General features: G+C 37.6%; 21 protein-coding genes, 2 long non-coding RNA genes and 1 pseudogene across 30 annotated transcripts in view; 16 read left to right on the forward strand and 8 right to left on the reverse strand.

Moving 5' to 3' along the window:
- LOC103434848 (WUSCHEL-related homeobox 9) overlaps positions 1-3,346 on the forward strand; it is a 3,631-nt gene extending 285 nt beyond the window's left edge. Inside the window, exons 2-5 of the mRNA XM_008373211.4 lie at positions 357-692; positions 942-1,811; positions 2,492-2,709; positions 3,108-3,346. Coding sequence (XP_008371433.3) covers positions 554-692; positions 942-1,811; positions 2,492-2,709; positions 3,108-3,113 — 1,233 coding nt within the window. The 5' untranslated portion in view covers positions 357-553 and the 3' untranslated portion in view covers positions 3,114-3,346. The remainder of the gene's footprint in view (positions 1-356; positions 693-941; positions 1,812-2,491; positions 2,710-3,107) is intronic.
- Positions 3,347-9,978: 6,632 nt separating this feature from the next.
- LOC103434847 (ras-related protein RABA1f-like) lies at positions 9,979-11,743 on the forward strand. Its single transcript, XM_008373210.4, has 2 exons — positions 9,979-10,543; positions 11,022-11,743. The coding sequence occupies exons 1-2, from the start codon at positions 10,323-10,325 to the stop codon at positions 11,452-11,454; spliced, it is 654 nt and encodes a 217-aa protein (XP_008371432.1). The 5' UTR covers positions 9,979-10,322; the 3' UTR covers positions 11,455-11,743.
- Positions 11,744-12,606: 863 nt separating this feature from the next.
- Positions 12,607-14,763, reverse strand: LOC103434846 (uncharacterized). 2 transcript variants are annotated; one of them, XM_029103168.2, is made up of 8 exons: positions 14,472-14,763; positions 14,038-14,075; positions 13,862-13,948; positions 13,671-13,754; positions 13,550-13,584; positions 13,378-13,463; positions 12,981-13,046; positions 12,607-12,859 (listed from the first exon to the last, which is right to left on the reverse strand). In XM_029103168.2, the coding sequence occupies exons 1-8, from the start codon at positions 14,536-14,538 to the stop codon at positions 12,825-12,827; spliced, it is 498 nt and encodes a 165-aa protein (XP_028959001.1). In that variant the 5' UTR covers positions 14,539-14,763; the 3' UTR covers positions 12,607-12,824. The 2 variants fall into 2 exon arrangements, with proteins under 2 accessions (XP_028959001.1, XP_008371431.2); XM_008373209.4 differs by having other exon boundaries at positions 13,671-13,757; positions 14,472-14,759.
- Positions 14,764-16,438: 1,675 nt separating this feature from the next.
- LOC103435088 (cyanidin 3-O-galactoside 2''-O-xylosyltransferase FGGT1-like) lies at positions 16,439-18,256 on the forward strand (annotated as a pseudogene).
- A 3,417-nt stretch (positions 18,257-21,673) lies between these two features.
- On the forward strand, positions 21,674-23,330 carry LOC103435087 (cyanidin 3-O-galactoside 2''-O-xylosyltransferase FGGT1-like). Its single transcript, XM_008373481.3, has one exon. It carries the CDS (start codon positions 21,852-21,854, stop codon positions 23,229-23,231), a length of 1,380 nt encoding a protein of 459 aa, XP_008371703.3. The 5' UTR covers positions 21,674-21,851; the 3' UTR covers positions 23,232-23,330.
- Positions 23,331-25,098: 1,768 nt separating this feature from the next.
- LOC103434845 (cyanidin 3-O-galactoside 2''-O-xylosyltransferase FGGT1-like) lies at positions 25,099-26,948 on the forward strand. Its single transcript, XM_008373208.4, has one exon. The coding sequence runs from the start codon at positions 25,398-25,400 to the stop codon at positions 26,775-26,777; it is 1,380 nt and encodes a 459-aa protein (XP_008371430.1). The 5' UTR covers positions 25,099-25,397; the 3' UTR covers positions 26,778-26,948.
- A 2,663-nt stretch (positions 26,949-29,611) lies between these two features.
- LOC103434844 (uncharacterized) lies at positions 29,612-33,979 on the reverse strand. 2 transcript variants are annotated; one of them, XM_070822796.1, is made up of 8 exons: positions 33,456-33,979; positions 32,889-33,092; positions 32,244-32,735; positions 31,798-31,908; positions 31,041-31,229; positions 30,515-30,742; positions 30,054-30,174; positions 29,612-29,969 (listed from the first exon to the last, which is right to left on the reverse strand). In XM_070822796.1, exons 1-8 carry the CDS (start codon positions 33,846-33,848, stop codon positions 29,857-29,859), a joined length of 1,851 nt encoding a protein of 616 aa, XP_070678897.1. In that variant the 5' UTR covers positions 33,849-33,979; the 3' UTR covers positions 29,612-29,856. The 2 variants fall into 2 exon arrangements, with proteins under 2 accessions (XP_070678897.1, XP_008371427.3); XM_008373205.3 differs by having other exon boundaries at positions 32,244-32,738.
- Positions 33,980-34,442: 463 nt separating this feature from the next.
- Positions 34,443-36,717, forward strand: LOC103434843 (transcription elongation factor 1 homolog). The gene is made up of 5 exons (XM_008373204.4): positions 34,443-34,637; positions 35,600-35,727; positions 35,892-35,962; positions 36,312-36,333; positions 36,488-36,717. The coding sequence occupies exons 2-5, from the start codon at positions 35,615-35,617 to the stop codon at positions 36,549-36,551; spliced, it is 270 nt and encodes an 89-aa protein (XP_008371426.2). The 5' UTR covers positions 34,443-34,637; positions 35,600-35,614; the 3' UTR covers positions 36,552-36,717.
- Positions 36,718-37,038: 321 nt separating this feature from the next.
- LOC103434841 (transcription factor VOZ1-like) lies at positions 37,039-39,687 on the reverse strand. Of its 3 annotated transcripts, none has more exons than XM_008373201.4 (5): positions 39,307-39,687; positions 38,879-39,131; positions 38,531-38,680; positions 37,804-38,323; positions 37,039-37,695 (listed from the first exon to the last, which is right to left on the reverse strand). In XM_008373201.4, the coding sequence occupies exons 2-5, from the start codon at positions 39,104-39,106 to the stop codon at positions 37,142-37,144; spliced, it is 1,452 nt and encodes a 483-aa protein (XP_008371423.1). In that variant the 5' UTR covers positions 39,107-39,131; positions 39,307-39,687; the 3' UTR covers positions 37,039-37,141.
- A 2,774-nt stretch (positions 39,688-42,461) lies between these two features.
- LOC103427862 (OPA3-like protein) lies at positions 42,462-45,507 on the reverse strand. Its single transcript, XM_008365944.4, has 4 exons — positions 44,941-45,507; positions 44,302-44,436; positions 43,767-43,853; positions 42,462-42,827 (listed from the first exon to the last, which is right to left on the reverse strand). Exons 1-4 carry the CDS (start codon positions 45,067-45,069, stop codon positions 42,669-42,671), a joined length of 510 nt encoding a protein of 169 aa, XP_008364166.1. The 5' UTR covers positions 45,070-45,507; the 3' UTR covers positions 42,462-42,668.
- A 1,216-nt stretch (positions 45,508-46,723) lies between these two features.
- On the forward strand, positions 46,724-47,549 carry LOC103427863 (histone H3.2). Its single transcript, XM_017330256.3, has one exon. The coding sequence runs from the start codon at positions 46,851-46,853 to the stop codon at positions 47,259-47,261; it is 411 nt and encodes a 136-aa protein (XP_017185745.1). The 5' UTR covers positions 46,724-46,850; the 3' UTR covers positions 47,262-47,549.
- A 4,337-nt stretch (positions 47,550-51,886) lies between these two features.
- LOC114825186 (uncharacterized) lies at positions 51,887-52,591 on the forward strand. The gene has a single exon (XM_070821962.1). It carries the CDS (start codon positions 51,887-51,889, stop codon positions 52,589-52,591), a length of 705 nt encoding a protein of 234 aa, XP_070678063.1.
- A 3,911-nt stretch (positions 52,592-56,502) lies between these two features.
- LOC103419691 (probable O-methyltransferase 3) lies at positions 56,503-63,757 on the forward strand. Its single transcript, XM_029103169.2, has 2 exons — positions 56,503-57,341; positions 63,276-63,757. Exons 1-2 carry the CDS (start codon positions 56,565-56,567, stop codon positions 63,573-63,575), a joined length of 1,077 nt encoding a protein of 358 aa, XP_028959002.1. The 5' UTR covers positions 56,503-56,564; the 3' UTR covers positions 63,576-63,757.
- A 1,438-nt stretch (positions 63,758-65,195) lies between these two features.
- On the reverse strand, positions 65,196-66,196 carry LOC103408860 (uncharacterized). The gene is made up of 2 exons (XR_525052.4): positions 65,713-66,196; positions 65,196-65,579 (listed from the first exon to the last, which is right to left on the reverse strand). It is a non-coding gene; the product is annotated as an uncharacterized lncRNA (long non-coding RNA).
- Positions 66,197-67,103: 907 nt separating this feature from the next.
- Positions 67,104-69,151, forward strand: LOC103427860 (probable O-methyltransferase 3). Its single transcript, XM_070821479.1, has 2 exons — positions 67,104-68,111; positions 68,588-69,151. The coding sequence occupies exons 1-2, from the start codon at positions 67,335-67,337 to the stop codon at positions 68,885-68,887; spliced, it is 1,077 nt and encodes a 358-aa protein (XP_070677580.1). The 5' UTR covers positions 67,104-67,334; the 3' UTR covers positions 68,888-69,151.
- A 475-nt stretch (positions 69,152-69,626) lies between these two features.
- Positions 69,627-71,241, forward strand: LOC139195813 (uncharacterized). Its single transcript, XR_011580847.1, has 3 exons — positions 69,627-70,502; positions 70,594-70,715; positions 70,811-71,241. It is a non-coding gene; the product is annotated as an uncharacterized lncRNA (long non-coding RNA).
- An 8,839-nt stretch (positions 71,242-80,080) lies between these two features.
- Positions 80,081-81,411, forward strand: LOC103435086 (uncharacterized). Its single transcript, XM_008373479.4, has 2 exons — positions 80,081-80,383; positions 80,605-81,411. The coding sequence occupies exons 1-2, from the start codon at positions 80,216-80,218 to the stop codon at positions 81,205-81,207; spliced, it is 771 nt and encodes a 256-aa protein (XP_008371701.2). The 5' UTR covers positions 80,081-80,215; the 3' UTR covers positions 81,208-81,411.
- A 1,787-nt stretch (positions 81,412-83,198) lies between these two features.
- On the reverse strand, positions 83,199-85,252 carry LOC108173337 (uncharacterized). Its single transcript, XM_029103594.2, has 3 exons — positions 84,791-85,252; positions 84,491-84,608; positions 83,199-83,842 (listed from the first exon to the last, which is right to left on the reverse strand). Exons 1-3 carry the CDS (start codon positions 84,968-84,970, stop codon positions 83,427-83,429), a joined length of 714 nt encoding a protein of 237 aa, XP_028959427.1. The 5' UTR covers positions 84,971-85,252; the 3' UTR covers positions 83,199-83,426.
- Positions 85,253-86,636: 1,384 nt separating this feature from the next.
- LOC139196276 (uncharacterized) lies at positions 86,637-88,185 on the forward strand. Its single transcript, XM_070821963.1, has 3 exons — positions 86,637-86,828; positions 86,969-87,168; positions 87,897-88,185. The coding sequence occupies exons 1-3, from the start codon at positions 86,637-86,639 to the stop codon at positions 88,183-88,185; spliced, it is 681 nt and encodes a 226-aa protein (XP_070678064.1).
- A 12,685-nt stretch (positions 88,186-100,870) lies between these two features.
- Positions 100,871-106,203, forward strand: LOC103434840 (auxin response factor 3-like). 4 transcript variants are annotated; one of them, XM_070822799.1, is made up of 13 exons: positions 100,871-101,105; positions 101,561-101,819; positions 101,952-102,008; positions 102,370-102,549; positions 102,679-102,763; positions 102,930-103,020; positions 103,092-103,256; positions 103,378-103,497; positions 103,572-103,647; positions 104,302-104,461; positions 104,547-105,415; positions 105,535-105,631; positions 105,908-106,203. In XM_070822799.1, the coding sequence occupies exons 2-12, from the start codon at positions 101,652-101,654 to the stop codon at positions 105,586-105,588; spliced, it is 2,025 nt and encodes a 674-aa protein (XP_070678900.1). In that variant the 5' UTR covers positions 100,871-101,105; positions 101,561-101,651; the 3' UTR covers positions 105,589-105,631; positions 105,908-106,203. The 4 variants fall into 4 exon arrangements, with proteins under 4 accessions (XP_070678900.1, XP_070678899.1, XP_070678898.1 ...); XM_070822798.1 differs by having other exon boundaries at positions 105,535-106,203; XM_070822797.1 differs by lacking the exon at positions 100,871-101,105 and having other exon boundaries at positions 101,116-101,819.
- Positions 106,204-113,332: 7,129 nt separating this feature from the next.
- Positions 113,333-114,460, forward strand: LOC103434839 (glutaredoxin-C9). Its single transcript, XM_008373199.4, has one exon. The coding sequence runs from the start codon at positions 113,793-113,795 to the stop codon at positions 114,213-114,215; it is 423 nt and encodes a 140-aa protein (XP_008371421.1). The 5' UTR covers positions 113,333-113,792; the 3' UTR covers positions 114,216-114,460.
- Positions 114,461-118,082: 3,622 nt separating this feature from the next.
- Positions 118,083-124,349, forward strand: LOC103434838 (uncharacterized). Its single transcript, XM_008373198.4, has 14 exons — positions 118,083-118,537; positions 119,297-119,458; positions 119,571-119,636; positions 119,717-119,857; positions 120,023-120,136; positions 120,355-120,456; positions 120,582-120,767; positions 120,877-120,966; positions 121,031-121,165; positions 121,409-121,531; positions 121,613-121,698; positions 121,785-122,397; positions 122,535-122,612; positions 122,899-124,349. The coding sequence occupies exons 1-14, from the start codon at positions 118,292-118,294 to the stop codon at positions 123,943-123,945; spliced, it is 3,189 nt and encodes a 1,062-aa protein (XP_008371420.2). The 5' UTR covers positions 118,083-118,291; the 3' UTR covers positions 123,946-124,349.
- Positions 124,350-125,936: 1,587 nt separating this feature from the next.
- Positions 125,937-128,790, reverse strand: LOC103434837 (NAC domain-containing protein 73). Its single transcript, XM_008373197.4, has 3 exons — positions 128,172-128,790; positions 127,823-128,012; positions 125,937-126,890 (listed from the first exon to the last, which is right to left on the reverse strand). The coding sequence occupies exons 1-3, from the start codon at positions 128,310-128,312 to the stop codon at positions 126,241-126,243; spliced, it is 981 nt and encodes a 326-aa protein (XP_008371419.1). The 5' UTR covers positions 128,313-128,790; the 3' UTR covers positions 125,937-126,240.
- Positions 128,791-132,174: 3,384 nt separating this feature from the next.
- On the reverse strand, positions 132,175-133,934 carry LOC103434836 (serine/threonine-protein kinase-like protein CCR1). The gene has a single exon (XM_070822800.1). It carries the CDS (start codon positions 133,630-133,632, stop codon positions 132,613-132,615), a length of 1,020 nt encoding a protein of 339 aa, XP_070678901.1. The 5' UTR covers positions 133,633-133,934; the 3' UTR covers positions 132,175-132,612.
- Positions 133,935-138,719: the final 4,785 nt, after the last annotated feature.

Here is a 138,719-nt window from a genome sequence, read left to right on the forward strand (position 1 = left end):
TAGAGTGCAATCATCAGTTCATGATCATCACTCTTCACTCACTAGTTTTAAATCTAAAGTCTAAAAGAAGGTAATGGGTCGATATATAGTACCTCCCTCTCTCTTTCTCTCTCTTTTAGTTTCACCCCACACAACTTTTTTTTATTTTCATTTCCTTTCTTGTCTATTTTTCTAGCAGGCGATTCCTGTTGTGGGTTCTGCCCATTTTATATAAAAATGAAATTATATTTGTTTAATTATATAATTTCTCATCAGTTTGTATCCTATTTTATATATTTTCTTTGGGAGATGGGAAGGACTAGTGTTTTTTTATTGTACAAGTGTTAATTAATAAACAAGAAATATTGAACTCACAGGAGTAGGTGATGAGACTATAAGAAATGATGTTCTGCTGGGCTAAGGAGAGGATATATCCAGTGCCAGAAAAACAAACAGCAGAAAAGGGTTTCTCCTTCTCTTTTGTTTGGCTATACCTATAGCTTCGTAGCTGCTATAATATCTATCTAGCTTTCTCTCTGTCTCTCTATCCCTCCCTTTGGTCGTCATCATCATCATGGCTTCATCAAACAGACACTGGCCAAGCATGTTCAAGTCCAAGCCTGCTAATTGCAGCACCCACCACCAATGGCAGCATGAAATCAACCCTTCTCTTGTCTCAAACGGCTGCCACCGACCCTCCTCCTACTCCTCAGGTAAATCCCCAAATTCCTATTTCATCACTCACTTCTTTATAACCGTCTTCAACGCTCATTTATATTAAAACTCTTTTCAATATTTTATAATTATTTTTCACGAAAGTTTATACAATCCACTTTTCTGTGTATAATAATCGTAGAATTTTTTTTTTCATAATCCATACCAATTATGCATAATTTGTTACAAATATTATGTTAAGTTTATGTGTACATGTATATTTTTGATTAATTATGTGAATGTAACAGTTGGAGGGTGCGAAGAACGCAGTCCGGAGCCAAAACCTAGATGGAACCCGAAACCGGAGCAAATTCGCATACTCGAAGCAATCTTCAACTCCGGGATGGTGAATCCTCCGAGGGATGAGATCAGGAAGATTAGGGTTCAGCTGCAAGAGTACGGTCAAGTCGGAGACGCCAATGTGTTCTATTGGTTCCAGAACCGAAAGTCAAGAAGCAAGCACAAGCTCCGCAACCTCCACAACTCATCCAGGCAACAACAAACCCACCATCACCACACCCAGCTTCCTATCTCCACCCCCGTCTCTGCCGCCACCACTCTCAACATCATCAATGCCGCCGCCCCTTCGTCCTCGTCCTCATCCTCCTCCGAAAAGTCATCCCCCAAAGCACCAAACAACAAGGCCTTCTCCATGGGGTTCTCCACTCATGAGGCTTCAATCAACTCTCCAACTGCTTCTGTGAACCAAAGCACTAACTTTTTCCAGCCTCACCATCCTCACCACAACGAGGTCTTGCCCGAATCTCCGTTCTTTTTTCCGGTGCATCAGGCCAACATTAATCCTAATTTGACACAAGGGTTCTGCTTCCCTGAGCTGGCTAATGTGGTTCATGTTCCACATCATGAGCAAACCAATAATGATAATAACAACATTGGGCCTTGCACTAATATCCTGCTGAGTGAGATCATGAACCATGGAGCAATATCAAGGAAAGAATATCACCACCATCAGGAAGATCAGATCAAGGCCATGAAGAATGTGGATCATCAGCAACACCTCAATTACAATATCGATATCACCACAACTCCAACTACTGCTGCAGCTTCTTCTACTCCTACTGTCGCTGTTCCATTCCCCGTGATCCACAATAGTCGAGGTAAATAAACTCAAAATTTCATGTTTTGCTAATTTAGATCTCCATATATATGTGCAATACTAGTGATAGATTAGAGCATTTTTCTTTGTATTATGAAGCCATAGTATATACCAAAATGTAACAAAGTGGGATTGGTTGATGATGGGTTTTGTATTTTGGGGTGAAAGTAAGGGAGAGGCATATTCTCCGATCCCTTCCTCCTAATCCACCAAATCAAGGAATCCGTACTATTGAAATTTTGATCAAACGATTACAAACAAGGGTCCGCTTTAAGAGTTATAATAATTTCAGCCGTTAGATCAAATTTTAATGGCACGAATCACCTGATTTGGTGGATTAGGAGGAAGAGATCCGGAGATGATCCATTTTCGAAAGTAAGGTTTTATATCATGGGACGAAAGTGATTGCCATGTTTGTCATATATTAGGTATCGAAGGGAGGGTAGATTTGTCTTTTCGATGGGCATGAAGGTTTTAGCTTGCTAGGTTTTTGCGTTTGGGATTATGATGGACGAGTGCATGGGTTTTGATTGACTAGTATGTTCTGTAACCTGTTTGAATTTGGGTAACAATAATTACTACCCGGCCGGACATTACCGGACTGTTCACGTACTGGTGAAACGACGTCGCATACTGTGTGATTGTGTGACTTAATGTGGTGGTGTTTGGAGTTTTGGACAGGCGGTGTTGGTGAAGCGGGTGCAATGGCTCCGGGAGGTGTGGCGAAATCAACGGTGTTCATAAACGACGTCGCATTCGAGGTGGGTGCGGGTCCCTTCAACGTGCGTGAGGCTTTCGGGGATGACGCCGTTCTCATTCACTCCTCTGGTCAGCCCGTTCTCACCAATGAGTGGGGTCTCACCCTCCACTCTCTCCACCACGGTGGTTTCTACTATCTGGTATTAATCTCACACTTATCTTCCTTAAATTATTTTGATTTCTTTTTGCTAATTAAACTTTAACAGTAATGTTATTTGGTTCCTTTCTATGTATATATATATATATATATATATATATATATATACATGTATATTTTTCCAAATTATAAAAACGTGATACATCAGAGTTCCGGATTTAACCAAGTTGGTTAGAATAGTATTTCTTCTTACATAAGTTCGAATTCCACTTCGTATGAAATATTTTAGATTATCTTATTGTTTGTAAAACAATGTGATTTAGTTTTGTTTTGCATCTTTATTTGTTGGCATCCAGCTAGACCACTGTTATATACGTGTGTGTATTTATTTTATCTATGCTTGCAGTTGATGATCATTAATGTTTTCTTCTGGGATTGTAGATATAGAAGAGGTGGAAGCTATAGCTAGAGGAGACGGGCTGTGGTTTCTGTGTGCCTTTTCTATATATATGTCTTCTTTAATTTGCGCTAGAGTTTGCAATATTATAAACCAGGGCTTCATCAATTTAGGGTTATTTCAGAGTTTGTGGACCTATTGATGTACTATTAGTTTACTTGTTTGTGGTTATATAAAGGATGATAATATATATTTACGTGTGAGGTGTGCTTTTTCTATGAAAGGTTTTAGCTGCACTTAAGTTCTGCTACTTTTCGATTCACTTTCTTATTGTTGAAGGAATCCAGACATCTGGTACTTTTCAATTTTTTTAACATTTGTTCTACAGCTTCCACCCAAAATTTAGATCTAACTGCCACGTTTCTTCCACAAACAACTGTCCACTATTCGTAGTTAGATTGTCACCCAAAGTATGGATAAATAAACCTGTAGTAGCTAAATAAACAAACAATATTGGCTAAAAGGAATATCTGTGATTATATGCTACATAGTTCACACGTATATGGTTTCTTTGCAAAAATTGTAAACGGATGGGTGTATGATATAGAAGCAACAAGTTAATCATAAATTAAATTAGCTAGGAATTTCAACCAATTGTGCAGACCAAAATAGTATATAAATTAGTAATGAATTGAACTAATTAATATACGGTAATGCTTACAAGTAATGGAATGAGCTCATCCTCAAGTTGGGAATGCAAGTATTATCCTTGGTAGGTATGGTCTATATATGTGAAAGGAAGAGGAGGGGTGGGGGAGTAATATATCTGGCTAGGGTTATCATTGGGTCAGATATGGCCTTTTGCTATAGGCGCCCTCAATGGAAGTTTTTGATGAACCCGATCTCTGTGTAACATATTAACTTATTGTCCGTTTATATATAATAATACGTAAAATGGTAACACTATGTGATCATGTTTTGAATACAAAAATTCTTGACTCAATGGGACCCTGGTGAAAAAGACCCAAAAATGCTATCTCATGCAATAACGTCGAAGTAGTTGCATCGTAGTCAATTCAGTTCAATATCTTAGTGACCTTCGGTTCGATCCACCAGAAGACAAAAAATTATGTAAGAAAGAGAAGCTATCTATTAGATGGTGTACACCATTCTGCAATGTGGTAGGGCGCGCCTTACTTTGTGTACATGCACTGTTAATATGTGTGTCAATGTGTCATTTTTTTTCCTGAAAAACTTAAGGCATGTGTACTTACTACGAGAAGAAACTTACATATTAGGGCGCGTCCTAAGGAAATAAATAAATTTTAAGATGATAAAAAAAAAGAGTTGATCAGCTGAGTGGTATTTAATATATAACAATGATACACGTGTTGCCAAAACCTTGATCCGGTGTTCCCTGCAAGTTGCCATGGATCGTATGTATGTATGTACACAGAATGAAATTAGGGCTTTTTAATGGATCTGTACATAACATACATTATGAGGTATCTGATATGATTGAAGGTGTGTGCATACAGAAAGTGAGCAGGGTGCCTTTCAGTTTCGGCAATACTTGGATTCGATAGATCATCACCATTTAATAAACATTATACATCTTGCTTCGACGACACATAACAATGAGAATCGTAGGGCCTGACCAGAAACGGAAAAGTATTAATGTTTGACAAACAACCGGAATACATGTTGGAATCCCAAAAGAAAACAATGGGGTTAAAATATGATTACTCCATTATAACTAATATTCAAATTTTTTGTAATAAAACCCCACATCTTATAAATTGGGCATGGGGTAAAGTTAGAGATAGTATCAGTGTCGTTAGAGTGGGGTTCCCCAAGCCCGTTGATCTAAAAAAATTCAACCTGATATCCGAGCAATGTTCGAGCACATGCAAGCCAACGAGCTTAACAAAGAGCTAATCTTTGAGTTTTAATTGCCAATGTATGGATCTTCACACGTGAGGAAGGTTTAAACATGATTACTCATTCTAACTAATATTGAGACATTTTGTAATAAAACCTCACACCTGATGAATTAAATAAGTGGTAAAGTTGAAAACAATATCAGTGTCGTTAGAATGAGACCTCCGACCTTGTCGATCCAAAAAATTTCAACAATACATGCACTCACTACTCACAGCTGTGTGTTTAATTTCTGCCACATGCTTTCTTTGCCGTATGTATGTGCTTTGCAGTCGGTGATCATCAGAAGAAGGCAAGGCAGATTGTAAGCAGAGCTAGATAGGTCAACTTTTTTTTTTTTTTTTGGTGGTGCAGATTTGTTACGTGCAATTTGCAATCTGAGAGGCCAACAGTACGTAGCTAGTGTTCTTACTTGGATTTGATTGAGTGATATATTGCGATCGATTGGATATATCAAACAAGACCTGCAGGTCTACCAAAATTCCTTGCCCTGTAGTCTATAGCTACATGAGGCTAGGCCTACCACGTCACGTCGTATAACACTAGTCACTTGTGTGTTTACTTTTGCATGAACTATCACGTATTGTGGTGGAAGAAGATCGACCCCTTTACTACACAGGAGAGGTGGAAAGGGATTCAAAGCATGGCGGTGGAAGGGGAAGAAGAAATCTGTTTGATCATGAGGTGCCTTTCCGAATCAACGTATTCAGGGTTTCGGACAAGGATTGTCTGTCCTTCCATTTTCGGTATCCTTCTGTTTTGTATGATTACGATTAAGTCATATCAATATTTTATATTATTTTTTTATAAAAATAATAAGATAAAAATAAATAATAATATAAAATATTAATATGACTTAACCGTGACTACATAAATAGGAGGGCATCGGAAATGGAAGGGTAGACAATCTTGGTCCTTCTGAGAGGGATGATTGTTGGGGGACACTATACAAGCTCGACGTGCCGCGTTAAGATTGGCTGATGTTGATCAGATCATGGCCTACACCCTGCAGTAATCTGCATTTACATGCTCCCACGAGTGGATTAGGTGAAGAGTGAGAGAAGAGAACAGTCACCTTGATGGGATTGTTCTTACATGTCCACCCCACGTATGTGATTTGAAGCTGAAGGTTTCATGTAAATAATTAATTCGGAAATTGACGTGAAAGGAGCGGCGACAAAATACACCCATGAGGTTTCTGGTTGTATTTTAAGAAGAGATTTTTTAGTGTGATTAATATACGAGATGATACATTACGTATTACTAAACAAATTGTAAGATATGTATGCTGAAAAGTTAATAACTTGTGTTTCTGTCACAACTAAAAATTTATTTTTAAGAAGGAGATGATTCTCTCATCTCCTCTTTCCATCAATTTCTATATCCTTCTCTTACATTCTCTTTTTTGTCTTTCTCTTTCTATAAAAAATTAATGTCAGATGTTGATATGACTTAACTGTGATCATTCAAATAGGAGGGGAGGGAAAGGGAGAGAAAAAAAGAGGGGAGATAATTTTACTCCTTTTAGGTAGGAAACACAACCTTTATTATTTGGGAAAACTATTGAAAATAGCTTAAAAACTTTGAGTTTTAACGAAAATAACAAAATAAAGGGTAAAGTGAATAATATCATAATTGACTTTTTAGTGTAAAAATGTGATTTTCGCTAAAGTGGACAATACCAGAAGCTTTTCGTTAAAATTCCCTAATTATTTTTACATTACAACATGAAATATTACAGCTTTGATTTTGGCATGAAGTTTATAACCTAAAGTAAGCTAACTTTAGTGATTTAACTTGGACGATCAGAGATGTTGAGTTATCTTGTGTTAGAACAAATTTTAGTTGAGTTGTCGCCTAAAAGCCTTCTAGAAGTGAGCCCGCTTGCAACATCAGTAATTAACGGATGTTCGTATAGTTAGATGTAAGTGTGATTTGAATTGTTATTATTTTCAACCCCAAACCTAAAAATGTATTTTGCAATTGACTATTTATTTTCTCGGTTAGTATTTGATATGATTAAAATCCACTTGACCACGCTCGAGTCTTAAAACAATATGAGCCTCGTGTTAAAGCTATATAATTGTATAAGAAATTAACGAAAAAGTCCATCAAGCTAGGTCTCCGAGGGCGTGAGGTCATCTCTAATTAAAAGGACTAAGGTCATCTCCAACCGAAATGTCCAGAGGGTCAGATGGTAAAAAATATCCTGAAAACCATCTCCAACCGAGAGCTAAGCTAAAGGGCTCATAGGCCCCACTAGACAAAAAAGGGCCAACCGGCTGGCTTAACCCAACTAGCTAGCCAGCCCTAGGCTGGGCCAGAAATTTCAATGCAATGGCTTGCTGACGTCAGCTAGCCATTATGTTTGAATTTTTTTTTTACAGTTTTTTTTTTTTTTGGGCCACAGTTTTTTTAAAAATATATTTAATTATAGGCCCAAAGTTGATTTGTTCAAAGCTGTGTGTTGGAAGGTGGCTTTTATAAGCATGTTTGGTTACTCAACTCTCTCCCACAGCCGATATGGGACTCTCCCACGCACTTTCAATTATTTTTTTTTTTATACTTCCTCTCACACAGCCAATGTGGGACTCTCCCTCCCACCCACTTCCTTTTTTTTTATTTTTTATTTTTATACTCTAAATAAAACCTCTCACATTTGACTTGAAATATATAAGTTGTATTTTTTAAATTTTACTTGTAGTTATTAAATTTAAGTTGTAGTTTTTAAATTTAAATAATAAATTATGTTTAGCCCTTTGACCCTCGGTTGGAGATGGTTTTTTGTGACATGGCTAAAACGAGCCTTATGGCCCTTTGGCCCTTGGTTGGGGATGGTAAAAAATATGACTATGCATTGTTCATTAAAATATTAATTTTTTGAAGGGCCAGATGGCTCAATTTCTTGGAGGGCCAGTGGGCTAAAATGAGTCATCTGGCCAGCCTTCGGTTGGAGATGGCCTAAATATAGCCTTGTCCAAAATTAGAGCATCTCCAACCGAAGAAACTAAACATGATCCCCTCAATATTTATTAGTTTTAAGTTTATTCTTTAAATTTATTGGTTAGTTAATTAAACTACAGTTTGATGTTTTTAAATCTAGCCACTGAATTTGAATCAATTATTGCGATTGAGGAGTTGACCCCCAAGAAAGGGCTAAGCTGATGGCTACATTTGACTAACCTAATGCCCATTTGGCCAAATAATGGTTTGGTTAGCTGCATATAATTATAGCTCAATCATTGGTTGAAGATGAGTTTTTGGGCAAATCATGCCAGTTTTTTGCTTTTAAACCTTTAGCCTTCTCCATTGGAGATGACCTGAGTTTGCATGCTTTTTTCTACCATGAAAGCTGATCCAACATTCACTTTCCTTTTAGTTTAACCTAGCCTAATCTTCAACCTTTGCGCACAATACATAAATTTGTTATAGGGCGGATATGTGGCACTATTTTTTTTACACAATGTTTTACATGTTTTGTGGGACCCACTCTGTAATGTACTTTAACAATCCATACCATCTTTTTTTTTTGGACATTATTCATAGATCATCCTTACAAAAAATTAGAAAAATTCAAAACTATTAAGGCATTCATTTGTAGTGAAAAAAATAGACGAATACTGTTCTACAAAGAAACCCATAATTCTTAACTCAACAGTCATATAGTTTCAGATTTGAGTGATTTTTGGCAGACATGATAATACCTAAAAGATTGACCGTTCAGATAATTGAAATACATTACGAAGTGAACCCTACAAAAATGATGTAAAAAACTTCTAAAAAAAAAGTGGTGCCATGAATACTTCCCCTTTGTTATAATTCAAAACTTATATGATAAACGTCAAATTAATCATGTGTCGGTTAGAAATTATCATGAACATTTGAAAGTAACCAATTATTTAGTCTGAATGAATCTTAGAAATCACGTATCTTACTGGACATCGTTTTTCAATTTTTTCTTTTGTTGGATGTTTTTCAAAGCAGACTCACTCATAAAAAAATAAAAATCAAATCAAATTTGAAATTTGAAATGGTAAACGTTGGATTATTGCTGGTGAAATTAACGTGGATTTGTGGCTGATATAGTCGTAAGAGACTAGAAGAGCTGACCTTTCTTCCTAGAAACTATATCTCAAGATATATGGTGTTCCAACAAAAAAAAAATTATATGGTGTTGAATCCAAATAAATTAAATATATTTCCACAAGAATTTGGGTGTGTATATATTCTGTAATAACAATTGGACCCTTTCTCTATCCAATTTTAAATAAAAGAAACAAAATTACAGATCTATCGGGTTGAATCTAAATAGTAAATGGAGCAATATCATGTTATAAGCAACTCAAATCAGGAAAAAAAAAAAAATTTAATTTTTGAAAGGAGATTCAAATTTGAATGTAAGAGCAAAATTTCCGTATATTATTGATACGTTATCATGATATTCTAAATAAATAACACGAGATGATATGATTGCATCACACATTTAACTAAAACACCATTACATTATTACTTTCATTTCACGTTCGTCATTCTTGAATGCAAAAGAACAAACACCTGTCGGCCTAATTTTGAATAATATTTGGTTACTCAAATGATAAATGTGAGTTTCTACTTAAAATCGTTCGTTACCAATTTATAAAATTTCGTGTTTATAATTAGAACTGTTCATATTATAAATAACTTTATGAAAATCATCTTTTGCAAAATCAATTAAAACTAAGATTGTTTAGTTATCGAACTGTGTAAGAACAGATAAATAGAATTGGTAAAAGTACTCCAACCGTACATGTATTTACTACAATAAATTGACTAAACGATCTTATTTTTAATTCATTTTCTGCATAGATGATATTTACAAAGTAATTCATAAAATAAACGGTTCTGATCATAAGCACAAAATTTCGTGGTTTTTTTTTTTTTTTCTTCATATCTTTGGTTGTTGTGACTAAAAGGTAAAAGGGTCGAGAACTTTTATTTGGGACCGGGAATTCTTAATCATAACCACAATTTCGCCAACTAAGAGTAAAAAGAAAAAACCACAATTCCAGCTTGCTTTGGGTTGCTGGCTGTCTTCAACCTCCATTTTGCTATATTTCTCGCGAAATCTAACAAAACCCGTTCACCACATAACTCACAGACACACATACATCCACTGCCATCGCCATGATTCTTCATTATTTATAACCAAGTTTCCCAAAACCCATCATCCCAGAACTCCCTCAGATTCCTTCCAAATCGAAAGTAAAAGACAAACCCAAGAGCAAAAACACGACAAAAATTCGCTCCTTTTTTTGCAGTATTTGAATTTTGGAGAGGAGATGGGGGCGTACAGAGCCGACGACGATTACGATTACTTGTTCAAGGTGGTGTTGATCGGCGACTCGGGCGTCGGAAAATCGAACCTTTTGGCGCGGTTCACGAAGAACGAGTTCAGCCTCGAATCCAAGTCCACCATTGGCGTCGAGTTCGCCACCAGAAGCATTCGGGTCGATGATAAGGTCGTCAAGGCCCAGATTTGGGACACCGCCGGCCAGGAAAGGTTTGGATCCGCATTCTCTGTTTCTTTAAAAATCTGGGGTTTTCTTAATTAGATCTGGGAATTCGCATTTTGATTTATTTTCTGGGTTTTCTTGATTTCCTTTGAAAGTTGGGGTTGTTTTGCTCATATGGTATTGCACGGATTAGATTATCTTGTTTCTGGATCGGACAAAGGTTTGGTTTTATGGGTCTGTTTGTTTGATTGGTATTGTTTGGTTGCTGAGAATGCTGAGGAAGATATCATGAAATTGCTAATAAAAACATTGGAGCTTTTATTTCTCATTGTTTCAGCCATGGGAGAAGGGTAACTTTTTAGTTAGCTGAGCTGAATCTTACTGGGTTTGTATTTGTTTTCGGAATCCATTTCGAACAATCTTCGTTAAGTATGAACACTAGCAGATTATCTTCTGGTTGGTCGACCCCGAATAGACTGCATTGTTCGTAAATATCCATCTGATTTTGTTCTTCTTATGTAAAAGGTATCGTGCGATCACAAGCGCATACTATCGAGGTGCCGTTGGGGCCTTGCTTGTCTATGACGTTACTCGTCATGTTACGTTTGAAAATGTGGAAAGATGGTTGAAGGAGCTTCGCGATCACACAGATGCCAACATTGTGATCATGCTGGTGGGAAACAAGGGAGATCTGCGTCACCTGCGAGCCGTTTCCACCGATGATGCTAAGGCGTTTGCCGAACGAGAGAACACCTTTTTCATGGAAACTTCTGCCCTCGAGTCCATGAATGTCGAAAATGCTTTCACCGAAGTGCTGACCCAAATCCATCGTGTTGTGAGCAGGAAGGACCTTGACATCGGGGATGACCCAGCAGCCTTGCCCAAGGGACAGACGATCAATGTTGGGGGCAAGGATGACGTATCAGCTGTGAAGCAAGACGGGTGTTGTTCTACGTAAAATTTGAAGGAATTGTTCCAAGTGCCTTTCGGAGTTCTATCGGGCGAGGTCATGTCTAATTGTCCATGCAGATGTTGGCCTGACTCCATGAAATTGCTTTTCTCGACAGGATGCTAACTCTTTGAACATTATGCTTTAGATGCTCGTAAGCTTGTCCATGTTACCCAAAAATTTAGGATGTTAAGATCATGTTGTTTTTTTCCTTTGATTCGATTTGAACGACTTGCTTCCCGTTGTGTACTATTGTTCTTTCTTGGTTGAGTTTTATATAAAATTCATTTGTTTGGAAGACACGTAACTCCGCCGCATCTCCAGCACAAAAAGTGAAAATTCAAAATTCGAAACGGAATGGCGATTAAACAGGTTCCAAAAGTTTTCTTTAGTTATATGAATTTCGTGGTTATCTTGCTGATTGCTAGGACGACCACCTCCACCACCATTTTTGTGCCATGTTCTGATTCAGATGAAAAATCGAATTCGCACCACAAGATTGCTTCTCTAAACTTCGATTAATATGTGCAAGAGCTATTGATTTAAAATTGAATCGAAATTACGCAGAAGAAGACTAGCTCACCAGGAACTGGTGGAGAAATGGGGCTCATGAGCGTTAAGCTTCATCGGGTTTGTCGGGAGGAGGAAGAGGAGGAGAATCGTCGTTGTGGCGGCCGGAAGAGGGTAGAGGAATGGATTACCGCCCTTGATGAACCAACCGAGGGCAAAAAAGGAAACTCCAGCGAGAATGGTGCTGCCCCAGGCGGGAGAGTACCATCTGCTGTACTGCCTGATGGCGAACTTCACTGCTCCCGGAGCGTCACCGCGTCTGGGATTTCCGGGTCAGGCGGGTTCAGGAAGTGGACGTTTTGGCCTGAGAAACTACTGTTGGGTTTGTTAGTATGGGAGTTGTTGATATAGGAAATAGAAATAGGAACGTTTGGAGGTGTTTTGTTGGGTTTGGGTTCAGTCATGGCTGGTGAATCGGTCGGTTCCCAAAGTTTTGTTTGTGTTTCAGGTTTTGCCGAAGAGGAAAGTGTATCTCTTTTGTTATATATTCCCGGCATTTGCCACCTATCCTAATGGACATATGGCTAACTCTGGCAGCCGAGGAACTGCGATAGAACTGGCTAACCAGCTGACTTGTCCGACCATCAAATATCGACAGGATCTCACTTACATTTGATCGATAACATTAATCTTTTATCGATACAGTAAACGTCTATAAATGTTTTACACAGTAAATATTCCAAAAGTTTCTAAAAGGTCTAAAAGATCCTATGGGTTTTTACCACATAAGAGTAAAATAACTTCCAATCGGTTTTTCCATTACCGATAATATTCTAACAGCAGCATGACCATGTTTTACTTCAAGTTGATCATTTGCGGGCTTCAACCTTCTTCTGTTCTTTGGCTGAAACAATTAGGAGTTGAACAATTACAGTTCTTGAAGATCCAGAGCAGAGAAATCGACCCGAAAAAAGAAAAACGAACAAAGAAAGAAGAAATTAGTTGTGGGGGTCTCAGAACATTACCAGCTTTTTCTTCTTCTCTCTTTTTAGCAGCTTCCGCCCTTTGCTCTCGTATAAGAGCTAAACGCTCTGCAGGATCAACAAAATGATATCAATAAAAATTCAAAACTATAGCGATAAAAATGTAAATCCAGCCCATAGGAGCCTCCTTTCATTCATTGTTCTTCTCTAAAGAACCCATATCTAACAAGACTTTTCAGCATTAAAATGTGCAGCAATCAATAGGTGTGGTAATAGAACGTGACTAAATATTCGTATCTCTCTCATCATGTGAACGTGTCACATGATGAAAGAGATGATAATAGGAGGTTATCCCCGATTACACCCCATAATTTTCCCCTAATAGACATTCGAACGGATTTAAAGGTACTTTTTGCAAACAATTATCAACGACAATTACCTAGATCTTTCCTTGCTTGTTCAGTTTTTCCCTGTTCTTGCAACCTCATATATCTCTCACGGGTCCTCTGTTTCTCTAATTCTTCTCTGAAAACAAATGAACAAAAATTGAGGATGTCAAAACCGATTAAGATGAAATAAATACGAATATAACTTATATTCCACAGACAAACCTTTCACGCCTTGAGAGTTCAGTTGTCCTTCCCATCTGTAGAGACAAAACAAATATTACTCCTTCACAAAATTCACTATCAGAATTCACAAGCTATTCTCAAAGAAATTTGCAGAACTTACATCAACGTCTCGAGCTTTCACAGTCTTCGGCTTTTCCAAATTCGGATTTTCAATCTCAATAATCCCTTGGATCCCCTTCTTCTTCTGCTAAAATTATTTGACAACACGAAAAAAGATTCACATTATTACAAACCAAGACAAACAAAAAACCAAACTTTTCTACAAGGATGACAGTTCATATGTTGACTGACCTCATCTTGTCCTTCGGATTCATCTCCGGACTCCTCTTCGGAGCTTGCTACAAAATCTACTTCAACTTCATCATGTTCAGCTTCTCGCTAAGGAAAACAAACAAAATAACTTTCTTAAGCCAAAAAATCAGTAGTTTCGTATCACTATATAATATGTGAGTGCGAGAAGGACAAACCTTGGAAAAAGTTCGAGGACGGCTGGAGCTACCAGCAACTGCAAATTTACAAATACAAGAAAAAGGATATCAGAATTGCTTAATTTGGAAACAATTAACCGATTCTGCGAATCAAACAAACCAAAACAACCAAAATTCATATCAATTACCTAAATTTTACGTCAAATCGTTTTCATGGTCTAAAAAAATTGTAACATCAAACAAACCAACGATCAAAATTCATATAACTTCAATTCAATCACTCACAAAACACAACATGATCAAGCAACACAAATACAACTTGCCAATTCAACGAGCCGAAGGGCTTTAATCCTCTGTTTGGTTACCCAGAAAACCCCCAGAAAGTTGGAGGGAAAGCAAAATTAAAACAACAAACTGGTTTTTAAAACATAAAAAAAAAATTAAAGTTAAGAATTAAGAAGTATTTAGCTTACGAAGATCTTCGGGAGTGGAGAACTGGCGATGGCCGGTGGGCTTGCCCTTGAACTTCCCCCTTCCCATCGTTTGAATTCAAAAGGAAGACGAAACGGCACAAGAAAATTCCGGCTCAAGAGTCTGATCAGAAAATAATCGGAAATTTTGGTGGATTCTGGTGTTTATTTGGGGGCTAGGGTTTCGATACAATTCGACTGTGAAATCGAAAAACCCTAGTCGAATCGTCCCCCCGAGATCCGAGCGGCGTGTTGTGGAGGGAAATCCTCAAAATCCATCGATAAATATGTGAATGCTTCGGCTTTGTTGACTTTGACTCTTCTACTATTGGGTTTTGGGCCTCACGATCAATTTACTGTAAAGCCCAATAATTTTGAATGTCCTGAGTAATCAAAGGGCCCAATTACTTGCAAAGCCCCATTGTAAATGGGCTTGACTACAAAGACCCAATTTCTCTCCACTCTCACAAAAAGAAAACCCGATGGAAGAGTGGGTGGCTAAACTCATAATGGGCAAACAATAATGTGGTTTAAATTTATCTTTGACGATAAACGAACCTAAAATCTCTCACTTACAAGTGAAGATGAATACTAGTAGAATGTAATAATAAGTGACACCTTCTTTTAAAAAAGAAATTTATTATTACTAAAGGAAGACGGTAGGGTACGAAATTGTTAAAAGAGCATCTCCATTTAAGGACTCCAACCGCCATATATGAGAACTCATTTAATGACTTAACAAGAATCTTCATGTCCCTAAAGAAATTTAGCTCCAATGGATGAACCTCATATAATCTTTAAATTTAGGAACTAAAACATTAACAAATTCAAGAAAAAAAAAATTGAACCGTTGGATCCCATAGGTAATTAACACTTTTTTAAACTTATCCTTAAGAAAATAAAAACAATTTTTAATTAACACTTTTTTAATTTAACAAAGCTACGTCATTCCCCTTACCCTTCAAATAAAGGAAACATGAATACGGTGCTTCTCCACCACAGCAAACGCACAAGAACTTTTGAGCTTCCTTTGCGCAGGACTCCTCCACAATATCCCTTGGTGTATTTCCTAGTAAAATTAGCATTGATTTTATCTATTGCGGCTGCTTCAGTTGAAAGAGCTTTTTCAGTGATGAAAATTGTGAAGAATCCACATGAGAGTGACGTAACAATTTACACAGTTCGGAAGCTTTAAAGAATACAATTACTAAGATGAAACACCTGAGGTGAGTCCTACTTTTGTGAATTCTGTCAGAACACCGTTGGATTCCTCGTGGCCACCAAAGCTCTGTTATCTTAAACCTGGAGGGGTGCAAAACAAGATTGAGTGGGTTAGTAAAACAAAGTTTTTTGAAAACATTTCAATTAACAACAATTCTAACCCCTCACTGTAAAACCTGTATACTTTCCCAGAAAAATAGTATATATATAATCATATATAATCTCAAAACTCAAATCGCAAGTCTTTAACACTTTTCAAGAAAACATGCCATGCTATGCATCAAAACATAATAAGGATGCAACATTATAACAGGTGAAATAAGGAATTAACCGGACATCGTAATAGGATGGGTGATCAATGGTTGAATGATAGTTTGGTTGTGTACATTGAGGAAGATGGATTTGATTATATTGATAATGATGCTATGATACGACGTTTCCAAAATATGAGAACACGTAGTGAACAATTATAAATGAAAGTATGATGATCGATTTTTTATAGCTATTTTTTTACCCAATCACTTTAAATTCCCGGCTCCGACACTGCTTCCATCCAGGTATGTGCATGTTTTTGCACCATGGCATCTAACTTCCAGTTAACTAAATATACAAGTATTGTTTTGTTTGATCTGAGCGATATTCTAATGTAATCAGATTACCGACAGGAGAACCGACAGGAGAATCCGAGCTTCAGTGTATAGGGTTGTCCACGCCGATCTAGCCAGCTTGACTACATTCCGTTTGCAAACATGGGGGACAAGAAACTTCACGTTCCCATGTATCCTTGGTTTGCAATGCGGCACCTGATCGCATTCCTCCACACCTGCAACAAATTAGCTGAGAGAGGCCACATAATCTCCTTCTTTGTCCCCGTCAAAACCCTACAAAAGTTAGAGGTTTTTAATCTCTACCCGGATCGCACTGCCTTCATCCCCATCAATGTCCCTCACGTTGACGGGCTTCCACCGGGCACCGAAACCACAGCTGACGTTCCTTTCCCCCTGCACTCGCTCCTCATAACCGCCATGGACCTCACCCGGCCTGCAGTTGGACAAGCCCTCAGGGAACTCAAGCCCGATTTTATTTTCTTCGACTTCACGCATTGGCTGCCGGAGTTGTTACATGAGCTTGATATGGGCATTATGTCCATACATTACCGTATTATTAGTCCTGCAACCATCGGGCACCTGTCAACTCCCGAAAGGAATCCGATGGAGAAACAGCCAACAGCGGCTGACCTTATCCTGCCTCCGCCATCCTTCCCTGCATCATCGATTACCAACGCACGAAGCTCATGGGCTTGTAGCGGTCATGTCGATGGAATTCGGCAGTGGGGTGACATTCACGCAACGCCAATTTATTTGTTTTAGTGGATGTGATGCTATTGCTTTCAAAACTTGTAGAGAGATGGAAGGGCCCTATTGCGATTATATCGAAACCCAATATAAGAAGCCGGTGATTCTGGCAGGGCCGGTGGTGCCAGAGATCCCAACTGTTGAGTTGACGAAAAATGGGCAAAATGGCTTGAAGGGTTCGAGGTCAAAAGCATGATTTACTGCGCATTTGGAAGCCAATGCATTCTGAAAATTGATCAGTTTCAAGAATTGTTGTTGGGTTTTGAGCTCACAGGTTTGCCCTTCTTCGCGGCGCTGAAGCCGCCTATGAGAGCTGAATCGATCGAGTCAGCATTGCCGGAAGGGTTTGAGGAGAGGACACGAGGAAGAGGGGTTGTTTACGGTGTTAGAATATAAGTATGAAACTGAATATTATAACCGGTTACAGTGTTTCAATTGACATAGAAAAGTCTTGCTAGAAAGCTTAAAACTATCCTAAATCTTGTAGGATTGTAATTCAGATATGATTTTGGATTCATAGTTGGTATCCTATGGTGTTTCTAATAGGAGAATTATTAGGATTAATCTATAATAAATAGCGGTCACTGCTCTCACAAAATACATGCTCAATATTGAACTAAAACCTATTGTTAGTTTGAGTACTTTTGGTTTTGCAAGAGAGGAGAAGGTGCACTGTTTAGAAGTTTACTTTGGCTTCTTCTTCTGCTGCTTTTACGTGTTAGTTTGTCATTGTGTTTATCAAATTGTGATTTTAATACTTGAATAAGTTTGTGGTTCATGAGTTTAATCTCTTAACTTATATTTTTGATAAGTTTAATCTTACATACGGGGGTTGGGTTCAGCAGCCATTGTTCTTGAGGCACCCTTCTGTGGGGTGCTTTGTGACTCATTGCGGCTCAGGGTCTTTGTCCGAGGCGCTAGTGAATGAGTGCCAATTGGCTGCTGCCGAATGCGGGTGATCAGATCATCAATGCGCGAATGATGGGCCGCGATCTGAAGGTGGGAGTCGAAGTGGAGAAAGGAGACTTAGACGGCCTGTTCACGAAGGATGGTGTTGCCAAGGCAGTGGAAGCTGTGATTGAGGATGGCGGTGAGGTAGCTGAGGAGGTGAGGAGCAACCATGCAAAATGGAGGGAATTTTTCTCCGGCAAAGGGCTTGGTAGCTCTTATTTGGATAGTTTTGAACAAAAGCTGCATCAACTGCTTGAATGATTTTCTCTAAGTAGCCTTTGACGAAGTAAACTTCCTCAATTCGTTTTCTTCTGCACGCTATGATAATTATCTTGATTGATAGAGTTTTATGCTTAAATCTTGTTCTTTGAAACTTCATTCCTAAGAAGAATGTTGGAATTTATGTTGAAGTAAATGAAACAAATTACTAGACGTGTTATGAATTGAAAGGATTTGTAGCACCACGGCAACATTCCATATATATATATATATATATATGTTTGATCTTTTAAGTTAGAAGTAACAGATTATTATTTTGTTCTTTGTTTCAAGCTTTTTTCTTGGTGTGACCTTTTCCTGATTTGCAATTGTCAGTTTTCTACTCTTGCACTTGATCTTCGATTAAGCCTTACAATTTTTGACACCCTTACAGAAAATAATATGTGCTGGATAATGGTTTTTGTATGAGACCCAATAAAACTCAATCCTATCCTAACTTTTAGGGACTGACCGACAGGGACCCCAAATTTCCAAAATAGAATTCTCTCATCTCCTATTACCATCCTCTTCAATCATCTCCTCTCACTCTTTTTTTTGTCTTATTCTCTATATAAAAATTTCAACACAAAATGTAGATATGACGTAATCGCAATCGTTTAAATAGAAGATAATAGAAGAGAAGAGAGATTCGGAGGGGAGATAATCCTACTCCCATATTCCCAATCCCGCAAATTTAACAAATCATGATGGTTTACTTTTCAAAATTCGTTATCACAACTAAAGTACTGCATTTATTGAAAAGAATTTTATAATAATTGGGAACTTTAATGAAAAGGTTTTGGACAAAATTTATTTTAATAAAAAAATCCACTAAGTAAGCGGCATTTTATTACAATTGTAGAAAGGTGTTGAGTCATTGCATGACAACGTGGGTTTAAACCCTACTGGTAGCAAAACTAACATCTAATCAAACAAAATCTATTGTTAGACAAAAAAAAAAAAAAAAAAAACCATCTACTAATTTTATTTAATGTAAAGAGCCTCAAATTTAATGAAAATGATAAATATTTACTAATTAATGAAACCCTCTTTGTCAATCAAAAGAGAGTGAAAATACAACTTATTCTTTTATCACAAAAAAAATGATGGGCAATAATGTAATTTTACAAGTCTAAATTTTACTGTTTTTTTTATTAAAGTCTCACCTACAGGTGATGTTAAAATATCTCTAATATTTGAAATTAAAAAAAAAACAAAAAAACAAAAACCCGCTACTTTCTCTCTCCCTCTCTCTTTCTCATTTTCTAAAAAAATGTGTTCATACACACAAAGTGTGTAGGCAAATGCTAGTACAATATAATAAGAACAAAAAGTAAAGCCCATAAATAGCAATCATGTTCGTCAGTCCAATTCCTCTCGATTTGTCCGTCAACTAGCAAAAATTCCTCTCAATTCATGATATTTAGAGAGTGAGAAATGTTGATGCTGGAATATGGTGTTTATTTGGGGGCTAGGGTTTCGATAAAATTCTACGGTGAAATCGAAAAACCCAAGTCGAATGGCCCCTCTTTGATATGCAAGCCGTGTTGGAGAGATTTTTCAATGTGATCAGTATACAAAGTGATACACCACATATCACTATACAAATGATGAGATGTATGTGCTAAAAAGTTAATAACTTAAAAAATAAAATTTTCCACAACTTCTATTAAAATACGTGGTATACCACGTGTGTTCACGTTATAATTAAAAAAATTTCGCCGTGCTGTGGAGGGAAATCCAAAATATCCCACTATAAATATGTGAAAGCTTTCGGTTTTGTTTGACTTTGACTCTTCTACTGTTGGGTTGGGCCTGATGGTTAATTTACTCTGCATAAACAAGGGCCCAATTACTTGCAAAGGCCCGTTATAAAAAATTAATGGGCTTGACCACAAAGACCCAATTTCTCCCCATCCCCGAAAAGAAAACTCTGATACGGGACGGAAGCAATAGACTTGTAGCTTAAATGGTTGAAAGTTTTTATTCATGCATCTCATTTTCACGTCTCATGTCCCAATCTTCCCTCCTCAGTATCATTAGCTTTAGGCTGGACCTATCTGCACACTCTCTGTTAATTTTTGTCTTTTGCTCATTTTTAATTTAATTGATATGACGACAAAAAATAAGAAGGATGTGTATAATAAGGTATATAAGAAACATGATATGGTGACTGAAATGGAAATGGAATTTGGAATTTGGAATTTGGAACGACACCACACACATTTTACACTTTTGTGGCTTACCCTAGTTAGTCAATTCGGAGTTGGTAAATTCAAGTCTAATATGCGCATGTGCATATTTTTTTATATAAATATTATTGTATCGTATAAATACACGTAATTTTCAAGCAATTTTGAATAATACAGGTTAAATTTAGCATGTTATACACCTATTTTTTCATACATTATTGAAAAAAGACTAATATTAAACAACATTGGAAAAAAAAAAATCCTTATCTTTTTATGTAAATTTGATGATGCATATATTTTTCAACAATTCATCAAGGGGTGCAACTCGGGTGGGTTGGACGGGTTGGAAGGTCAACCCAATCTTAACCCAACTTTTACAATTCGGGTTCGGGTTTAGGTTGTCATTCGGGTTCATTTGGGATTGGGTTTAATTGGGTTAGGCTTTACTTGGGTTGGGTTCGGATTGTCCAACTTTTTCAAGTTTAATCTTGTACCAACTTAGTTTCCAAGAATTCCTAAAAAAATTAAGCCAAGTAGCATCAAAGCTAGCTAACTTTACATAAATCAATCTACTATAAAACTTTAGGATTTAGAGACTACGAATATGAGCTGACTAATTAACGCCTCTTATTACCTAAAAGTTTAAGTAATTATAAAGGATAATTTATTAAAAAATATTAGAAATGGCGGAAGTTTTTGGACTTGGCTCACTTGGGTGTAGTATTAGCATTAATTGATATGTATTTGGTTAGTCGGGTTGGGTTGGGTTGGGTTGGGGATGGACGAGCAAATGATCAACCCAATTCAACTCAATCAATGAACGGGTTGAAATTAGGTTGGGTTCGGACGAGTTATAATTATATAAAAAACTCACTCGTTCGGGTTTAAAATCGTATGGACGGGTTAGGATTGGCCCAACCCAAGTTACACCCCTAAATTCACCATTCACCATTCACCAACCAGAAAAACCAAAGGAAACTAGAAGCACATCACATTTAGCATCACCAAAACGACCACTTCTCACTCATATTTTTTAGCCGTGATCGATATCTACTTCTGACTACCAGTTGGTTAAATATCCAACAAATTCGCAGATTTTGTGTACTTTGACTCATTCTTCTTTAGGCATGCAATACTCATTTCGAACCCCGAGTTAGGTAAACAAATTTTTTTCCTTCTTATTTTTGTCCCAACTTACAGCAGCTATTTGTGCTGATTTCTGATTAGTACCAAGAGTTCCTTGGTTCTTCGATGAACAAGGTAAGTACAGCTTGTACTGTACATGGATTGTTTTGTTTGATCTGAGCGATATTTTGATATTATAATTTAAACTACTGAAAGGAGAATTCAAGCTTCAGGTTGCCCCACACTGATCTAGCCAGCTTGACTACGTCCAGCCTGCAAACATGGGGGCCAAGAAACTTCACATTGCCATGTATCCTTGGTTTGCAATGGGGCACCTGACCTCATTCCTCCACATCTCCAACAAATTAGCTGAGAGAGGTCACAGAATCTCCTTCTTTATCCCCGTCAAAACCCTACAAAAGTTGGAGGCTTTTAATCTCTACCCGGATCGCATTGCCTTCATCCCCATCAATGTCCCTCACGTTCCCGGCCTTCCCCCAGGCACCGAAACCACAGCTGACGTTCCTTTCCCTCTTCACTCGCTCCTCATGACCGCCATGGACCTCACCCGGCCTGAAATTGGACAAGCCCTCAGGGAACTCAAGCCCGATTTTGTTTTCTTCGACTTCACACAATGGATGCCGGAGTTGTTACATGAGCTTGATATGGGCACTAAGTCCATACATTACTGCACAATTAGTCCTGCAACAGTCCTGTACCTGTCAACCCCCGAAAGAAATCTGATGGAGAAACAACCAACGGTGGCTGACCTTATGCTGCCTCCGCCATCTTTCCCTGCGTCATCAATTACGCTACGAACGCACGAAGCTCGTGGGCTTGTAGATGTCATGTTGAAGGAATTCGGCCGTGGGGTGACATTCATGCAACGCCAATTTCGTTCTTTTAGTGGATGCGATGCTATTGCTTTCAAAACTTGTAGAGAGATAGAAGGGCCCTATTGCGATTATATCGGAACCCAATTAAGGAAGCCGGTGTTTCTAGCAGGGCCGGTGGTGCCAGAGACCCCAACTAAAGAGTTGGACGAGAAATGGTCAAAATGGCTTGAAAGGTTCGAGGCCAAAAGCATGATTTACTGTGCATTTGGAAGCGAATGCATACTGAAAATTGATCAGTTTCAAGAATTGTTGTTCGGTTTTGAGATCACAGGTTTGCCCTTTTTCGCGGCGCTGAAGCCGCCTATGGGAGCTGAATCGATCGAGTCAGCATTGCCGGAAGGGTTTGCGGAGAGGACACGAGAAAGAGGGGTTGTTTACGGGGGTTGGGTTCAGCAGCCATTGTTTTTAAGGCACCCTTCTGTGGGGTGCTTTGTGACTCATTGCGGCTCAGGGTCTTTGTCCGAGGCGCTAGTGAATGAGTGCCAATTGGTGCTGCTGCCGAATGTGGGTGATCAGATCATCAATGCGCGAGTGATGAGCCGCGATCTGAAGGTGGGAGTGGAAGTGGAGAAAGGCGACTTAGATGGGCTGTTCACAAAGGAGGGTGTTTCCAAGGCAGTGGAAGCTGTGATGGAGGATGGCGGTGAGGTAGCCGAGGAGGTGAGGAGCAACCATGCAAAATGGAGGGACTTTTTATGCCGCAAAGAGCTTGAGAACTCTTATTTGAATAGTTTTGAACAAAAGCTGCATCAACTGCTTGAATGATTTTCTCTAGGTAGCCTTTGGGGAAGTAGGATTCCACAATTCGTTTTCTCACACGCACGCTATGATAATTATCTTGATTGATTGAGTTTTATGCATAAATCTTATTCTTTGAAACTTCGTTCCTAAGAAGAACATTGGAGTACTAATTAACTTGAAGTAAAAGAAACAGATTACTAGAGTCGATCTTTTAAATTAGAAGTAACAGAATATTATTTTGTTCGTTGCTTCAATCTTTTTTTCTTGGTGTGACCCTTTTCTGATATGCAAATGTCAGTTTTCTACTCTCGCACTTGATCCTGGAGCGAGCCTTACATTTTTTGAAACCTTTTCTGTTTGAACGAGGAAATTAAAGATTATTAAGGAATTCTAAAATGATGGAAATTGAAATGATGAAACTTTATTTTTAAAATTTTTTGATTTTCTTGTTTGGTTAATCTAAAAGAACAATGTAATTTGAATACGGAATTTGCTATTTTTAAACTCTCATTCATAGAAATTGGGAAATGACACATATTAACATGAAATTTAAACTTGAGAATAGAAGGCCTTAAATTCTAAGTTTTTTTTTCCACGTGAAAATTCTAAATTTCCGTGTTTATAAATACAAATTTACGACATATTGATCAAATAATGACAACGCAGAGATTAAATATTGACGACAATTAATATCGTCATATATTACCGTTTCTAGACTTAGCTTAGAATTCACAAATCAAACAATTGAACCTCTCAATTTAAAGGTCCTAAAATTGATAATTTAAATAGTGTAATTTTAGGACAAGTATTCTCCCCCCTCTTTTTTTCCCTCCCCTTCTCTCCCCTTCTGATTGTGCATCATTTCAAAAAAAAAAACATCTCATAAAGTAATAAAAATATATCGATCAGATAATGACAATATATCGCTCAAGCAAACAGCAACTCACAAACAAACAAGCAATGCACAACGGAACAAAATGTCCAACAGCTCTTTTGAATTGCATAAATAAATTTTAGATGGCAAAATTTTCCGGGGACCCCTTTAAATTTAGGACCCATGTCGGATTACACATTTTGCTCCCCTCAAAGCCGCCTATGTAACCCAACACCCACTACACCTACTTTTTCATACATAATTGAAAAGAGGATTTTTACCAAACAATATTAATAAATAAACATTTGTTGTATTAGCCAAGGTTCTAAAAGACGTTGAACTAGTCAGGTAGCGAGTTGGGACTTAGCGCCTGGGCAGTTAGGCAAGATCATAATTGGGGCCTAGGCTTAGGCGTTGTCATGGCGGGGGCCTAGGCTTGCTAAGCGGATTTAAGTAAATTTTTGTATATCATATAAATAAGTGCCATTTATACTTATAAAATATAATTGTGTTGGAAAACATAAATTGCAAAGTAAAATGACATTTAGGTTATTAGAACATATTAATAAACATGGAGAACAAACATATACTGAGTGTTCATCTAAGTATTCAACAGGTCTCTTACATTTTATTGAAAAAAATAAAATGCAAAATGAAAGTTATTGATTTTTTGTCTAAGTGAGAATCGCGACCTAAATGGGTGCCTAAGCGGTCTAGGCGGGTGCTTAGGCGGTCTAGGCAGGCGCCTAGTTGGGTTAGGTGGACACCTGAGCAAGTCTAGGCATTCTTTCTTAATTTTCAAATGCCCATAATTAATCGGGGCGATAATTAGCCGCCTAAAGCTTAGGCGTCCACCAGAAAAACCAAAGGAAACTAGAGCCACATCACATTTAGCATCACCAAAACGACCACGTCTCACTCATCATCTTTTCTTGTGATCAGTATCTACTTCTAACCACCAGTTGGTTAAATATCCAACAAATTCGCAGATTTTGTGTATTTGACACTCTCCTTTAGGCATGCCAGGATCATTTCCAACCCTGACTTAGAAAAAAAAAAAGTCTTATTTTTGTTACAACTACAGCAGCTTTATGAGCTGATTTCTGTTAAGTAGCAACAGGTTCTTGGTTCTTCAATGGAACCAGGAAACTATAAGGATTGTTCTGTTTGATCTGAGCAATATTTAAATATAATTGTTCTATTTGATCTGAGCGATATTTTAATATAATCTAATCTACTGAGAGGAGAATTTAGCTTCTGTGTATAGGGTTGCCCCACGCTAATCTAGCGAGCTTGACTACATCCGGCCAGCAAACATGGGGGACAAGAAACTTCACGTTGCCATGTATCCTTGGTTTGCAATGGGGCACCTGATCGCATTCCTCCACACCTGCAACAAATTAGCTGAGAGAGGCCACAGAATCTCCTTCTTTGTCCCCGTCCAAACCCTACAAAAGTTACAGGCTTTTAATCTCTACCCGGATCGCATTGCCTTCATCCCCATCAATGTCCCTCACGTTGACGGCCTTCCCCCGGGCACTGAAACCACAACTGACGTTCCTTTCCCCCTGCACTCGCTCCTCATGACCGCCATGGACCTCACCCGGCCTGCAGTTGGACAAGCCCTCAGGGAACTCAAGCCCGATTTTGTTTTCTTTGACTTCACGCATTGGATGCCGGAGTTGTTACATGAGCTTGATATGGGCATTAAGTCCATACATTACTGCATAATTAGTCCTGCAACTATCGGGTACCTGTCAACCCCCGAAAGAAATCCGACGGAGAAACTGCCAACGGCTGCTGACCTTATGCTGCCTCCGCCATCTTTCCCTGCATCATCGATTACCCTACGAACGCACGAAGCTCGTGGGCTTGTAGCTGTCTTGTTGAAGGAATTCGGCCGTGGAATGACATTCATGCAACGCCAATTTCTTTCTTTTAGTGGATGTGATGCTATTGCTTTCAAAACTTGTAGAGAGATGGAAGGGCCCTATAGCGATTATATCGAAACCCAATATAAGAAGCCGGTGATTCTCGCAGGGTCGGTGGTGCCAGAGACCTCAACTACAGAGTTGGACGAGAAATGGGCAAAATGGCTTGAAGGGTTCGAGGCCAAAAGCATGATTTACTGCGCGTTTGGAAGCGAATGCATTCTGAAAATTGATCAGTTTCAAGAATTGTTGTTGGGCTTTGAGCTCACAGGTTTACCTTTCTTCGCAGCGTTGAAGCCGCCTATGGGAGCTGAATCGATCGAGTCAGCATTGCCGGAAGGGTTTGAGGAGAGGACACGAGGAAGAGGCGTTGTTTACGGGGGTTGGGTTCAGCAGCCATTATTCTTGAGGCACCCTTCTGTGGGGTGCTTTGTGACCCATTGCGGCTCAGGGTCTTTGTCCGAGGCGCTAGTGAATGAGTGCCAACTGGTGCTGCTGCCGAATGTTGGGGATCAGATCATCAATGCGCGAATGATGGGCTGCGATCTGAAGGTTGGAGTGGAAGTGGAGAAACGAGACTTAGACGGGCTGTTCACGAAGGAGGGTGTTGCCAAGGCAGTGGAAGCTGTGATGGAGGATGGCGGTGAGTTAGCCGAGGAGGTGAGGAGCAACCATGCAAAATGGAGGGAATTTTTCTCCGGCCAAGGGCTTGGTAACTCTTATTTGGACAGTTTCGAACAAAAGCTGCATAAACTGCTTGAATGATTTTCTCTAGGTAGCCTTTGAGGAAGTAAAATTCCTCAATTCGTGTACTGCTCACGTAACGATAATTATCTTGATTAATCGCGTTTTATGCTTAAATCTTGTTCTTTGAAACTTCGTTCCTAAGAAGAATGTTGGATTACTAACATGAAGTAAAAGAAACAAATTACTAGACGTGTTATGATTTGAATGGATTTGTAACACCACAACAACATTCCATATATATATATATATATATATATGCAGTTTGATTTTTAAGTTAGAAGTAACAGATTGTTATTTTGTTCTTTGTTTGAAGCTTTTTTTCTTGGTGTGACCTTTTCCTGATCTGCAAATGTCAGTTTTCTAATCTTGCACTTGATCTTCGATTGAGCCTTACATTTTTTGAAACCCTTACAGAAAATAATATGTGCTTGATAATGGTGTTTTTATAGACCCAATAAATTCAATCCTAGCCTAATTTTACGGACTGACCAACAAGGATCCCAAATTCCCAATCCCACAAATTTGACATCACGATGTTCTACTTTTCAAAATTTGTTATCATAACTAGAGTATCGCATTTATTGATAACATTCTTGACCATCTTTTTAATGTAAATTAGTTCTAGGTACGTTAGATCAACAATGTAAATAGTAAATAATATATATATATAGTATTATTTTGACTTGAGACCAAACACCTTGACAACATAATATGATCAATATATGTTGTATAAGGTCAACCTCTATTAAACACGAGTTGAGATCATCTCCAGATCTCATTGTTCGGAGCCTATCAACTAAAAAATCTAAACCGGTCAAAAAAGAGAGATTCGGGCCCTAGTTTTGTGTGAGTTGACCAGTGAAATAGGTTAACGAGAACTACAATATTCAATTTGAGTCATTCAGGGTCCTTGAGCTCTAAACAATTAGATCTAGAGAGAATCTCAACTAATAAAATACCATATTATTGTTCCTTGATGCGTTGCCGTTCATATACCAAAGCTACTTTTTCATTATTTAAAGAATAATTATTTAATGGCACACAGAAGCTCGAATGAACAAACAAGTTTATAAACCAGTTTAAGAGTGAAAAACTCAAAGAGGCAATTTTCCGATAAACTAAAGACAAGCTCAAACTCGAATACTAACAACATACCGATTCGATTTGATAATGATGACATATGGATTATAATTACAATATATGGGTCATATACTTGGGGCATATGTGGATCAAATACTGACAACGTATTGATCAAGTATTGACAACAATTAATATCGTTAAATAATTACTGTTTCCAAACCTATGGCATATTGGGTGGAGGGGAGTAATCGCTTAGAATTCACAGATCAAACAATTGAACCTCTCAATTTAAAGGTCCTAAACTTGATAATTTAACTAGTGTAATATTTAGCACGTTTCATACTACGGGGGTACATGATGGTTGTGCATAATTGAAGAAAACATCTCTTAAAAATAATAAAAATACATCGAACAGATAATGACAACATATCAATCAATTAGGCAGCAACTCACAAAGAAATAAGCAGTGGACAACTGGAAAAATGTCCAAGAGCTCGTTTGAATTGCACATATAAATATTCGATGGCAAAATTTTTCGAAGGCCTCTATAAATTTAATACCCCATGTAGGATTACATATTTTGCTCCCCTCAAAGCCGCCCGTGTAACCCAACACCCTCTAAACTTACTTTTCCATGCATTATTGAAAAGAGGATTTACATCAAACAATATTAACAAATATACATTTGTCGTATAAGCAGTGTGAATACCCACATGATGATTTTGGACATTAGAACATGGGATGGTAGGTATTGGTCCAACAGCATTCTCTCTGGATGCTTTTGGTAAAGATTCTAAGGATCCGTGAATTGTATCCGTTCATCGTACATCATGCGATCAATTTTTGTCAAGTACTATTTGTGTTTAATTTTAAATAAAAATATTTAAGATAATTTCTGATCGCACGATGTGTGATGAACGGACAAGATTGACGGATCCCTGGGATCGTAACAAAGAGGATCCGGTGAGGATCCTGATTCGGTATTGGTCTCCTTGCTTTTGTATTTTATACATAAAACCAAGAATAGAAAAAGTTGCAGTAGATGTAGAAGAGAATATATCAGTAAGCTATAAGGTTAAAGAGAAATCGTGCTTCTGTGTAATAGGCTGCCCTAGGCTGATCTAGTCGACTTAACTACGTCCAACCTGAAAAAATGGTAGCCAGCGAAGACAAGATATGTGATGGCAAATAAATCATCGCCTGGATTGCCACCAAGGCTACCTAGAACGCCTAGAGAGCGCCTAGGCAGGCGCCTAACTCCTAGCTGATTTTACTGGACGACTTGGCCTAATTCGCAACGGTATTCCACCACCCAGCACCTAGATGGCCATCTAGGCTGATTTTTAGAGCACTACATAAAACATCTCTTAATGCAATAAAAATATATCGATTAAATAATGACGACATATCGATCAAGCAGGCAACAACCCAAAAACAAATAAGCAGTGTACAACTGGACAAAATGTTTAAAAGCTCGTTTGTAAGTGCTTTTAAATGAATGAAGACCTTTTGGTGAAAACGTTTTTGAAACCAATCATTTGTAAAAATGTAAGTAAATCCCACTTAAAGTACCTTTTGGAAGAAATACATAATTAGTGCTCCTTGCAGAGTGCTTTCAGAACCTATAAACATTTTCTCTAAAAACACTTTCAATCATTTTAAAAACTCTTTTAAACAACCCCGAAAACACTTTGAGAGCAAAGTTCAAAAGTTGCTAAGAAATTCAAAATACAGTTGGTCTACAAAGGGAATGCAAAGTTGGCCCCGCCAAATTCTCTCTTGTATAACTGGTTTTTTATTTATTGAGCTTTACCGGAGTTATTGTTTTCTTTTTCCCCCGACGTCTTGCAATTATATTGCAACTAAAATACAAACCAGACCAAAATTGATAGGCGATCTAACCTAACTTTGACTGTAAACCCTACAACTCCATACCGCAGGTGCAAAACCACATGGAGTGCCGAGTGCCGAGTGCCGATGGCATCACCAAGATGTGCATTCTTGTCGTTGTAACCAATTATCGAACTGGCCTGGCCAAAGCAAAGCAGCCATCTGGTTTTACTGACATTAACAACTCTATGAGGGCGACCTCGTTCGGACGCTGGACCTTAAGACCGGGTTCAGTTAAACCTATTTGAGAAAATCCCATAGGTAAGTCGAGTGGCAGCTATCATAACATGATATTAACAGGTTACAAAAGCAGCTAGCACTTACCAGGTGAAAGCTTTCGCCCCCTGTATAACTCTTTTGCCAAGGGATTGGCAGCCCAATGGTTAACAGCCACACTGCTTAAAGGTTGGAACCCGACTATCTCACCATCAGTTGACAGAACCACCTAAATATTGCCCAAATAGCATGCAGAAATGTTAAAAACACCAGAAAAGGTACAACGAGGATAATCAATAATATAGTATATAAGCCAACAACATTCTCCTTGGTACTAATGGCACACCAACATCTAGAGTATCGATCGTCGATATTAAACCACAATTAACCAGAATAAGCGATCTATTTTTTACCAATAGACAGACAAAGGAGGGGCTGGGTGCATTATGAAAGATGGAATAAATATCCGAGAAATATTTGAAATGTGTGTTTGTGAAGGAGAATGAAAACTAAGTTGAACGGCGGGTGAAAAAAAGACAGAAGAAAGTAAACTTTAACACATGAGTTACCTGATAACTTGCAATATCTTGTGCTGATGCTTTCAAGTCTTCATCAATTTTCTCAGAAGAAGAAATAGTTGACATTGCTTCGTTGTTGGAACAATCATCACCTACCATCCTCAAATAATTTGGTACTTTACCAGTCCAAGCACCCACATCTGTTTCCATCATGATCTCACCCGGCCAACCCAGGGCATCCTTTATCTTTCTGACAACCGATATGCAAAATGCTTCCAACTGTCCAAATAGAATACCAAATTCACATTTTTCTCAGACCAATTAAGAAGCAGAATAAGATGAGGCAAAAAAGGTAAATCTTTATTTTTCATTTAATCACGGCCCAATATTAAGTTCACTTCTAGGAAAAACTTCTATATATGCAACATGCTTCTAATTCTCCCATACTTAGAAGCCTCAGGTGAAAATTGTGCACATAATAACAATATAGATAAGTTTACTTCATAATCCAAAATTTTAAAATTTGATTGACATGGTGGCTAGATCCTAGATATCATCCCTCTCAGTACATGCATACCTTCACAGCATCCACCGACTGGTATTGTGCACTACCAACTTCAGATGATGGAATTGAAATGTGTTCTCTAGAGTACTTTCCACCTTTATTTGCGTAAGGAAAACCACGTTGACAAAGAGCACTAATTGTTATAAGAAAAATTCCACTCCCAATGGTGATAGGTAGCATTCTTAACAAGAAAGAGCCCGTCTGAAATAAATGGAACCAATTAGCATTGCACCAGTTTCGCAATTCATTATCCAATCTGAATTCAATTGATCAAAGGGTCCCAGGCACACCAGAAGATATTGCAATCTGGGTTGAGAAAACATCCCTTCTACAAGTTATCACGATTTCAATATGTGCTAAAAGTATAAAAGAAACATAGAGCATCCATAACAAATAGGTTAAGACTTATGAAAAATACTTAAACAAACAGGAGTATCCAAAGCATTGAAAATGCATGATTCCATCCCACAACTCCCATAGAAGAAAGCAAGTAAAATCACACATTACAACAATTTCCTTACACCTATCTTAGTGTAAGTCCCCGGTATTCTCATACTAGTGTCATATCACTTGTATATGCCCCCTAACACAAGCTTGAAACTTCAGTAACTTTTCTTGAAAGAAATAGAAAACATGCTACAGCCATTTACCTTCTAAGATCAAAATGTCATCGCTAATTTTACAACTATTAGCAGAACCCTTCACATACATGATCAGGCTCCAACTGTTAACTTTAACAAAGAGAAATAAAACATATGCACATCAATACCTTCTTATTAGACAAATTAGCAGAATTGGCAACAACACCACATGATAGCTGTTTATCCGGCATTGTGTAAGGATCTTCGTAATACATATCTATTAGGTCCGCCAATCCAACCTACAAATTTTATAAAGTAAAATCATAAAGCAGACTTGATTCCATAAATCAATAGTTCACAACTGGAACTGGTATTAAGTTACATAAACTTAAATGGTAAAGAAGCAAATACACATAATATTGGAAAGAAAGGAAAGGATAAACTGAACCTTCTCCGCCATGCACATCGTCATCCTATCTCAGATAGATTTAAGCTAAAACCCTAAAACCCCAAGACATTACATGGACATTTCAACATGTCCAACATGTCGGAATTTGAAAGTACCCAATTTACAGACACTGCGGCAAGAACCATTGAAGGCAAGAATCCCAACAACTAGGAAAGAAAAACGTACCATTTGGGAGTGTGTCATGAGAACTTCACATTTATTCTCCTCAGATTTTCTCCAGCCTTCAAATTTCACATTCTCATGTTGACTAGCATCAATTTCTAGCCTATAAGCAGGAACATACTCGCTAGTCCATGAACTAAACTCAGGACCACCAATCTTTTCCAATTTAGAGAGTGCAGTTGGTGTCCACCAATAGTTCTTTGATTTTGTTTTTACGGGCTTAAAACTTCCCTTTGTTGAATTAAAAAGGTCCAGCAAACTCTTAGCATTTTCAACTATCTCATCTTCAAATAATTTGTATATGACAACTGAGGAATCTTCTGACACGGTCCTTCTAGGCTTTCGGAACCAGCGGAGAAGATTACTCGAAGTTTTGCCTACGTAATCTTCAAGAAATTGTTTTTCAGTGCTTTGAAGAGCAGAGCTGCACACAACTTCGGCAAGCACAGAGATAATCCGTTCATCCGATGAACTAAGGGCGAAAGATGCAGGGACCTGCTGATACGAAATGTATAAGAGAACTGAACCTATCAGTATCATGTGGCACCTGCAGGACAGAGATTACTATGATATTACATTTTACAAGATAGTGATGCAGATGTCAAATTCTTTTACCAGAACCATTACAAATAAAGAACAAGGGCAAACCTCTCTTGGGTTCTCGAGATCCTCCATATCCCTTTCCGTTCCCGATTTAAAGACAACCAGCTCAAAGTTCCACAGCAGGTGTAGCACTACTTGCCTAAATGTCATCGAAAGAATGTTTCTCGACGTAGTGGTTGACAGCATATCATCGGTGATGGACCTTCTCAGTTTGCCGGCTTTCTCTTTAACTTTCCTAGCAGGCAGAAACTGTTGAAAATGTCAACTTCACATCACCAATCCAGCAAAAACCAATTCAAAAACACGAAAACAAACTCTCGACCAACAATGTAGAAAGTAATTAGTTCAGCAAAGTGCATTTTAATTATTAGTTAGTTTGAATTCTCGACTACATTCATAACTAATATGAAAATGTCAACTTCACAGCACCAATCCAGCAAAAACCAATTCAAACTACGCAAACAAACTCTCAAAGAACAATATCGAAATTGATTAGTTCAGCAAATTGCACTTGATGATTAACTAGTTCGAATTCACAACTACATTCAGAACAATTAGCACAAAGTTACACGATTTCTAATATAGAAAATGGATACATAACAATGAACTGACCAGTCGGGTCGAGACTGTGCTGCGGGGGCCCGGATGACCCGGGAATAAGGTCTCCACAACCATAGCGGGCATCCCCGAGCTGATGTGCTCGTCGGCAGCTTGTCCTCCGTCGGCCGCAGCCGCCGTGAGAGCCTGCTCGAATTCGACAGCGCCGACTAAAGCGAGCCGAGCGGCGTCGTTCTCGTACGTTCTCACGCCGGGGAGGACTTTCTCGTCGGACTCGGACACGGCTTGGAGGACCTCCTGCTCTGTGACTGGGACGGCTTTCCGATTGGAAGAGCGGGCAAGGGTAAAATGGACATTTCGAGGGGGTTCGAGGGTTATAGGTGAGAGGTGGCGGGGCCTCAGGGCAAAGAGTGGAGCGTGGAGAAAGATGGATTGAATGGACGCCATCAGTGACTGAGTTCGAGCTCTGAACAGGGGCTTAGGGTTTTGAACGTTGCGGTAGAAGTTGGGTAGTGGCTTTTTATTTCCTTTTTTTATTTTTATTTTACTATAATTTCTTTAATTGCCGCATGTTTAGTAGTACTCCTGCGCTTGTAAGTTGCAAGTGAGATGATTTGGTTCAATTCTCGATAAAAGCCAACTTAAATCCGATATTGTTAATCCATTATGAGGCTTAGCCTACTCGTTCCATTAGTGTAGATAATATCGTTTTGTTCAAAAAAAAGTCTTTAATTGAACTATTATTGGCCACTGCTTAGGACTAAGCCAGCAATTTCTTGCACAACTTGTTAACACGACATGATATTATATGAAAAATAATAGGTTTTGGATCAATCCATTAATCATTATCGTATCACTAACTCGAAAATATATCATTTGCTAAACCTAAACATTAAACATGATAAAGTATAATCCATAAAATTGACATAACAATATGATTCATTAATGAATCCAATAATTATCGAATCATTTATTAAGAATGTATTAAGATAACAAGTTTGACATACGAAAATAACATTGTACGACAAACATGACCCATTTGGCCAGGCTTTGGGCCCAAACGGCGAAACACCAAACGGCATCGTTTCGGTTCCCGCTTGAACGGTTGAACCGCTTCCTTCTCCTGACACATTTTAAAGCGTTTCTCAGTCGGTCGGGAAGAACACTATATTTTGCAACAAATCCAAAACCTGCAGAGAGTAAATTACCAAGTCGTCTCCTTCTTCATCGATTTCCGTAAGATTTCGCATTTCCCTTCTATATTTCATCATCTTTTTGGGATTTGATTGCTGCTAATTTCTTTATGTTTACAAATTACACCTGTTTGGTTCCTGAGAAAACGAAGAAGAAAGGGAAAATGTAGTTTTCTTATATATGATATAAATCTGGGTAATATATTTATAGAAAGTTACAATTCGTAACGTTATCAGCTTCTTGTTCAGTCTACGAAGAAAACTAGAAAAATAGCTTTAATTTGAAAATGATCGTATGAATTTTTTCGTCTTGTTTCCGTTTCTGAACGGTAAATCTGGTAATCTAGGGTTAAATTTGTTCATGATTTTGGGACATCATATTTTGTTTATTACCAATTATTTATTTTTACTATTATTTTTACCTCAAGAGGTGATGCTGAATCACTCACGACTTATGACTCGTTTAGAAGTGTTTTTAAAATGATTGAAAGCGGGTTTTATGAAATTGATTGAGGGTTTCAGAAGCAATTTTAAGTGTTTTTTTCTTTTGAGCAAAAAAAAGCACGAGATATGTGCTTAGTGTTTTTCCGGGATCCACTTGGATTTTTACTCAGGATTGGTTCAAAAAACATTCACCAAAAACGTTTTCAATCATTTTAAAAGCACTTCCAAACGAGATCTGCCATACAACCAGATGTTCTACTTGATTACAAACTCACCCGTCGCTGCATGCCTTTACCATTAAATAGTCCGTTCTACATATAATTCAGTGTGGAACCTAATTATTTGTTCATAGTTTATGTTTTTTTACTTTTTATGTTTAATATTTCAAATTGGATTATGCTTTGCCATTGTACAATGCTGAGATGCTTGGTTGTGAATCCCAAATTCGTCTTGTTGTATTGAGAACAAAAGGTATTCGCTATTCGGGAACATTCTTGTTTTAAGCACTAATTTGCTATCGTTAATGATGATTGATTGATGAGTGTGACATTGATGTTACAGAAAACATTTTGAGCAATGGGGAAGAGGAAGTCATCAGCCAAACCGCCTCCTAAGAAGCGGAATGACAAGCTTGATACCGTCTTCAGCTGTCCCTTCTGCAGCCATGGCACCAGTGTTGAATGCCGCATGTGAGTGCCGTTGTTTGTTTCCTTCTGGTTTTTGAGTCCTCTTACTTAACCCTCTGCAGAGGAATTCATAACCCGGTACTAGTTCTAGGAGATTGTTATTGAATGTTAGGTTCTGCATATTTTTTGGTCTTGTAACTCGCGTTTATCGTTTATCTTTGCTTCAGTGACATGAAGAACTTGATTGGGGAAGCTTCTTGTAGAATATGCCAAGAAAGCTTCAGCACCACCATCACAGGTCTGCGCAAAACTTGGTCCCATAATTTGAAACTTATTTCCCCTTTTGTTGGAGACTTGGAGTTGAATTTTAACGGGGATGATATTTGGCCGCGTTTGAACCCTAAACCCTTAGATTGTTACGAAAATGTCATTTCTCTTAAGTTTATGGATTTCTTTTAAGGAAAACTAACGAAAAGTCCAAAAAAACTTTCATTTTAATGAAAAACCATTTTTAAAGATATAGTGAATAGTGACGGTTAAAGGTTTATTTTTCGTTAAAAGTGAATAGCACAGGAAGTGTTCTGTTAAAACTCCCTTTCTTTTATTGTATTGTTTTCATCTAACTCTGGTTTCCTCCTTGTTTGCAGCTTTATCTGAACCAATAGACGTGTAAGTAAATTATTTCCCACTATTTCTCTTTTTGGTCCGAGATCTCTGTCTATCACGATTCACCAAAGGGTAATCCTGTGGTCACACACACATGTATGTTAGGGTTGTAGCTCCGCGGCTCTTTTTTTTCATGTCAAAAGTTGCAACTTTGCAGCTACAGCGAATGGATTGATGAATGCGAGCGGGTTAACAATGTCGAAGATGATGGTGACGCTTAGGAGGAGGACCTGATGCCTAGATAGGTTGTCCCTGTGTCAGCTGCTGTGGGAGTTTTATTTCTCTGACCAAAATCAGTAGTAGTTCTAAATAATTTTCCAAACCATGCTTGTCAAGCAAGTTTTAAACATTTCAATGAAGACGCAATGCGAACCTATATCTACGTAACTTTTATGTGTTGGTGATGCAATGCAATGTGTGTAGCAGAATGGCTTCTTGTTTTTTGGGTAGAATTCTAGGGATGGTCTCCCACGGGCGCTACTGTCCCGACGGTTTCTTGCGCATTGCCCGTGGGGTGGCACAGGGGCCGTGCCGTCCCAACCCGTTCCTAACTACAGATCAACCTAACACGACCCATTCTTTCTTCTGAATTGCATTTAAGCACCAATGAGGATGGTAGCCCTCTCTAACAAGAAATAAAATCTCAACCTAGTCAGGTAGTTCTACCGAAGTTTCTCTAATCCCGTCGAAATCTAGTAAAGAGAAACATTATCTGAAAAAGTAGCAGCATTATGAATGGAGGGTTATTGTAAAAGCAGCAGAAACTAAGGATGGGCATGCAGCTTATTGGAGCCCATCAAACTTCTATCAGTTAGGTTAGGTAATATCCGTTGACATTGTCAACAAGGTAGTCGTAGGGTGCACCGATCTCGTAGTCAAATGTCCCATTTGTTGTTGCCCCTCGATTTGGAGCGTAGTAGACATTTCCGACACTAACCTTTGCATTAACTTTGGCCCTGCCCTTGACAGTGCGCTTGTTATCGGAGGGGAACTCAGCAGAAAGCCTTCCCATCTGCTTCTGCAGATCAGCAACTGAATCGTTGGTTAGTTTGGACTTGGAATTTTTCTTCCCATCAACAAGTTTCAGCTCCAATCTGTACAAGGCACAAGCATCACATTTGTTGATCTCGTACTCATAAAGGTGCCACTCAAAATGGTTCAGCGGTTGAGGATCCATGTAGTAAGACCTCTTCAGCCCTCCAAACTCATTCATCACTTGCTTCCTCGACTCATGCCAACCTCGTCCGTTGTAATCTGGCAATGACCTCTGCTTTCTGTTACCGCTCTCAAAAGCTCTTCGAGGCTTGTCAAAAAAGAGCCACTCCCGGATTATCTCACCCTCGAGAACCGAAAGATCAAAGAATTCTGGAATCACAAGGAATTGATCAGATAAAATTCACAACAAAAGTCACTCATGACTTCTAAATAAATTTTACAACAGAACAAAGACAAAAACAGCTAAAATGCACTTACCAGGTGCATTCCATGGAGACTTTGCAGTAGCAGCTCCCTCGCACTCAGGGATACCGACACCTTTTCCTTGTGCCTTTGCACTAAGAGCAGCAAAAAGTAGGCCATCCTTCAGGCCGATGCCCCCAGGTCTAAGGACCGGGCCCATGCCTGGTGGTCCTTCATTCAATGCCAAAGCAGCATGAAAGCTACTGCAGTAGTCTAGCCACCAGTCCAACCCTTGAGCAGGCCTAGGGCAATCCCAAAGTGCACACTTTGGGCCCAAGAAAGCAGAGGGCGGAGGGAAAATACTCGGGAGATAAGTAGAAGCCTGAGACAATGTGTCCTCCCCCCTCAAAGCTGTGCCATGAAAACAAGGGTAGAAACTCTGCTCAAAGTCTTGATGCAATTCAAACTGATGATAGTCCAATTGATTAGCCCCTTCTAAATTGTTAACAGCATTGCGAACTCCGGAAGGGGAGCTTTTGCACTGATCAGCCAACGGGAAGGCATGTTCCTGTTGCCCTTGATTCACACTAAATCCCTGAAATATTGTGTTGGCAACCACCAGTTGAGTGCTCATATACAACTGATTCACTTTTCATTCAAAGCAAAATAACAGAGCACGTAGCTATACGGATAAACAACGAAAAACTGGAAAAAAAGAAAAAAAAAAAAAAAAAAGAAGCAAATACCATTTAACAGTTCAGAAAAGAAAGAACAAAAAGAAAAATAAAGGGGGCAAAACCACCTCATGAAATACCAAACTTTCTCCAACTTGCAAGTTTTGATCATTAGGCTCGGATTTCGGTGCAGCTAATGGACTAGTGGCATCATCTTCCTCTTCACATAGCTGCAACAGCCGGCAAATGTCTGAAGAAAACGAACCAAGACTGCCACCCTATATTCGCCATAAACACCAAAATTCACAACCCGACCCTTTAAAGCAAAAGCATAACCACATATTTCATGAGTTCATGTATTACATAAACGAATAATCACACATATGTTAATACAGTAACAGGACGCTTCTAGTTACAAATCTAGTTCCACATATGCACTCAAAACAAATATGTATTTGATATGATCAAAATGCTACCTGCTGCTGAAAAGAAGAAGCCGAGGAGGGCTCATTTAGCTCGGCTTTCCACTCGCGTAGCATCTGATGCACTTGTTCTTCGAGGAGTGCAGCATCGATGGAGCGGCTCTCCTTCCTGGCAAACTGGAGGTCCGTGAACATCCCCTGCAAGTCATCCACACGGTTCTTTGCTTTGTCCTTGAAAAGCTTGTGAGAAGCGGACTTGCAGGTGCTCTTTGAACCCTTCATCACAACCCCCGCCCCCTTCTAAACCCTACAACTCACACATCAAACAAAAACCCATCTCAGATTATCGAATACTCATCAAGATCAAGAATTTAGCAACACGCTCACAAACCCATCTCAGATTACCAAAAACCCATCTCAGATTAGTACATAAACAAGCCAAAAAAAAACCTGAATTACGAATAACAACCACGGAAACTCACCATAATTCAGACCAAATTCATAAAAATAACTTAAACATAAAGAAAACTAGTAAACACGGGAGTGGAACCTCTACTAATCAGAAGCAGGCGTGCCCGATTGGTATGGGAATAGAGTGAAATTCAGCAGTTAATCGGAGTTTAATACCGAAAGAAAGCTGGGATCGGAAAGGTCTGAGAGGGTTTGGGGTGTAGACGGCGAGAGGTGTGGAAGCGAGAAAGCTAAAAAAGAAAAGAGAAAGGAGAAATATTCGACCCGGAAAGGAGATGCTTTCCCAATAGTCTCCCTCAAAGTGTTTGATGCCAATTTCCAATCTGCACACTTCGGGTAAAAGAGAAGGAGTGGGACGCATGGTTGGGTAAGAAACCGTGGCCCTTATATCTTGTCGATGGGAGGATGGGTCGGTCGCCAATGACATATTCTCTGTTTATTTTTCTCAAAAGAAATTTGCCTTTTGACTTGTGAAGACTAAATGAGAAGTCGTGTGAAGCTTTTTCCGTATTAATTGTGGTTAAATTACTTGAAATTTCAAAACTTGCGTTTTAGATCGTTTAAATCAAAATAGTCTAACGATAATTAATTGAGGAGGTAAGAACTACCCCCCCCCCATTTTTTAGGGGTGAGCAAGAAATGCACTTGGTTAAATAGATAGATCGTTCTCACTCAGCAAATGACAATTTGAGTACGTGACATTCAATTTTCACTTTGCTTCTTTTTCTAATCCAATTGAACGTGTGAGAGGCAAAATCAAACTTAAGACTTCGAGTGCAGCGATAAAATACACGATGACAATTTTTTAGTAGCAATTGGGAGAAACATATTTATAGTTGTAACTTGCAATGAATTCATCCGTTTACATAATCTATAAGATAATTTGCGAATAAAAACTTATATTGATAAGGACATATGAGACTGGTTTGGACTTTTGACCTCCCATATAAAAACTTATATCTACAATAAAATATTTATGTTCGTAAGCATTTTTATTAAAATTATAATAAATAGTCATCCATTGAAAAATATCAAGGCGCAACAAAAAACCAGAAATCCTATATCAAAGCATTTTAGAGGTCAATGGAGTTTGATCTGGCTACAACTCTCCTCCTTCCATGCATGCTCGAAAGAGAAACAAGAGTTGTAGGGATCATGGGTTGAACAGTAGATCGAAGTCTACTTATTTCTTGGTGGGAGAGAGAGAAGGGGAAAACAAGTCGACCAAGAAAGGGATAAAGAGAGCATCCACTACTACCAATATCATCCATCAGATTCCTAATTTGATGCCTGTTTGTGGAGATAGAAGGGAATTAAAAGGTATGGTTGTGCTGCTTTACATGTGTATCATCACTACTACTCAACTTAATCAACATTTTATGGATAAATTTTTTAGTGTGCCGGAAACACTGCTCGATACATCTAATATAAAATTGAATGATGATTGAATTTAGCGTTTCTTCTATTTATTTGATTAACAGTTAGACATGTGAACAATTTCCAATTTAATAGCATAGATGATCGTTGAAGGGTGACGTAGAATATGACATGTCCAATAGAATTAGGGAATATGTAAAAGGCGAGAGTGACTAAATCCCATTTCCAAATCTTAGTGAGAAAGAAAAGCACAAATAAAGTGGAACAATAAAATTAGTATTTTCCAAATCTTAGTGAGAAAGATAAGCTGAGAGTGACTGAATCTCATGTCGATGAAATGAGAGCAATAGTTTTTGAACTATTACCGAATTGTAACTTTAGTCTCTAAACTAAAATTCCAAAGATTTGGTCTCTGTATTTAATTAAATATGGAGCATTGATTCTTTCATGCTAACTCCGTTAACTATGCCGTTACTTTCTTGATGTGGAAACGTATGAGACCTATTATTATGTGATTGAATGCCAACTGGATTAAAAATAAAAGAATTTTTTTAAAAAAGATAAAAATAAAAGTTCAAGAATGATGGTTTAAACCCAAAACCCCAAAATTAAAATCTCTTTACACTCCAAAAAACCATGTTTGTCTAGAAGACTAAGGGCTCGTTTGGATGTGCTTTTAAAATGACTGAAAACGCTTTTAGAGAATATATTTTTTGGTTCCAAAAGCACTTAGAGCAAGTCCACCCCTAAGGACTTTGCGCCAGCACCCATCGCATTTATCCACTCAAATGAACAGTAATAGACTGGAGTGAACAGTAATAGGCCAAGGCATCTCCACCCCTAAAAAAATGTGCTGGCACCTAGCGCATTTTTTTGGTGTGTTTTTTTTTTAAAGTTTATTTCGGATAAGATTTTTAACCAATTTCAGATAAAATTTCAAATAAACTTAAAAAAAATACACACTAAAATAAAATTACATACTCATCAAATAAACTATAAAAAAAAAAACACACTAAAATGAAATTACATAAACTCATCAAATACACTTTATTCTTCAACCACAAGTTTTTTGGTATTTTTTTTTCACACAAAAAGTATATGAAAGCTTTGGTAGAAAGTGTAGAAAATATTAAAATGTGGTGTAAGGTGGAAGATGAGAGTTAGGTATTTATAGAAAAATAAATAATTTTTTTTTTAAATTTTATGTATTTTTTAATATTTTTTCTGTATGTTTTAATAAATTTTAATTAGTTAATTAACGTGGACCGTTGATCTGTGATCGGACGGTATATTTTAAAAGTAAAATTTAAATTTTTTTTACCGTTGGAAATCCAACGGTCTAGAAAAACTAGCCGTTGGAAATCCAACGGATATAAGCATGCCACGTCGCTGATGGGATCCGGAGCACAAATGGGCTGACAGCCCTGTCGATTACTCGCGGCAGCGCCTGCGTGAAGCGCACGCGCCAGGCAAACTGCCCAGCTTCTTGCTCAGTCTATTTTGGGCTGGTCCATTGCCCAACTCAGGCTGGGTACCAATCAAAATGAGGGGTGGACTTGGTTGATAAGGTGCTGGCCCTGTTTTTGTGCTGGGTCCTGGGCAAAATCCATTGGGATGGAATTGCTCTTAAAGTGTTTTATACAAGAAGCGTCAGTTATGTGCTTCTTCCAGAAAGCACTTTAAGTGATTTTCAAGAATTTACTTGCATTTTTACTAAGGATTGGTTCCAAAAACATTTTCACCAAAAGCGTTTTTAGTCATTTTAAAAACATATCCAAACGAGCTCTAATGCCACAACACAAAGGGCATCATTAACTTGGCATCTTCTGTTCAATGTTTAGACATTCCGAAAACAATGAAGCCAGGCATCAATCTAAAAAGATGACCTACGGTCGAAAGAATCAAAGGTGAAAATTTTCCCTCTGCAACGAGGGAAGCATTGTACGAATTAAAATCGGATTAAAAACCATCTTTATTAGATGAGTTTTGTGTATGATCAGGCTGGCTTTACTGACTTTGCAGATTCTGTATCAGGGCGCTTGAAACTGATAATACCGCTAAGCCCTCGTCCCCTGGCAAGCTTCTCCAGTTCTTCAAATTTTTCCTTAAGAAGTTCTACTTCTCTGGATAAGGCTTCGTCTCTTTGCTTGAGTGCCTGAAAAACAGTGAACGGCAGGCAGGCAGTTAGGCCCCCGTAAAACTTGATAGGTATTGTTCTAAGAAGCATGTAGTGTGAAACAGATATTGGGTTGTGCATACTGCATAGTATGATATATATTTACCAAACTGTGATATGTTTGTTTCACAATACCAAGTCTAACCAAGTTGTTATAACGTGGTCTTAGGTTATTCGTGATAATCCACCAAGATTTTCGCGATATTAGATATCCCCAACCTTAGACTAGCTTTTTCATAGGGAGTTTCCTTGGTTTGTAAGGTAATATTCATTAACATCAGCATGCTCTAGGTGTCTATCTTTCATTAGTCTTTTGAAGGACAAGCTACATATATCTAGTTTGTCACCGGATGGTACTTTATCCCATCAGAAATTGAGAAGATGATATTGTACCATCTTGTTCACCAGAGAGTGCACAAGAGAGCATAATAGAGAGAGGGAGAAAGGGAGAGAGACACTCTCCTGATTACTCTTTTAGGGGACAAAAGGGGCAGCGATTTGCAAACGAACAAAGGGTAAACCTAATAGGAGAGTTACAAGCTGCTTTATTCATTTCCACTGTAATGAAGCAACAAAATTGACCTTGGCATACGGTTTTGACAAGCAACTGTATTTCAGTAAGTGGAAAAAAATGTACATCTTCTGTATTCAAATAAATATGATCTTATCCACACTAATGAAAACAAAACCAAAGAAGGCAGTTTGCTCAGATAGTTCAATATCAAAATAAAGAGTTACCATTTTCTTTCATCTCCATTAGCATTTTCAATTTGAAAAGGATTGGAGGTCATTTGTTCAAAAGAGGGTAAAAATGTAACTGAATAAAAATTCTATATTCTCACGAGGTCAATGAAATAATAGCATGTCAAGGTTGGCACACATATGCAAATTAACACATTGACAGTATTGCCACAATACCTCCAGTTCTTGCTTGCGTGCTTCCTCCTTTCTCGCTTCTGATCTAGCACTTCTTTGTACTTCAAATATCAAAGCAACAGTTGCAACCTGTGTATATATATACATATATAGAAAGTTAGGAATGTAAGTATTATCATGGAACATTCACTACATATACAGTTGGTCTTAGTGGGACGACCATGGTCTCAGATTTCCGTGCACTTTAAGCACAACAAAACCTGCCCTACCCTCCCAAATGTTATGTACGAAAGAATCCTAGGCCATCTCATAATTCCCGTCCATAGAGCATGTGAGACTTATAAAAGGAAGCCATATTTCTCAAAGACACCCCAATAAGTTCAATTGCCCCTTTTTTTAGTCCTTGAGTAACATTAGAGCAATCACGTCCACTTATGCAATTAGACACAGCCCAAATCTACATATTTTTATTTACATTTGAGCCTTTCAGTGTGCATTGATAAATCATAATAAATCGTAAACTTAAGAGAAACAGCTGTGAGAAACTGAAAAACGAGTAGCTAGCACTAAATATTACCGAGAAGACAAAGAGCTCCCCCATAAGGTCAACAGCAGCCTGCACAGCCTTCTCCTCATTCAAAGGGCGAATCTCAACATCGGTCGCATGACTGTATAGGCGCCTTTGCATCCTCGTGGTAATTCGATGGTTTGCCTGAATCCCAATTCATTAGAGATTAAATCCCTTCACAGATTAATGCATACAAAGAAAGTTGATTTCAAGAAAACCAGCATCAGAACGTAGTGTTTGTAATATCAAATTCATACAGTGACATGAATTTACAAGCAGATAAACCTAACAAAAACCCGAAAGCAAGATTCCACAAAAGTATAAACAGTAGCTCAGCTCTAGCACCACTGTCAACAATAATTTTACAACACTACATAACACAACCCATTTGTCGAAACGGGATGATTAACGAAAATGCGATTCACAAGCACTAGCTGGGACAATAGAAACTAAATAGCCCATATGGGTTAGCTCGAAGATTGATTACCAACAAGAAAAAATGAAACTTTTTTATCTCCGAGTTAAAAAGAAAGTAAATTTCAAAAGGGGGCAAGAATAACTTGTCAAAAAATGTATTGGGATCACATTACAACGAAATACAAATCACCAATTCACCATCTGAAACAATGTCTCGTAGTTAAAATTTACCTGTGCCATGCTGACGATTAACTGGCGGAACCTGGGATGCACTGCAGCTTGATGTTTGAGTCGGGCGGCGACGGGTTTGCTGAGAGTTTTGATGGCAAGAGTCCCGAGCTTCAGGAGCGGAAGCACCATGGCTGCGTAATCCGATCTACAAATACAATTGTTTGGTGCTTACTGTTCCTGCTTCGGAACAAAGCTGATGAGAATTCAGTAGCAAATGCTCAATCGACGGTGGTGATGCAGTTGGAAATGGGGTGGTTATGTATCATTGCTGCGGGGTTGACCGGTTCAGAGGGCGGGTGAGTTTCTTGGAGAAGAAGAAGAAGAAAGCTGAGAAATGGAGAAAGTCGGAGGAAAGGGAAGGCATGTGGGAAAATGGGGTTTGTTTGTTTATTGCTGAAATTGGGGGAAATTGGAGTGGAAACTGCGATTTGTTAGTCCTCCTGGCTCTAGTTTGTTTCACTCCCATCAAATTGGACGGCTGAAATGTATCAAATTGCCATTCGGCGACGTTAACCGAAGATTACCAGTTAGTTCGACCCAAGAGACCGAATTTTATGAAGTTAAATTGCATTCATGAGTTCCTAATGTTACATGTAGAAAATAAAGTGTTTTCCCACTTACAACCATGAACAGTTAATACAAATTCATCGCTTGATAATGTCTCACAAGAATAAAATACAAATTCACAAATAAAAGACTTAGATCGAGTTGATGCAACTTATTACAGCATATAACTAATCAAACTAAATAACTTATAATATAAAAAACTCTCACAATGGTTATGTGGGAGTCTTTGCCCATTATTCCAGCTCAAATTGAGCATATCTACATAGTAAAATTTTGATTGCAACTAGGTATCATTGTCTATGAATCAGGCTCACACTGCATTATGTTGTACAAATTAAAGCAATCTACCAACCTAACCATTATAGTTGGTAGAATCCACTAAAGGGAGGAAGAGAGACCAAGAGGATGATGAGGTTTGAATCGGATCAGCCGCTATGTAATAGAGATTTATTCCAAATTCGCACCAACTAACTGTAATAAGTGATAAAGTGCCAATGTTTACAGAGATAAAAACAAAATGTGTGGTACTTTAATGGGAAATAGATCTTGAAACGATAATTTTTTAGTATTTCTTTTAGATACCTATTTTTCTATTGATCTTAATGATGTTATAATAATTACTTGAAGATGTCTTAAGTTCGTCATGATCTAACAATTCAAAGTGAAGTCATTTAATATTATGATCTGGTGATATTCATTTTCAGTTGGAAGTGAGAGGTTTTAGGTTCGAATATCGTGAATGGCGAATTCGATACCAAATTAAGATGCCCATTATGTAACTTTGCCGAACTTCCTATCCCCTTAGTGTAAAAATATCAATATACTAAAAAACACAAAAAAAAACAATTCAAAGTGAAAGTTTACCCCTACAATTTATCATGGGTTGGATGAGATCAGTAAACAAAACCCATTGACTTAGCAGCCCGGCCCACTTCAACAGAAAAAGACAACAAAATTCGGCCACGTCAGCGATCCTCAATCAGCATGACACCTCCTAAACCAACCCGCGTCCGTCGATTACCAAAGCATCAACGGCCAAAGTCATTTTTATATCCGCGCCATTATTTTCAAACTGGAGCCCGAAGCCTAAACCCTAAACCCTAAACAAAAAACACCCTCCACGTCAGCGATCCGCAAAAATAATAACCAATCAAACAAGGCGCAGCCGTCGATAACACCCTAAATCAACGGTCTCAATTCGTTCTCTCCCATTTGCATTTTTCACACATCCCGCTATAAAGTCCCTCCAAGGCCTGAGCTCTCACACGCTACTCACAAATCAATCAAAAATCCCCAAATCTCAGAAACCCTAATCACCTCTCCATCTCGAATCCAATCCACCAATGGCACGCACCAAGCAAACCGCCCGCAAGTCCACCGGAGGAAAAGCTCCCCGTAAGCAGCTGGCCACCAAGGCGGCTCGCAAGTCTGCTCCGGCCACCGGCGGAGTGAAGAAGCCCCACCGCTTCAGGCCCGGAACCGTTGCTCTCCGTGAGATTCGTAAGTACCAGAAGAGCACTGAGCTCCTGATCCGAAAGCTCCCATTCCAGCGCCTGGTCCGTGAGATCGCCCAGGACTTCAAGACCGACCTGAGGTTCCAGAGCTCCGCCGTTGCGGCCCTCCAGGAGGCGGCGGAGGCCTACCTCGTCGGGCTTTTTGAGGACACCAACCTTTGCGCCATCCACGCCAAGAGGGTTACCATCATGCCCAAGGATATCCAGCTCGCTAGGCGCATCAGGGGTGAGAGGGCTTAGATTCCATTGGGGTTTTAGTACAGATAAAAAGTAGTATGGTTTTCGTAGGTAAGATGTTTGTTGAAATGTTCATGTTATTTTGTGGGGTTTTCGCTTTTGGGTTTAGGGTAGGAAATGTAGGTAAGAATCTGAACGATTATAATGTTAACATCTGTGAGAATCTGAACGATTGTAATGTTAACATCTACTAATCTCTCTGTATGTGTTCATATGCATGTGAGAGGTATTTTTTTTAATCATGGGTTTGTAGTGCCTCTAAAGATGTATCAAATTAGCTGTTTACCATTATTATTCATTGGTAATAGACATTAATAGTGTCATTACAATTTTAACTTAGGTTACAAATAAACTAGGGAACTTTAACGAAAAGTTTTTAGTATTGTTTATTTTAACGAAAAATCATGTTTTTATATTAAAAAGTTAATCCTGGTACTATTTATTTTATTTTTTATTTTATTCTTATCATTAAAATTTAAAGTTTTCAAGTTTTTTTTATTAGTTTTTTTAATAAACTAATGTCATTAACATTTGGAAGAGATAGAAACTCTTGAAAATGGTAACGAATGCATTAATCACTATTGATTAAATACATGTGTACAACATTGAAGAGCGGCTCTAAATAGTCAAATTACAAACAACAATTGTAGAGAACGAATATATCAAAATGCAAATAATAAAACTGAATAAGAAGCAAGAAGTAACTTGAAATAATAAGTGCAACCATCTGGAATTCACCATCCATCATCCAAATTGCACACTTTGGACAAAGATTGAAACTGCTATGACTTGTTGCGCTATACATACATACGTCTTTTTTCTGCTTCTTCAGTACCGTAACCTTTACCAATGGCCCCCACTGGGATATCTGCAATTTGAGATATAAACTGATGGAATGGCCTCCGCCTCTCCTCGTCGGATCAGGATCCTTTCCTGAGCAAATGGATAGGATCTTCCTGACCGGATCTATCGAGCCGTTCAAAATTTATCAAACAGCTACAAACAAAGGGCTCCACTAAAAGTTATAATAATTATAGCCGTTGAATAACTTTTGAACTGTCCGATAGATCCGGTCAAGAGGATCCTCTCCATTTGCTCAGGAGAGGATCCTGATCCCTCCTCGTCAAGGAAATCTAACTGTTTGAGAAAAATTGATTTGCGAACGTGGTGGAATTTGTTTCTTCCACGTTTGATTTCTAAATTGTACAATATTTCCCTGTTTTGTTGGGTGCGTGGGGTAACTGCTCTCTCGATCTCCAAGAAGTTGATTCTTAGAACTAACTGACATGTTTTTTATTTTTATTAAAATAAATTGGATTTTTTTTATGTTTTATTTTACAAAAGTACCCATAGGAGTTATAATCCTTATTTCTTTGTCTCTTGTGGATTTTTTTTGTTTCAAGGGCTTTTGTGTCCAATTTTTTTTGGTGAAGCCTTGAGACACCAAAACTCACTTCTGGCATTCTAGTATTAGAGATTAGAGATGTTAATGAATTCCAGTTCTTTTGATTTGTGCAATTTACAGTTAACCCAAAATTATGTATTAGTTTGCAAGTGGTCTCTTATTACTGTAGTAAAAAGGAGTGTTATTTTTGGATTATGGTTTGAATTTGAATTTTGATAGCTCTTTAATTTAATAAATTTATTCTTTAGACAAAAAAATTTGGGATATGCTATTTATATATTTGTTTTTATTTTTTACATATTTTTAGTTATTTTTTTATTAATCTTTTTTAATTTATTTGATTTGATAATTGAAAAGTAAAAAAGTTGTGCAGATCCATATCTCAAAAGATTATTTGCTAGTTTTTTTTTTTTTTTTTTTTTTTTTTATAAAGTCAAATTCAATTGACATACAGGCTTGAACAGTTAATTTGTTGGGATTGTCTGAGATATTTGTTATCTGAATGTGTGGTGAGGCTTGAACAGTTAATGTGTGGAGGTACAAGAATTGAAGTTCAATTTGTATTGTAGTGCACAATTATGGAAGGGTTCCGTACAATTATGGTCCGGATCATTTCTATCAAATTCAACCAATCAATAGATTCAGAAATTTGAAATTTAAATTAATGGTTAAAGTTATTATAATTTTTAAAAGAGACTTGTTTTTAATCGTTGGATCAAATTTCAAGAGTTCGGATCTCTTAATTGGGTTGATTTTGTGAAAAAGATCAAGAGAGAATCTCTTTCCCACAATTATTGTCTACTTTTTACAAAAATGACACTTTCTTAAAGTCTTATCTTTCTAGCAATGATGTAATGTAATTTGGAATCGGATCCCCTCTGGACCCTTTGAAACTGAGCATCCTGACCAAGGGATCTGGTCCAATAAGGTCATATTCTTCCTTTATGCAACTCTATTTGATTGTGGAGAATTGGATGCCATTATTTCATGTATAATACCATGCTCTTCACAAAAAACACTAAGATCGGTAAAAGTGTACTCACCACCTCTATTAGACCAAAGTCTCTTTATGCTTTTTTTTAATTGATTTTCCATCTGTCTTGTAAATCTTAAATTTACCAAATACTTCATCCTTGGTCTTTATCAAATAAAAATAACAATACTTTGAATAATCAGCTATAAATGTGACAAAATACTTATTAGCAGCTCTAGTAGGTAACATATTTGAGTCACAAACATCACTATGTATAAGCTCTAAAATTTGGGTATTCCTTTCCACGGACTTAAAAGGTTTCTTGGGTTGTTTTGCTTGTACACAAATTTCATACTTATGTTTAAGGTTCATATTTGACTTTGGGACTAGGTCCAAATCCATCAAATTCTTAATTTTGAACAAGTTTACATGTCCCAAACGTCTATGCCAAACTTACTAATTCAACATTGAGAACTTTTGGAAGATTATTACACTTGGAAGAAACACTTAACTTAAATAATCCTTCAATAGCCTTGCTTTACTAAACATGATCTACTAATTAAATTTCTTCTAATACCAGGTACATGTCGCACGTCCTTCAAAATTAAGACCTTTCCGAATGTCATCTTTAGTTCTATGTCTCCAATTCCAAGCACTTGCGACATTGAGTCATTTCCTAGAGTTACATGTCCTCCACCTGATTTCTAATAGGTTTTAAAAATTTCATGATCAAAATCATACTTAAAATGTGTTTGAGAAGATTGTTGCTCCATTAGCATATTCACTTGGGCTTTTGGACCATTATGATTTGACTTATACTTGTTCTCCTCAGTCTTCTTGTAGAAGCAATGCTTAGCCTTATGATTGGTTCTTTCGCAAACGAAGCAAACCCTCTTCCCTCTCCCTTGATCCTTAGTCTTGTGGAAGTTCTTATTTTGGTAAGGTGATTTGAATTTAAAATTTGTTCTTCTAGGTTTGAAATTCTTCTTATTATTTATGGTGAACTTGTTTTTGTTTTTCCCAATTTTGTTTGTGTCATTCTCAACCAAGTTCACAGTTGTTTGCCTTTCAGTTTCCCTCTTTTGGCTTAACCTATGGTTCTCTTCGATCCTAATTGAATTTATGACTTGAACCAATGTAAGTTCTCCTTGTTTATGCCTTAAGGTTCTAGCAAAGTCATTCCAAGATTGAGATAGTTTATCAATAAGGTAGGAGACTTTAAAGTCCTCACTGAACTTCGTTCTTTTCTTTTCACACCTCTTAATAGCCCTTGATACTCATGTATTTGTTCCACCACAGAATTATTATTAACCATCTTATAATCATTAAAGTTTGAGACCGTGAACCTATCCATCCCAAGGATTCAGAGGGGATTCGGTTCCATGTAATGTATACTTTAGAGATATCCGATATGGTGGAGGGTTATATGTTTCTTGGACTATTTCTTGATATCATGATTCTAAGGTCATCTCTAATAGAGAGGGCTAAATGTTCTAAAGCTAAAAAGGTACTCGATTTTCCAAAAATTCATCTCAAACTGATGGTTGGTCTATAATCTTATGAAGCACACCAAGCCATTATTTGACTAGAGGGGCATCATGCTAGTCAAATGTAGCCTTTAGTCATTTTTGGGGTCAACTTCTCAGTTACAATAATTGATTGAAATTTAATGGCTAAATTTGAAAACATCCAATCAATTTAATTAATGAATCACAAAATTTAAATTATAAGCTTAGAACTATTAATTATGAGGGCTATGTTTAACAGGACTATAATAGTAGACGGAGCTACGTGTAGCATTTTCAGATGGAGATGACTTTAGTTGTGTAAAAACCGGGCTGCTTCGTTAGTGGCTACAGTCTACAGAATTTGCAGAATAGTTTATTGGAATAAGTCAATAGTTAGGAGAAAAGGAATGTAATTATTCTGTAATTATTAGAGTCTTGCTTAGGAAGGATAATATGTCCTTTATTTGTTTCCTTTTACAAATAGGATTGTATGTACCTATTTATTCAGAATTATGAAATATACGAGGTTAAGCCGTAAAATTCAATTTGGTATCAAGAGCCAAGCTGTAACCCTAATCCCACTGTGCTGCCATGCTGTGTGTGTCGTGAATGAGAGAGGAAGACGAAACTGTTTTTCTCGCTGCATACCTGCAGCAAGAGAAGTTTTTGTCGTGCAGTGTACGTGGCTGCTGTGCAGTGTACTTGTGTGTACCGTGAGGTGTACTTGTGTGTGCCGTGATCTATGGCGAGTGACAGAGGCGACTTGGGGCTGAAATTGGAGGGTGGAGCACATGGTTCTACCCACGGTTCAGTCGTAAACCCAGTTGTTATTCAGAGTGATGCTTCAGCGGTACCTAGTATTGTCAAACTTAATGGGTCCAATTATTCCCTTTGGTCCAAGGTATTGGAGATGCATATCGCAGGGCGTGGTAAAAAAGGGTTCGTGACAGGAAGCATCAAAGAACCCAAGGAGGACAGTGCCGAGTATGAAGCTTGGGAGACGGGGAATGCCATTGTGAAAGGGTGGTTGATTAATTCCATGGATCCTACCATCATGGGTTTTTTCATCCATCTCTGTACTGCTAGAGAAGTTTGGGAAGAAGTTGCTCGAACGTATTATGATGGGTCTGATATTTCTCAAATTTATGAGTTGAAAGTGAAGTCATTCAGACTTCGACAAGAAGGGAGGCCTATCGGGGTATACTATGCCGAACTAAAAACTGTTTGGCAAGAATTGGATCAGAGGAGACCAATCAAGATGGAATGTGCTGGTGACTTGAAGACACTTCGAGAGGAGATCCAACTTGATCGTGTGTATGCCTTCTTAGCAGGGCTTGATGATATATTTGATAAGGTGCGGAGTGATATCTTGAGATCACAACCTTTACCATCTGTGGAGGAAGTGTTCTCTATTGTGAGGCGGGAAGCGCAACGTCATCAACAATGATGGGTAGTCATGGCGTTGGGAATCAGGGGGGAATCTCTCCCGTGGCTATGGTGTCTCAGCCACCTTCGGGTAGCCGGACCTTTAGTCTTTCATCATCAACAACTTCTCGGCCTTTTACTCGGGAAAATAAGGATGACTTGAAGTGTACCTTTTGTGGGCAAACCCGTCATACAGAAGATACCTGTTTTCAGAAACGTGGAGTACCAGAATGGTTTCCGGAATTGAAGAAAAAATTGCGTGCAAAGGAACGAGGTGCTGGTGCAGCAGGTGGCGGTCGTGCATCCATGGCCACTGCTCCTAAAGATATCGTACCCCCCTTTGGTGATCCAAGTCAAAGTTTGCTGACTAGGACCACTCCTAGTGAAACCCCGACCATTCCAGGTAGTATGGGGCATGTGTTTTTAGCCTCTGATACGGAACATCATACAGGTTGGATTCTAGACTCAGGTGCAACCGATCATATGACCTTTGATAAGAATTTGTTTACTAGTATGACAACGAGTTCTCGGAAATGTATTGCAACTGCTAATGGACAAATAGCACCGGTTTTGGGGGCCGGCACTGTGCACCTCACGCCGGCCCTTCCTCTTCATCATTGCCTACTTGTTCCCTCGTTGTCTCATAATTTGTTATCTATTCCTCAAGTTATTGAGCAATTAGATTGTGTTGTACTTATGTATCCATTGTTTTGTTTACTTCAGGATATTCAGACCAAGGAGATAATTGGGCGTGGCACTAAGAGAGAGGGGTTGTACTATGTGGATGACGTCGTTCCTGGCAAAGCTAATGCAGTTCGAGCATCCCGTATCAATAATTTACAATAAGTGTGGCTATTGCATCGTCGGTTAGGACATGCTTCGTTTGGATATTTAAGGCGTATGTTGCCTAGTTTATTTCATGAAATAAAAGAATCAGACTTACATTGTGAAGTATGTATTCTCGCGAAGAGTCATCGTGCTTCGTTTCCTTCCAGTATGAATAAAAGATTGTTACCTTTTGATCTTGTGCACTCTGATGTTTGGGGTCCCTCTCCTGTGAGTACTTTGTCTGGCATTCGATGGTTTGTTACCTTTGTGGATGATTGTACACGTATGACGTGGATTTATGTGATAAAAAATAAAAGTGATGTGAGTATGGTGTTTCAATCATTCTCCAAAATGATTGCAACACAATATTCCTCTGTTATTAAGGTTCTTCGTTCTGATAATGGAGGTGAATATATTGGTGCCGAGTTGTCTCTTTTTCTCCAGGATCACGAAATCTTGCATGAAACTACTTGTCCTCATACCCCACAACAAAATGGAGTTGCAGAGAGAAAAAACCGTCATATCTTGGAGACTGCCCGTGCCTTGCTTATTGGGGCATCTGTACCTAACCAGTTCTGGCATGATGCCGTTACTTATGCTGTATATGTCATTAACCGTATGCCATCCAGGGTGTTGGATTTTCGTACACCTCTCCAAGTGTTAACAGAGTTTGTTCCAGTTGTGTCCACCCATACTCTTACTCCTCGTGTCTTTGGATGTGTCGCTTATGTTCACATTCATAAGATTCATCGAAGTAAGTTGGATCCATGTGCCCACCGATGTGTTTTCCTTGGTTTTGCTCCTCAACAGAAAGGGTATAAGTGCTACCATCCTACAACTCGTCATATGTACGTGACTATGGATGTTACTTTTTCGGAGTCCGAATATTTCTATGGTAGATCACTAGGGGGAGACTATTATCGGTGATCTTGGGTGGTTGGAAATATGTAGCTCAGGAACAAAGTGTACTGAAGAAGGGAGCTGTGAAAGCTCCTGGCATACTGCAGAAATGAGCCGTGAAGGCTCTCCACATGAAAGGAGCCGTGAAGGCTCTCCACATGAGCCTGCCGAGCATTAGAGGGTTATACAGCCACCTGAGCCCTCTCGGCAACAACTTGCCGTGGGTGGTGAAGAAACTCGGCAGCTTCATGTCGACCCAGTCACTCCACTACCTACCGAATCAACAACCCCCTCTCTCTCTTCTTCGATAGTGTCGTCCAATGTATCTCATCTGAATATCCCTGAGGTAAGTACTACTGATAATCATGTACCTAATTCAGATAACATTGTGAGTACATATAAGTTGCCACCAAGGCAAAATCGTGGTGTTCCTCCTGACAGGTTTTCTCCGGAAGGAAAAGTGAAGTATCCAATAGCTAATTATGTGTCGTGTTCGAACCTTTCCCCGGAACGCAAAGCCTGGGTGAATAATGTAGAAGCAATCCAGGCACCAACTAGAGTTAAGGAAGCCTTGAAGGATCCTAAATGGGCTGCTGCAATGGATGAAGAAATGATGGCATTACATAAGAATGATACATGGGAGATAACCGAGCTACCTAAAGGGAAGAAGCCAGTTGGGTGTAGATGGGTCTTTACAGTTAAATACAAGGCAGACGGATCAGTAGACAGGTATAAAGCGAGGTTAGTGGCAAAGGGGTATACTCAGACTTATGGTGTTGATTATCAGGAGACTTTCTCCCCAGTGGCGAAAATGAATACGGTACGGGTTCTAATCTCTTTAGCTGCAAATTTGAATTGGCCACTGAAACAATTTGATGTAAAAAATGCGTTTCTCCACGGAAGTTTGGAAGAAGAGGTATATATGGATTTTCCTCCAGGGTTCAATACCGGAGGGAAAACCGGAGTATGTAGATTGTTAAAGTCACTTTACGGACTTAAACAATCGCCTCGTGCATGGTTTGGAAAATTCACTCAAGTGATGAGAAGAATTGGGTATTATCATAGTCACTCAGATCATACGTTATTTGTGAAACGGAGGAGTGGAAAAGTGACGGCCTTAATCATCTATGTGGATGATATGATAATAACGGGTGATGATACAGAAGAAATGATGAGGATGGAACGAAACCTGGCTGCCGAATTCCAGATGAAGAATTTGGGAGATTTGAAATATTTTCTTGGTGTGGAGGTCGCTCGATCATCTAGAGGTATTTTCTTGTCTCAACGTAAATATGTTTTGGATTTATTAAAAGAAACGGGAATGCTGGGATGTAAACCGGTGGACACTCCCATCGTGGAAAAACATTATTTGGGGATTTATCCAGATCAAGAACCGGTTGACAAGGGTAGGTATCAAAGACTGGTGGGAAGACTAATTTATTTGTCTCACACTCGTCCGGATATTGCCTATGCTGTAAGTGTAGTGAGTCAATTCATGCACTCACCAAGTGTGGATCATATGGCGGCAGTAATGAGGATCCTGGCTTATTTGAAGTCTGCACCTGGTAAAGGGATCTTGTACGCGTGTCATGGACATATAAGAATTGAAGGTTTTACCGATGCTGATTGGGCAGGTGATGTGACTGATAGAAGATCAACATCTGGGTATTTTACATTTGTTGGAGGTAATTTGGTCACTTGGCGAAGCAAGAAACAGAATGTAGTATCACGATCCTCTGCTGAAGCCGAGTATAGGGGAATGGCATAGGGTGTGTGTGAGATTCTTTGGCTACAGAAGTTGCTTTGGAGTCTCGGTTTTAAACAGACAGAAGCAATAGAGTTGTATTGTGATAATAAGTCTGCTAGAGAAATAGCTGAGAATCCGGTACAGCATGATAGGACTAAACATGTGGAGGTTGACATGCATTTTATAAAAGAAAAGCTGAAGAAGAAGATTGTGTCAATACCGTTTGTGAACTCAGAAGAACAACTTGCAGATATTCTTACCCATGCCGTGTGTCGTAGGCGTTTTGATGATTCACTAGTCAAGTTGGGCATGAGTGATATCTATGCTCCAACTTGAGGGGGAGTATTGGAATAAGTCAATAGTTAGGAGAAAAGAATGTAATTATTCTGTAATTATTAGAGTCTTGCTTAGGAAGGATAATATGTCCTTTATTTGTTTCCTTTTACAAATAGGATTGTATGTACCTATTTATTCAGAATTATGAAATATACGAGGTTAAGCCGTAAAATTCAATTTAGTTATGGAGGGAGATGAAGCAAGAGATTTGTTTGGAGCACAGTCCCATTTGTACAAGCATGTATTCAGCTTCATAACTTCTATGTCACTCAAGTGTGTAGTGCAGCTCGGCATACCGGACATAATTGACCGCCACGGACAACCCATTACTCTACCTGACTTGGTCACAGCACTTCAGATCCACCCGGCTAAAACCGGTAACGTGCACCGGCTCATGCGCCTCATGGTGCACTCCGGCTTCTTTGCACGAAAACAAGTTCCTAAAAATCATGTAGAAGCAGATGAAGGAGAAGAAGAGGCGTATGATCTCACACCGTCTTCTACGCTCCTCCTGAAAGACAAAGTACCCAGCTTGTCTTCGTTCGTTCTGGGGATGCTCGATCCAGCTTCCGCAGCACCGTGGCAGTTCCTCGGAAACTGGTTCCGAGGAACCGAGGTCACGCCTTTCGAGAGCGCTCATGGGATGGGGTTTTGGGAATACGCGGAAGGAAACCCCGAATTCAACAGTCTTTTCAATAAGGCAATGGCTAGTGATTCTGGAATGATGAACTTGGTGATTAGAGATTGCAAGCCAATCTTTGATGGGTTGAGTTCATTGGTTGATGTTGGTGGTGGGACTGGAAAAGTTGCTAGGATTCTCTGTGACGCTTTCCCTCAACTGAAATGCACAGTTCTTGAACTTCCACACGTTGTCGCTGATTTGCCAGACTGTGAAAATTTGAAGTTTGTTCGAGGAGACATGTTCCAGGGTATCCCTCCAGCGGATGCTGTTTTCCTCAAGGTAAGCAAATTTTCAACTTTTCAATTATCTTCTGTTTTGACTATATGTAATTGCATCAACTATTTAGCCTATCATAACAAGATGGAATAGAATATGGTGATGTTAGAAGTAGTTAAAAATGGCTAAAAGCGTTTTCAAATAGCAAACATTCTTTCAGTAACGTTTGGAATAAAAGTATTGGAAATTATATATTATAATATTATTTTATAATAATTAATTTTTGTGTGAATGAAAAATGAGTCAAGTGTTATAGTTGAATTCAAATTCATGAGCTGCATTTGTTGGTTGGAATTTTAGACAACAATCACAATGTTTCAAAAGGGACGGCTTGAGTTCAATATAAACTCAACCATCCCACTCATCTAAATAATTAAGAGTAGAGTTTTCTTTAGGTTTTTTATTCTTTGTTAGTTAAATCCCGAGTTGTGTCTGGAGAATACGGAATATAGACGTTCGCTAGAGTTCAAAGATTGAAGTGCTTTGACTTCGGATTATAGATTATTGAATCATAGGAGATGAACGCCTACCGAACTACAAGCACAAGAGTAGAGGCGAAATTCTGTCTTTAGGACATTGCATTTATGTAAGCCTCAATCTCCAAGTTTGTCAGTTTTTCTAATTTTCTCTCTAGTTGTTTATGTTAATCTCATATATACTTGATGTTGTGAATTTGATTATTATCATTGAAATTATATTGTTATTTTTTCATATTTTCTAATATTGCTCCAATAATCTAAAGACAAATTCTTATGCAATAATTAGACAAATATGGATTTAAGAAATGATTATATTGAGAAAGTAGAAAAGAATGATCTGAATATATGTTAGTGAAATTGCCGTTTAAAATTTAGACTTTGAGACACATGCAAATTGATGTGAAGGTATTGTTCTTCATCTTCATTAAGAATCACATGAGCAGTTTGTTAAGGTATTGTTTATTTAATTCTTTTTGCCATTTAACGTTATTGTTGTTGGTTCAATACTCTAAAAATTAGACATTGAGAATGATGATCAGTTCTTGTGATATGTTATTGGTTTTGCCAATTCAAAATCTTGCCAACCGTTGTGCCTGTTAAATGGTTTCTTAACGATGTTGATGAAGATAACATTAAAAAAAAAGAATAGATTTTATTGGAGTTCGATTCATGCATTTTTTTTTTTTTGGAAACTAGTTTGATTCATGCATTTTGGTTTGAATGATTTTGATTCAAACAAAAGAGGGGTCCCAACATCTTTTTTGAGGTCCTTGAAAATTTGACCCTTCACACCGTAAGAGGTACGTGTCGAATTGTTCATTAACTATTAATTGACTTGGCATGCATGTACACATGCCACGAGGATCATGCACTTTCTTATATAATTTATCGGAAGGTTAGTTTATGCATTAATCTGGATCACTAAAGTTTGATTTTAGGATACATGCATATTTCTGTAAAACACATGTTGATCCTTTATACATATATGTAGTTTAGTTTAAATAACTAATTGTCGGTGTTTCCAATTCCTTTCTCTGGAAAAATGAGACATCGTTATTAGAATGTGGATAATAAGCTGTGGTAAGATTTCATAAGTCCTTAAAGTATTTTACTATCTGCATGTATAAAATATGCAAGACATATTTGTACTGATGGAGGAATTTAGAAATCACACAACGGTTCTTGATGGGATTGCAAATCGCTGCATCATTTGAAATCAATGTGGCCAGGATAGGCCCCATGCTGAAGTATGGTCGGTTTACGCTTACACTGAAAATAGGTGTCGGTTAAGGCCAAGTGAAATGGCTTGATTCAATAATTTGTTTTATCTACAAATTTTGAATGGTTACAGTGATACCAGTTCGTGAACTCAGATCCTTTTCCAGAAAGAAATGAGTTTGAATTATGCATTTAATCCACAATGCGATAAGTTCTTTCTTCACGAAAGAGAAGATAACCCCCTTATGTCCGTATGTGACTAAGAACTTTGTTGTCACAAAGAGAACCATTGATTTCATTGTCACTAAAATGAAACTGGCTTATATGTGAAGGCTTCAAAGCCATAGTGCTAGAGAAACTTGAAATCCGTCTTTGTTTCTTAATATTTATGCAATATTAAGGAAAAGAAACCTTATATAACGTTGAGGTTTTCTAGTGTTTTTGTAAAATCAGTTGAGTTAAGCATATTTATAGAATGATGAGCACTTCTAATAAGAGTTGCATAACTAAAAACTGGATTTTTCCTACCAGTCATGATTATGAATGATAAGAAGCCCAAGGGATTAATAATTTGGACTTGGAAGCGCGAAATAAAATTTGTTGTTACTGATCAAATTATAAATCTTTGAACTCATTTTTAGATGAGTTATCATCGTCGTAGAAAACAATGAATGGACAGAAAGTGTGGGGGTATTTCATAAAGAGAATGATGAAGCACTAAAACTGATGCTTATTGAGTAAGTATATACAATTAATATAGACATGATGATGCTTAATAAGCAATAATGTTAATGAACATGTTATGAATTCAATGATGTTGACTAATTGAATTTTGATAATTTGAAGTCAAAGTACATTTGGATGTGCAAATGCATAATGTATACTGGAATTGAAGATAGCCTTAGGTAAGGCTAGAGAAGATGTACTTTGTGATAATTTAGCCGAGTAATGGCTAAACACGATGTCCAAATAAGAGTAATTTGTTTCTTAAAAGAGAGATAATATAAAAACAGTTATCTCTTATAATGAGTGACTTTAAGGTATGAAGAGTTAAAGACCTTCCTACAAATACCTTAAGTAAGGGAGTATGCCCAAATATTAGCAAATTACTTACTAAAGTCCCAACATGTATAGTTGTGGACTTACATGGTAAATCTACTTCGTATGAAATATAATTTCATAAGATGGATTGTGTATACCATTAAAGATAGTCAACCTAAGTGGTACCAATTATTAAAGGATTGACTAAAGAGTAAGTTGATCATCGATGGGAATGAGGCTAAAGTCAACATAACTAATGAATCAGCTAGACATAAACCTTACTTAGTTGATTGGAGATCCCATAATCTAAGTTCAATAGGCAAAACTAGTTGGGCATGATTCAAATGAGCTAACACACTATATACCTCATTTCTATGATGGAAGAAGTATGTTGTCTGCAAAAGTTTTAGGATGTATATTTATACTTAATGACATTGTTATCTTATAAATAAGAGGAAGAGTAAACTGTCGATTTGCCCCCTGAACTATCACCCAACTTTCGATTTGCCCCCTGAACTTTTTAATTGGAAAATTAAGGACTTAAACTAATTTTTTTGGCCGATTTGCCCCCCGCTGTTAATTTTTCATTCATTCCATCCAAATTTCTGTTAAATGGAAGCATATGCACAACATGTGTAGGTAGTTCGGTCGCTTCATTCTTTAAAATAATTGAAAATCTTAGATTTCTAAAATATAAACCTATGCAAATATGTGTGATTCTATAGCTTTTTTGTCTGAATGTCTAGTGAAATGACGCTTTTGTCCACAAATGAGAGTTACGTGGTTTGCACACGATAAGAGTTAACGTTAATTTGGATGAAATCTATGAAAAACTAATGGTAGGGGGGAAATCGGCCAAAAAAATTAGTTTAAGTCCTTAATTTTCCAATCAAAAAGTTCATGGGGCAAATCGAAAGTTTGGTGATAGTTCAGGGGGCAAATCGGCAGTTTACTCATAAGAGGAATAGAGCAAACTATTCTTAATCAATGGTCACCTATGTGAGAGTAGAAGTGGATCGCTTCTATGAGAATGAGATGTCTAAATTTTCTGAAGCTCTCATGAATTCAGGATTTGTTCAAGATCAAAATGAATACAATCGTATGAATCGTAATAAATTAGGATAAGAGATGTGTGTTGCTTATTGTCTCGGTTTACTGAAGCAGTGAACAGTTCAAGATCTTCCTCATCCATTGTGTCACCAAGTAAATCCGATAAGTATTCATTAGAGTAGGTTCAAGTCCAAAAGACACATCTCCTGATGCATTTCTTATCTGCCTGTACTCTCAAATTCTTCCAATTTTTCATTCATGTGGAGGATTGTAGGGCTGGAAAAAATTCCTGAAAATCCCAAACCAAACCGAAAAAATCCCAAACCAAAACTATCCCGAAGTTCGGTAATCCCATCCCGAAAAATACCGAAGTATTCAGTATGGGATTGGTTTCCAAATCCCATTTGTTCGGTAATCCTGAAATCCCGAAATGTTTTGTTTCTTTAGCTTTCGGTTCCCACTTCCCAACTCAAAAGCAGGAGCTTTTTGGCTCCCACTAACAGAAGACAAAAAAATAATATTAAAAAAAAGGCAACAAAACGGTTCCCATTTCCCAACTCAAAAGCAGGAGCCTTTTGGATCCCACTAACAGAAGGCGTAGAGAGCAGCACTTAAGGCAGAGAGTAGCACTCTTGGGGCAGAAAGCAACACTCTTCGTGTTGAGAAGCAGAGAGAGAAAGAGAGAGGAAGGAGCTACTGCCGAAAGCTCTTGAGTTGGTTTTAACTTTTGAGACAGAGAGCAGCACTCTTCGTGTTGAGAAGCAAAGAGAGGAATGAGCTACTGCCGAAAGCTCTCTCAAATCTTCGAAGCTCGATCCATCTCTTTCTCTATCCTCTCTGAAGCTTTCTCTAAATTAGTGTTCGAATGAGGATTTATAAATTAGGTATTTACGATTTAGAGCTTTTGATTGTTTAGATTTGGATTTGGATTTCTTGATTAATTTTCAGGGGATTTCTGGATTAATTTTATGTGGATTTGGTTGATTTGGATTTCTGGATTTCCATGGTCGATTTCTGCTTTGCATGTTCTATTTCTTTTCTGCTTTGCATGCTCGATCTGCAAGTTTGAATTGAATTATCAGCTTCTTCCATTAACAAGAAGCCAAATTTCTATTGAATTGGAATCCCAAAACCATACCAAAATCCCGAAAATATTTCGGGAATCCTGAAATTCGGAAATACCGAAATTTCGGTTTGAGATCGGGATTTGGATTTCCATCCCAAAAAGAATCAATTTGGGATTCTGGATCCCATTTTTGGGTCGGTATCCCATACCAATCCAGCCCTAGGGGATTGTTGGAAATTATATATTATAGTATTATTTTATAATATTAATTTTTGTGTGAATGAAAAATAAGAGTCCAGTGTTATAGTTGAATTCAAATTTAGGAGTTGCATTTGTTCGTTAGAACTTTAGGCAACAATCACAATATTTCAAAAGGGGTGGCTTGAGTTTGATATAAACTCAACCATCCCACTTGTCTAAATAATTAAGAGTAGAGTTTTCTCCGAGGTCTTTTATTCTTTTTTAGTCAAATTCCAAGTCGTGTCTGGAGAGTACGAAATATAGACGTTTGCCAAAGTCTGAAGATTGAAGTGCTTTGACTTCGGATCATAGATTGTTGAATCCTGGAAGACGGACGCCTAACGAACTACAAGCACAAGAGTATGAGCGAAATTTTGTCTTTTGGACATTGCATTTATGCAAGCCTCAATCTCCAAGTTTGTCAGTTTTTCTAGTTTTCTCTCTAGTTGTTTATGTTAATCTCATATATACTTGATGTTGTGAATTGGATTTATTATCATTGAAATTATATTGTTATTTTTTCATATTTTCTAAGATTGCTCCAACAATAAGTTTAGTAGCATACATGAACAACTAAGTATTTAGATCACCAAGATGATATGTTTATTACAAACTTGAATAATTCATGGGTTTCTGGACTCCAACTAAACATGCCACAAATGTGGTTATGGGTTAAAAGGACCTGGAGCTGAACTGCTTTTCAAAATGGTGATTGAGGAAGAAGTTCCAAGTACTTTTCTTTAAAGCACTTAAAATTGTGTTAAATTTTCGACTGCTGCTAATAAAAGCGGTTTTAACAAAGACGGTTTTGTTTATATGATGTGAAAATTGGGTAATTGGCAGCTGATTTTGCATGATCTGAGCGATGAGGAATGCTTGAAGGTTTTGAAGAAATGCAGGGAGGCAATTGCAAGCAATGGCCAAGGGAAAGTTATAATCATAGACATAGTGATGAACGAAGAGAAAGATGAGCATGAAATAACCGAAGCAAAGCTCTTGTTTGATCTGCTGATGATGGTTGTGATCACTGGAAGAGAGAGGAGCGAGAAAGACTGGAAAAAGCTCTTCCTGGAGGCTGGTTTCAGCAGCTATAAGGTGACACCAATATTTGGTTTGAGATCCCTCATTGAAGTTTTTCTTTAGAAAGTTAGAAGCAACCATGTAATATGTATGATTTAAGTGGATGCTGAGTTTTAAGAATAATCAACTACAAAATAAAGTAGTTGAGCGTTTGATAAACTGTATTTATAAAAGTGTCGTGAGAATGAAAAACAGTGTAAAATTATTTGGTAAATTTTAATGTAAAAAGTGATATAATTATACAATGATAGAAATGGACATGATAGTAGGGACGATGACGATGACAACGGTGGTAAGAGTAATGGTTGTGATGCTGGAGGTAGTGGTGCCAATAAAGGGGTTTGGTCGTTGTGTTGCAGTCTTGCAGAGGTAACAATGGTGGTAGTGACGCGACAAGTGACAATTGTGGTTATTATGGTGGTGGTGGCGGCGGCAATAATGGTAGTGGCAGTTGTAGTTGTGGTGGTGGTGGCAAGGTGATTATGGTGTGGTGGTGCTGAGGTAACAATGGTGGTAGTATTGTGGTTATGATGGTGGTTGTAGCAGCAATAATGGTAGTGGCAGTTGTAGTTGTGGTGGTGGCAGCATGATTGTGGTGTGGTGGTGCTGACAACAATATAAGTGGTAATGGCAATGGTGATGTAAGAGGTTATGGTTTGTAGTGGTAGGTGATTGTGTCTAAAGGGATAAATAATGTCTTCTTCTTTTTAAAAAAAAAATTAATGAAAGTGTTACAAAAATTGAAAATATTTAGGCTCAACTCCATTTTTTATTAAGGAAGCTTTTAAGAGCAGGATATTTTATTTTTACCAAACATTTTTTATTGCCTAACTGAAAAGTGTAGCAGTTTTTTGTAAAAAAAAAAAAAATACCAAAGGGACCTAATAATGATTTAATATAATTCATTCTAAAGAGTGATATGATTGGTCGCACACATATGTATATTAATTTTGACTACTTTGTAAATATTATAAGCATAAATAATCATAATCAGTTTATTAGCAAAAAAAAAAAAAAAGGCAGAATCAGTCATGCATACGTGTGTAAATTTGTTTTGATAGTTCTTTGTAGTTTTACAAGCATTAATAATCATGACAGTCCCACACGTGCAAGTGACTATTTCTAGTATTTCTTTTCCCTTAGTTTTAATTAAATAATTGTTCTTGCATTGATAGATAATTGGGGGACTTTTCTTCATTTTCACATTTTGATAGATATAATTCCAGTACTTTGATTTGTGCAATTTACAATCAACCCAAAATTATGCATTAGTTTGCAGGTGGTTCTTGATCGTTGTGGTGAAAATGAGTGTTCTTTTTGTACTCTAATGTGAATTTGAATCTCATCTAATTTGACAAATTTATTTTTTGGACAAAATAATTTGGAGTATACTATTTACATTTTTATTTTTATTTTTTACACATTTTTAGTTAATTTTTGTTTATTATTATTTTTAAATTTATCTGATCTAATGATTAAAAATTAAAAAGATGTATAAAAAATAAAAATAAGCGTATGTGCTAGGGCTGGGTTCGGTTCTCAACGGTTCGGTTTTTTTCCAAAACTAATCATATGATTGGGCTTCCCATCATTGTTTTGAAAGATAATGCATCAAGATGTACCTTCAATAATAAATGAGCAACTAATCACAAGAGCTGCATACTGAATATTTGGAGGGGGCTGAGGAAGAGGCAGACAAATTCTATAAAACCGCAATAGAATTTACAAACACAATAGATAATCTAAGAAATTAAAGGTAAGATATTAGAAAGAAAAAAATAATAACTGCCAAAAGATACCAACAGCAGATATCAAAGACCAGACAAATCTTTCCTTGGAGTATCCATAACTGCCAGAATCAAAGACATAGCATGATAATTAGAAATAATTTTTTGTGCGAGCAGATAATAATATATATGCATGCAGTTAATTTCAATTCGCAGCTCTTGACTTCTATTCGCAGCTCGACATATATATGCTTGGAGTATCCCTCGAGCTTCATCTGCAAGTAATAGTGGACCAACTCTTCTTCTGTGGGGCGGAATCGGAATCCCAAAAACAATCACACTGAAAATGAGCACACATTCATAAATCTCAGTCACTTCATAACACTAATAAATCCAGAAAATCGGTAGATTAATAGAAAATGCAAAGTGAACCCAGAAAATTCACCAGAGAAATTACGGAGAGGAGTCAATACCTGGAGGACTTTGGGGCCGAGGAGGTGAGAGAACTTTTGGAGGGTATGCGGGTCGGGCAAGGACCTGGAAGAGATGGATTTGAGGTCCATGTTGGTGAGCTCCAACTCCACCGAATCCACCACAGTACGCGTGTCATCGGACAAGGCGGAGTGGATCAAGATCATCGCCTTCACTTGTTCGAGGTCGCCGAAGCACCATCGGAACTCCCCCCATCCATTTTTCAGCGCCTGTTTGCCGCGGCGTTTGATTTTTGGGGCTCGAAACGGCAAGAAGAAGCTCACGGCGAGGGCGAGGTGTGAGAGATTGAGAGTGAGAAGGGTCGCGTCGTCGCGGGTCGCCTGGGATTCAAGACCAAGAGAGACAGAGAGTTTGAGAAAGACAGAGAGGAGGCTCGGCTGCGCGAGAAGGTTACTGGGTTAGGGTTACACTGGAGGCAGGGAAGGGAACGAGAGAGGGAAGAGGGGAATGAATAAAAGGTGTGGCTGTTATTGCTAGTGGCTAGGGTTAACTTAAAGGCGAGAGAGGGAAGAGGGGAATGAATAAAAGGTGTGGCTGTTATTGCTAGTGGCTAGGGTTAACTTAAAGGGTTTTGTTGATTTCTCAAAAAAATTAAAAAACTTTTCTGAAATGTTGGAGGCATAAGGGTTCGAACCCTTGCGCTGCAACTTGAAAATTTTCCATGAAACCAACTTGGCAACAAGTTATGTTTTGTTATGATTGTATGACTAAACTATTTATAATATTGAAAAATAAATTAAATATATATATATCGGTTCGGTTTCAGAACCTCAAAAACTGAAACCGAACTGACCAGATTCGGTTCGGTTCGGTTTGACAGTTTCGGTTCAGTTTTTTTTTCGGTTCGGTTTTTTCGGCCTCGATCCGGTTTGGTTTTCGGTTTTTTGAACCCACCCCTAGTATGTGCTAGCTTTTATTGGTTTTTTATTTATATTAAAGTCAAAGTCTACTGACATTGAGGCTTGAATAGTCAATTTGATTGGATTGGCTCAGATATTTGTTATCTGTATGTGTGGTGGTACAAGAATTGAAGTACAAAAATGTTTTAGTTCTTTATTTCTTATTTATTTTATTCAACTGTGATTTGTATTGTAATATAATTGCTATTTGAATCTTGGTTCCGCACAACCAAACCCCAACACAATTACCTTTTTGTTGTTTTTGATAAAACAATAGAGACTGTTATTTGGATTAAATTACCTAGTAGGTACTGGATTTATTATTTATATTAGTTGGATTAATATTTTTATTTACCGACAAATATCAATTAACGGTAGTGCACAATTATTGTCTGCTTTTTACAAAAATGCCACTTTCTTAAAGTCTTATCTTATCTTTCTAGCAATGATGTAATATAATGCATACTTTAGGGATATCCGATATGTTTCTTAATGGCTAAATTTGAAAACATCCGATTAATTTAATTAATTAATCACTAAATTTAAATTATAAGCTTAAAACTAATAATTATTGAGGGCTATGTTTAGGATGACTATAATTGTCAACGGAGCTATGTATAGCTTTTTCAGATGGAGATGACTTTAGTTTAGTTGTATAAAAACCGGGCTGCTTCGTTAGTGACTAAAGAATTTTCAGAATAGTTATGGAGGGAGATGAAGCAAGAGATTTGTTTGGAGCACAGTCCCATTTGTACAAGCATGTATTCAGCTTCATAACTTCTATGTCACTCAAGTGTGTAGTGCAGCTCGGCATACCGGACATAATTGACCGCCACGGACAACCCATTACTCTACCTGACTTGGTCACAGCACTTCAGATCCACCCGGCTAAAACCGGTAACGTGCACCGGCTCATGCGCCTCATGGTGCACTCCGGCTTCTTTGCACGAAAACAAGTTCCTAAAAATCATGTAGAAGCAGATGAAGGAGAAGAAGAGGCTTATGATCTCACACCGTCTTCTAGGCTCCTCCTGAAAGACAAAGTACCCAGCTTGTCTCCGTTCGTTGTGGCGATGCTCGATCCAGCTTTCGCAGCACCGTGGCAGTTCCTCGGAAACTGGTTCCGAGGAAGCGAGGTCACGCCTTTCGAGAGCGCTCATGGGATGGGGATTTGGGAATACGGGGAAGGAAACCCTGAATTCAACAGTCTTTTCAACAAGGCAATGGCTAGTGATTCTGGAATGATGAACTTGGTGATTAGAGATTGCAAGCCAATCTTTGATGGGTTGAGTTCATTGGTTGATGTTGGTGGTGGGACTGGAAAAGTTGCTAGGATTCTCTGTGACGCTTTCCCTCAACTGAAATGCACAGTTCTTGAACTTCCACACGTTGTTGCTGATTTGCCAGACAGTGAGAATTTGAAGTTTGTTGGAGGAGACATGTTCCAGGTTATCCCTCCAGCGGATGCTGTTTTCCTCAAGGTAAGCAAATTTTCGACTTTTCAATTATCTTCCGTTTTGACTATATGTAATTGCATCAACTATTTAGCCTATTATAACAAGATGGAATGGAATATGGTAATGTTTGGAAGTAGTTAAAAATGGCTAAAAGCGTTTTCAGATAGCAAAAAATTCTTTTAGTAACGTTTGGCATAAAAGTTTAGTGGCATACATGAACAACTAAGTATTTAGATCACCAAGATGATATGTTTATTTCAAACTTGAATAATTCATGGTTTTCTGGACTCCAACTAAACATGCCACAAATGTGGTTATGGGTTAAAAGGACCTGGAGCTGAACTGCTTTTCGAAATGGTGATTGAGGAAGAAGTTCCAAGTACTTTTCTTTAAAGCACTTAAAATTGTGTTAAATTTTCGACTGCTGCTAATAAAAGCGGTTTTAAGTTTTTAACAAAGACGGTTTTGGTTATATGATGTGAAAATTGGGTAATTGGCAGCTGACTTTGCATGCTCTGAGCGATGAGGAATGCTTGAAGGTTTTGAAGAAATGCAGGGAAGCAATTGCAAGCAATGGCCAAGGGAAAGTTATAATCATAGACATAGTGATAAATGAAGAGAAAGATGAGCATGAAATAACCGAAGCAAAGCTCTTGTTTGATCTGCTTATGATGGTTGTGGTCACTGGAAGAGAGAGGAGCGAGAAAGACTGGAAAAAGCTCTTCCTGGAGGCTGGTTTCAGCGGCTACAAGGTGACACCAATATTTGGTTTGAGATCCCTCATTGAAGTTTTTCTTTAGAAAGTTAGAAGCAACCATGTGATATATATGATTTATGTGGATGCTGATTGCTGAATAAGTACTGTCAAAATGCATACCATATGATTATGGACCAGTTTGGGATTGATGTGCTTTTTTGTTAAAGCTGCTTATGCTATATTTTAAGAATAATTAGCTGCAAAATAAAGTTGTTGAGCATTTGATAAACTGTATTCATAAAAGTGTTGTGAGTATGAAAACAGTGTAAAAGTGTTTGATCAATTTTAATGTAAAATTGATATAAAATTATATATAATAACATAAAGTGGACATGATAGTGGGGACGATGACAACAACAATGGTGGTGGGAGCGGTGATTGTGATGGTGGTTGGGCAACAAATGTAAAAATGATGGTATGGACGGCGACAACGATGATGGTGGTGGTTGTGATGGTAGTGTTGGCAGTTGTGTTTATAGTGGTGGTGATGGCAATGGCGATTGTGACATAGTAACGTTGGCGGTCATGCTTGTGGTGGTGGTTGTAGTGGTCGTGTTGGTGGTGCTGGTGACGCGATTGTGGTGTGGTGGTGGCACCAATGGTAATGGTAATGACAATGGTAGTGTAAGTTAGGGTTTATATTGGTAGGTGGTGGTGGTGGTGGTCAATTTATTCTTCAAAGATAAAATGTGTCTACATAGATAAATAATTTCATTTTTTAAAATTAATGAGGATATTACAAAAAAATTGAAAATATTTTGTAAAATTGACGGTGTGTGCAGTGGCATAAATGAAACCAGATACAAAATTTACGAGATTCCTCTACAGTCAGTGTGATTGGAGTACATCCTCAGAGCAGCAATGGTGCTTTCATTGAGAGTCTGGAATAATAGCAGTACAAAGATAACTCTCTATTATTTCCTATCCTCTTCCTCTTTTCTCTCTCTTCCTCTTCCGTGAACATCATTACTTCTCTGTATATTTTGATAACAGTCGGAGCACTTTATTTATAGAGCAACTCCATACAAACATATTCTTGTATTTTGAAATTTACAGCACATGACTTTGAAAATACGATCTCTTTTATTTCCAAAGTCTACATCACTTTGTGTAGGTATTGAAAATCTATGTGTGGACATTGAAAAATTCTACCAAGGTTTTCAATATCACTGTGGGCATTCATTAACCCACCAGTATTTTCAACACTCCCCATTGGATGCCCACATAACAACATCAGTTGCCTCGTTAAAATCTTGTTCTGTTTTTGGATGATCCCCTGATGAGTATCTTCTCCTGATTTCAAATCATTTAGGCTAATTGTTGATCATTTTGCTTCAGTCTCTTAGCAAAAAAAGTTGTTGAAAAAGGTGTTTTACCTGTTGTTAACTTTTCACAAGCTATTTCTTGAATTGGGCTGAAGGGCTTTCTGCTAGACTTGCATCAAATGTCTGAATTTTACTCATTTTATCTGGAGCTGAATTTGATTCAAGGGTGGTGGACACTTAATCTTGAATCGGACTTGTGATTTCTTCAAGGGTCGTCGAGGCTTCATCTTGAATGAAATTGGATCATGAGGAGCTTCACGTGGCAAGTGATTTTCAGCTTTGTCGGGAATGAATCAGCACGTGTTTGTTGCGTTTGTCTCCACATGCTTCAATGTATCATTTTCACTTGCATTACTTGTTCCCCTTGCATAAATGGTATTTTCCCTGGTTTTCCCCCATGCATGTGTGACATCTTTTCTTGTAGTTTTTGTCCTCTGATGCAGGAGTGGAATGCAACCCTTGCATTTGGATGGTTCATCACTTTCTTAGTGACTAGAGACCCAGCTCCAACAACAGTTGAAGATGGCTACTAGAGAGCAATACTAGGTAAGCAATCAGGAAATGTTCAAGGCAGTCAGTTCCTTACCGGAAATTTGAGTAGAGATTTTGACATATTGTTTTCTTTATCCTTGTCTTTGCAGGTAAGAACAAGGACAAAGGAAATGACAGAAAGATTGCATGATATGAGATACTCTTGCTCTCGTCCCTGATGATATAAGATACTCTTGCTCTGGTATGACTTGTTTTGAAGAGGTATTCTCGAAGAGGAAGAAAACTAAGTATTTCGAGATGCTATGTTGAAGATGCATTCTCGGAGATGAGGAAGAGTTAGACATTCTTGCAGGTCTGCCTTGTTATGGAGAACAGAGGTTGACATATATAGAGATTTAGCAAGTAGTGGTGATGTGTCTTTACTCTTGTCAGCAACTGTGGTGTAATTAGAACAGTAAGATTTAAGCATTTTCAACTTTGTCAGAGATTTTCAACAAAGTTGCACGCGATTTCCGAAAAAGCTGAGATTGCGTCTGAAAAATGCCAACAAATTTTATTCAGGAAAATGTGGCTTTTGAAATTTGGAGAGCGGTGCCTCTTCGATCTCTAAACAAATGGCTCTATTGCCTCTTCTTTTATAGAGATATCGATTGTATTCAAATTACACTTTGAAGATTTCCAACCTGTGAGAACTGTCTTTGTTGTATTTCTGAGATTTTAATTTATCTGACCTTCTTTTCCTTCATCATTTTCTGAAAATGGCTTGCCCATCTAACCTTTGTTTAAATTTGAGTCTCGGGAGGGATATAGACGAGCCGCATCAGGATAATATATGGCACCCGTCCTTGTCATCTTCTAATAGTCCTCTTACAGTTGGAGACTCTGTGATGAGGAATAACATACCGCTACAATAGTAGCTAGGAATCTTCTTATTCCAACGGATAACAGAATCCTTTCAGAACGGTCTGATGAGTTAGCCGTTTAAGACTCTTTGGCTCTTAGTATTCAATGTGCGGGCTCTGTATCCAATATGGGTCAATGCCTACTTGCTCAAACTCGCCAAGTTGAATCATTGATGGCAGAGGTGGCAAATCTTAAACAAGATATCAGATGGCTCAAGCACGAGAATAGAGTGTTACACGTGTTTACAAATAATTACTCTACAAGTATGAAAAGAAAGCTCGACCAGCTGCAGGAATCTAAAAGTTGGATTCAAAGTGATCACCAAAAGTTCGTTGCTAGATTTTGAAAGCAGCTGATGTCTTCCCCTTCTGGTGTTTTGCCTACTGGGGTGTCACATGATCAATCTCCAATGTCTCCTCCTTCTAGGGTACTGTCGAGCACTTAGACTTCACATGAGCAACTTTTGTGAATGTTCCCTCATGTTTGTTCATTTTAACTCATGTGTATGTACATGTCTGTAATTTCTCGGAGACATTAATAGATAAACTTTATTTCATTCAGTGTATTGTGCTGAATACAATACAACATATATTTTCCTAAGATGTGGTACTTCTTAACCAAATATCAATTTATCTTTACCCTCACAAAGATAAATGATCATTCTTAGTATCGACATTATTTGAGTATTCAACTCATAATCTTCAATCCAAATGGTTCTTTAATATCATAAACATCATGGATAAGATTCATGTTGGTAGATTGTTCGATCTGCAGCTCGAGACAATATTTCTCTCAACACTTTATAATCTTTCTTGACTCTTCAGGAGTCACAATTTAATATCATCAACTCTTCAGGAGTTCTAATTTAATGTAATTAACTTTTGTAAGAGATTTTAGTATGTTGCAACAATATCATAATGATAGTACTCACTAAGGCAATTTATACCATGCATTGGTATTGACTACATAATTCATGCTTTACCCTTCCGGGGCTTACTTCAAGCAATTTGAATCCTTCAGGGATTTTCTACACTTCATGACACATTTTCCTTTGGAATATATACAGAACAATTTGCTCCCATGTATACTTGAGGGATTTACTTTTGGAGATATGATGCGGGCGACCCACAACCCTTCGTATATAATTCTCCAATCATCTGAACTCGTTTACAAGAGTATAATTTTAGGTTTCAATTAGTAACCTTATGTCATATCATGTGAGTGTATTTCATTGTATTACAAATGCCCAATGTAACCTCATTGGTTCAACATCTTTTTGCTATTTGTATTGTATTCAAGTATATAGGTCTATTTTTCCACGTTCTTACAAAATTGTAATGGAATTGCCTTTCTCCATCTTTGGTCAATAATTTTTCCTTTAACGAAAAAGAACGGGACTCAATATCAATACAGCTCATTTGATGAATTTAGTAGCTACTTATAAAAACCAAAATTACCATTGGTTATCATCAATCTATGATCCCATATTCTCATGTGCATGCGCATGCATAAAAACTTATATCCATTGCCTCTTCAAGGGCATTATACTATCTTTCCCATGATAGTTATAATTTAGAGAATGTGGATCATAACCTTTTCTTCAGCGTTATAGAGCTTGGATTTTAATCTCCACTTCTGGGCGTTGAGTCATTTAGAACCTATATGTCTATCATGTTTCATGCATGAGACACCAACATTCCCATGTCTGCGGATTGTCGTTTCTGGGACTTATATCCATGCGGCGACTGTCATACTTCTGGCATACAACAGTTATGCTTTGAGAATGCAATAGTTTATAAGTGTCATATTCTTCCTATTTCGGAATACTGAATCTTTTTTTAGTTTGGCTGCCACGCTTCAGGTGTGCAACAAAGAAATCATTTCTTGTAGGCACATTTGCAGCAAGTACATGTGATTTTATCACTTTCGTTGCATTATTAAATGCATATGGCATTTGATTGACACATCATTGCATCATTCAATTATTCTTACTTCATTTTCATGTTGATTGCTTTATGAATCAAAATAAGACAATTTCTCTTCGTTCTTCCGGAATGGTCTTTTCTCATCATTCTTCTGGAATGATATTTTCTCCCCCCTAACGGCGGGAAAATTGTCTTATCAAAATGACAGTCCACAAACCACGTGGTAAACATATCCCCAGTCAAGGGTTCTAAATATTGAATGATAGATGATGTTCAACATCAATGCCCAATCTGCAATGATGCCTTATTTCAGTACGTTGTGGCAGTGTAATAGGCACATAGATAACACAACCAAAAACTCGTAAATGTATAATGTTTGGCTAGTTCCCAAACATGAGTTGTATTGAGAACTATTGATGGTTGGTAACATGTCTCAACCAAATTAATAATGCATCATGCAAAATAGCATGTACCCATGTAAAAATTGGCAATTTTGTTTTTATGAGCAGAGCGCATGTAATCAATTTCATCCACTGCAGCACTTCAAACTTACGGTGCTCATCAAGTAATTTCATGTTCTGATCTTCAGGATCAAGGGACTTCATGCCTGATCTTTCTGTATGATGGAACTTCGGGTCCAATCATTTTATGTGATGAGGATCAAAAAACTTCAGGTTCTGATCTGATCAGATCAAGGAACTTCGGGTCCAGTATGTACTCATCGTAATAAAAAGAAGTACAATAAATAAATTAAAGCAATAAGCAGTAATTCCAGCCATAGTGAATAAATTGCATTTAAGTAAATAAAGCTTGTGACAAATGATTTAATTCAGCATCATTCACATAAATCAAAACTTAAAGCAATAGGCGGTAAAACCGTCCATGGTAAATAAATTGCTTTAAAGTAAATAGAACTTGTGAAAGGGTTTTAAACTAACACCAATTTACATAAATAACAAGAAGTATTAGACCTCATTTTGTTTATTATTTTTCTTTCTTTTGTCAGCACTTATTCAAACCTTTATTATTTTTTATTTCCTTCTACAGCATGGTGCCATGCACCATGTCTTTATTTATTATTTTGACCAAATAGTGTCGTGCACCATTCAAATCCCTTTATATTTTATTATTATTAGTTTTCTTAGGGTGCAGTCAACACCACACATGTGCCTTACCATTCCATCAATCCCAATTTTCTATTATTTTTCTTCCTTCTCTGTCTCTGCCAGTCTCGAAATGCAAGGCCAACTGGCTTGTTGTGAAGGTTGCCCAAATTCAATTTAATTCAAAAGGCTATCAGAAACTGGAGTTTTTCTTGCATGACCTAGGGAACATGGCATCGCGAAGCAAGAACCTCCTACAGAGACATCAATGACAGTGGGGTTGACAGAGGCACAAGAGAGGGAGGCTTAAGTGGAGTCAGTTTTGCCATCACCATCTCAAACAACCGAGTATTCATGGGAGTTCTCGAGATCCGTCGAAAACGACGCGATCTGGGCTTCCAAGTGTGATGAAATTCTCCTGGATCTCTGGAAACCAGTTGTCAAGTACGAATTTTCTCATCTCGTGATGACTGCAAGTCGTTGTAAATTTCAATTCTCGCTGGAATTCGGTGGGGCGCTTCAAGCGCAATGGCAGAGACAGAAAATGGACATACCTTTTATTCTGTGAGATTTTCACTAGCAGAGGTGAGAGGTAGGTAATACTTCACCAGATTTATGGCGTTGTACTTTCCATTGACATAAGAGCTTCTCGTTCTGATAACGTGTTGTAAAATTGACGGTGTGTGCAGTGGAATAAATGAAACAAGACACAAAATTTACGAGGTTCCTCTACAGTCAATGTGACTGGAGTACATCCTCGGGGCAACAGTGGTGCTTTCATTGCGAGTCTGGAATAATAATAGTACAAAGATAACTCTCTATTATTTCCTCTCCTCTTCCTCTTCCTCTTTTCTCTTTCTTCCTCTTCCGTGAACTTCCTTACTACTCTATATATTTTGATAGCAGTCAGAGCGCTCTATTTATAGAGCAACTCCATACAAACATATTCTTGCATTTTGAAATTTATAGCACATGACTTTGAAAATACTATCTCCTTTATTTCCAAAGTCTACATCACTTTGTGTGGGTATTGAAAATCTATGTGTGGACATTGAAAAATTCTACCAAGGTTTTCAATATCACTGTGGGCATTCATTAACCCACCAGTATTTTCAACAAAATATTCATTAAAAACTGGTTTTTGTTACTTAACTAAAAAAGTGAAGTAGTTTTTGGTGAAAAAACAAATGCCAAACAGGACCTATTAATGATTAATATAATTAACTCTAAAAGAGTGATAGGATCTGACACACCCCGAGCCGGGATGTCCACTAGGACTCCGAATTGGGCTGTGATGGTCGACACCTGGATGGTGACGAAGCCATAAAGTATGATGATGTGGAAAAAAGTAGATAAATTTAAACCTAAAAGTGTTTAAATGTAAGAGTGCGCTATGAGCGAAAATGAATCCATTTCACACGTGACGTCAGAGCATAAGTAAAGTACAGTAAAGTGGATCAAAATTCATACCATTGAAGGTAATCTCCAATACGAAAACTTGCCACGAATCCTCGTCGATACGAAAGTTCTGCTACTAGACCTGGAAGGATAAAAACTAGAGTGAGTGGCCATAAAATAAAGCTTTAGTAAAGACCTTCTAAACGATATAATCCATCTCCGTAACACATGTTTAGCTTCCAGAAAATCATACTATGGATAAACATGAAATCAAGGGTATACTAACATTAAATCCAGAAGTATGCCACATCACAGCATCTTGTTAGCAATATAAATAATCAAGTGCTTAATAACCAATACTAGCACGCCAATCAGAGTCACCTCTGCTGACCTGTACGACTACAACCATATCTCATTAAGCAATGCTAGCTCATAAGTCGGAGTCACCCATAGTGACCTGTACGACTTATCCATATCAGAGTCACCTCTAGTGACCTGTATGACTTATCCATATCTCATCACATATGTTAGCTCATAAGTTGAAGTCACCTATAATGACCTGTACGACTATCTATAGTTCAATAAGTATACATGCACACGAGTCGAAACCACCTAAAATGGTCTGTACGACAAGACTGGGCGTAAATAAATACGCTCAAGTGCTACGATCACGTGAAGATTGTGCGAATAATCGTGGGTCACCTACGAGTCGGAACCACCTAAAGTGGTATGTATGACAGGACTGTGCACCTACCTTGGATCCAAGGTGAGCGTAAGGTGTGGGAGGTGAACATCATGTGAAAGACTGTGCCTCGCCACGGGCGGGAGCATTACACCAGGGTGCAGGTTTATGAGCTCTCAATACATCTCAACATAACATGTACGACTCATGGGCAATCCGTACAACAGTGTCGGAGTTACTTAAAACATAATATAGTCATGCCATCACTCGATCTTTCCAAATAAAATGTAATCATAATTATGCATCCCACGTTTCACAACATATACTCACCTAAACTTATCTATGCATCCCACGTTCACCTACGTACCTTAAAGCATTCATAATAATTATGCGCAATAATATACTTATAGACATGCCTTGATGCAATTCAAAACTTAACCTTATCGTAGTGCTTCCAAATATATATATATATATATATATATATATATATATATATATATCAATAATGTGGCATAAAATTCACAATCTATGATGCTCTACTCCCGAACTATAAATTTTAAGGAATAATTATCGATGACAAGCTCAACTAAACACTAGTTTAACTAACTATCAATACTTACAATTCTTTACTTCAAATTCTTGATCCTTCACACAATGATTTATGACCAACATCCAATCCCTGAATCATAAGGTTAAATCTCACATTTTCTACCAATGTCCCTCACCTTGCACAATTTCCCAAACAAGGCTATTGTCTCAATTATTTAATCTCATTTATGTTATGGCTGCATCTAACGTTTCGTTAGACTACCTACGTACCCTAAACAGGGATCAAGTCATTCGTAGTTCGCATTAGTATTTCACGACATTCACAATAATTATATGCAATAATCAGTTTATAACCGTTTGAGGACATATCAATCATATATATATATACACACACACACACACATGATAGAAAGGAAAAGACTCACTCACCTGAGGTCCACGCTACGACTCCCTAGCACTTATATCAAGACATCACAAACCATCGTCGCATGTGGCCAAGTCCAATTTGGCTTGGAAAAGCCCTAATTTTGCTAAAACCCGCCGGAAACCCTAGATTTGGTGACTTCGATCCGTCACCTCCGGTGCTCCGCCACCTCCAAGGTTGTTTGAGCTTTGTTCTAGACCTCAAGGGAAGTCAATTGGCAGTGGTAATTGTATGGAATTGTTTCAGAAATGGCAGATTGCCGCCGTGGGTGCCCTCGAAGTCGTTGGTGCAAAATCACAAAACCTAAGCTTAAAATCCACCAATTAATGGATGAAAAAGGAAGAGGGGAGGTCGTGGGATTGTTTCCAGGTGGTGGTTTGGGTTAATTCACCAAAATTTGGCTGGGAAACCATCGATTTCTATGGTTCCTGTCGGTCAGGTCACATGGGTCAAGGAAGACCCGTTTTGGGTTCCCTCATTTTCTTCTTCTCTTCTTTCCCTCCTGGTTCTTCTCTCCCATTCGTCATTTTCCCTCTCTTCATTTCTAATTGGGCAGTGCCCATCTTCTTTCTTTCTTTTTCCCTTCTCCCCTCCGTTTCTTCTTCTCCTTCTTCTTATTTCTTACCCCCAAGAAAATCTTAAAATAATATAATGGTACTTATGAAATTATATAAAATAATAAATGGTAATATCATTACTCCAATCCGCTTCTACTTGCGCCTACGCGGCCGTATTGTCGAGTACTACATGAATAAGCTAAAAGAATATTTTGTACGTCTCACTATACGTTGGTAATGGAAAGTCAATACCCTCACCTCTAAGGGCATTTTCGTAAATTCATACTTTTTAAAATTTATAAAATCGTAGAACTAGGAATGGGTTGTCACAAGATCAGTCGCTCATGCATGTATATTAATTTTGACCACTTTGTAAATATTACAAACATGAATGATCAGAATCAATCTATCAACAAAAAAGAAAATCAAAATCAATCATGCACATGTGTGTAAATTTGTTTTGATAGTTCTTTGTAGCTTTACAAGCATTAATAATTATGACAATCCCACACGTGTACGTGACTATTTCTAGCATTTCCCCTAGTTTTAATTAAAGAATTGTTCTTGCATTGATAGATAACTAGCCTTTATGCAGGCGCTCATGCACGTGCAGAAGACATTTTTGAATTACAGCGTGCTACGTGCGATTTACATATTTTAAATATATTTATATGTGTGAATTGACAAAAGGAAAGTCAAATATTTGAAGTAAATAAATAATCTTAGATCATGCTAGAAAAACATCCTCACAAACCAATTAAAGCAGCTGAATTCAAATAATAAAATCGGTCTTTCAATTTCCATCTACATTATTGCTAGCCCATTGTGAGGCTAAGCCCACCCCCTCCCCCCTTAGTGTAGATAATATCGTTCGTTCAAAACAAAAACAAAAAGCATTTTTGTTCAAAAATTTTGGGTGAAGCTTGTAACCCCAAAAGGGGTTGTTGGCTTTATATATAAAGATTTGATTACTAATTTAATCACACTATTATGCGCATGCGTAAGACTTTTTTTATAACCAGTATTACGTGTCTCTTAAGATGTTTTGAACGTGTTTAAAAATAGAGAAAATAATATTTAATGAACAACTAATTGAATCACATTATTGCTAACCTATTGTAAGTTACTAATTAAAAAAAATGTACAAAAAAATTTAATTATTAAAAAAAAACAATGGTAAAATGATGAAAATACCCCTACATTATTTGATGCATTATTTTGAGTTACTTTTGATTTTTTTTGTTTTGGGAGCATTTTTTATCAAAACTTTTTTATGAAGGTTGTGACCCCAAAAAGGGTTGTTGACTTAAAGATTGGGGGACTTTTTCTTCACTTTCACATTAAACAAAGGGTACATGCCTAACTTTCTTCATTTTCCATATTTGCAAATTTTCTAAGTTCCAGATTTTAACTTCAATATGGCAACTTGGCCAAGAGAAATCTGCAAAGAAACCAAAACAAAGAACACAAAGTAAACAGAAAAATTTGGATAGATCATGTCAGTTTTAACAAAAGCGCGAGACTATTTTGTATTTTTCTTTTCACTTAACCCTATACAGATCTTACTTAATGTGTTGTTGTAGTCAGTCAATGCTATTAAAAGTTTTTTCCTAAGTAACCAATGCAGTCAAAAACCAAAAGGGTATGTAAGAACCAGAAACTCATATGCAAACAATCTTGCAATATTAATTATGGATTCGAGGAGCTCCTATCTGTTATCTTTGCCCTATAAATTAACACTTCTAGAAATTGTTGTTTTTCTTTTTTAGTGTCCTTAAACGTGGGTTGGTCATTTGGTCTGAATTAATTAGTACTAAATAATAGGCAAATCCAAGTCGCTCTTGCAGGCAGCCGAAATTGAAGTCAAGGCTCCCTTCAACAAATCCAAAGAAATTATGATCCTCCTACAATATTTGGGAACTGTATATGAAAAAAAACCTATTTATAAATTAGAATCCACTTAATCACCACTTCCTTGATTCAGAAGTTAGCAAACCAGCAAAGCAAAAAATTATGAATTTTGGAAAGGAGGACCTTGATCTGGTTTTGGTCCCAAGTGGACTGTTCATCATGCTTGTCTATCACATCATCCTCCTCTACAGATATCTCCATCAACCTCACACCACAGTCCTTGGCTTTGAAAACAATGACAAAAGAGCTTGGGCTGAAAGAATTATGCAGGTAATTACAATCTCTCCCTCTTTCTCGATTAGCGGACCGGATTATGTAACAACTTGACAGGCATCGGTGCAAGAAAAAAGGTTTTGAGATTTCCAAAGTTGTGACCCTAGCATCCAATTTGGGTTCATAATGCACATGTTGAGTTGCTGCATAATCTGGTCTGCTACCTATTACCCTAGCATAACCTAATTTTCATTGCACCTAAATAACTTTAATTGCAGGTTGACAAGAGAGATGTTGGCACAGCCTTAAATGTGATCTCATCCAACACATCAGCAGCAACTTTTCTGTGTTCCATCTCCTTGACTCTCAGCTCCCTCATTGGAGCTTGGCTCGGAAGTAATTCAACTAAGACAGTCTTCCAGAGTGAATTGATCTATGGCAACACCAACCCATCAATCCTCACAATAAAATACCTAAGCCTCTTGACTTGTTTTCTTCTAGCCTTTGCATGCTTTGTTCAATCAGCAAGGCACTTTGTCCATGCAAACTACCTGATCAGCATGCCGGATAGTAACATTCCGGCATGGTACGTGCAGATGGCGGTGATAAGGGGAAGTGATTTCTGGTCACTTGGGCTTAGAGCACTCTATTTTGCTCTTACTCTTTTGCTGTGGTTTTTTGGTCCGATTCCGATGTTTGTTTCCTCCATGGTTTTGGTCATAGTTCTACATAACCTTGACACAAACACCAGACCATTGCATCAGCATCAGCTTCCGGGAAAGGAGCTCGTTAAACACACCGGCGAGAGAATCTCAGAGGTGGCTGTGACCATTCAGCATCATACAGAAACGGTTAAAACTACGACTAGTAGTACTGCGTAATTGTCAATCGTGTATGCATGTTTGTTTGGAGTTGTTGGGTAGTAGGTTTCCTTAGCTAGTAGTGCTAATCGATTTATGTGAGTATACTGCCAAGAAAGATCAAATTGTAATTTGATTATAAAAATAAATAAATAAAACAATGTATTACGAACACCACGAAAGAGTTTTGGAAGCTAGAAATTGGGAGATTAACTTCAACATTTCCCTTCAATGGCCCAAAATTTTGTTAGTAGATTGGAATTTAGTATGATTATTACAAATAAGCACCTAGTATCCTCGTTTTGGGAAAAGAAAAAAAAATCAACTGTTATTGCACTCGACTACTAGTGCACTATGGATGAAGAGGTTTTTCTTTTATTGTAGTTTGATCCTAGTGTTTTTCTTTAATATTATCGGTTGTCAGAATTACTTTAGTCTAAAGAAAGCATTGCAATTGGCACTGTTCCTTACTGTTCATGGCTACAGTCAATTGTTTGCCACTTGATTTCACCTGATTTACAAGGAACCCATCAGATTTGGGTTGGGTTGGAAGGGTAATTATTAGAACTTAGAAGGGTAAATTTGTCCGTAGGGTTCACTGCCTTCGACTTCTTCTTGCTCTCTCTTCATTTCCCTCAACCTGTAGCCCCAGCGCCGCTCACCCCCATTCTTCTTCATCTTTTCTAAAACCTAGCCGTCCCTCCATCTCTCTCAACCCTAAACCATCTTCCCCTTCTCCGTAAAACCCAGAGGCCGAGAGGCCTGAGTCCACATCACAACTCGCCACTCCGGCGAGCCTCAACTCCATCAAACAACCACTAGCTCCCTGGACTCCCCTTTCTTTTCTCTGTAAACACCGAGACGCACCAACGCCTCAATTTTCCGACAAAACATGACTACAGCACCACCACCACTCGCTCCATCTCACAGAACCACTATCACTCACTCTGTTCTGCTCAGGAGACACAGGCGAGGCCTTTCACTGTGCACTGGCTCCTGCCACTGTTCGTCGACTTCTCCTACGAGACTCACCTCTCCTGACCTCGGTAAGCCACCCTTACACTCCTCCCTTATATTTTCAATTTGGTACTCGAATTCAAGCTTACATGTCTTTTAGTTTTTCATGCTTCTTTCATCCAATCATCATAGCCCTTTCCTCTCTGTCTCTTTATAAACAATTTCCAATTGGTTTTTAGAGAGAGAAAGTGGCAGCAGCAGCAGTGGGAATGAATAAGGACTATTCTTGTTACTATACTAAAGTAAATTTTATATTGATTGGCTAGTACTTGGAGATGTCGATAACCTATGCACTACAAGTTCGATTTTTACCTAACTTGAAACGTGTGTTTGAATACTCTTTATATAGGACTTGGATTGTCTGCCGTCCTAGTTGTGGTGCCCTTCCATGCCCTCCTATTTTGTGCGGTCACGGTTAAGTCACGTCAATATTTTATATTAATTTTTTAATGAGATAATAAGACAAAAAATAATAAAAATATAAAATATTGACGTGGCTTAACCGTGACCGCACAAAATAGGAGGGCATGGAAGGGCACCACAACTAGGAGGGCAGACAATCCTTGTCCCTTTATATATAGCCAAGACAAGTTGTTGGTTTCTATATTTTATTTAGAGGCAGTTGAATTGACAGTATTGCTTAATTAATTTTGGCCTAATAAAATTATTTTTTCCCAATAATAAAAGCAAACTTATGTATGCAACTTGTTTTATAGGACATCCTTGTGAAAACACATGTGTACATACTCCATATTAGAAGCACACATTGTCTTTTTTTAGAACCTCGATGATACTAAAGAAATTTATGAATCTAAAAATAAGAAGTTACACTTAGTCAAGAAGACATAAAACTTCTCTCTCATCAAATAAGAAAACAAAAAAAACAAAAAAAGATAGGGACATAAACCTTACCCTTCTTAAAAAAATAAAAGAAAAGGAGAGGGGACACAAACCTTACCATACATCAAGAGGGGGAGATAAACATGTAGGTCGGTATGCCCAAGAAATCCGAATGCAGAAAAAGAAGAATCTATATAGGAGGAGCGGCATGCCAAACAAAAACAAGCGAAGAGGAGAGATGCACACATTGACTTAAGGTTGTACATAATTGATAACCTAAGTAACTGGAAATTATCGCATTCACGATCAATGAAAATTTGATTTAACTCTACAAACTTGATAGTTCGTATGGAGCCATGGCCTACAATGCCAGTCACTTCTGATCACCGCCAGACTTTCTCAAAGTCGTGGCAAGATAGGATCACGACCGTCGCGACAGACAAAGCTAACATGGGAATAGGTCCAAAAAACCACAACAGAAAATTGAGAGCAAAGTAGAGTGCTCTAAGCCCAAGTGACCAAAACTCGCTTCCCCTTTCAACTGCTCTATCGGCTTTTTTCACGTCGCTTTTCGCGGTAGCTCCCGGGGTGGCTAAAAGGCAGTTTGAGTGAACAAAGTGCCTAGCTGATTGAACAAAGCATGAAAAAGCAAGGAGAAAACATGTCAAGATGCAGATGTACTTGATAGAAACGGTTAATGGGTTTGTGCTGCCATATATTATTTCACTTGGTAAGAAGTTGTTAATGGAGTTTGCCATCCAAGCTCCAATGAGAGAGCACAGAGTTAGAGAGATTGATGCTAAGCAGTGGCGGAGCCACCTTTAGACTAGGATAGGCTCGGGCCTATCCTAAAATTATTTTTTCCTAACAACTTTTACTATCATTAATTAATTTTATAATACCACTATCAACTTGAATTTGTGTTGTATTGGTCAGTCCAATTAACTTCAATCCAACAAATACAAAGCCTTAAATTTTTTGCATTAAAGATTCGAAATTATAGTTCTATACTAATATTAGTTGATCATATTCTCTGTTTCTTGCCTATCTACATTTTTTTCCTTTGCTTGTAGACTATTATTTTGGTAAATTTCTCATTTTCCTCTATTAGATCGTCTATGAAATCAAGAAGAGAAATATTTCCTTTTTCCAAACTAGCACAAAAAACCCTTCAAATGCTCTCATACCTTCATGTTTTTAGAAAAAAATGTTATCTTGGCCACTATGAGAAAATGAATGCATGGTCAGTTACATTTGAATTTGATATCAAGAATGAAGAATAAATGGATGTGCTTATAATAATGTTTTATTTTCAACTCTTGATGTAGTTGATCATTTGTAATGAAGAATTAATGCATGGTCACTCACCTTTAAATTTGATACCAAGGCGGCCAAAAAAACGAGATAGTTTCTGCATATATTATGTCCATTTTGGTTTAAAGTGTGCCCCTCCTAACATGAATTTCTGGCTCCGCCACTGATGCTAAGGACGTAGTTGCAATTGTATTGGAGGAAATAACATCAAGAGCTGTTTTAACTTTCGTTGCAACTTGAACATCTTCACCCTGCGGCAACCAACTGTGAACAAATTAACACGGAACACGCAATGGCTCATAGCTCAAATGGTTAACAGCTTTCGTCCATGCACTTGAGAGGAGTATATATAAACGAATGTCCATGCACTTGAGAGTAGTATATATAAACGAACTTCACAAAATTAGGTGAAATCAAAGGATATTAAACTTACCTGCAAGATTTTTCCAACCCTATTTTTCTTGTCAATGTTTTCAGATCCAATGGCAGTGGAGAGAGGGTGATTGATGTATTTGTAGAGGAGGAAGAGGTGGTAGATTAGCACGATCAGCAGTCCGAACTGGACTAGCACAACATGTAAGTACTCCTGAAAACCCATAGCTTCCAATCTCATGGTGCTAAAAATGAAAATGCAGTAGAGCTGTGGAGGGGTCTTGTTCTGCTTATAATGGAGCTGCCCTGCCCGTGATTCTTGGGATTTTTCGGGATTCTTTAATCAAGTATCATGGATTGGACTTGACCGGACAGGAAAGGACGGAACTATTCCTTTATAAACAGAACAGGAAGACCCCTTACTCATCGCCATTTAGCACCAAGAGATCGGAAAACTATGGAGTTCTAATCATGCTGATTTACCACCTCTTCCTCCTCTCCTTTATAAGTACCTCATGCAGCCTCTTTCCACTGCCATTGGATACGAAAACACGGACAAAAAAAATTGGGTTGGCAAACTTCTGCAGGTAAGCATCATGTCTCCTTTTTTAATACAAGCGATATTTGAAGGACCTCGACTGCAAGGGTACGTAAACGCTATTATCCGTAATTTGTTTACTTTTGATGGGCTGCAGGACCAAGATGTTACGAAGAATGTTTTACCAGTTATTACTGTGGTTTCCTCCAAGTAAACTTGGCAGCAATCTCTCTAACTTCTGCTCTCTCATTGGAGCTTGGATGGCAAACTCCACCAACAATTTCGTCCCAAGAGAAATAATTTATGGCAACACACCGATCAGTTATTTCTATCAGGTACATCTGCCTCTTGACCTGTTTTCTCCTTGCTTTTTCATGCTTTGTTCAACCAACTAGCCACTTTGTCCATTCAAACTACCTGTTAAGCACTGTGGGAGCTACTACAAGAATCGATGGTAAAAAAGCTGAGAGAGCAGTTCAAAGAGGAAGTTCAGTTTCGGTCACTTGGGCTTAGAGCACTCTATTTTGCTCTCAATTTTCTTCTATGGTTTTTTGAACCTACGCCGATGCTTGCTTCCTCCATTGTAACGGTTCTGATCCTAAGTTGCCATGACTTCAAGAAGCCAGATACGAATCAGCAAGTCATCGCTATGTAAATGAAGGGTATTATTTATTTCTTGAGAATGAATTTTGAATAAGTTAAAATCATATATTCTTCTTCCTTGTTGGACATATTTGTTCTGTCATTTGTGGTTTTCATCAAGTAATAAACAATCCTATTCATGTTAGAAATTTCAATCCCTAATTGCACGAGGGGTAGTATAAGGAATAATGATAGTCTAGCATGCTTGATATGTCACCGGAATGGTAAGGCCAGCTTCTACAACATTTGCAAGCAAGTTGGACCTGGCCATTTAGATTTAGCAGCATCCAATCTTCGCTCCGGTTGAGAGAGGTCCAAAGTTCAAATTTCACGAACGATAATTGTTAATAAAAGAAACTTTTGTATGTTTCATTTGGAGCTTATGCAATAGGAAGTCAATGAGTGCTTTTAACAAATCCATGCACAATGGACTCCTCAGCTAATATATATGAGTAAAGGGGTCTTCTTGTGATAAGATTTGAGTTGCAAATTAGAACTTGCACAGAATATTCAGCATATGTGAGTCTCCATTTTTGCAACATCTTACAATGTCACTACTAGCTGCATATAAATTGGAAACTGAAGTAATTAAGTTATAGTATACAGCCAATCAAAAGCGAGTCAAAGTTTACGTTGTTAAACAAATCCCAAAATATCCCATGAATATTGGGCAGGACAGCTTATAAACAGAACAAATCCCCTCTACTGCATTATAGTTTTTAGCACCATGAGATTAGAAGCTATGGATTTTCTGCATTTTCAGAAAGAGTGCTTAGATGTGGTGTTGGCCCCAAGTGGGCTCTTGATCATGCTAATCTACCACTTCTTCCTCCTCTACAAATACGTCAATTACCCTCTTTCCACCGCCATCGGTTCTGAAAACAATGACAAGAAAGTTTGGGTTGGAAAAATCTTGCAGGTAAGTGCCGTATCTTCTTTTATTTCTCCAAAGTTCGTGATCTTTTGATTGATATTGGGGTAGGGGTGAATGCTCCTAACCAGTTCAGCTACGAGCCTTGCAAGTTCCGTGTTAATTTGTTTACCATTTGGTTGAATCAGGGTGAAGATGTTCAAGTTGCAAAGAAAGTTAAAACAGCTCTTGATGTGATTTCCTCCAATACAAGTGCAACTACGTCCTTAGCACCAATCTCTCTAACTCTCTGTGCTCTCATTGGAGCTTGGATGGCAAACTCCAACAACAACAACTTCCCAAAGCAAATAATATATGGCAACACAAACCCTTCAACTATTTCCATCAAGTACATCTGCATCTTGACATTTTTTCTCCTTGCTTTTTCATGCTTTTGTTCAATTAGCCAGGCACTTGGTCCACTCAGAGCAAGTCCATTCCTCCTTTGGAGGCTGGCCCAAAGCCCAAAAAAATAGGTTGGCACCCAAAAAACTCACTCCATCCCACAAAATAGGCCAGCCCAAAGTCCACCCCAGTTTGTAGGTCTCCCAAAATAGACTAAGGGAGGAACCGGCTTCTATGGTGGTGTCATGCTGACGCCATCATAACGTCAACGAAGGCCAGAAATTTTTTTTGTGTCAGGCACATGGGAAACACACGCGCATTCCCAACAAGGATATCGACGGCAGGCCCCGCGCTGCAGGCACACTAAAGGGGCACGAGATATGGCCACATGGCGCGTCTTCAGCCGTTGGATTTCCAACGGTAAAAAAAAATTTGAAATTCAAACCCAATGGCTAGTGACGTGGCACAATCTGGACCGTTCCATTTTCAGATCAAAGGTCTAGATTTTTCGGTCAAAAACTTTTAAAAATATAAAAAAAGGATAAAATGTCATAAATTAATGATATTTTTTTTATAAATAAAGAAAATGTCATAAATTAAAAATAAAATAATTATTTTATAATAAAAATTAATAATATTTTAGTAAAATAGACTAGGTTATTTAGTTTTAGGGATGAAAATGCACTTGGTTAATTACTATTCATTGCAGTCAATTACTATTCATTTGGGTAGGGGTGGAGTTGCTCCCAAAATACCTGTTGACTGCACCGGGAGCCACTGCGAAAAGAAGAAAGCCGAGAGAGAAGTTGAAAGGGGAAGTGAATTTTGGTCATTGGGTCTTAGAGCACTCTACTTTGCTCTCAATTTTCTGTTGTGGTTTTTTGGACCCATTCCCATGTTTACTTCGTCTGTCGCGACGGTCGTGATCCTAGCTTGCCACGATTTTAAGAACTCCGGCGGTGATCAAAAGTGCCCGGCGTCGGCCAATGCTAGAAATGAACGGTTATTGTTGGTTTCCTGAGCTTAACGTTTGTAGAGTTGAATCAAAGTTTCATGGATCATGAATGCAATAATGTAAGCCCTACTACTTCTTAGAACGTCAATGTGCAACAGTGCATGTAACATGGAGTATATACAGGTCTTTTGACAAGGATAGGATCATGCACGTTATTAGGTCAACTCAATCAAGCAAGTATATCAATTCGATTGCCTCTGAAAAATATAGAAACCTACCACTTATTTGGTTGTATATTAGAATATTCAAACGTGTAGACATGTTCTTTTACTTTATTTTATAATTATTGTAGAGAATGATTAGACGAGATTAGCTCTTCGTCAGTCGTCGTGTGCGAGGCACCAACCTTCTCCTGAAGAAGAAATGATCGTTGCACCCATAAAACCCCACGCCCTTCCCCCTTTATTAGATTTTATTAATAATATGAAGAAAAACAAAAAATAAAACAAGCGGGGAAACTAGATCAATACCCGTTAAAAATAATTAACAAAATCAATATGTTCTGGTTTACGAATTCTTGAGCTCCAGTGACTTGAAATTGTATTTCCATAATATTGATGCCCAGTATCCACCTCCTCATCAACAATTTGCGCCTCATGACCTCGAACGGAAGACATATACTATCCAATCAATACAAAGTTAACTCATGTGGTCTTTTTGAGAACTAAATGTTTGCGAGAATGATCGTTTGGTCCAATAACAGTTTGGCTTAGAGTTTTTATCAACAAGATGGGTCTCTACATGTGTAATATAAAAGAGAGTTCTGAAAGACTTATCGTACTAGTAACCAATAAATTCCAATCTAGAAACCAAAAAATAGAGTGAATGGATGATGAATATTTTAAAAGTTTGATGTGCTTTTGCTTGTCGTACTTTTTAGGTCATCCAACTTTATGTTCATACTGGAAAGATTAAATTCTTAAACTAAATTGACAAATGAAATCTTGTGTCACCAATAAAAAAATAAACATGTTAATCAGTACTTAAATAATAATTCAATCATCAACAACCATATTATTTGGTTTATTATGTTTGGGTTAAAATTTTGATCTCCCTAGTAGTACCCGTCGAATTTGTTACAAATGTAATGTTGAGTTTAGGGAGGATCGAGTCAGTATTTTGGTGTCATATGTATTCCTTGTATCAATATCTTTTGCAACTAAAACGAAAGAGTGGTACCATCTGCACACTTATTTTATCTTTCATATAGGCTTGTTAAAATTTGTACTTTGAACTTCTTCAATTCATCTGATCCGTTGATTAAAAATTAAACTTTTTTTATTAAGAAGATACGATGTTTCCGAGTGTCTTCATCCTGTGATAATAGCTCTGGGTCTACATGGAAATCAAAATTTTAAATCAAATTTACAAACCAAATAATGTGTCATCAATAATAAATAAGTACGTTCATCAACACTTAAGTAATAATCCAATCATTAACAAACACATCATTCGGTTTATAAAATTTGGTTTAAAACCTAAAGCATATGTTCATTTTTGGTCCATTTCATCAAATCTTGACCGTACGATCAAATACCAAACGTTTACCATACAGCATAACCCGACAGCCTCTGCCAGCGACAACGACCGATGCAGTTCCTGAGTGGTCCTCACGCTCCACACATATTTCGACACGTGTCATCCGATCTGGAGATAGGATTACCCTGAGTGCCTCACGCCCTGCAAGAAGGAAAAAAGGCAGACTGAAAATTTTCTCTGAGTCGTTAAATTACCTGCATCGCTGAGCTGTGGGGCGCAGATCACCGAAATGACGGAAATAGCCCTTCGTCAGTGCAACGCGTGGCGAGGAAGGGGACGGAGAAGGAGCGTAAGTGAAAAAATGACGTCGGGTGCCTGCGGATGATTGAAGTGACAAAAGTACGATGAGAGGCAGAGGCACTCAGGTAGGGCAGAGGCGGGCAGGGGCAGCACCCCCGTAAAAGTCGAGGGGTCTCTCCTGCAAAAGCGACGCCTTTAGTCGTTTGGGCCCTTTTAGTCGTAAGAGCGAGTCCAATCGATTAAGGAGGACAAATGCGGTGAAATTTACTCTGAAAAGTAATTATTTTTGTGCAACTCTACTTGTTGGAGAAGAGGAACGAGCAAGAGCGATTACTATTTAAGCCTAGAGGCATGAATTGGCAGGGCAACCCAATGGGCTCCTGCCCTTTCTTTAATTGCCAGACAATGATTGTCTGCCTTTCCTTTTCCGGTGCCCTCTCGTGCCCTTCTGTTTTGTGTGGTCACGGTTAAGACACGTCAACATTTTATATTGTTTTTTTATAAAGATAATAAAACAAAAATAAATAGTAATATAAAATGTTGACGTGCTTTAACCGTGACCACACAAACAGAATGACACCAAAAGTGGGAGAGCAGACAATCATTGTGCTTAATTGCCTCCCAGTTTTTGGACCATTGGAACGCCTTTTTGGGGGCCGTAGGCAATTTTACCCAATTGCCCTGCCAATTGGGCTGCTAGTGGACTTGATCTAACGAACCAATTTTAATCTAAATGGTTGGTCTCCCTAATACCACCGATGATCTTGACATTTTTCTTTCCCCACTCGCCAATCAAACAAGTATTGAGTTAGAGAGATTTTTCAATGTAATTTAAGTCCGAGTTGGTATATTTGTTGGGATGTGATATTCATACACCCCATTTTACTTCTCACATACCTTTTAAATTTTTGGTCGTCGGATCGGATGAATTGAAGAAGATCAATAGACATAAATTATCAAGAGGTGTGTGGATAGCACACCCCTATTTGTTTTGTATGTGTCTTAATATTATGAGAGGAAGATTAAAAAGTTTATTTTTATTTTATATAGTGAAACATGATGTACTTGTTGTTTTTCAGGCATATGAAAATATCATGCTATGAGTTATATGTTTGTTTAATATACGAGAGCAAACTACTTAGAACATGTTCACAAAAAGGTTTTACACACGATAATATATTATTAAACCAAATCGTCAAATGAATGTGAATTCATCTTGGTAATTCATTCTATTGATACATGGGTTTTTGCTGAGACAAAGGCGCCAGGCGCGAAGAAGAAGAGTAGGTCATGTGCCATGGTAAAGAATCAAGAAAGGTGGGGGTAGGAGAGGGTGGAGACAATTGGCCCACTGGATTCGTATTTGCAATGTGTCACATGGTTTTGCACAAAGTGGAACCTTGTAGGGTTATTAGGTTGTGAACTCACTTGGCTGCGGATTTGCTGCATGATTTACAATTGCCACACTAGGGTTTGTATGTTCACTTATTCAGTATCAATGAAATCATTCTTGCAGAAGATATTCAAAGTTCAAACATGGTGGATTTAGGAAAAATTATTTAAAGGGTCACATGTAAAAGTTCACAAACATTTCTTACACATACAAATACAATAACTTTAAAAATTAAACCAGAGTTCCATCATTCATACTAAGACAAGCAACTCCTCTTTGAGGCATTTTAATAAGCAATTGTACAAAGGGTAACTCCAACTCAGGGCCGTCCCTGAGATTTTGGGGGTCCTGTGCGAGACTCCAAGGGAGGCCTTTAAAAAGTATAGAATTTTGGTTGATATTTTTTTTTTCACATTTTAATTTTTATTATTATGTATAAATTGAGGTAAAAAAAATAAAGACTGGTGTTGTGGTTAGGTACCTATTTGCATCCCTATGTTTTTGGGTTCGAAATTCCTTATTTTTGCATACATTTTGGTTGCTTTGTTTTCTTTTACATTTTAATTATGATTGTATATAATTGAGATAAGAATATGGTGGCTAGGTATCTATTTACATCCCTATATTTTTTGGTTCAAAACACCATACTTTAAATAACAAAAGAAAATTAAAATCAAACACAAGTCATGCTTTTAAATACGAACAAAAATTGAAATAAAACACAAAAGAAATGCCATGCTTTAAATAACAATAAAATAAAACACAACTCATGCTTTTAAAACACAAAATAAATGAAAATAAAACACACAAAGAAGCCGCTGGGTATGGTCAAACCCAGTTCATTATCCATGAATAAGACTTGGAAGACAACTACACGGTAACACAGCTAGTATAATTTGGTATATCATTGCAAATATATATATATATATATATATATATATATATATATATATATATATACACACTATCTATATAGGCAAAATTAAATCATGATCAGGAGCCATGTGCTGTAACACCACTTGCATACCCTCAGGACCGGCTCTGCTCTAACTTTTAAAAAAAACAACACCAAAGTCATCTATAGAGATTTATCGAAATTAGAAAGTTCAATTGACCTCTTGACCGCGTCCACCCATGGTTCAAAATATTCAATTTTACATGATGTTAACGTAGAAGGAATCTTAAAATTATTACCAATTATTAAACCAAAACCAATAAAACTGAACAAATTAGAATGGCGTTGAATCTTGAACATGTTTAACTATTCATCTAGATGCCCTAGTTAAACCTGTTTGCAGTAGGTCCACATTTGACGTTCTTCTTCTGGAAAAATTCAGAGACGGTGAAAAGTACTTTAGTTTCATCAAATCTTTCACGTAAATCCAACAACAAAATCCAACAACAAAATCCAACAACTTGCAAAAAGGGGTACTTTCACTCTTCACTTCGATTCCTTCACATTTATGTGAGCAAATTATTAGCCTGCGCAAACCCAGAAAAAGCATAACTGCATTAGCAACAATTTTAATTTCGTTCACTTACAGTTTTACCACGCCACCGGACATCATTCCGAGAAACTTACGCATGACACTTAATTGTTAGTTGCAACTAATATAAATTTACGTAAATATTTACAGATCGTGCACTAAAGAAAACAGCTAGCAATGGGATCGACTTGGATTGGGGGTTAACCACAAGCACATTCTTACCAACTGAACCAAGCCTCGTTGGCTAGTGTTGTAATTTCAATCAGAGTTATTCTATTTTTTTTAATTATACTTTTAAAATTATAATACTTTAACCATATCATATATATAACACCTAAAGAGATACACCACGTAATAAGTGTTTCGAGTACAACAATATGAGTGTAGTCGAAGGATGTTATTAAAAAGATTGGTTAATTAAGTTTTAATTGATCACCATTAGGACAACATTATGATATCAGATTGTCTCCCACATTATTAAGTTTTGCCTTTTTAATGATGTTTTTTAACCTAAGGTCATCTCTAATGGTATTCTTATATTTGGCCTCCATTCGTATATATAGCACACTAAAAATAGAGTTTTTAGAAGAGTGGTTATAATTTGTCATTGGATATGATATTCACACATCATTTTTTACTTCTCTTATATCCTTTTAATTTTCGTCCGTTAGATCAGATGAATTGAAAAATATCAAATGATAGAAATTAATAAGAGGTGTGGGATAAGTAAAAGGGAGTGTGTGGATAGCACACCCCTCCACACACCCCTTTTCCATTCCGCACATCCCTTTTTCATCTCCAATGGTGCATGAGCTATATTTTTTTTCTAAATATTTTATTAATTAATAATATATTGAGGAATATTATAGTGTACAACACTCAGTATAACTCATCAACTATTACGTATTGTTTAAAATTAATTAAACTGGAGAAAAAGTAGGAAGAAACTGAGTAAATATATGGGAAAATTTTATTTTGTGCTAAGAAAGTGTGAAATTATTAGAATGTGAGTGAGATATTTAGATTTTTTTGAGTTTTTTTTTTTTTTGAACAAACGATATTATTTACACTAAGGAGTAGGGGTGAGCTTAGCCTCACAATGAGATAGCAATAATGTAGTAGTTCAAATCCACATTCAGTATTTAAACAAATGGTTGATATTCGATGTTTACAAAAGTTTTGACATTTTTTCTTATTAAAAGAAATCCCAGCCCCAAGTTCCAAAACCCCACTAGCTTACTTTAAGGGTGTGTTTGTTTGCCATCACTAGACTTCACTGGACTGGAGTAGATTAAGAGTTGGTGTAGTCCCGTATTTGTTACCTACAAGTAGGGGTGGGCACGGTTTGATTCAGTGTGGTTTTGAGTGAAACCAAAATTTTTTGCAGTTCGGTTTGGTGTGGTTTTGAAGCCAAAACCGAAATGAAAACCAAACTGTTTGGTTCGGTTTGGTGCGGTTTCAAACGGTTTTGGTTTGGTTTTTAAGAAGAAATGTAGAATTTGCAATTTAACATATTAATAAGCATTTCCCAGTAGCAATAAGAAAAAGAAATTTGTTATGTAAGCAATTAGCATGTTGCATGCAGTTGTGATGTAAAATATGTTTGTGCAACAAAATGGTGTCCCGTACAAGGTATAATATAAAATAAGTTGAATAACTTTGAATTCATTAAATGTGAGCGAAACTTTCATACTAAAATATGTAATATCATGCTTCAAATGAGTGAACTTCATTAGATCATTGTTCGACTCTTGATAACAAGATTAGTCCACGGTTGTACATATGTTTGTGTGTGTGTGTGATGGTATAAAATAACAATGATCCTTCGAGTTAATGAACAAAAGAAAGTGATGAATGATGATATTCTATTGTGGTTGAGTCCATACTAAGTGTATGGATTCTAACAAACAACCAATTAAAACATGAAATCTAATATGGACATTTAATTAAATGTTTATTAATATTTGCGGTGCGGTTTTCAAAAGTCAAAACCGAAACCAAACCATTTTCTATGTTGCGGTTTAGTTTCACCAAAATCGTTTCAAAACCGCAAAACCAAACCACTCGGTGCTGTTCAATTTGGTTCGTGTTTCGGTTTCGATTTTTGGTTTTCAATTCTAAGTGCCCACCCCTACCTACAAGGACTAGTTAAAATGGAATTAGAAGAGACTCGTTTTGACAAAAGGGCTCGCTAGATGGTCTTAGCAAGACCCTTTTATTTAAATTCGGCTATCTTCTTATTAATTAGAGTATTTAAAATCTTAATTGTCGCGTATAATATTTCTCTTCCGAAAAATATTTGGAAATTTTCTTGTGAGATCAACAGAAAAATATATATCATTGTAAAGCTAAGACCGAAGTCTTTTGTCATGAAACTAAAATCGAAATCTTTTGGGTTATATATTCTAACTTCATTCCAACTAAAACTCAACATTTTGTGATAAAACTTCACTCATGTTTGATGTGCATGTGATAATTAACAAGATGAAAATAATATTGGTATTGTTGAAAGTAAGTATTTAGTCTGATAATTTGACAAAACTGACAGCATTGAAGCTTGTTTTGTGATTGTAGGTCCATGGTTATTTCGTCAACGAACTTTTCAATAACTCTCATCAAAATCCAAATAAAGATGATCTAAATTGTATAGTATGAACTCCTAGATTTATAAAAAGTAAACCAAATGAAAAAAGAAGAGGGTAATAAGTAATAATTTATAGAATCCAGGGTCGAAAGCAAAAATATAGGAATGTAAGGGGGAAAAATAAAACAAATTAGTGGGGTGGGTGGGACTGACAGAAAAAAGTTAAAAAGTGAGGCAAAAGGGAAACAAATTATGATGCCAAGTTGCCAACCCACGCTCCTATAAAGGCAGCTGCAGACACGTCTCTTTCATACCAGCCACAGCCACAGCCACAGCAATTCAATACACACAAAAAAACCTGAAGCTTCCCATAACACCTTTTCCATCCCTCATGCTTGCTTAAGAAATTTTTTTAGTGTACTCAAAACACGAGAGCGTTATAACGCATGTCATTGTGTAATCGGAAAATTACAATTTTTTTAATTGTTCCTCTAATTGCATGATAACATGTGAAGTTCTATTATGTATTCAGGACACTAAAAAAGTCTGAGTCAAAAGTTCTCCTTGCTCCACAAACAAATTTTAATTTTCTCTTACCCTAATTACCTCTCAACTTTTAAGAATGGAAAATTAGATTAGCCTGCAGCTTCAAAAGTTTTCTTCGTCGGAGTTGTGAATTATGTAAGTTGATCAATCATGTGTGTCAATTCTTTTATATTTAAATTTAAATATCCATATGTTGTTAGATAATTAAATAGAGTATCGCATTATAGAGAAAATATTTCATTTCGAAACTTAATAGAACCTTTTTTTTCCAATCTAGCTTTCGACATAGGCAATTTAAAATATAAAACTAAGGTAGTGTTGTTCGCACACCATTTTTTACCTCTCACATACTCTTATTAATTTTTCCACTAATCTTGTTCAGTTTATTCAATCCGACGAATCGAAAATTAAGATAAATGTATAAAAGGTAAAAATAAATGTTACTATTTCGTTCTTAAAATGCGCAACAAACCCACATTGAATTACTGCAACTAATAATTAACTCGAACTGAATTGAGAGACTCAAAACAAAAGAAAGAAAATAAAAGACACTTTCATCATTGACAATTAAACACCACTAAATAAAGGAAATTTTAACAAAACACTTATGATATTGTTCACTTTTAACGAAAAACCACATTTTTACTTTTAACTATCATTATTCACTATACCTTTAAAAATAACTTTTCATCAAAATGAATTTTTTTTTTTAGACTTTTCCCTAGTTTTCCTCTAAATAAAAGCTTGATAAACATTTGTTGTTCCACAAACACGAAATCAAAGTGTGTATGAAACGCTCTCACAGGGCGAGTGGTGGTTGACAACTTCCCTATACAAGATAAAATCGAAAAACCGAGTCATTTACTCAATCGGGCATTAAGTTGCAACCCGTTTTATCCGGGTTATTCACCTAAGCATTGCAAAAGAGACTGAAGCTACTAAACCCTAACCTAACGTGTATACACACACAAATATATATATATATATATATATATATAGGAATTGCTTAAGGGGAGGGATTCCATTTTTTCAAAAAAATGGGACACGCTCCCCACCGTTGGATTTGAATTAAATGAAATCCTGTGGTTGAGATTCTATGGCCTGTGTTTTAATCTCAACCACACAATTTCATTAAAGTCAATCTAACGGTGGGGAGCGTGTCCCCATTTTTTTTGAAAAAATGGGGATCCCTCCCCTTAAACTCCCTATATATATATATATATATATATATATATATATGTATAGGTGTATAGCCCTATAGCCTGTGGCCCTGTGGTTACTGGGTTCTATGCAATTGATGGCTCTGGTCAGATAAAGACCTGCTCCTTTACTGTGACACAATTGTTTATCCAATAGTTAAAAAGACGGTTTTACCCTAATTTATACCGTACATGCCAAATAGTATAGTATAGTAGATTTTTTTTTTTGGTTATATATAAGAACATTAAAGTCATAACCGCAATAATCTGTAATTTTAATAATAAAGTATTTGCTTAATCCTTCATCATCCTCACTAAAAAAAAAAAAATTATTACTAGCAATTAAGAAAAGAAAAGCGATGAGCCATATTGCTTCTAAAATTCGAATAAAAGTTTTTTTCAAATTAAGATTAATTAGAATATTGTTTTGTTAAAATAAAAAGGACTTTTATAGGGCATTTTGGTTTCCCTTATGGAGGGGGTTCTTAGGTTTTATTACATGTATTGTGCAGCTATAAAAGAATTTTTTTAAGTTTGATTCTCACCAAAGGTAAATTTGAATCATATTATTACTAGCTCATTGTGAGGGTTAACCCACTATCCCACCCCTTTAGTGTAATATCGTTTGTTAAAAAACCAAAAAAAAAAATCTTTGGACCTGCCTACATTACTTTAATTAGCAGTTCAAATAAGTTTCCGAAACCGTTAAAATTTAAGTGAATAGCTACATTTTTTTATAAATGATCAGCTGGTGACTTTACCATGACAATCCACCCTTTAAAAAGTTGAGAAGACTTAGAGGCTGAAATTCCTGATCACAATCGTGTGATTCACATCGTTGAACCAAATAGTTGTGACAATTATTTAAAGTTTGGTTGTCATTCCTTTTTTTATGGGGAAAGGTTGTATGGGTTTGATTTTCATGAGTGAATGGTTTATTTGTCAAAATTTTTAGGTTTGTGTGCAAAAAAAAAAGAGGCTGGTATCAAGGAATAACAATTAACAAGCAAGAATGTTGCATGTGAAAACCTAATTAATCACGACCTATGTCTTTGACTCCATAGTCTGTTGAAAAATGGTTGATAATATTTAGTATTTTTTGAAGTGTGATCCACTTTTGTGAACTTATATTTAAAGGACAGTGATCCCAGCCGAATTTTATCCTACCAAATCCTAAGGATTTGGAGTTCCATATCGTTAAAATTTGATCTAACGGCTACAAACAGGGGGCCATTCTATAAGTGATAATAATTGTAGCCGCTTGATCAAGTTTCAAGAGTCCGGATCTCCGATTCCTTAGGACTTGATGGGGGAGATCCTGCTAAATCTATGTCCATATTTAAATTTGACTTTTTCAATCAAATATATAATAATTTTTTTTATAAATAAAAATCATAATTTTCAATACGTATAGTATAAATAGTGATATTTGGTCTTTGGAACATTGACTATTTAATTTTTTATGTAAATCTAGCTCTCCAGTTAAGGTACGTCATAAATTGGAGCATAGTAGAATTTTCGTTTTTAATTTGCAAAACAAGTTTGTACTAAAGTCCATGTAGATGTGAGAAACAAAATTTGATCATTAGTTATAGTTTCCGACCAAAAAAGAAAATGATAGTTAAGTTGGTTAGGGCATAACTGTTCGGTGCTATAATATATCTTACTTGAAGTATGATTCTCTTCCATCTTAATTTGTATAATGCAGAAATGGGAACTGCCATCTTTTTACTTGTCCCCCAACTGATAAAGCATAAAGACCCACATTTGACATTACTTTTGCCCTAAGAAATTAAACAAGAAATAATGAGCAATAAGACTCTTAAGGAAAAATCCAAACATGGGCAGATAAAGCAGTTGGGTAAATTTGCAGCAAAAAAGAAGAATGTCTTAAAGATTATGCATGTGACTTTTGAATTTGAAACCTTTTTTTTTTTTCTTTTCCCCAAGTTACCGAGTGAGTGGTGAAGGTAAAAGCTTGCCGAAGTTGAATGTATAAAGCCTACCAGTTCAGGTTGCTAAAATAGCAACCCAATTTAGATTTGTGAGATGAGGAAGGATTGCCCTAAAAAGGAAGTTTCGTAAGAGTACACTTTAGTTTATTGCCCATATTGTTACTATCTTTTGGCCAGTTTAACCAAATGGTTTGGTTGTGCAAGAGAAACTGACCCCAATAAATAAAGGGAGGAGAAGATAAAACCCAAAACATCTCCCAAAATTACAAAAAAAATTGTCTTGAATGGCACGTTATCATGATTTCAAGTCAATCACGTACTGATAAGTGAGAAAATTGAATATTTGGCAATATGCAGTAGAAGAAATTCTTTGGTGCAGGCCGTTGAATCACGCGCCTTGTATTTTGGCACTAATGATCACCTTCTCCTGATCCAATCATGAAGAGTCTTTGAATGTACAACAACATGATTTAAGAGTCGAAACCGAAAACTGCTCGTGTAATAAACTAAACACTTTGTCGTATAACATTCTACGTGTATGAAAGTTGTTCTCTTAAATTATAAAATTAGAATCCAAAAAAAGATAAATCAGCAAACTAATGACTTCAAAAATGGTGACAAAAACAAGAGAAGACAAACCAAATAGGGGTTTGCTTTCACAAAAGAGAAGCAATGGAGAGAAAGTGTTTGTTTTTTGTTTTGTCAAAATCTTAGGGGGTGTAGTCAAACTCGGATTTGAGATGATTTTAAGACTTTGAAATCCTAGTGTAGTCAATTAAAAGATTTTAAAGGATTTTAGAATCCATGCAAATCTAAGTGTAGTCCATTGAGATTTTATTAGAGATTTTAAAGTCCACCCAAATCTAAGTGTATTAAAAAAAATTAAGATTTTGGAGGATTTCATTAAGTTGTGGATTTTGTGGGATTTGAAAGCAAGAAGTATATATAACCAAGACTAAAAAGAATCTAACCTCACCCCCTAGGATTTCAAATCTTTTTCCATCTGGACAATCCTTAAATCCGTAATCCGCATAAACCAGATTATGCAATATGATCAATTGCATTTCAGACCCATTAAAATGCTATCCAATCATTCTGAATCATCATTGCATAATCTGGAATTGTAATTTCATACCCAAAATTTTCATTCAACTATTTCTCCTTTCAATTTTAGATAGCGGTTGTAGGTTCAATGATGTTTGACGATATCAATTAGATTGATGATGTCATCTTTTGAGGCTGTGTCATTAGGTGTTGAGGAAGGGGTATAAAGACGAAGATGTTTTTTAGTGGTATGGAGAAGGCGGTCGTTGGCGATATAGGTTTGAAGACGAAAGAGTTTTTATTGTATTTTTAAAATTATGTTTTAATAAGAATTAATAGTGTTAATGGTCTGTGTAGTCTAATGACACTTATTGAAAAATTAGATAAAGAGACACAACCACGACATGCATTTCGGGACAGCAGACCTGCTGCCATCGAGTACAGTAAGGCGAGGGGAAAATATTTTTTCTTTTTTTTTTTCAATAAAAAAATTATATGAAAATCCACCACAATCCACCAAAATCTAAAAAACCAAATCCATTCAAATTCTATAAAATCCTTATGAATTTTGTAGAAATCTTAAATCCTTCTAAATCCTATCAAATCTATCACTTTTAAAATCCTTTAAAAAATGTTAAAATCCTTTAAAATCTTTTAAAATCTTAGTTTAACTACATCCTCCTTAATTAAAATAAATTAAATATGGGAGGAAGGAGAGAATGAAGATTAAGGAAGAGGGTGGGGGGGGGGGGGATACGAGTGGGATTTGACGGAGTAGAAGGGGACAGAATAGACATCCGCCCGGAAATACAGGGGGTGCCGTACAAGACCTCCACTCTCTCTCTTCCTCTCTCTCTCACTCTCTGACACACTGTTTCTGCCGCACATCACACCCAGCAGTTGCAGTGTTGCAGTTCAGCCTGCAGACAGAGAGAAAAGGTTTAATCTTTTGTAATTTAAAAACCCAAAAAGGGATTCAATTCAACACCAAAAGAAGTCCCATATTAAATTATCTGATTTTTTTTGGTATTAATTTCCATTTTCTTTTTCTCATCTCCCAAATTGTAAAAGCTTTGAGCTTTTGATTTGATACCCAAAAGCCCGTCCAAAAGAAAAATAAATAAAAGTTAAGAATTAAGCAGAAAAGAGAGAGAAGTGCTTTTCTGAGCTTCTTTTAGCAAAAATGCCATCAAACCCATCTCTCAAAATGCAGGAGAATTGAAACCTCATCTGCTCTCTTTTTTCTCTTCTCCATATTATAAACAAGCTTAAGCAGAAGCAGAAGCAAAAAGCAAAAAAGCAAAGTGCTTTTCTCCTTCTTCTTCCTCTTTCGCTTGTTGGGTCCTTACAGTTTCTGTTTAATTTCACATGGCGGGTCTAATTGATCTGAACAGTGCGACGGAGGACGAGGAAACGCCATCGTCCGGCTCGCCGTCTTCGGCTTCCTCTGTTTCCGACGCTCTGGGTTCGTCGGCGTCGGTGTGCATGGAGCTCTGGCACGCCTGCGCGGGCCCACTGATTTCGCTGCCGAAGAAAGGGAGTGTGGTGGTGTATCTGCCGCAGGGCCACCTGGAGCAAGTCTCGGATTTTCCGACCTCGGCTTATGATCTCCCGCCCCACCTCTTCTGTCGGGTTGTCGATGTCAAGCTCCATGTCAGTCTCTCTCTATACAATGAGCCTCTCTTTCTCCATGCTTTTGGGGTTTTGGATTTTTGATGAAATTTGATAGCTTTTGGGGTTTTGCTATCTGGGTTCTCAATTTCTTGAGGTCTTTTTTGGTCGCAGGCTGAGACTGGCACTGACGATGTCTTCGCTCAGGTTTCCCTTGTTCCTGAAAGTGAGGTGGGTTTATTTGTACAAGGTTTGATTTTTTGTTTGGTTCCTGAGAAAATGCTCGAAAAGTAAAAAAATTCTGAGAAAATCCTCCCTTTCCGTAGAAACCGAAACAATTAAAAACGCAAGCTTTAGAATTTCACTTTCTTTCTTTCCCACTTTGGCATTATCGAAGATTATATGTTAGCATCTCTGTTTCCTTACAATTAGTCATTTCACAAATTTATGAATTAGTTACTTATAATTTATACAATTCGATTTCGGGGTTGGTGTTTTTTAATTTTCTTTGCTCTTCCTGGTGATCTTGTGATGTTTTTGTCTGTTAAACATTGACATTGAGGTGATTTCACTAATGCTTTAATCGGTGTAGGAAATTGAGCACAGATTGCGGGAAGGGGTAACCGATGCAGATGCCGAGGAGGACGTTGAGGCAATGGGGACGTCAACCACACCCCACATGTTCTGCAAAACCCTTACTGCTTCTGATACTAGCACTCACGGAGGCTTCTCTGTGCCTCGTCGTGCTGCCGAGGATTGCTTTCCTCCCCTGGTATTCCTAGTTCATGTTCTCCCCCAACTTTTGGTTTAGCTTCTGCATAACTTTTTTGAGACTAAATTATTAGTCTAATCAAGTACATATTAGTATTTTGTTTTTGAGACGAATAGATTGTGCTTTTAGGATTACACTCAACAAAGGCCTTCACAAGAGCTTGTAGCAAAGGATCTGCATGGCCTGGAGTGGAGGTTCCGGCATATCTATAGGGGTAATACAAAAAATATGATCCCTTTTGTGCTTCATTAGTTGGGGGTTTATCTTTCCATGATACGGTAGCAATCTTATTAGAGTTTTATAATGAACTTTGTAAATTGGATGCTTTAGATTCAACGTTTTTCTGTTTCTTATTCCTTTTTTCTAATTGGTTTGAGTAGGGCAGCCGCGGAGGCATTTGCTCACCACTGGGTGGAGTGCGTTTGTGAACAAGAAGAAGCTCGTCTCTGGAGATGCAGTGCTGTTTCTTAGGTATATAAACCCTTCGATTGAAGAGATTTTGGATCCCCTTATTTATAATTCTCATCCAGTATTTATAATAGGGGTGACGATGGAGAACTGAGGCTAGGAATTAGAAGGGCAGCCCAGTTTAAAAGTTCTGCTACTTGTCCAACTCTTTGTAGCCAGCAATTGAACTATAGCACTATCACTGATGTGGTGAATGCTATATTCGCGAATAATGCTTTTAATGTGTACTACAATCCAAGGTAATCTGGTGCTCATCATTTAACATGTTCCTAAAGTAATGTTGAAAGTTATCGTGCTTGAGACTTTAGACCTTTCTTCCTTCTGCATCTTTTTTCCTTATAATCGTCCATGATCTTGTAGGTCCAGCTCTTCTGAATTCATAATACCTTCCCATAAGTTTTTGAGGAGCCTTGATCATTGTTTTTGTGCTGGAATGAGGATCAAAATGCGTTTTGAAACTGAAGATGCAGCAGAGCGAAGGTTTGGCATTCTTACTTTTGAAATAGTTGAAGTAGTTTTGTGCAAAATTTTTATTAAATTTTTCTTTTTGGCAGATACACTGGGTTGATAACGGGGATTAGTGAATTGGATCCTGTAAGATGGCCTGGTTCAAAATGGAGATGCCTAGTTGTACGTATTTTCTACACAAAACTTTTATGTACTATTTTTTCCCCTTTGTTTGCACTTATAAGTATCTGCTTGAGAAGGTTCGGGTGGTGAATGCCAATGTACTAAACCAAAAGTTATCTTTAGCGTACCATAAATTCTGTAATATCTTCTTTATGGGAGACTTACTATACGTATTGGTTATTTTACTTTGAGATTCCCAAAACCATTGTCATGAACAAATCTATGATAAGCTTTTCTCAACAATAGTTGAAGCATGAGAGTGCAAAAGGTAACAAAAAAAATGTAGCCGGCTTCACCGTATTCTAACTAGGATGAATTGCACACTTCATATGTCATGTGAAATGTCACAATTTGGTAGAATTTCTGGCTAAATTTAAACTGGAAGCATAAATTTTCTCCCGCATTAGCTACACAGTTTTATCTTAATTGTTGATCAAGCCACCCTACTCATAGTCCTACGGAGTAGAAACTCAGGGTTTATGAGCAATTATGTCTTGATAGTGAGAGTTAATTTTCACTGTCTTGAAAGTCGTTTACCTAAATATCATAAACTATGTTTCCTCTATTCTGTAGCATGTCCATATTGACTTCCGGTATTCGCTCATGCCATTAGCACTAGATATATAGGTTTGAACATTTCTTTTGCTATTGCAGGTCAGGTGGGATGATATAGACACAAGCAAGCATGGCAGGGTTTCCCCATGGGAAGTTGAGCGATCTGGTTCTGTTTCTAGTTCCCATACCCTAATGACAACTGGCTTGAAGCGGTCCAGGATTGGCTTGTCTGCAACAAAACCAGAATGTCCAGTTCCTAGTATGTCCTGCAATTGTACCACGACATGTCATCATAACACTGGTCTCTGCAACATAATTGATTTATTTGAGTGTTTCCTTTTCAGATGGGATTGGAACATCAGACTTTGGGGAATCTTTAAGGTTCCAGAAGGTCTTGCAAGGTCAAGAAATTTCGGGGTTTGATACTCCTTTCAGTGGTTTAGGTGGTCTGAATTCGCATCCATCTGAAGCAAGGAGAGTCTTCCACGGTTCCGGTGGTTCTGGGATTGCTGCTGGGGGTAATGGTCTCAGACAGTCACTTGTGGATTCTGAGATTGCCTCAAAAGGCATAGGCTTTGGTGAATCATTCCGATTCCATAAGGTCTTGCAAGGTCAAGAAATATTTCCAAGCTCACCATATGGAAGAGCTCCCGCTTCTAATGAAGCTCATGAATATGGTGGACCTGGACTCTATGATGGTTTTCAGGTGCCTGGCTTTAGGAATGGATGCTCCACCATGATGCAGAGCAATAATACAAATGTGCACTCATCTGCCCCATCTGTGCAAGTTTCATCACCTTCGTCTGTGTTAATGTTCCAGCAAGCAATGAATCCAGTTGCGGAATTCAACTCGGTATACAATGGCCATAACCAAGAGGACCATAGAGTAAATCGGACTCCACATGTCTTGGAACATGATGGTGGAAGGCAAACATCATCCTCATTCGGTGAACGTAACTTCAGCAGGGAAGATCGTGGAGGCACACATTCTTACAATCAGCATGGTATTTCACCTCATCCAGTTATAAGTCAATCAACAATTAGTGGCAGCCAGGATTCTGTTTCACCAATCAAAGGTAGCTGTAGACTCTTTGGTTTCTCATTGTCCGAGGACAAATGTGTCCCGGATCAAGAGGGCAACCCCAATGTTGGAGTGCAGTTTCATTCAAAGCCTCCTTTGATGACCTCAACAGTTGGAATAACCTGTACTAAAGTAAGCAACCTCTTTGCTGCATGAAATACAATTTTCAAATGTTACGACTGGGGTATTTAATCTTCTATTTGACGGAAGCAAATGATTATCTGATTAGCAAGTGGGATGTTTATGTCTAGGATTGGGCTTTTGACTGGCGCGGAGAAAGGATGGAAAGCTGTTTACAAGGATAGTGATCATCCTGTGCTTGTTGCAGATGATCCGAGGCAGTAACTAGTAAGTCCTCGTACGTTTACTTATTGTATTTGTCTATTTTTGTTCTGTTTGCAACCTAGCATCGGAATCTACATGGCATTCTTCATTGCCCGTCTATTGTCAAAACTTACATATGGTATGCCTCGAAGTCCGCTTATAAACCCTACCCATGGAACTCATCATGGCCATGTTTGTCGCCGCACTATATCCTTCCAAAGTCGTTTAAGTAAACCGGATGAACATGAAGAAGATGCTTGTGTTCCGGTCATTTATTTGTTTGAATTTCGCTTTTGGCAGGCGATGTTACTGTAATATCAATAGTTTTGCGTTGTACCGATGAAGAAAACTCTCGACAGGCGGAGGTTTTCTTCGGGATTATGTGTGTGCTGTCATTTATGTAACTTAATTTTGAGGCAGAAGTTGTAACTAAGCGCTCCAGGGGACTTTGATTTGTATTGTTAATTCAGCTTTGAGAACAAAAGTTTGTAGAATCTATATTTAATATTGCTTATCCCTCATATGTAACCCTGTTGAAAGAGGGCTTGTCTGCCAAGGCACAATCCTCCGATCTATAACATTTCTTTATTTTGAAATTAGTGTATCCGAGTCTTTGACCCGACTAATTACTAAACCCTTGCCTGCCTGATTGCAGAACATTTGGGGAGCGAGAAAATTTAGCATTTGCTAGGTGGGTATCGTGGGAGAGTCGAACCTTGAACCACTTGGGAGCAAACCAAGTTCATGAGACCAACAACTCCTAAGTGGTTGTCTAATGGTTAGTAGGACTTTTAGTGAAGAGTGTACGATGACTATTTTATAAACAAGAAAACTAACGAAAAGTTCAAAAGAACTTTAGTTTGAATGAAAAATGATAAATAAAGGTGTAGTGAATAGTATCAAGTAAATGTAAAAATGTGGTTTTTCGTTAAAAGTGAACAGTACCCGGAGTGTTTCGTTAAAATTCTCATAAAAATGTTAGCAACTTGACAGCTGACGTATGAAATATGTATTTAGACCCAATTTATTTGTCCCACAAGAAAAGATTTGGGTTTTGGATAAAACATTGAGAATTTTAACGAAAAGCAAACGATAGAGTTCATTTTAACGAAAAATCATATTTTTACACTAAAAAGTCAATCATGTTACTATTCATTTTACTCTTTATTTTGTCCTTATTGTTAAAACCCAAAGTTTTCAAGCATTTTTTTATTAGTTTTTCTTAAAACATTAAACCCCCAACTTGTAGATTTTGGTTTTATTTTGAGTCCCATGTCCAATTGACTGACTAACCACCTTTGCTTTTCAAAGTAAACACAGAATTATTATTTTTATTATGCTAACTTGCTCATTTCCACGCAGTAATCCAATTAGGTCTTTTCCTCTTGTTGATCTGGTAAACCTAACTTTGTTTTTCTTTCAACAAGAAAATAAATTACGCGTTAATGTATCAAGCATCAATCTGGCTACATTAATCTCAAGATAACTAATCGCCATCAGGTGACTTAGAGGTCGGGGATGAATTTTAAGCTCGTGTTCCACATGGGGCGTCTTGGATTCAATTTCTAGCGTTGGTGAATCACACGACGGTGGCCAAAGAGAGGCTAAAATGTCTCTATAAGCCTTTCCGGCATCTGAAAGGGTGGATTACCATAACAACCCATCAACTAATCCCCATTTTTTAAAGAAGAAAAAAAATAATCACAATATAACTTGGGATCTTAGATTCAAAATCGTATTCATGCATATTCATATGTACTTAACGTTTACCACAACAGTAATTGCCATTAAATACTTGTTTAAAGAAACGTTTACCACAACAGTGATCGCCATTAAATACTTATTTAAAGAAAAACTCTTTAAGTGTCACAAGGAAAATATCACATCCGAGTATAGCATTCAACATGTGATCATAAAGCCGTCAATTCGCAAAAGTCTTCCGTCCTCAAATCATAATAAAAATACCATATACATTTAGAATAATAACATCGATCTGACCAATTCATGTAACAAATTTCAGATACTTACCATAATTATATATTTCCCCATAAAACGTCACAAGATCATGTAACGATATTTACAAATCCATAACATAATTTATATTAAAAGAAGAATAAGATAAGAGCGTTGACCCCCGCATGATCAGATTCAGATCGATGATCATGTAATTCACGGCTCAGATTAATTCAAACATGTAATTAAATTATAAGAAGCTTGTAACAACCGCTATGACTAGAATTTCCACCCCTTGTGTTTTTGACTGATTCCTCATGACGTGGGCAGAATTAAAAAAAATAGAAAAAAATAATGCAACGAAAGCAACGTCCACGTCACGCACTCGTCAGCAGGAGAGAGAAAGGCAAAATGTCAGGGAGAAAATTTTCATTGTGACGGGAACACGGATATTACAACACGTGTTATTATGTACTTGGTGAAATTTTTTATTTTTTAAGTTATTATTTTTTTAGCATAAATATCCCAACATTTATACATTAACACGTGATTTATAACCTCATTTTTCGGTCACATTAAAAAATCTCAGCATATCTCTCGACGCGAGGGCTTCCAACCGCGACTGAAAACGACATGCTCAAGAATCCAGGTTTTTGATGATCAGATCAGCGTCATTTCTTCACGCCACGTGGCGTGCTGTGATTGTGACTGCTTTGGTAAGCAAATGACGGTGTGCGGTGGGTGGGTGACGACATGGGGTTGTTGTCGTATTACTACGTGTCCGCGGACGCACCGTCCGCGAGCGGCTTTTGTCAGTACGTGAAAGTTGGGATAATTTGGGATGAGCAAATAGTTGAGATTAGGATATCACTTTTATTTTTCTATTGGTTGCATGCGGATATGTTTTTTTATTATTATTTTTTATTTATAAAAAATGATATTATCTGGCGGGTGAACCTAGCCTCAATTGGGTAGTAAAAATATGGTTCAAATTTGCGTTTAGCGAAAATCAAACATAATATTTTTTACTTACAAGTAAAGATGAGTATTATTAAATTGTAAATGACTTTTTTATTATATTAAGTTGCCTAATTTTAACATTTGTGTGTCTAGTGAATTTGGTGAAATTGGATCTTACCTTTCACCCACCTTACTTTTCTTTCTTTCCTTTTCTTTTCAAGAAACCCTCCACCTAATAACTTAAATGAGTTATTATTAAAAATTTAACATTTGTTGATGCACAAAACCGGATGGTCTTGGAACAACGTAAATCCGACCGTGAATCTGCAAGTAATGTAAATGACACAAGAGTTATCGTGGTTCACCCCAAGGTTTGGGCTACGTCCACACTGATTGTATTATATTTCTCTGAGAAGTGAGGGAGAGAGAGAGCTCTAAGAGTGAGAGCGTTGAGAGAAGCTTCAGAAATGGCATCTGAGGGTGAGAATGAGCCTCTCCCCAATTGTGAGGGTGAGGGGTCCTTTTATAGAATAAGGACTCCTCACTTATTACATATTTGCCCCTTCCTTTATCACATAATTACATTTAAGTCCCCCGAGTATTTGTACGAGATCTAAATACGGAGGCCCTAAATATGGTATAAACAGTAGTCCCCCAAGTCTTCAGTCAAGAGAGTCTTTTGGCTGGAGACTTGAAATTCAGTCCATGTGTGGGCCGAAGTAACTAGATACTGTCTTGAACTGATGCTCGATATGAGGCAGTGCTTAATCTGAAATGATGCTCAACTAGAAGTAGCACACGCTGCGAGGCTGCTCGGCTTGTGGCTTATGTTGCCTTGGTTGGCTCAGATTATGGCGTTGAAGATGAGGGAGTCCCTTTTATAGAATAAGGGCTCACTCCTCAATACATGAATGATGGGCTATAGTTGATGCTCTCTAATGATGGTAAGGGAGTCCCTTTTATAGAATAAGGGCTCATTCCTCAATACATAAATGATGGGTTAGGAGTGATGCTCGCGGCGAGGCGGTTGCTCAGCTGGCGGCGTTGCTCTCTAATGAAGGTGAGGGAGTCCCTTTTATAGAATAAGGGCTCGCTCCTCAATACATAAATAATGGGCTAAGTCCACCAAGTATTTTTCATGAGGCCCAATTGAGGCCCAATATATGGTACATAATGTAGTCCCCCAAGTCTTCGGTCAATAGAGTCTGTTGGCTGGAGACTTCAAATTGAATCCATGTATGGGCCGAAGTGGCGGTTGTTCTGAGGCGGTATTTGTATACCTTGCACTGAAGCTTTGTAGGTGAAGCTTTGCAAGTGAAGCTTTGAAGCTAGAGCTCTGTAAATGAAGCTTTCGAAGCTGGAGCTTTTATAAATGAAGCTTTTGAAGCTAGAGCTCTGTAAATTAAGCTTTTGAAGCTAAAGCTCTGTAAATTAAGCTTTTGAAGCTGATTGACATGAGTGATTCTCATGAATGTTTATGTTGATTGACATGAGTGATGCTCATGAATGTTAGTATGAGTGATGCTCATGAATGTTGACATGAATGATGGTCATGAATGTTTATGTATGATTGTCATGAGTGATGCTCATGAATGTTTATGTATGAATGACATGAGTAGTGCTCAAGTATTATTTGGAGTACTAGGCGTACTTTTGATGACCTAGTTGGTGCTATTTTGAGCTTATGGGCCTTCGCTCCTCCACAACATGTCAGCCCATTTGTTTTGGGCTTTTCCTTTTTTTTTTTTTTTTTTTTTTTTTTTGACCCTCTGATGGGGTTTATACATATTACCCTCTGATGGGGTTTATACAGATGTCTCCGAAAGATAATAAAAATAAATTACATCATTCGGGTGAGGTGTTTATTCCTTGCTTTTGCAGTGTTTTTCTGCTACCCTCTCTCTATATCTTCACCTGGTAGACAGAAGAAATCATAATAATAGAAAAATCTTTTGTTTTTCTTTTTTGCTTTCTGCTTTTGTTTTTTGCTTTCTCTTTTCTGCTTTCCGAAATATTCTCCCAACAACATGATCTTTTTCTTTTCTGTTCCTTTCTTTGATCTCTCCACCTCCAGACACACTCACTTGCTTTTGCTTTTACTTTCCCTTTTCTTTCTCTTTTCCTTTTGCTTTGTCCGCCACTGCCTTTCTCTTTCAGCCTGGTTTCTGCTGTTTGAACACAAGATGGTGTACTCCAGCTGTAAAAAATGTAAATAACGTAAAGAACGTGGCCTCCCACTCCATTTCTTTGTCTTCAGAACCCCACCTCAATGACCATTTGCTATCGTGGTCAAAGCATGTTCAGATTCACGTGTTCTGTTACTGGGCACTTCAGGTTTAAACTCCACGGGCAAACTCAAGTACTGGGCAAATTTCAAGTTCCCATTGATAATGATTTCTTATCTGAACAAGATCCATTGCAGCTAAAACCCGAAAAGATATTGATCTTTCCATTTCTCTTTTTCTTCTTGCTCTGAGATGGGGTTCTCAGCGAAGTACTCGGAGTTCCTGCCTGCTCTTTGGTTGCTTGTGCTTCTGACCACCTCTATTTTCTTCCTTTGAACCACCAACCAAATCAGTAGAAGGCCTCTCCTCCTCGGCGGACCCAACCCCAACCCCAGGCTCAGCGCTAGATTCCTGCTGCTTCGTTAACAGCTCAGCAAATGATGTCGCCGCGGAGGCTCCTCCGGCTCCGCATACCACTGACCTCCGGTCCCGGCCTCCTGGAGTGATGGGCTCGAATGGAAACCCGCTGATTTCTGATTGTTCTACGGTGGTCGAAGCAACTGCGGGTGTGCAGAGTAGTCATGGAGGCGGAGAGAGAAACATCCTCATGTCCGTGTTGTGTTCGCTGTCTGTATCGATATAATCAAACTGGACAGTTGCGGTGGTGTCGATATAATCAACGATCTCAAACTGGACAGAGTGTCGAGATGAGAGAGTGAAGAAACTGGGCAGCTGCTGGAACAGAGCCATGTGGCGAAGAAGGGTTGGACGCAGACGGAAGAGCAGACTTTAATGGTGGAGGTGAGCTCAGAGAAGCAGCAGTTGCCGACCGCAACGGCTATTTGAAAAATGGAAGCTCGGAGCTCGAGGCTAAAATGAAGGTTTTTGGAAGACGAAGTTGCATTTCCTTATCCGTAAATAATTGGACTTTTTCTGGTCGTAATTTCGATGGGGGATTACAGGTTTTGGATCCCGAGATCCATGAAATTATGGAGAAGAAGAGGCTAGGTTGGAGATAACCCAGCTTTTGGAGGTCGTTGGAGAGCCAGAATCCAGCACTAGCTCCGGCGACAGACAGAGCAATGAGCACCGCCATTTTTGGTCTCTTTCTGGGGAAGAAGAAGTCGATGCCTAATTGAGGAGGTTGTTGGGTTTGTGTTTATTACCGTAATGATGTTGTGATGGACGGCATAGATTGAAGTAGCAGAGAGGCTCATTGTGAAATAAACAACGATGAGTTGAGGTTTTCTTGAGTTGAGTGGTGTTTGGAGATTTGAAATGGATTTTGCAGATTTTGCAGATTTGCAGATTCTGCAGATTCACGATGGAAGTTAAAAAATGAAAGAGAACCGACATAGTTTTTTGTGTCGATTCCCACAGACGGCGCCAAATGTTGATGCACAAAACCGGATGGTCTTGGAACAACGTAAATCCGACCGTGAATCTGCAAGTAATGTAAATGACACAAGAGTTATCGTGGTTCACCCCAAGGTTTGGGCTACGTCCACACTGATTGTATTATATTTCTCTGAGAAGTGAGGGAGAGAGAGAGCTCTAAGAGTGAGAGCGTTGAGAGAAGCTTCAGAAATGGCATCTGAGGGTGAGAATGAGCCTCTCCCCAATTGTGAGGGTGAGGGGTCCTTTTATAGAATAAGGACTCCTCACTTATTACATATTTGCCCCTTCCTTTATCACATAATTACATTTAAGTCCCCCGAGTATTTGTACGAGATCTAAATACGGAGGCCCTAAATATGGTATAAACAACATTCATTCGCAATAATTGAAATACATGTTATAATCACCATTTGGTGACCTAGTGACTAACTAGAAACGAATTTCATATTCGTATTTCACTTGATATGTTTTGGGTTCGATTCCTGGCGCTGGTAAATCACACGATGGTAACCAGGAGAATGTTAAAATGCTTCTGTGAGTCTTATCGGCTCCAAAATGGTGTACTGCCGTGGTGAAGCCACCAATTGGTTCCCTTTTTATAAAAAAGAAGTACATTTTATGTTCTGTTTTTGTAAAAAAAAAGCTCGTGCTGATAATTTTCGCACTACTAATAACTCTGAATTAATGATAAAGTATCATTTTATATCATGCATGAACAAATATTAAGTTAAATACACATCATTTAGAGAAGCAAAAGGGAAATAGACAGGTGTCTCTCCAAGTACTAGTGAATTATGTTAGGCATGTATCATGCAGACATCATGCTGCTTTTAACTCCTTTTTTTTGTGGACATACCCTATATTGACTACAAGGAAACTAATTCTTGGAATCTGTCAGTTATATATCGACACAAATGTTCTCACAAGAATGAACAATTGATAATATGTAGTTAAATATCGTCGTTGACACAACTTTTTCGCATGCAAGCACATGTGTGAATCATACTTTTTACTTTAACATTGTCAGAAAAAGAACATAAGACAAAAAGAGCATGAGCAAATATTTTACCTTAACTCGAACGTAAGTAACTGTCTCTAGCACAACTCTTCGATTCATGCATGTTAGGGTTGTGGTTTTATTTTAATTTCGTTACAAAAGTAGAAGAGAGCAAAAGAGTATGGCCAGCTTGGAGTACTAACAAACAAAGGCAAAAATCGCAAAACGGGTGGGAAAATTAATGGCAACGTGTGCGGTGCATCATCTGTTAGCCCTACTTGGAGAATATGTCCGGCGTTAAACAACGCGGGTGACGAAAGTAAACGTCACCCACAGCAACCTGTGACGTCGAACAATGCGCAACTGCCGTTGACGTTAGAGTCTACGCTCCTCTCTCTCCTCTGTCTCCTCTGTCTCCTCTCTCTCTACCGTTTATAAATCCCGTCCTCAAACGCCACTTCTACATCACCGCCCCTCCCTCTGAAAATCCTCTCTCTCTCTACGCTCCTCTCTCTCCTCTCTCTTCTCTCTCTCTACCGTTTATAAATCCCCTGTCCTCAAACGCCACTTCTACATCACCGCCCCTCCCTCTGAAAATCCTCTCTTTCTCTCTCTCTCTCTCTCTGTGAAAAAGTTGAACTTTAATTGCAATATGCAATCACAAACTATCCCATATGGAACATGGATTCCGGGCACCCGAGCCGGCCACGCGACGCCGTCCTCACGCGACGCCTCACGTGAGCAACACCTAGCGGCGGCCAGCGTACAAAAAATGGTGTCGGAGAATGCTGTCACGGTTGTCGGACGACGTGGCTGCTGCATGTGCCACGTCGTCAAGCGGCTGCTCCTCGGTCACGGGGTCAACCCTACGGTTTTCGAGGTGGACGAGGAAGACGAGATCGGGGTTGTCGTTGAACTGCGGAGACTGATCGGAGCAGACCAGGAGGATTGGCCGCAGTTTCCGGTGGTGTTTGTTGGCGGGAAGTTGTTTGGTGGTTTGGAGAGGGTTATGGCTACTCATATTACAGGTGAACTTGTGCCTGTGTTAAAACAAGCCGGAGCTTTGTGGCTTTGATTTTTTCTTCACCTTTTCTTCTGTATTATTTTTGGAGGTTTTGGGCTTGTAATTCAGCGAACTTTAATCGTATTCGGATTTTTAAAAAAAAGAAAAAAGATTGAAGAAATACTTGTTTCACACGTACAGCTCCAAAATTGCAGATCCTGTGATCATTTCTTCATGTATCTGTCTTTAATTTTGTTGAATATTTTTGTAGGACACGAGTTATTGGGAGATAATTAATCTGAAAGTTCTAGTAATAATCCATGATATGATGTGATTTTTCAAAATTTATGCTAATCATGGACAGCAGGCAACATCCAATGGGGCTGAGCTGGTTGCTGCAAGTAAGACCCATGCTTGTCTGGCAGAAATTTTTAGTTGTGATAGGAATACGGATAATACATCATATGTTTTATGTAAGTGGTGAAAATTTTTATTTTTTAAGTTATTAATTTTTTAACACATATATCTCATCATTTATATAACAATACGTGGTGTATTATTCTGTATGATGGTCACATTGAAAAATCTCTACCCTACTGAGATGGCCTTTTCCACTAGTTTTTTTCTATTATGCGTCGATTCGTACATCCACTAATAAAAAATGCTACGAAGGTAAAGTCGATTATGCTGGCGTGTCCTGTTTGAACAATGGGTAATGCCAATGAGGTTGAATTTGTAAATAAAATTTACAAATTAAATAATGTATCATCAATAAGAATCAACACGTTTATCAACGTTTAAGCTATAATCTAATTATCAACTTCTATGTTAATTAGCTTATTAAATTTAATCTCCCTAACATTACTCTTAACTATTAACGAGAATGTCAGTTCATAACTAATAGCTATCCACCTAAAGTAACTAAAACAAGAGTTTGCATATGAACGGGTTTAAACTCTTATTACACATGTAATGTTAGAGCAACATAAGTAAAATTCTAGTAAAAGTAAAGTAATGGTTATAGGGAAAGAAGATACAAGTCAGCTTTTGCAAAAAAAAATCGTCATCATATGAGTTACTGTCACTAAGTTATAGAGGAACAAAAAATAAATATGAATACCAATGTGTATTAATAATTGACAATCTCAAATACCGTGACTGTTGTTAGCATAATTCATGTCAATAAACAGTGATAATAAAATCCAAAAATTGATGCATAAAAAAAAATGTGGGGAGAAAAATGTGTCGGTCTGTAATATTAGTTTACTTTAAATAAATAACATAGAAGGATTGTGGTGGTGGATTTTGGGTTCCACACGCTTAAATGCCTGGACCAGAAGTCATAAGTACAAGTCCATTTCGGTATCAAATTGCTGGCCTTGCCCCTACATAACCGTCTTTGTAGATGACTTAAGGAAATGATTAGTCAGTTATGAATTATGAAAATGATTACTTGAGAGTGGATGTGTACGAGGAATGTTAAGGATGCTCTTTCAAAATGAAATTCTTTATAGATTTTTTGCCACTTCACAATTTAACGTTAATTTTCGTATCAATCTGTGATGGAGTTTAGTATGGGGTCTTTGGTTAAACTTGACCCCAACAACATCAAACCCTCATGTATATTTGTTTGTATATTGTATTTGACATCTATAAACAATTACGGCAAACTAAATAAAAACATCCTCCTCTTACTTCTATTTTCTTCTATCATATTTATCTTCATTTTTCTCTTTTCTTGTATGCGACCTTATTGTGCACACCATGTGCTCACTGAAATACCTTAGTTGACAAATATTTAACATTACTCTACAATATCTCGCATCCAATAGCGACAATCTCTACAAACAATATAATAGTTGTAGACATATGTTGGTAGGAATTGGCAGTGTCTACTAGGTACTTGACGAAATGACCCAATAAAGTTTTTTTTTTTGTTAATGTTATGACCTAATTATTTGAAAATTCTGGCTCTGACATTTATGTCAATATTATAAAATATTATGTTAAAGACATAAAATGACAAAGTCCATATGAAGTTTCACTTTTGAAATAATCATCTTAACACTTCTCTAAACAAATAAAGATAAAATAGGAGTGTGAGAAAATGACAACCTCACGACGTGCACCAATCAATTGTTTAATTGTTAATTAAGATCATCCCATGATCCCATCCGACTGCAACAACAATGGTTACCATTTCCAGCGTAGCCACTGCATATAATATTCAATACCTTAACAATAATACAAGTTGGGCCACATGTGCATTACGACAACTGCTTTAAATTCACTCAATTAGTTATTATTGTTCAGTATTTATAAGAATACAGAATATTTTTTATCACTATATTCAAGTGATGGTGATGTTCACCATCCTATTTATCACCGTTACATGAGTTTAAATAATAATAAGCAGGGTAATAAACATTATCAGTACTTGAGAATGGTGATAAAAAATACTGCTACTGAGAAGCCATACTTGTACACAATTCGGCATCCAACTCAGTAACAATACCATTATATATATTGTGTGAATCGTAAACTTACATGTTCCTCTAACTAAATGAAAATCGGATGCCGCTAGACGAGCTGATCATTATACATAAACATTGCATAGGTTGTCTTACCATTGCCCCCAAGAGCTTCAAAACTCCCTAAAGAATTTAACGTTCCAATGTCCAAATACCTGCAGCATGCCTTGAAGGCCGAAGACCTTCCATTGAATTTATTTTATTTAACTCTGACGTTTAATAACTTACTCCTTTCTATTGGGTGTTTTGGTATCATCAACATTTGCAATTCCAAAATCCTATCTGGTCCGGCCACCACCTTCATAAGCCAACTTTGAGCCTTATATTGTTTTTTTCCTCTAGTCAAATTAGGGAGCCTGTGGATAATCAAGGTTTTGCGTTCGATTTTCCACTCTTCCAAAATGTTACTTGTACTGACATAATAAAATACTTGTTATTTAGAAATTAGTACGACGTAGGTTGACAGATTCATTTGGACACATGTTCTGTGGAATAGTCGAATAGATTCATTACGAGAGGCATGAATGAAATGACCATTTACAATTCTTGCTTTTGGAATTTCTCTTTACCCTTGTTCTTTTTCTTATTATGATCCTAACAGGATAGCGCATGCACAACAAGAAATATTATCTACACTAAGGGAGTGGGGAAGTGGGGAAGTGGGCTAAGCCTCACAATGGACTAACACTAATGTGGTTCAAATTCACATTTGGCGATAATTGAATCTAAAACCTTTCACTTACAAGTGAAGAAGAATACTCTCAGACCATAATAATAAGTGGCAAACAAACGAAAGTTGGACGTAAAGACCTGTATAGGATCAGCACAAGCTCGACCACTGTTAGGGAGCACCGGCCGCAACAACAAGAAGCTATGCAGTTATAGAAATTTTGGCACCTCCTCAAGTTCAAACACATTTGCCATGCACCCAAAGGTTTAATGTTCAATTTTTCCAACGGACCTAAACCTCTCTCATCACCCTACCTTCCCACGCACAAAGCTCAGCCCAGCCCAAATGAACTTGATAGTCTTCCCAGCCCAGCAATGCTGAGAGTTATTGGGCTTGCTTTTGGGCCGCCATTGCTACAAAAGAAAGTTAGTGGCGGTCCTGCGTTACACACTTCTCAGAAAAGATGCAAATACTGTAGCAGCTGAGCCGACTGCAAAGTCAGCTTTGTTTCCACGCTGCCGTTCCGATTTGTCAACTTTAACAAAAAAAAACTTTCCTGTTTATTTTGACAAAAAATTATATTTTTATACTAAAAAATCAATTTTGATGTTATTCATTTTATCCTTTATTTTATCTTTATTATTAAAACTCATAATTTTCAAACTCTTTTTATTAGTTTTCCTTCTGATTTGGGATCCACCTTTGTATACAAATACAATAAAGCCCTTCACATAATTCAATCTCCACCACGACAACCAAACCCATAATCGTAATTTGACTCTGCCCCGTCTCCTTCTCGCTGCTCTGTAAAGCTCCCCAAAAACCTCCGACCTCTTTCCCTCCCCAATTTTAAAACTCTCTCTCTCTCTCTCTCTCCCTCCTCAGTGAACTGGACGAAGGAAGGCAAAATCACGGAACGACGTCGTAACAAAGAGCGACGGTGAAACATGAGGAGATTCTTCAGAGGCAAAGACGATTCTTCACCGTCGTCGCCGTCGCCGTCGTTCTCTCCCTCGCCTTCCCGACCGGTGACGGGTCCCCCGAGGCCGATACGGCTCGTCTACTGCGACGAGAATGGGAAGTTCCGGATGGATCAGGAGGCGGTCTCCATGCTGCAGCTCGTTAAGGAACCCATTGGTATCGTCGCGGTCTGCGGCCGTGCCCGCCAGGGCAAGAGCTTTATTCTGAACCAGGTTCGGTTTCTCGTCTTTTCTTCTCTCAGTTTTTGTGGACATATCTTAATTATCGTTTTGCTTCAGTTTTCTCTCTGTGAATTGAATTCTAGGGTTTATGATTGTAAGGCATTGTAGAATTAGGGGAGTTAATTAAGTGTAGGAATTGTAGGGTCCACGTTAGCCCCAAGACGTTGGTCTCTAACGAGAAAAGCAAGTGCTTTAGCTTGAGTGAGAAGGGCCTCCGGTAAAAGTAATGGACCTACTTACCTGTGGACCCGCTGGAGAGCTAACCCTTGCTCTATTGGTTTGGTGATTGCTACCAAGACGATTTCTTTACTTTAGGTCTCAGTTTTTGGCTGATTGGACATGCTCTGAAAGGCCAAAGTGTGGATCTTGGTGGACTTGGATAATGGTGGAATTACCTCACTGTCGAAGACTTGGATAATTGTAGGGTTACTTTAGGTTTCTCTAGTTCTTGGACTTGTCATGTTTTTGCAACAATGTTTGGGTATTATCGACTCTTCAGACAAGGACGTATGCATTTACGATGGAGTACTGTTATGTTAGATGTTGATTATAAGGTCAAACAAAACTGGGGTGTGATTCACAATAAGGGTAAGATATAGAGATGGAACCTACTGTTTAAAGAACTTACCGTTTCTGATCAGCTCTTTCCCTCCATGAATTTATGACCACTAGGCTTGCTTTTGTTTTTCTTCCCAACTGGTTTAATGTTGCTGAAAGTAACATAATTGTTTTTGGACTTCTCTGTTGTAGCTTCTTGGTAGGAGTGGTGGATTTCAAGTAGCATCTACACATCGCCCATGTACGAAAGGGCTATGGTTGTGGAGTGCGCCCTTTAAGAGAATTGCATTGGATGGGACTGAATACAATCTATTACTGTTGGATACTGAAGGAATAGATGCTTTTGATCAGACGGTTAGCCTTCATTCTTTGCTTATAACGTATTAGTTTCAGCTCATTATACAATTTGTGAAAATGAGCATTATCAGTTGTATTGTAATACTCGTAACTTATCTTTATCTTACAGGAAACGTACAGCACACAGATATTTTCCTTAGCGGTTCTCCTATCTAGCATGTTTATTTACAACCAGGTTAGAAAACTATGCTGACGCTTTTATACCTTCTTTCTGTATATGGTTTATGTTTTATTCTTAATTTTGCTTTGTTTTAGATGGGTGGTATAGATGAAGGTTCACTTGATCGTATCTCTCTTGTCACTCAAATGACCAAGCATATACGTGTTAAAGCTTCTGGAGGAACCACAGCTTCTGAAATTGGGCAGTTCTCCCCAATCTTTGTGTGGCTTCTAAGGGTAATTGGTTTTGAATTAACCTGTTTCTTTAATCTTTGTGCCATTGACTACAACGGTTCATCGGCTGCTATTATTTTTGTTTTTATTTCCTGCGGATGCAGTGTATTTAGTAGAATGTGTTATATGGTTTTCCATTTGTGGTAATACTTACTGCCTTGGTTTCAGGACTTCTATCTGGATTTATCAGAGGAGAGTGGAAAGATAACACCCCGTGATTATCTGGAGCTTGCTTTGAAGCCAGTCGAAGACAGAAAAAGGGACGTAGTTGCTAAAAATGAGGTATTATCTGGCTCTTCTTAGTTCTTGACTTTATTATTTCAGGAAGTTCCCTTGCCCATTCATACATGGTTCCTTCAACAGGCATTTTCTGCTTTAGATATACCCTTTTTAGCTGTTTATGACTCTGTAGGCACATTGAGCACTACCATTTCCAACTTATGTTATCAATGTATGCTGGCTTGGAGGTGCTTATTGTACTGTATGAATGACCAATACAGATACGAGCCTCCATTCGAGCTCTATTTCCAGACAGAGAATGCTTCACCCTTGTGCGGCCTTTGAACAATGAACATGATCTTCAAAGACTTGACGAAATTCAGGTCAGTAACTAACTGCTGTCTTTGTTCTCTCTCTCTCTCTCTCTCTCTTGTTGGTCATGAGCTCAACCCTGTTACTTTCTTTCTTTTCTATTAGTTGTTTTGAAGCCTAAGGTTTTCTAATGCAGTTGGACAAATTAAGGCCTGAATTCAGAGCTGGGCTAGATGCATTGACAAAGTTTGTTTTTGAAAGAACAAGGCCCAAGCAAGTTGGGGCAACAATGATGACAGGTCCAGTTCTAGTTGGTATCACACAGTCTTATCTTGATGCTCTTAATAAAGGGGCGGTGCCTACCATATCCTCTTCATGGCAGGTTTGTGTTTGTACTGAACTCCCTTTGTGATTGGTATTAAATTAGAGAGTCGATAAGATACTTTACCCTGATAAGTTTTTGGTCTGTTAATCTTAATCTTACTCTGCAGAGTGTCGAAGAAGATGGTTGCCGAAGAGCATATGATTCTGCTCTTGAGGTGTATAAGTCTGCTTTTCAGCATCCGAAAGATCCCGAAGAAGTAAGTTGTGCATCATGTCTTAATTGTTGTTGAATATACTGTTTACTAATCCCAAGTGTTGTAGGCTGCATTCAGGGAAGCACATGAAAAGGCAGTTCAGAAATCATTGGCTGCGTTCAATGATGGTGCTGTAGGAGTTGGTCCACCGAGGAAGAAGTACGAGGCAGAGCTCCACAAAAAGTTGAAAAAGGAGTTTGAGGTACAGTGCAATACAAAGCAAATTTATAATTAGTAGGTTGTCAACACAGACATGCATGCAAGGCAGAACTGCGTATACATCCACACTATCCATAGTACAATTAATGGGCTTTGGCACAACCAGTTGAATTCTTTCTGACAATAAATAGTTTGTTGACAATAGCTCACTTATCATGCATATGTGCGCTCTTGTTAACTCATCTCTTGTATGCTGGTCTTATTTGTTTAAATTGGCTACTCACAGGATTGTAAAAAGAATGCATATATGGAGGCAGAGTTGCACTGTTCAAATGCCATACAAAGCATGGAAAGGAAGCTGAGAACAGCATGCCATGCTAGTGATGCTAATATTGATAATGTTCTTAAGGTAAGGAACAATGGGTTGCTTCTGTGGTCTTTTAACATTTTCGTTCATGCGTTTTTATATATTTGGATATTCTTTTTCCAGGTTCTTGATGGTCTTCTATCCGACTATGAAGCAGCAAGTCATGGTCCAGCAAAATGGCAGAAACTGACCATGTTCCTACAAAAGAGGTTTACCAATTGTCTTTATTTCCTTTATTTATTTATTAATGTATGAGTGCATATTAACTTCAATTGCACAAAATCCAAATTCACAGTTTTGAAGGTCCACTACTTGACCTTGTCAAGAGACTGATTGACCAAGCTGGATCAGAGAAGAGTACCCTCATGTTGAGATGCCGCTCATTAGAAGATAAGTTGGGGTTACTTAACAAGCGGCTGGAGTCCAGTGAGAAGTCTAAGTCTGAATATCTTAAGCGTTATGAGGATGCGATCAATGACAAGAAGAAGCTAGCTGATGAATATATGGGCCGCATAAATAACTTGCAGAGTAATCACAGTTCATTGGGTGAGAGATGTTCTAGTTTGGTTAAAACATTGGATTCTGCAAAGCAGGAATCCTTAGAGTGGAAAAGAAAATATGAACATGTCCTATCAAGGCAGAAGGCTGAGGAAGATCAATGGAGTTCTGAAATTGCAATTCTCAAGTCCCGATGCAGTGCTGGTGAAGCAAGGCTGGCTGCTGCTCGGGAACAAGCTCAGTCTGCACAAGAGGAGGCTGAGGAGTGGAAACGCAAGTATGACATTGCTTTTAGAGAAGCAAAAGCTGCTCTGGAGAAGGCTGCAATTGTCCAAGAGCGTTCAAGTAAGGAAACTCAAAAGAGAGAAGATGCCTTGAGGGAAGAATTTGCTGATACTTTGGCTGATAAGGTGATCCTCTCTCTCTTTCACACACACACACACACACGTGCAGAAACACATACAAACACACGCATTTACATGCACACTCCAATTCTCTGGTTTCTTAACATATTTTGACTTGTTTTTCTTGTTTATAAAATATCTAGGAGGAGGAAATAAAGGATAAGACGGCAAAGATTGAACATGCTGAGCAGTGCTTGACAACTCTAAGATTAGAATTGAAGGTGAGTTTGAATCTTCACACTTTGTAAGAATTGTTTTTTGAGTTTGAATCTTCACAATTATAAGATTATAGTTGCATATCATTTGGTGATACTGTTGGGAGGTTAACAGTGCGGTTATTATGTTGTTCTAAAGCATTAGACTATTCCCATAATAAAGCTCCCTAGAAATCATTGAAATTCGGATCAAGAAGAATCCTTATTTTGCATGTTTTCTTCTCGTGCGGTGTCTATTTCAACACATGTATTTATCAATGGTGTGATTGTTAACAATGCACATCATTTGCAGGCTGCCCAATCGAAAGTAGATAGTTATGATGCTGAAATATCATCCATGAAGCTTGAAATCAAGGAGTTCATTCAAAAATTAGAAGCTGCAAATGCAAAGGCTCACTCATTTGAGAGAGAGAAAAAGATACTGGAGCAGGAGAAGCTATATCTGGAGCAGAAGTATGAATCTGAGATTAAAAGATTTGACGAAGTGCAAGAAAGGTGCAAAATTGCTGAAAAGGAAGCAACAAGAGCGACTGATATTGCTGATAGAGCACGGGCTCAAGCAGATACTGCTCAGAAGGAAAAGAGTGAGATGCAGAGATTGGCAATGGAAAGATTGGCCCAAATTGAGAGGGCTGAGAGGCTTATTGAAAGTTTGCAAAGGGAAAAAAGAGACGTGGATATTGAACTAGAGAGAATTCGTGTATCAGAGATGGAAGCTCATTCGAAAGTTACTCTACTGGAGGGAAGAGTTGAAGAACGAGAGAAAGAAATAGAATCGCTATTGAAATCAAATAATGAGCAGAGAACTAGTACTGTTCAGGTCCTTCAAGGCCTTCTGGAAAGTGAGCGTGCAGCACATGCAGATGCAAACAATAGGGCAGACCACCTGTCTCATCAGCTACAACTTGCACAATCACAGCTTGATTCACTCCAGCAAGAATTGACTTCTGTTCGGCTGAATGAAACAGCATTGGATAGCAAGCTAAAGACTGCTTCCCATGGGAAACGCTCAAGGGTAGACGACCATGAAGTGGGCATAGACTCTGTTCAAGACATGGAGATGAGTGATCGGATTTTAAGAGTGAATAAGAGGTCTAGAAGTACTACCAGTCCTTTAAAGCACACACAAACAGAAGATGGTGGTTCAGTATTCAAGGGAGATGATGATACCCAGAGTCAGCAAACCAATCCGGAAGACTATAAAAAGTTCACCGTCACAAAAATTAAGCAAGAACTGACAAAACATAATTTTGGTGCCGAAGTGCTCGAGTTGAGAAGCAATGCTAGCAAAAAAGAATGGCTTGATCTGTACGAGAAATGCATCCTTCAGAAGTTGTGACCAGTTGAAATCTACAGGGCAGGTGACTAGTCCAGTATCTAGCAACAGCTTCAAGTTCTCGATGGTTTGGTTTTCTGGTAAACCTTGCCAGCATTGTTAAAAATACTGTGTATTATTCTAGCGTAACAACAAAAGGTTGAAATATTAATGCGCTTTAGGCTATTGAGATCAGCTACTCTTTAGGTGAGATATCAGTAATTTGCCTATATCTGTGTATTTTTTGCATCCTTGTCGTCTCAAGTTTTACACTCGCGAGCATGTTTCTTTGTAGCTCGCCGGTGTGATCTATCATGCGTCTCTGTGTGGGTGTTCTAATGACAAACTTAGTTTCTATTTGTACTATATAGACAGATTTTGAGCAAAGGAGTTGCTCAGTGGATATGTAGCAACAGAATTGGGTCGTATGATGGTGGCAGTCTAATATTTACGAGGAATTTGCACATGGTTTATAAATGTTCGATTTAAATTATATATCTCCAATAAATGAGCACTAGAAGCCTGTAAACTACGTTTTAGTGGCCCTTTATTGTCCGTTATCATTACTATAGAGTTGTATTGTATTCATAAAGAAGCAAGGGATTCGTGATTTATATTGTTAGAAATATTTATTTCTGCTTCCGAAATTTTGTGTTCGATTTTCCTCTTAAAGAAAAGGGTGGAGCAGGACCTTCGAGCTCACTTTCGTCTCTATTACAACTTGATGGCCTCACCAACAATCGTGCTCGGCTCCAAAATCACCGTCAATCGTTGTTTGGTGTATCCATCGTCGACTCCTGCCGATGTGGAGAGAGAACGAGGCTGACCCCATAAAGGTCTTTAGGGATGTAAGGATGGGAGAAGGGGTGACAGGGAAGAAGGAAGGAGATGAGGACAAGAGAGGGAGGGGATGGGTTTGGCAACGACCCCATAGCCGAAGGCAGAAATCGGCAGCGCTGAAGCTTTTCTTTCGTTTTTCCTTCAAAGGCTCCAGGGTTTTGTTCCTGTGTAAATTTACTAAGGAGGTATAAACTAGTAAAGTAATTACTGCGGGCAAAGAGAAAAGTTCCTGATCAAAATTGCTGGACTTATCAAATTTCTGTATCACTTCTATTATCTAATCATATTGGTAAACTCTGTTTCTATTAGAGATATATTATAAATGTGATATGAAAAATATAGTAAATACACATTACCCATCTCTGAATTTCTTTTGATTACAAGTGAAATATTCACAATTGTTTTACTCTCATAGTTAAGTAAGGCTTCTTTTTCTTTTCTTTTTTTTTGTTGTCAAATGATAAATTTGTTGGATTAAATGTTAGATTTAGGAGTCGATGGAGTTCAAGTCCACGCCGTGGTGCAAGAGCAACACTCCTCACAACCACTATGGTAGAGGGTCACTTGCAATCAATCAAGTAAAGCTTTCAAAGATGTCATTTTTTTCCCCGGTAAAACCATAAGGCTTTCAAAGCATAATTTAATGTTACAGTTTAGTGATGTTCTTCTTTCATCTATAAATGAGAAATCTTATATTTGACTTCCATAATAAACTCATTTTGTGGCTTAACACAATCTTCCACCCCAAACTCTAACCAAAAGGGTCCTATATAAAATTCAAACAAATTAACTTCGCTAAGACTTTCAAGTTTCCATGACTGATGACTGATCTCCTGAGTAATAATATATATGGGAAAATTGTTAATTAATTAATTCTTATTTGTTTGACAACATTCCAAAAGTAGCTTAACCATGACCACATGAATAGAAAGGAATGAGAAAGGTATGAGATGGGGGAGGGGAGACAATCCAGGTCCCATATAACTCACATTAGACGAAACGTATATCAGAGCCGTACTTTGAATCTACATATATTATAAAATAAAAAAATATATGAACGAAGGTGCAGAAAAAAATCATAAGCTAATGATCAAACGTTAATGTCCTATCAGAAAAATTAACCAGATAGAAAAGTTTGTATAATCGTCTGTATATACATTTCTAAAAGAAAAACATCATCTTAACTCCCAATAATCAATTGCTCATCGTCATAAAATCCCAGATCACAGTGTATGTGTATATATGTATACACATAAATACATTAATATGAGTTAAAAATACCGAAAGTAATTGTAAAAATATATTGTCCTTAATTTCTTATTGTTTTTGGTCACCAAAAATCTTAATATTGTAATCATTAACTTATTTGATCATGGTAGTAGTATTCCACATAAACCCTAGCTATGTATATATATATATATAGCTACCTCATCTGAAAAAGAGAGCTCTTCCATCCATGTCCAATATTGTCAAATCACGCTATTTCCTCTCGAGCTTCCCTTTGCTTGCATCTGAAGTTAATCGAACAAACGAAGACCCGTCACCTTGGACAACTAAATTTGGGATTAGCTGAGGTGGGCTTTCTCTATTATGCCCCCCTTGATTATGATTATGTTGATGATGATCATAATTCATGAAAGGACCTCCAGGATTGTAGTACTCCACAAGACCTGCCTTCTTTGCTAGAGGAAGAGGATTAGTGGCAGCAGCACTAATTAGACCATCATTCCCTTGCCCACTTCTTATATTCACACCTTTGTGATGATCGAACGTTGGAACATCTTTGATGCTTGATCCACATTGCCTAGGCTGTGTCTGGTAAAAGACCTTTGACACCACCAGCTCCCCATCTTTCTCTTCCTCATTGTTGCCAAGGTGGTATTGGTGCATGACCCAATTGGTCTTTTCTGGTTTTCTTTGCCTCCCGTAGTTGGTGTAGAGGACTAGGATCTTTTTGAAACCCTTCACTGCTCCGCCGACAAGAACCGGCCTTGTCTTGCCGGTTTTGTGCCATCTTGTTTCGCTTCCATCTTCTTCGGTGTGAACCTTCCTTCGCTTTCTGGTCCCAGTCGTGTATGCCTTCGAGGGACGGTGGAAGAAGTGGCGGATTTGTCCGTCTTTGTTCACTCCTGCATGGACGTCAGATGTCCAAATAAAATATGTTGTACTTTTATCACGTAAAAATAATTTCAATTACAAAAGAAAACTTGAGGTTAAGTTGAACAAATTAATCCATAAATGGTGTCACAATTAGATGTTGAAAATTAAAGATTAACATGATAAAGCAGTAAAGTTAAGAAAACTAACTAATTAAGGCTGTAAGACTATATATATATATATATGTATGTATGTATGTATATATGCATGCGATTGCGTTTAGTATTAACATCCAAATATGTATTACCAACTTGTCCCTTCACATGCATAAAACATGCTTGAAAAGAAAAAAGTATAAAACACAAACATACTAATTTGAATGATTTTATAGGAGAAGCAAGCGAACCCATGTGCTGGTTATATGTTTGTTTCAATGTGACATCTAAAAATAAAAATAGAGACGTGGTGAAGAATATTTAATTATGAAAGTCGAGGTCTTATATTTAATTTTCATCATTTTAATATTGCTTGTATAAAAATAGATAAATACATAAACACAAGTCAAAAAATTAAACAAATTATAAAAAACAGGTCGAAAAACAAATCCCAAGTGTTAGTATATCTGAGTATATATGTTTGTGGACTAAATCACGTCAGTTTTGCAAGGGTAATGCTAGATAGACCATGTATTTTTTTTTATATATTTTGTAAATCATATGACATGATTGTTGATGATTAGATTATTACTTAAGTGTTGATTAATATATTTATTTCTTATTAGTGATACATCACATAGTTTGCAAATATGATCTAAATTAGCTAGTCTACCTAGCATTACTCGTTTTGCAATCCATTGAATGAGGATTAATAATAATGCCCGCGCTTCTTAATTACCATTCATAGATAGGGTTTTATTTGAAAAAACAAAAGCAAAAATTTACCAAAAATAAATAATAATAATAACCTGGTAGCTTTTCAGGGTGAGTGTAGCAAATCCCATTCTCCCCTTCAAGCGTTGGTATGAATTCATCAATGAGAGGATGCAGCTTTCTGGTGTCAGACAAAACCTTTGCCTCTAAATGTAGAAGAATTTCTTGGTCAGTTGGATCGAACTTCACTCCTGCTGGTAGTCCAGGCAAATCATGAATTCCTGCCTAGATTACATCACATAGACCCAAAAATTAGAAATGAAAAGTGATAACAAACAATTTCATGTAAAATCTAATATTTAGAGTAAAATTTAGTTCAAAAAATTCACAATAGGTCACTGGTTCGCAATATATATACGTAAAAAATAAGTGAATATCTATTACCTGGTCTTGGAATTCTATGTGATGTCCACAAGAGGGGCAAGTTATGTTCCGAAATTCATTTGGATTATTAGGGTTATTAGGAGGAGGGGGGCTGACAATCTGAATAGCCCTCTCATCGTCGGAGTCGTTGCACCATGTCATGATCTGATCTCTGCCGTTTTTTCTTTGAGGCTCATTCCAAACCCCAAATCTTTTTGTTATTTCCTCCACCTCTTCCAAATATACACACAACAGAAGCTCTCAAAATATTATGCAAACCCCAAAAAAAACAAAAGAAAAGACCTAGTGCAAGCAAAGCAGACAAGCAACCAGCAAGCTTGTCACTTTTAAAGCACGTTTTCCATAACCATATCCACTTTTTTGCTCATCATCTTCTTCTTCAATATTGATGTTTTGGATGGAATATCTAGATTGGTATTTGATCGTTCTCCTCCCATTTGTATTCTCCTTTATGATATTATCTCTTCACACAGAACTGCCTCCATAAGAGAGAGAGAGAGAGAGAGAGAGAGAGAGAGAGAGAGTAGAGAGAGAAGTAGAACAAAGGGTAGCAAGCTGAGCTAAGCTATAAAATAAAGAACGGGGAGAAGAATGAATTTTCTAGAAATAGAAAAGGTTGCTTGGACGTCAAGTTTGGTTATGCTTGTGTACATACGTGTGTACAATAGAATCCGTGTAGTCTTTATAGTTAATTGGTTCCTCCTTTTCTTTTTTCCCAAGGGTATCACTTCTGTCCTAAAAGGAGGGTTTAAACCATAATTAAAAAAAAAAAAAAGAGTTATTTATGGTATGGAGTTAATTATAAATAACACATACCTAACGAGTAAAAAAATAAAAAAAGATTTTATGAAAGAAAATAAAAGGGTGGCTAGAGTGGAGAGGGGGCAACCTGATTCTTTTGGGGACGTTTTACCTCTTTAGAGAGAGAAAGAGGGGAAGAGAGAGAAGGGCTTCGGTATTTAGGGTTGGAGTTGGGACTTTAGCTGCAGTGTCAACCTAGAGTGTCCTTAAAGATATATGTACATTTTCATGGACACCTACATACGAACCAACCCAAAACTAACTACTTACACATATATAAATTAACATTTTTGAAATCAAAATATTTATACAGTACCAACTTCTCTGCTGCATATATTCCCCAATTCTCCCTTTCTTCGCGTAGACTTCTAACGGCAAGCAAGGAATCACTGTCTCCCCTCCCTCTCTCTAAAAAAAGACACATTTGCAGATGGAGGGTGGTTGCTGCTTTCGATAAAATGTTCTCTGTCTTTGCAGTAATCGCTAATTAATTAACACGGCCACACGTTTCAGTGCTATGGTAATGCTTGTCATGCAATAATCAGTCTTTGTTAATTATTTTATTATTAATTATGAATCCTTTTCGACGTATTTTCCAACAAATTAATATAGTGATTAATTCAGAAAGCCGATTAAATACGGTATGCAATATATGTCACTTTGGCTTAGGCAGCACGACTACGAGTCTACGATGTTCACCCTCAAATTATTTGAGCAACAATCCACTGCAACCGCCTCCATCCGCAATAGTTACAATCCACCCCCTCCAACCACCATGTGCCACATGCAGTCCTATGCCAGATGGCCTTGTTTCATTGGATAATAAGATGGCATCTTTCATTGCAGAAAAGGACGTGGTTGCAGGGATGAACTGCCCATTCGTATATATTTCTTGTACCAGCCGACACATACATATATGTGACCTTCTCAAGGAAGACACGCAACAGGAAGCTTAAGCATGAAGCTTTGGCCTTTTAGGATTGTGTTTTTGTTATAACTTAAACGTAAGGATTAGGGTTTTGGGAACTTTGTCAAGTTGTTGCCCTATTTAGATATCAGATAGATACATAAAACGGTCTCGTGTTCTTATATTTGTCCGTCGTTTCGTTTTTGTTCAGACCTTGATCAGCTTGAATTAAAAATATTTAATTAGGGCTAAATTAACAGATTAAGCTCTAGTTTAATTCAAAGTCCTTGTCAATATATGAATTTATATGAACTAAAGTGCAGTTAAACTGATGAGTGACCGATTAAGTTTCATAATTAGAATGATTGCACAGGAATCAAAGACTTTTTTGCATCACTCTTGGTTACTTTTGGGAAACAATAGCAGCAATTTGGTTCTAATTTCCATGGTGAAGACTTTGGATGAGATGAGAATTTCTCGAATAGGAAACTTGACTTGGACCAAGCCAAATAGATACTCCAGGTTTTTTGTTTTGATTTATTTTTCTTGTTTCTTGGGGTCATGTACCAATAAGATAGGAAAGAAAGTGATATTGAAGAGCATTTGTCTGTGTAATTTCATGAGAAACGCTAATGGGACTCTCTCGAAAGTAGGTCTACCACCTCATGATGACTTTGGCACAATGTTTTATAATATTGGTATGATAATTGACGTTAAACTTTGAGGTGACAAATAGTTCATGGAGAATCCCCTTAGCATTCCTCGTAATTTCATACAAGCAATACTAGCTAGAAGGGGGTGAATCGAAAGCATGACCTTAATTGAAAGAATAAATGCTCTTATAAGCTTCTTGGATGAAGAATAAAAACTTATTTAGCATAAAAGTATTTACTTGTCCTTATGTAGAAACGATATAATGAGTGGGAATTGAACACATGAACTCAAGGACATGAATAAATACTTTTAATTATGTGAGCTACAAGTCTCTTGCAAAAAAAACCTTGTGTTGTTTAGCTCCATAGTTACAACTTGTGCTTTTTCAAAAATTCGATACAGCTGTCTAACTATAACATCTTCCACACACGGTGAGACCAACGTAATGTCAAGTGCAATCAAAGTTTATATGAAAAAAAGGTAATCCGGCATTCTTTCTCAAAATTATCCTTCAATAAAGATCATAAAATTACTGCTTATCACAAGTTCCGTAAACGAGAAGACTAAAGTAAATATTAATCGTGAGAAACATCCTTATACGATACTTTCATCCAACAAATGCATCTTTTTTTTCCCCTGGTTTCTTTGTCCTTGTCAAAATTTAATAATCTTCCTACAATTCATCCGTTCAGCCCATCCTACAGATCTGGGCCATGATCCATAGCATTGGGAATTTGACTTCAACAAACGCATGTCAGAGGAATCGTGTTTACTTGTACTACAATTCATATGTTCAGCCCATTCCTAGTGTTGGTACAGGTTTTTGTTTTTCATTTTTGCCTGTGTTCTGCAATAAAGGGCAGTTGAATTGTTGGTGGAATATTCAAACTACCATCCTTGTTGGTAGTTCTAAATTCCTACCAGGATGTTGACATTCTTTGTGTAAACAGATTGTAAACATGAAAATCCGAAATTTCAATGTCTACACATATATTTCGATATTGTTTTTCATATTTAGCACATTGTAATTTATTTAGGGGTGTAGGGATTTCACACCCCTTTATTTATTTATAATTTTTACTTAATTTGAACTAAAAATGAATACGAGTGCACGAAGATAAAAAATAAAAATAAAAAATGTAGAAGTCAACTCCCGTGAAAATCAACCCATATAATAGAGTTTTTTTTTTCCTTTTAATATAAGCGTTTAATCTGGTAAAATTCGAATTCAAATATTTCTAACCACTTAAATTACAAACTCATGGAATTACCAATGTCTTGCTATTTTTCATCCCTTAGATAGCGCCAAAATCCAGTAGTATAATTATAACAACAACCTATGTTATAAATTATACAATGTTTATGTCCATCATGACAGGTTGGAACACTCAACCACCATCCAATGAACGTATATACAAAGTGTGAATCCCGAGTAGATTTTATTAGATAAATATGCAACCAATTGACAATAAATCAGGTTTTTAAATTATTTACAGGAGATTTTTAGTCAAATGATTGAGCAATAACAAGCAAACAAAGGACTCAAAAGATCGAAAGAGAAATTGATTGAAAGAAACAAAACAAAAAATGGGGTCCCTTTGGGCACCAAAAGATCTCAATCAACACGAAAGCAAGATCAAATTCACTTTCCAGAAGACAAAGCCACCGCCCACATTTTATTTCAACATTCCTCTCAACCCCCTTCAAATCAACACTGTTTAATTACAGATTACAGTTGGATACATATAAAAAAAATTAAAATTACAAAAAAGATATCTTACGTACACATCTGATTCTAATTTAAAGAAATAACAAGCTAAGTATTTTTCTTGAAATATATTGTAATGTACTCGCACGTGTAAAAACTCACTGTCACAACCTAACTATATGAATTTTTACATTTATAGACTACGAAAAGTATAGATAAAAAGTCAAAAGAGAAAACCCCTAAATTTTCAAATCCTTGCTGGAACCCAATTCTCATCATATGCTAATAATAGCAACTTAATTTGAACGAAAAGTCATGGCATTCCACTCTGACTTTAAGGAACAAAAACAAATAATTTTCAAGTCATACTTTCAATCCATCTCCAAATTGCTCAAAATGGTTGCCACTTGACCAATTGAAGGCCTGCTTTTTCTGGAATTACCAACACAAGCAGAAGCAACTTTGGCCAATCTAACAAGAGGCATGATATCAGAAGGAATCACAAGTCTTGGGTCCAAAAACTCACTAAACCTCTTTTCCTTGATCAATGGCAGTGACCAATTCACAAGCCTCCCTTCTTCACACAACCTCCCACTCAAAAGCTCCAACAAAACCACACCAAATCCGTACACGTCGCTCTCCTTGCAAGCGCCGCCGCCTCCTCCTCCTCCGCCCCCACCGCCCCAATACTCGTCGTCCACGCATCCCAATAGGCCTCTCTTCTCTTGGGGAGCCAAAAATGAGAGCCCATAATCGCAAACCCTAGCACAAAAGTTGACATCTATCAAAATATTTGTAGCCTTGACACACCCATGTATTATGTTTGGCGTCACCCCTTCATGCAAATACTCAAGCCCCTTGGCTGCTCCAGCTGCAATCTTCAACCTGTGGTTCCAGTCCAATAACGACGCGCCGTCTGGATTTTGATGCAAATAGTAGTCTAAGCACACCATGCCTACAAACTCCATCACTATAATCCTCTCACCTGGGCCTTCTGAGTACCCAATAATTGGAACTATGTTGGGGTGCTGAGCTAGAGATATTGACCTAAGTATTCTACAAAACCCAAACCCTGCATTGCTCAAAACATGCCTAGAGTGTATTCTTTTCACTGCTGCTATCTCCCCCTTTTCGAATATGGCGGCGTAGACGGTTCCCAACCGGCCTTCGCCTACAATTCTACGAGGGTTGAAACCGTCTGTGGCAACGTCTATGTCGGTTAAGAGATACACTTGAGCGCTAGGCTTGGTTTGTGGTGGTGTTTCTTGGGTTTGGACTGGTTTTTTCTTGCAGAGGAGGATAAGAGTAAGGACGATACCAAGAACAACAGTCGATGTGCAAAGCATGGATATGATAAAAAGATAGGCAACATCCTTACCGTGCTTCTTCATGTTTTTATCTAGTCTGATCAGAGTGATCGGAAAACAAGGGAAGAGGAAGATGGATATATATATATATATATATATATATATATATATGTGTGTGTGTGTGTCTGTGTGTGTGTGTCTGTGTGTGTATATATGGGTTTGAAATATGGTGAGCTTACAAAACAGAATTAAACTAGATGAAAGTTTGAAAATTAGCAAGAAAAGGGAGCATCTTGTTTTGAAAATTAGGGTGGATTGGTATGAAACTTGGAAGTCCGGGTCATAGTTTAGTTATATGTTGGTTCAGAGTTGGCCTCTTCATGATTTTGTAAAGAAGCAAGATTTTCTCCTCTCCTATTTTTATCCCTTTTTCTCCTTTCCTTTCACACATTATTTTTTGTCTTATTATTTTTATAAAAAAAATTAATATAAAATTTTGATGTAGCTTAACCGTGACCGTTCAAATAAAAAAGAAAGAAAAGAAAGAGAAATTAAAATGGGAGAGAATCCTCCTCCTTTTGTAAAAGATCTTTAACCTGCAAGTCTATGTCAGAGAAAACTTTTGGAAAACGCAAGAATAATTTTATGTGACATTTAATCTTATAAAATTTTGTGCTTTGAATTTTGATCATGCTTAGGTATGATTTGGGTTCCTTTGGTACCGTTTGGCACGTGGGACAGGACGGGACGGAACGGGACGAGCCGTTCCGTCCCATGTTTGGTGCGTTTAAAAATTGTGGAACGGGTTGTCCCATGGGACGAAATTTGGTTGATTTTTCGTTCCACCTCTTCCCCCTAGAACGATCCGTTCCACATCCGTGGAACACAAATTTATAACATTTTATGACAAAATTTCTCCTTATTTTTTTCAATATTTACATCATCTGTTCCGTTCTGTTCCTTCCCATCTGCGTACCAAACGGTACCTTAGAGAAAGCAGTAAGGAATAATATTAAGATTAAAAAGTGATTCCAAGAAGCTTATTAACTCTGCCACTCAATACTACGGTCTGGTAGTATTCTTGTTTACTTGTAAGTGAAAAATTTTATATTCGAATCTAGTGAATAACAAATTCAATACCAAATTAGGTTACCATAGCTCTGCCAAACTCTCTCTTTCTTTATTGTAAAATATATCGTTGTATTAAAAAAAAAAGAGCTTATTAACTCTAAAATATTCAAGGTTAATTGTGAAAAACCTTACTATGTTGCGTAAGTAATACGAAACGTTTTATGAATGTTTGTGTGGAATTGGAAATACGCAAAATCAGTTAAAAGTATGTAACGTTCACTAATTGGATCATCAACTCACCCACCTTTTGCTGATGTGTTTGTTCTTATGTTGTTTGGCATAAATAAACAAGACAAAAGTTAAAGGTTGCAGCACACAATTAACTTAATTGACAACTTCAACATCTTAAGTAATTATTGATTCACGATTAACTTAGTTGACAACTACAACATCTTAATTAATTACTGATTCACAATTAACTTAATTGACAAATACAACATCTTAATTGACATTAAGATTTTTTTTTTCTTGACAGTTAACTCATCCACAAGAAGCCACATATACCCGAATCATAATTTCGAACTCTCTATAAGTATATATCGTTTTCACATATGAGTCGAACGTGACACTGCTTATCGGAGTATGAATTGCCAAATCATAATTTCGAACTCTCTATAAATATATATCGTTTTCACATATGAGTCGAACGTGACACTGCTTATCTGAGTATGAATTGCCATTCTATTTTAGGTGTGTTGAGTTGAACATTCATGGTTGTAACCTGGCCATATGGACCCAAGGAGTACTGGACTTTGTTCTTACCAAACTCAATTCGATAAAAGGCCCGACAGACCATAATTTGATGACACTAGATGGGCTTCTTGAAGCCCATGTTTTGTTGTTGGATTTCGTTTAACAATTTTCGGACCCTCATGTGAAATAACCATTGAGGCCCAGTGGTGGGAATTAGGATAAAACCTTATTCAAAATTATTCAAAACTTGATTAAGTTGGTGCTTAGCTGTTGGAATGTGTTAATATTTGACTAACATATATTAATAAAAAAATGTATTAGCTCATCAACTCATTAATCATTCACTTACCACATATAAAATCCAAGTTTATTTCCCTTCGTAGGCATTTAAAACGAAAAGAAATACTTGGCCAATTTAGTTGGTTAAGACAATTCTTACCACATGACAACTACGTATGACGTAATCGGTAACACAAAGAATGAAAAAAGTAAGTTTGTCTCACACTGAAATCAAGTATGACATAGATGAACAACTTGTTTATCTCGTGCTTGAACAATCAGATACCGTTGTCATTTCTCATTCGTAGCTTCTCTCATTCAAAATATAGGAAACTGTAGCAATTGTATCTCAACTTTAATTCAATTAGAGCAATAGTTCTCTAATTAAAATTTTGATTATTTATCTCTTATCTTATTAACAAAACGTACAACTGTAACCATTTTCGTTTATTTCGTTAGAACTTCCCTCAAAATGAGAGGTCGTGACCTAAACCTGCAGTCACAGCGTTGAATCCGTTGGAAAGGATGGCAGTGTATGGTCCAAAAGTGGAGCGCAGATTTGGATTTTCTTCACAAGATGGAACAACTCTGAATTTACTTCACTACTGTCAAATTTGAACAGTGGGGCCCAACCTAGTTTTTTTCAAAGTTTTAACTAAATTGCCTCTGCTGGACCATCAATCCCACCAACCACCAACTTAAACTCTCTCTCTCTCTCTCTCTCTCTCTCTCTCTCTCTCTCTCTTGTCCTAGCTTGGCAGGTCATTTTCCATGGGAGCCCGCTCAAACATGGGTCATTTTTTTACTTTTTAAGACAAACGATATTATATACACTAAGAGAAAATAGTTGATTTAGTTTTATAATGAGTTATCGATAATGTGGGTCGAATTTATCTTTGATGAGAATCGAGTTTAAAATTTCTTACTTACAAGTACAGAAAAATATCATTAACTTATAAAACTAAGTAGCGGATCACTTTTTCACTTAGTTACGACTGGACCCGATGAGGGCTAACCCTACCAATATATCTTGTTAGTGCAATATAAACCTACACATGGGATTGTCACTCTTTCTGTACTTTACGCGACTCGCACATTATGTTGATATTTCAAGCTAAGCAACAAAAAAATTAAAATAAAACATTTCATCGATTTTTTTTTTTTTTTGTCAAACTAGAAACTATTACATGAAATAGAAAGCCGTAAGGCAATCCATAATCAAGCATAATTTAAAGGAAAATACAACACAAAGACCCAAAAAGAATAAGCCCACAACAACAAAAACTCTAGATTTGGAAGACTACTGCATCCACCACAGAAGCTACCACCATCACTGATCCACCACGATCACAAAGAGAAAGAACCCACGAATAAGCTGGATGAACGAAAAATGGGGGAGAGGGGGCCAATTTTCAAACAATAGAGTCCTCAAATTTCCATGTAAGTTCTCTTCTTTTCCACCCACCAATATTTCAATTCTTTATTTTTTTTGGTGAACATATTTCAATTCTTTATTGTTCAAACTCGATGAACGGAGAATAGGGGTGAGCAAGCCAATTTTCAAACCATGGAGTCCTCAAATTTCCATGTAAGTTCTCTTCATTTCCACCACCAATATTTCAAAATTTTATTGTTAATTTGCTTGTTTTTTGGGTTAAAATGACGAGTCTTGACGCAACAAAAAATGTTGTTTTTTTGTGACCAAAATGTCACATGTTTGAGTCGTGGATAATTACTCATCTTCACGTGTGACAATATATAATTAGCTTGAGATATCACTACAGTAACAATTCAAACTATACGGATGTTCTCTCAATAGAATTTTCAAGCGAGTTGCACACTGGCAGTAACTTTGCCACGCGACAGTGTATAAATACCGCTACTATGACATTCCTGTTAGAGTATAGTGTTTTAATATTGTGACACTTGTCACAATCCTAGTATAGTTAGTTAGTTAGCTGTTATATGTAATAGTATATATATAAGAACTCATCATGTAATTACTTAATCAGTAAGAAACACAACATATAGTTCTTCTCTTCCTAAACTTCTCTCGAGTCTCTCTTTCTTTCTTCTCTGTTCTTGATTCAGTATACAAGATTACAGTATATGTTAATCATCTGATATAGGTTAACATGGTATCAATCGCCATTGTTGCTTACGCTTGAAGATACGATCCTCTGTTGCTTCCGCCTTCTCTGATTCGGATTGGTTTCTTTCTTCTTTCTTGATCCGAATTCGTCTTCTTCTATTTCTCATTTCTGCAATTTCTAGGGTTTCCTATCGTTCTTTTGCTCTTCTTTGGTACGTGCTCAATTCTGCACACCTTGTGTTTGTTGTATTGTCTCACTGACAAGTTGATCTTGAATTCACGATGGTGACTGCTTCACAACTACAACTCCTTCAATCTCCAATTACGGGCTTGATTTCCTCCATTTCTACGTCGGTTAATGTCAAGCTTGATGATTCGAACTATCTCAATTGGCACTTCCAGATGCAACTTTTGCTTGATAGCAATGGCATCATGGGGTATGTTGATGGTTCGATTGCCTGTCCATCTCAATATGCTTCGTCATCCGGTGAATCTGGTATCTCTTCTTCTTCTCTGAATGATGAATATATAGTATGGAAAATGCATGACCGAGCTATTATGCAATTGATTACTGCTACTTTATCTCCTATTGCCATGTCTTGTGCGATTGGTAGTACTAGCTCCAAGGATCTGTGGTTTAGGTTAAAGGAACAATTTTCAACTGTTTCTCGGACTAGCATCTTTCAGATGAAATCCAATTTGCAAACTATTAAAAAGGGGTCCGATTCGATTTCTCAATATCTTCATCGCATTAAGGAAGCTCGAGACTATTTGTCTGCTGCTGGGGTCTTTTTTGCGGATGAAGACATTGTTATTCTTGCTTTGAATGGTTTACCTGCTGAGTATAACACTTTCCGGTGTGTTATCAGGGGGCGTGAAAGTGTGATTTCACTGAAAGATTTTCGGTCACAGTTACTTGCAGAGGAAATCATTGTTGATAATTCAGTACATAATCCTCTTCTGACAGCTATGGTTG

Source organism: Malus domestica, chromosome 05, assembly GCF_042453785.1.
Source record: "Malus domestica chromosome 05, GDT2T_hap1".
Taxonomy (NCBI): Eukaryota; Viridiplantae; Streptophyta; class Magnoliopsida; order Rosales; family Rosaceae; genus Malus; species Malus domestica.

Coding starts and splice junctions, on each gene's coding strand:
- LOC103434847 (XM_008373210.4), top strand. CDS start 10,323: ATGGGGGCGTACAGAGCCGACGACGATTACGATTACTTGTTCAAGGTG. Junction 10,544..11,021: donor GACACCGCCGGCCAGGAAAG/GTTTGGATCCGC, acceptor CTTATGTAAAAG/GTATCGTGCGATCACAAGCG.
- LOC103434846 (XM_008373209.4), bottom strand. CDS start 14,538: ATGGGAAGGGGGAAGTTCAAGGGCAAGCCCACCGGCCATCGCCAGTTC. Junction 13,464..13,549: donor GAACTCTCAAGGCGTGAAAG/GTTTGTCTGTGG, acceptor ATTTGTTTTCAG/AGAAGAATTAGAGAAACAGA. Junction 12,860..12,980: donor GAGAGAAGAAGAAAAAGCTG/GTAATGTTCTGA, acceptor TAATTGTTTCAG/CCAAAGAACAGAAGAAGGTT.
- LOC103435087 (XM_008373481.3), top strand. CDS start 21,852: ATGGGGGCCAAGAAACTTCACATTGCCATGTATCCTTGGTTTGCAATG.
- LOC103434845 (XM_008373208.4), top strand. CDS start 25,398: ATGGGGGACAAGAAACTTCACGTTGCCATGTATCCTTGGTTTGCAATG.
- LOC103434844 (XM_008373205.3), bottom strand. CDS start 33,848: ATGGCGTCCATTCAATCCATCTTTCTCCACGCTCCACTCTTTGCCCTG. Junction 31,230..31,797: donor CTAATTTGTCTAATAAGAAG/GTATTGATGTGC, acceptor CATTTATTTCAG/ACGGGCTCTTTCTTGTTAAG. Junction 30,743..31,040: donor AGTCGGTGGATGCTGTGAAG/GTATGCATGTAC, acceptor CTATTTGGACAG/TTGGAAGCATTTTGCATATC.
- LOC103434843 (XM_008373204.4), top strand. CDS start 35,615: ATGGGGAAGAGGAAGTCATCAGCCAAACCGCCTCCTAAGAAGCGGAAT. Junction 35,963..36,311: donor CTTCAGCACCACCATCACAG/GTCTGCGCAAAA, acceptor CCTTGTTTGCAG/CTTTATCTGAACCAATAGAC. Junction 36,334..36,487: donor TTATCTGAACCAATAGACGT/GTAAGTAAATTA, acceptor GCAACTTTGCAG/CTACAGCGAATGGATTGATG.
- LOC103434841 (XM_008373201.4), bottom strand. CDS start 39,106: ATGAAGGGTTCAAAGAGCACCTGCAAGTCCGCTTCTCACAAGCTTTTC. Junction 38,681..38,878: donor CTTCTTCTTTTCAGCAGCAG/GTAGCATTTTGA, acceptor TGGCGAATATAG/GGTGGCAGTCTTGGTTCGTT. Junction 38,324..38,530: donor AAAGTTTGGTATTTCATGAG/GTGGTTTTGCCC, acceptor ACAATATTTCAG/GGATTTAGTGTGAATCAAGG.
- LOC103427862 (XM_008365944.4), bottom strand. CDS start 45,069: ATGGTGCTTCCGCTCCTGAAGCTCGGGACTCTTGCCATCAAAACTCTC. Junction 43,854..44,301: donor GGGAGCTCTTTGTCTTCTCG/GTAATATTTAGT, acceptor ATATATACACAG/GTTGCAACTGTTGCTTTGAT. Junction 42,828..43,766: donor CACGCAAGCAAGAACTGGAG/GTATTGTGGCAA, acceptor ACTGTTTTTCAG/GCACTCAAGCAAAGAGACGA.
- LOC103427863 (XM_017330256.3), top strand. CDS start 46,851: ATGGCACGCACCAAGCAAACCGCCCGCAAGTCCACCGGAGGAAAAGCT.
- LOC114825186 (XM_070821962.1), top strand. CDS start 51,887: ATGGCGAGTGACAGAGGCGACTTGGGGCTGAAATTGGAGGGTGGAGCA.
- LOC103419691 (XM_029103169.2), top strand. CDS start 56,565: ATGGAGGGAGATGAAGCAAGAGATTTGTTTGGAGCACAGTCCCATTTG. Junction 57,342..63,275: donor CGGATGCTGTTTTCCTCAAG/GTAAGCAAATTT, acceptor GGTAATTGGCAG/CTGATTTTGCATGATCTGAG.
- LOC103427860 (XM_070821479.1), top strand. CDS start 67,335: ATGGAGGGAGATGAAGCAAGAGATTTGTTTGGAGCACAGTCCCATTTG. Junction 68,112..68,587: donor CGGATGCTGTTTTCCTCAAG/GTAAGCAAATTT, acceptor GGTAATTGGCAG/CTGACTTTGCATGCTCTGAG.
- LOC103435086 (XM_008373479.4), top strand. CDS start 80,216: ATGAATTTTGGAAAGGAGGACCTTGATCTGGTTTTGGTCCCAAGTGGA. Junction 80,384..80,604: donor GGGCTGAAAGAATTATGCAG/GTAATTACAATC, acceptor CTTTAATTGCAG/GTTGACAAGAGAGATGTTGG.
- LOC108173337 (XM_029103594.2), bottom strand. CDS start 84,970: ATGAGATTGGAAGCTATGGGTTTTCAGGAGTACTTACATGTTGTGCTA. Junction 84,609..84,790: donor GGGTTGGAAAAATCTTGCAG/GTAAGTTTAATA, acceptor TGGTTGCCGCAG/GGTGAAGATGTTCAAGTTGC. Junction 83,843..84,490: donor AGAAATTCATGTTAGGAGGG/GCACACTTTAAA, acceptor GCCACTGCTTAG/CATCAATCTCTCTAACTCTG.
- LOC139196276 (XM_070821963.1), top strand. CDS start 86,637: ATGAGATTAGAAGCTATGGATTTTCTGCATTTTCAGAAAGAGTGCTTA. Junction 86,829..86,968: donor GGGTTGGAAAAATCTTGCAG/GTAAGTGCCGTA, acceptor TGGTTGAATCAG/GGTGAAGATGTTCAAGTTGC. Junction 87,169..87,896: donor CCTTCAACTATTTCCATCAA/GTACATCTGCAT, acceptor TCATTTGGGTAG/GGGTGGAGTTGCTCCCAAAA.
- LOC103434840 (XM_029103170.2), top strand. CDS start 101,535: ATGGCGGGTCTAATTGATCTGAACAGTGCGACGGAGGACGAGGAAACG. Junction 103,498..103,571: donor GAAGATGCAGCAGAGCGAAG/GTTTGGCATTCT, acceptor TCTTTTTGGCAG/ATACACTGGGTTGATAACGG. Junction 103,648..104,301: donor CAAAATGGAGATGCCTAGTT/GTACGTATTTTC, acceptor TTGCTATTGCAG/GTCAGGTGGGATGATATAGA.
- LOC103434839 (XM_008373199.4), top strand. CDS start 113,793: ATGCAATCACAAACTATCCCATATGGAACATGGATTCCGGGCACCCGA.
- LOC103434838 (XM_008373198.4), top strand. CDS start 118,292: ATGAGGAGATTCTTCAGAGGCAAAGACGATTCTTCACCGTCGTCGCCG. Junction 120,137..120,354: donor ACGTAGTTGCTAAAAATGAG/GTATTATCTGGC, acceptor TGACCAATACAG/ATACGAGCCTCCATTCGAGC. Junction 121,699..121,784: donor ACCATGTTCCTACAAAAGAG/GTTTACCAATTG, acceptor CCAAATTCACAG/TTTTGAAGGTCCACTACTTG.
- LOC103434837 (XM_008373197.4), bottom strand. CDS start 128,312: ATGACATGGTGCAACGACTCCGACGATGAGAGGGCTATTCAGATTGTC. Junction 128,013..128,171: donor ACATAGAATTCCAAGACCAG/GTAATAGATATT, acceptor GATGTAATCTAG/GCAGGAATTCATGATTTGCC. Junction 126,891..127,822: donor TCACCCTGAAAAGCTACCAG/GTTATTATTATT, acceptor ACGTCCATGCAG/GAGTGAACAAAGACGGACAA.
- LOC103434836 (XM_070822800.1), bottom strand. CDS start 133,632: ATGAAGAAGCACGGTAAGGATGTTGCCTATCTTTTTATCATATCCATG.